This window comes from Gymnogyps californianus, chromosome 3 (assembly GCF_018139145.2).
Source record: "Gymnogyps californianus isolate 813 chromosome 3, ASM1813914v2, whole genome shotgun sequence".
Lineage (NCBI taxonomy): Eukaryota > Metazoa > Chordata > Aves > Accipitriformes > Cathartidae > Gymnogyps > Gymnogyps californianus.
Genome location: NC_059473.1, coordinates 101,107,424 through 101,231,363, shown reverse-complemented (window position 1 = coordinate 101,231,363; position 123,940 = coordinate 101,107,424). Strand labels below are relative to the sequence as shown.

General features: G+C 38.9%; 1 protein-coding gene across 1 annotated transcript; it reads left to right on the top strand.

The window, feature by feature from the left end:
• The first annotated feature begins 60,071 nt into the window (after positions 1 to 60,071).
• FAM83B (family with sequence similarity 83 member B) lies at positions 60,072 to 106,153 on the top strand. Its single transcript, XM_050894918.1, has 4 exons — positions 60,072 to 60,515; positions 92,725 to 92,889; positions 101,553 to 101,677; positions 103,795 to 106,153. Exons 1-4 carry the CDS (start codon positions 60,072 to 60,074, stop codon positions 106,151 to 106,153), a joined length of 3,093 nt encoding a protein of 1,030 aa, XP_050750875.1.
• Positions 106,154 to 123,940: the final 17,787 nt, after the last annotated feature.

Below are 123,940 nucleotides of genomic sequence, written 5' to 3'. Positions count from 1 at the left end.
AAAGCTGTAGGCAAATTACAGGACACGGACACCAGTTAGAACTTGCATATTTTGTTTTCATTTTACCCCATTCCATATTTTGCATATTTTCCCTATTTTGCCTTTACAGCTCTGTTTTTTTAAATGGCTATGGGAAGTAAATGTAATGTAACTCTCTAGTTTATATGAATTAAACACTGAATGAGGCCCATAAAATTATAACAGAAATATTTAAAATAATTAGGAAAATATTGACTGGGAGTGGAATAGAAGAACCCATAAAAACATTACATGCTTTATCCCACATCATGTTGGAGTCAAGGAGGGTTTGTAAATATAAAATAAATTAGGAAATTGCTGTCATATAATGAGGAGTGGAGGTGGATGCTTAGATTATCTAACACTTTGTAGAGTTAATCAGAAGGCATATTTTCCCCTGTACACAGTGAATATTTTTCATCTCTGTACAGTTTCAGTATGCAAATATTACTTTGAAACTATCCTGTTTCTTTTATTCCTCTTATTAGATATCTATCTATATTTATTTAAAACTTCTTGATTGGCCTTATCTCTTTTAAAATGAGCACAAGAGTTGTTGCTTTTGTTTCACAAATGCATACATATTAAACAAAGTTAGCTAATCTGAATTACACTCTGGTGGAATAGTTTTCACCTATGTATGGTTACCTTACCCTCTGAAAAATAGGAAGTACCAATCATTGTAGCAGTGATGAAAATCTTGAACCAAATGAGTAAGTGAATAGACATTAGCTAGTTGTCAGGATTCTCTGCCAGATGCAGGAGGGAACCTCAGATCAGCCTTCACACTGAATTCTCTTCAGCAGTTGCTCATTTGTATAATCTGAGAAAGAAAACATTTATTAAAGGCTTCCCTGTCTTTGTAATCATCAATAACAGAAGTTGGGGGGGGAGGGTTCCCTTAAGTACAACGCCAGTTTTTGGCATCTCTGATGTAACTCCAATGAAACTTGAGCAAAGCAAGCCTAGTATTATCCATAGGTACCTCAGGGATATTGAGACAGCAGCAAAACTTGCTTAACCTGTTTGCTTTCCCATACTCCTAGGATTTACCTAGCTGCCTTATGCCATCCTCCTGCTTAATTGTTTGATTTAATTGTTTCTCATAGAATAATAGTTTTTTCTAACCACATCAACAGCTGTTATACAGTTTTGTTGTTTTTCTTGCTTTCATTTATAGTCACTACATTTTGTTTGTTTGCTTTTGACATTGAGGAGTTTTTAACTCATCCAGTACTTAACTTAGGGCCCTAATGTTTCTCCATTCCCTGTGTCATAGAAAGAGATTAGCAAAGCCAGAAAGTTTCATGAGATTAAATCAGCTGAGATTCTTTCAGTTATGTCTTCCCATAGTGTTGAAAGAAGACAGGGTCAGCAACCCATAAATTCTCCTTGTCCTTGGGATCCTAAAACATGAAAAGTGACAGAGACAAGGAGACGGGCCAAATTGCTCCTTGGAAAGGATGGGCACTGCCACAGCAATACAGCTGCTGGAAAGCATTGCAGGCAAATACTCAGCCCTCCCTCTGTTCTGACAAGTGTGAAGTGAATAAGCATGAAAAACTAAACATTTGTGTAACTTCTGTGATTCACTCTTTCATGAGTATCTGCATCCATATCAGTGATGATATTTAAAAACCCAAACAATGAAAAACAATGCTGTGCTTGCAAAAGACTGCTTTTTAGATGCCACTATAAAGAATTCCTTCAGCTGAGTGATATTTTCTCTCATGCCTCGTCCCATTACACAGATCCAGTTCCATCGGCCTTTGTTCAAAAACAGGAACAACTAACACGTTCCTTATCATGCATCCCAACGAGTGCTGTGCGGCAGCGCTTTTTTGAAGGACATCTCTTAACTTGTTAGAACTTGATTGTGCAAAGGCACATGGTATTGCATGTACTTGCCTGTTAACTGCTAAATAAAGGTCTTAATTGCTGTATTTTCAGCTTTTCTCTCACTTCCCAGGAGTCATTGCCTGTGTTTTAGCTGCTCAGCAGCAAGTTGTTATTCTGATCACATTTTATCCTGTCAGGACCTTCTCCCTTTCTTCCTCTGTTTGCGAACAGTTTAATTACTGATGTCAACATTTGCCAGGTTTTACTGATACTTGGTGGAAATTCCGTTATTTTCGCTTTACCTGACCCACACAGCACGACTGCGAAAGCCTGCATCACTAATACCTGGTGTATGGGGAGGTACGTGCAGAGGAGGTGGGCAGTGTCCAAGCCTGTGGTGCATTCCCGTCTGCTGGAATCCACAGCTCAGCGTTCAACTCTCTGTGCAAAGCTTCTGCCAATGTCAGCACAAAAAAACTTTGATGTTTTAGCTCATATCCACCTCTACTGGCAGTTTAAGCTGGAAAGCCAGGCTGCAAATTTGATGGATGAGGTAGGCATACGTGCTTTCTACCACTCCAGTGCTAGCCTTACTAGATACCTGGGTCTGGGCTGGAAAATCTTGACTTCTGGGTGTTTTCCAGACATCTTGATTGCAGTACCAAGAAGCTTATTAAAAGCCTGTGTATGCTCAGTTTTGGGTGGTTTCAGTGTGGCTCATACGGGGCTGATACTGCTTTGCCGCTGGGCTGGCAGCATTGGGCTGGCTCTGTGGCTGCCTCCAGGCCACAGCCAGGAGACAACAGCGAGGGGACACATCCCAGCCACAGCTCTGACAGCGCCAGCTTTTGCACACCCACATGAGGTGAACAGAGGTTTGGGACTGATGTGCGTTGTCTAACTGCAATGGGGGAAATGGTCCCTGAAGGTGGGGAGAGAGAGAGGGTGGCTCTGGGACAGCAGAATTATCAAGGCTCATAACCAGAAAAAAGTGCCCAGTGCAAAGTTCTTTAACAAAGTTAAACAGACACCTGGGTAACTCTTACCTTCCTCAAGGATCTGGAGGTGCAACCGATCCTTGGTTGCAGAAAGGCACTTTGCTACATTCAGGACACGGCGCCTTTCCCGCTCTTGCAGTTGATTAACTGTGCTGGTCCTTCCTCACAGAGTTGCCCCTTGCTGGGTGCTGTGCAACTGAACTGCTCATCCAGTTCATCCAGACCCAACCATAGCCTGGGCTGCATCAAAAGAAGCATGGCCAGCAGGTCGAGGGAGGTGATTCTGCCCCTCTACTCCGCTCTTGTGAGACCCCACCTTCAGTACTGCATCCAGCTCTGGAGTCCTCAGCACAGGAAAGACATGGACCTGTTGGAGCGGGTCCAGAGGAGGGCCACAAAAGTGATCAGAGGGATGGAACACCTCTCCTGTGAAGAAAGGCTGAGAGAGTTGGGGTTGTTCAGCCTGGAGAAGAGAAGGCTCTGAGGGGACCTTATTGCAGCCTTTCAGTACTTCAAGGGGGTTTATAAGAAAGATGGGGACAAACTTTTTAGTAGGGCCTGTTGCAATAGGACAAGGGGTAATGGTTTCAAACTAAAAGAGGGCAGATTTAGACTAGATATAAGGAAGAAATTTTTTACAATGAGGATAGTGAAACACTGGAACGGGTTGCCCAGAGAGGTGGTAGATGCCCCATCCCTGGAAACATTCAAGGTCAGGTTGGATGGGGCTCTGAGCAACCTGATCTAGTTGAAGATGTCCCTGCTCGTTGCAGGAGGGGTTGGACTAGACCTTTTAAGGTCCCTTCCAACCCAAACTTTTCTACGACTCTATGATTCTAAGTCTGGACTCAGGTCTCTCCTCTGTGTGAAGGACTCCGAATGCACACATCCTGTCTCCTACTTCCATTCAGCAGGACCTGAGCAGAGCTTGGGCAGAAATAAAAATACACTAAAGCTGTGGCATGAAGGCAGAGGACCAAGACAGCTCCTGGAGGAGGGTCTGGAGTTGCTGAGGAAGGCATGCTAGCTAGCTAAGATGAGTCTTGTAGGACACGTGAGAACAAAGTGGGGTGCAAGCTTTCTGGGGAGATGACCTGTGCTGGAAGGAACTGAGTACAGGGTATGTTCACACCCTCATTCTTTTCTCTTCTGTTAAGATGAAACTAAGAAAGCTCTGTAAGTAAAATGGTGTTTTCTCACTATTTTTTCCCCACTTGAATCAATATGATCATACTATCATTTTGTACACAGGTGGGAATGAAATGGCAAGACTAGTTTGAATCCAGGACTGTTTACCACTTTCGAGATATTTTAAAAAAACAACTCAGAAAACAAAACAAGATATAAAACAAAACTAGATATAAATTGCCATTTTGCCTCTATGGCTTCAACAGTTATGCTGTATCATGTCATTCATTTGCAAACATAATTTCTCTTTGGAAAGGCCTTTTCCACTATGTTCCAGTAACTATGGCCTCACACTTTAAATATTCTTTCTTTATGGAAATAGAAATTTTTATTTTGTGTATTTGTTGAATATCCTACTCACTACTAGCTCAAAAAATATTTTTCTGGAGCTCTGCAGTATGACTGTAATGAGGCAAATAAATGAAATTTGGATGTTTTCATCCTGCTGTACTAGCTAGCTCTGTACTTCTACTCTGCTATACTTGTCAGCCATCTCAGATACAGGTAATTAGGTTCTATGGGTCTAATTTTAATTGGTTGTTGTGTCCTATGTTGTTGTGTTTTCTTATATAGTTGCAATGAGTTTTTGTGCTCTTAAATGAGGCAAGGAAGAAGAAATACATTTTATTAAACCAACTGAGATACTCATGAGTTATGGTAAAGGTAGCCACAAATTAGTGTGGTGCGGACTCCTCCCTGAATAGATCTCACCTACCTGAACAATGCATTGTGAAATTTCCTGTTTCACGCTATTTAGAGTTTTCAGATTTAAAGGCGGAGGGAAAAAGATTGTCATGATAATAGTGGTAATAGCTTTTACCACAAATATTTTGTGAATATAATGTTGATTATAACATTTATGGAGCAATCAGATTCAGGATTGCATCACCAGGTCTGAGGATGCAGTTAGGAAGGATGTTGTTCATGCTCTGAGAAAACTCCAATCAATGTATTAACAGTCATCTGAGTAATCTGCTTGAGAATTCAGGACCCAGAGATGACCCTCATGAAAAACATGATAGCTTCTTTCATTTTGGTGCTGCTGATTCTGATCTGGGCTTCACCAATCTGTCAAGTACCAACTGTTTAAATTAGGATCATTGGAGCCTGTCTTGTTCTGTCCTTCAGCCAAACATAGGCTTTACTTAACTTGCATTACCATGTCAATTTGATCTGCTTTTCTGCAAACAGTGACCTCAACCTTTGCTAGTACATTTTATGATGTACTCAAAGAAATACATAGAGGATGTAACTCTCAGCTTCAGGCTCTTGCTTAGGACATGATCCATTCTGCAATTGGATGTTTCAGGAGAGAAAAAGACGGAGAGATCTGGATTTGCCTACCCATAATCCTGTAGCTATGAAAATAAATATAAAATATGATTGTTAATTGGGAAGAGCATTGCAACTTCTGAGGCTACAAATTCAACAAATTAGAAAAGTGCTGACAAATATATTTTGTTAAAATTCTGTTTGGAATAAATTTCATCAAAGATGAAAAGTTATTTTTAAAGCACATCCAATAACATTAGCATAGGCTTTTCATCCAAAAAACTTCAAGTAATCTATTTTCCCCTCTCTACATGATGAAACACAGAAAGTGAATGAGATCTTTGTGTCAATGTAAACTAGAAAAAATTTTAACAGAAATGATGTAATTATTTGTTGGGGTTTTTTTAATACAAAGTTAGAAAATAAAATATTTCTATTTATTTTCAGAAGAAAGGTATTCTCCATTTCAACCAAAAGTTACAGAGTTGATGCATAAACTGGATGAATTTCTAAAATTTGTTGTCTTCCTATGGCAATGGGACTTCTGTTATCAAAATGTATCATCTTTAACCATAGAATTTGAGTTATGTCTCCAACAGCTCATTATTGGCAAAGGTAGGAACAGATTCTGCATCCAGTGGTTTCCAGACCAGTGCCCTCTCTGCTGTGCCATACAGAGGAGAACACCACTTTAAAATTTAGTACATATATATGTTAGAAATGTATTTGTTACCATGTCCTAAGTGGACAGCTGCTGCTCTCACTGCCACAAATAGTTTTCACAACATGAACTTTATATTTATAATGTTGCATATCAGAGAAGTATAGTTTTTATAACATACATTCAATAAATAGAAACCATTTTTCACTACTAGAGATAGTGATGGGTCATCTGTTGATGGAAAAATCAGTTTTAACTAAATGTAAGTGTACTAACTAACTAACTAACTAACTAAGTAAACTAACAGTTTTAACTAAAATGTAACTATACTGCCAGGTTGGTTTGCTTGCTTGTTTGCTCCACGGCCAAGTCAAATGATCATTTTACACAGCATACGTATTAGTTCACTCCCAAGGTCCAGTTTATAGCAATCCAGTTAGTTCCCTTGATGAAGAAACCTTTGGTCAAAAAGAGAAAAGTTTGCTGACAGCTGAGTCAGTTCTTTTATATTATCCCCAAATGCCACATCCCAATTTACCTATGACATAGCTTTATATGTATAACAAAAATACCCAAGTGTGGCATGTTGTGAAACAACCATCCCATTATTCACCCGTTTGTCTCTTTTTGCAGCATCTTCTCTTGAGCACAGAGCATGCAGCTGCTCACAGCCTCTTTTCCCAGCCCACTGCAGAGAATTTGCTAGGTTATTTGTGACAAAATTGGCAAGCCTGCTGTGCATACTCAGGCATCCTGGGAATTTCACTAATCAAAGTTGAAAATTGCAAAAGCTGCCAGTCAGTGGGTATTTACCAGTTTCCCTTCTTTGTCCAAGATTGATGTTGTTGGAGGAGACGAAAGACTTTGTGATGAGACAAAAACCCAGCATGTCTAATGCATGATTTATTGAAGAGGTGTCTTTTCCTCCAAATTTTATGGTAACTTGTACACTCTGTCTCAAAGTTGCCATAATACCTGATATGCAATAAAAAATAAATTTATGTATAACACACAACATAAAGGGCACATATGATCCATTATCTTTATATTTCCAGAAAATGGTTCTCACCCCATTTCCCCTTCTTTACACAAAATTTCCAAGATATGTTTGAGAGCATTTATGTTTAAATATCATATCCACCTGCCCAATGGAAATTTCCATTTAAAAGACTACCACTTCAGCCTGTTCTTACAGTACTTCTCATTGAGAGATTTGACTTACTCTTCAAGTCTGAACTTTAAGTCTTCTTGATAGAGGTAATAAGTCTTTCATTCGACTATGCAGTTAGTCCTGTCCCAGTTCTTACTCGAGTCACTTATTTCTCTCTTCTTACTCTGCTGTATTGCTATCTGCCCATTTATTATCCCATCTCCCTCACTGAATTGTGAGGGTTGCCAGTGTAACTATGAAGAGCTCGTATTTTTTCTTCCAGCCATAACACAGAATGACTGCTTGTCCTGACATTCCTGTCCTTCCTTTTTTTTCAGCTGTGCTTACTAGAAATAAATCTCAGCTCTACTCTCTTAGAAAAAAATAAAATATTCAGGAAGGACAGTAGTGTTTGTACCTGCTGACAATAGGTCTTATGGGAATGGATAATACTGTTTCTTCCTCATTTTTTTCAACAATCTTAAAGGGGAAAAAAATGCATTTTAACCATCTATTCCTATCCTTGACGTTTATTTATCACATTTATCACATTTTAACGTATGTTTCAGGTTTTAGCATTTCTTCCAGTAACAGAGACTTTCATTACATGTTAGACGTTCTTAACATTTAAAAACGTTGCATTTAATCAGCTTTCAGCTTTGAAGAGATAAGTTTTACTGCACAAAACCCTATCTTACTTCAGTTAAAAGACAAAAAATCTGGGGCATATACTTCTCAAATGTAAAACGACTTTGAAAGGGTAGCTTAGTCACAGAAGCCACTTTTCAGTTATAGTTGCATACCTTTTCATGTAGAAAATGCACTTAGGATTACCTTTATCATGGCAAAACACCTTTCCTACTTCATCTAATTCCCTGGAAATATTTTAGTTGAAACAGAAGAAAAAAATATGAAGATGATTTTAACGTGCACTTTTCGTCAGAATAACACCTTAACCTATAGTAATATGGTGTCTGCTATGGACTGTTGATATAACATGCTATAGTTTTACTCAGCTGAAAAGGGTCCAAAGGAAAGGAATTAACAAAATGAACAAAAGATTAAAGAAGTTTAGCCCCTTTGCTTCATAACTTTTCTGAGCCTCTTAAGTCTAAAATCTGTTGTCTCTGTAGGCCTGAACAGGACAGGACTGGATATTTTTTTCCATTACTTCTGTAGAATTTTAATTTGGAAATGACCACTACAACTGTTGTGTTAAATAGACTGACTGACAAACCATTGCTTCAGGAATTCTTATACTCTGAGTTTTCATAGTACTTAAAGCAACAGATATCCGATGCTAATAGAATCTTTTAGACACTATAGTATCAGTTATAATCAATTTTTTTAGATTACTGTATATTTATAGTAATTCAGTTAATGGTTTTCTCAGACATTTCAGGCTTGGTTGTTCATCAGCTACCATATGTGGTTTAAAATTAATGGTCTTTTTCCACATTCTTTGTTACTTTACAAACCCTTGCCTAACTGAAGAAGCTGAGGGAGCTGAGCTTGTTTACTGTAGCAGAATGAAGGCTAAGGAAGTTCTCATAGCAGGCGGCAACTACTCAAAGGGTAGCTACAAAGATGACAGAGCCAAAGACTTCTTGGTGCTGGCAATCAATATGAAAAGAAGGCCAAAGAAGACATTGAACCTTGAGAGGTTCAGGTTGGAAATCAGGACACACAACAAGATATCACCAGGGAAAGACCGCAAAACTGAAACAAATTATCCCACCCCTGGAGATTTTCAAAACTCAGACAAAACTATAGCTGAATGAATGTAGTGTTAGTGACAGTCCCACTCTGAGCAAGAGGTTGGACTAGATGTTGTCTAGAAGTCACTTTTAAGCAACATTTCCATGATCTAAGGGTTCTGTGCAATTTTTGCCCCACCAAGCAGCCAAAAGGATCTCTGCATTACCATCAACATTGGCAGATGCTGAGAAAAATCACAGCCATCTCCCTCTGCCATACTAGCTCCACTGAAGATGTTACCAATTGAATGTGAAACCCTCCAGAGGTGAAACATGGCAGTTGTTCCTTTTATACTGATTTTTGTAGATACAATGCTCTCCTTGTCCTTATGAACCACACAGTCTTTTGAAGTTGTGTCTGTTTAGAAAATGACTGTCTCCCAAAATTCCACCACATCTACCACAAAATCAAAACCTGGTGAATTTATTCACACTGACTAACAATGGAGGTCTTCAGTAGATCTAATTCTTCTGACAAACTTCATAAGCACTTTTAAAGTACATTTTGGCTGCCTAGTTGAGGGGATGGAGCTTCAGAAACAATCATTAATGAACCAGCTTAGGTTTGTGTGTTTAAACCTGTGTAAGTCAACAGAGTAGGAAGAAGTTCAAGGGCGTTGCAAAGTTTATTGTGCCTTTTTTTGCTTTCCGTTTTTTTTTAATAAATCCTTGTGCTAGACAGTAAAGAGTGCCCTAAGCTAAGTAAAAACACAGAATGATGGCACTAAAGAGCCATATTCTTCAAAGCACAATCAAATATCTGCAGATAGTCTCAGTTTAGCTGAAAACTCCTGCCTTAGAAATGTCTAAATTCAAGTGGATTTTCCACAGCTCATTTTAGAGCTGACAGCTGTGTGGACCTCTTCCTAGATAGTGCTGTTGTCCTTTTTATAGCTATATTTTCTCAAGGCTGAAATGTGTCAAGTGTCAAGGCCCGGTGGGTTTTTTTGTTCAGTTCTTACGTTATAAATCTATAAATCCAACTCAATCTAAAGCCTGAGAGAAGGGAACTGGACTTTAAAAGCTTTAAATTCAAATAATATAAGCTCCTCTGAGTACCACTTTGTGAGGACAAATTGTCTGATGTGTACTGAAATCTAGTATCTATTCTAACAAAGTAAATTAGGCATTGTACGGTGTAGGATTTATTTGAAAGCATATTTTGACAAAATGCATTATCCATGATAAAAATAAGAAGACTATTTACAGCAATATAGCTTGAGAGCCCAAAACATAACTGGAAGATATAAAACTCAGAAAAATAAACACTGACAATGTATTCAAAAATAACTTTTAAAAAATATGATCAGAGAGATTACAAATACTGTGGGGAAAAAAAAAAGAACAAAACCTGAATACTCAAAAGGAAACAATATCCAGCACCTTTTAAAAGAAGTGATGTAAAATGATGGCCAATTATTTCAAAAGAAGCATACAATGAAGACAGAATGTAAGAAGGAACCACTCTTGTACTAAGCAATGGAATATTCCATTTTATATTGAAAATAGTTTGATCGAGAGATAGAAACATGTAGTACAAGGAAAAAATTGTTTCTCAAGCATGATAATATTCTTTGGAATTAAATCTCAGAGGTGCAAAATTCCCTTTCCATTTTCCTTTCAGACTTCTCTAGCTAGGGCCTTGACTGACATTTAATTTCATTGCTTTTGTTAAATACAGTAAAAGTACAATTAAATATTTTTGCAGTAAACATATTTGACATAGCCCTGGAGAATACACCAGTGGACAGTCCTACCAAACTGCAGTATTTTACTCTGAAGCTGCAGGGTGAAAATATTTATTCTGCAATCGTCTCTTAATTCATTATTTTTCAGTGACTACCTCTTCTCTTCCCACCTCCTCTGTCTCTCCCTCCTCACACGTCCACATTACTGAAATGATATTGAATTTGTAGCTACCTCAGGAGAACAGGGAACAAGCGTCTTTAAGCGACATTCACAGTTTTCTGATTCTGAGTGAATCCAAGTGCTGGCGATGCTATGGGAGTAATTCACACCTCCAGTTTGGCTAAATCATCTCTCTCAGTTGACACTAACAAAATCCCTGCAAAGTTAAGAAAGATACAGCCTCGTTCTTAGGTGCAGATTTAAATCATCAGATTTAAAGAACAGATATATGCTTGTCTTTAGCAGATCACCTGTAACTGCTCTGCTAGGATCCTCTTACGCTGCTCTAGGTCTCTTACCTGATGAACAGAAATAATACCAAATGTGAAGATGTTGCTATTTGAGGATCATCAGGATCATAAAGAATTTGGGCCATCCTCTTGCATCCCAGTATGGGAGTAAAATTCCAGAGACAAAGACTTCACAGCAAATAAATATTATTTAATCGCCTGCTGATGAGTTCAATACCCCAACAGTCACATCAGCACAGATGTAACTAGGGGGGTCCTGCTAGTGGAAATGAAAACATGATGGTTTCATTGTACGTATTATTGTTGGCCACTGTTATGCAGCTTCTAAGTAGGCAGAATCTCCTCCAAGTGCACAACAGTTGTCATATTGACTTGGATTCACAGTGCCCGGTCCCAGCACCGAGCTGAGATGTAGAAGTAAGAACACATTTTCCACTTTAAAAACTGGCTGTTAAAGGAACATAAATCAGAAAGGATACACCAAACAAAGGGTAGCTACGCAAAGGTTATATCAGACAAAGCATGATTACGTGGATTGCCTAGAAAAGTTGCAGGAAATGAACTCTGAATGACACAATACATCTAAAATGAACAAAATGAAATCTGGAAGTTATGAAAAAGATATTGCAGTAACTGATAAAATTAAAAATTATTAGAATAGTATTTCAGAAAGCTAAGTCATAGTCAAAAAGGTGATGGTATCAGGGAGTTTTGAATCTAGCCACATACATCTTAATGGGTGTATTCAAATTCATTTATTCACAATTGAGCAAAAAAAAAACAAAAGAAAGATTTTACTGATATGCAGCAAATAAAGCACTATGCTAGTTTATACATCACTGGTACATTTGTTAACTAAGTGCCTGATCCAATTTCCATTAAAATCAAAAAGGAATTCAAATCACGTCCCTATATTTGACTTAACAATTTTTTCAACTAACATCGTCAATATGCAAACCGAAAGAACTAAGTTTTACTTTTATGTTCTCATGTGACTCCGAGAGCTGTAGTTACATTGTCTTCTCTTGTTAAAGAAGCAACTTCATTCTGGAGATATTTCCACACAGTTATTTCAGTAGGTCATTCGTCACAAAAAAACCCAAAAGAGTTTCAACATGTAATAAAGTCCTGTTAGGGTCCTTTCTCAACTGTCCAGCTCTCAGTTTAGTGTCTGATCCAAATATAAAACTTTATTATTAACATGAGTACTTCAGAGTTCTTTGTTGCAAAATATCTTTGTTTTTAACAGTAGGCGTGTCACAACTATGATTAGACTATTGTATTGCTCAGCAAGCATCTAAAGCCCTTTCGCCATGTCTTTGAAAGGCAAATATATTTTTATGGCAGGATACTGTGACCTGTGCAGTTGTGCAAAGCTGGCTTTGCACTCTCCTCTTTTGTTTTCTTAAAATTTTCTGACACGGGCACAGATATGCTGGAATACATTATGCAAAAAGCAGAGCAAAAACCTCCCAAAATATAAGATTATCAGGGGAACAGCCAAATACATATTAGAGTGGGTTTTATAAGTGCCAGGAAACTCCTCTGATCCTAAAATTTAGAGCAGAACTTCATATGTAGAATAGGTGATTTCATGTAATAAAGCAGCTTATGCTCTATCAGTGTAGACAGGGGATGCAATTTTCTTAAAATGCAGAGAGCATAAAAACTTATTTTTCCATAGAAAAAATTCAATTGCTGTACATGTATTTAATGAACATTTCATTTAAATGGAGGTTCAGAAAAGGTTAAACCCACTTCATTTGGATAATGAATAATGTCACGGTGAAGGTATTCAGCAAAAGGAAAAAAACAACATGATTTTCAAGGAATTTTAAAGGGTTAAAATGTCTTCTGGTAGGGAAGCCCCTTCCACAGGTTCTTTTGCACATCTTGTATGTAATAAACATGTAACTATCAGAATTGTCTCCTCATGACAACTTGAGGAACATACCCTTTTGTCCAGGTGGCTAGCAACTAAAAAAATCTTTTTACCTTTAGACCTTAATTTCTAAAAATAAATAAACAAATAGATAACCACAATTAAACTCAGTATCCAAAAGTAGTATCTTATGAGAAATCCCTATGCTAAATCCACTCCTTCAGAATATTGCATTATAGACAGTCTTCAAGGCATTTTGAAGGCATCTCTGGCATCGATGATGCCAGTCTGCAGCCTCCAAAGACAAATGTGCATGATGAGCACTGACTCAGAAAATATGAGCTCAAAATATCTTTCAGAACACAACAGACCAGATATATATTATTATAATGTCGAGTTAGGTACAATATATTTATGTGTATGTGCAAACTCTATGTATTTAGAGACAAAATTTTATTACATATAAAGTAAGTAAAAGTTGCAGTTACAGTCAACAGACACCGTTCCGGAACATGTAGTTCAAAGTACTCTGAAGGCTCCTGGTTTAGATCACCCAGACTGACACCCCAAACTGCTGGAAACCTTTGACCTTAAACAACTTCCGTACTGGTTTTCTTACTGAAAAAAATCAGTTAATTTGAGTTTTGTGAGACTGAATGAATTAATGTTTGTGAAGCACTCCAACACCCTAGAGGAAATTAATAATTCTACCTTACAGCAGTGTTTGAATAATGTGAGGCAAATAAGGCCATGGGGTATACAGCGAACAGTGAGAGGCAAATATAATATACAACCGCTCACTGTTGGAGTACTATCTATTCTTTGTGCTTAATGAAGCAGGGGTCCTACATAATTACAGTGTCATTACAGTATATTCAGCAAAAGAGGGCTGAATTAAGGTTTCCCGAGCAATCTTAATTCTGGCATTTCCTATCTTTGGAGTACTTGACTCTGCAACCTTAATAATGTTCTTTTGTGTGTAAGGTTATTTGTGGTTTAAAGACATCAGTCATTACAGTATCTAGGCAACACCGCATGAAGTACAAACAGCAAATCATTCATTACAGAGGAACTTGCTTGCTTTCATCTCTTCCTCAAGAGGAAATAATCCCCAGCACAGTGTATCCCACAGCATGCTCCCAGGAGCAACTCTGTCATTAGTAAGGCACCTGCAGAAAGTGGTCTGGTTTTGAATGCTCCTTTACATTTGAGGACAAGCTTATCTCTGGCAGCAGCGTGCTCCACAGGGAGAAACCCTTCACTGAAAATACTCTGACTTCACCCCATCAGAGCTGAAGCTTTTGTGAACTCCAGTGTCACCATCAAACGCAATAGCTGCAGGAGGAAACCAATGTAAGGGAGCAAGCTGGAGAAGCTGAACAGGAAGGCTATACAGGCAAACAGGCATTTTAGGGTACTGCATTGAATCCAGTGTTGCATAAGTAGCCACTTTACAGCAAATTATGACACAGCCTATTTTCTTCCATCCATGGTAGCAGCTGCGTCACTATACAGCAATAAGAAGCTGTAGCTTCTGCAGAGCTTTCAGATTTCATTGGAGTAAATTATAATCCATTTCTACGGTAGTCAACAGCATGACTTGCTTCAGTAGAGACCTCTAGCAAAAAATTTGACTGATACGAACCAGGCGAGGTGGCTATGTGACTATAGAGTGCCCCTCTGGCTGATGCTGGCTGAAAGGAGGGAAAGTTAAAGTCCTTTTGCTTTCAGTAGACCTGTGCCTGAGCCACATGCATTTACCAGACACACTGTGGTCAGACAGGAAAACAACACTCTTGCCCAGATGATCCTACAGGCTGATTACAACCTGTAACAGAGGAAGATCACTGAGAGAGCTCAGCTTGCTTTTTCCAGTGAGGATGACTTTAGGTAAAGAACAACACAGAAGTTCAGCTTACTGCATTCATTTTTATCTGACTTCTTCCAGAAAAGGCACTGTGCCATGGAGATCTTGTTACTTACTGTTCCAACTCCACTGGGATCTGAAGGGTACGAAGTCCCCCATCCTCTCTTTTTGAAATAGTGTTTTCTCCCTGAATGAAATGATTACCTACCTCCAACACTATCTTTCTCTTATCAGTCTCCAGTATAACTCTTTCAGGATATATAGAACTTGGGTTTTGAGGAAGGTATTTTAGACATGTAAACAGGTATCCTTTTATAATTTGGTTTTTACTCTTCAATTTCTATGAAAAATAGGGAAAACTTCTATTTCTATGGGGAGTGACAGTCAGTCACTCTCTATGTCTAATAACCAAGGCTATTTGGAAGGATTATCTGCAAAGCAAGAACAATTTTTTTATCCTACTGTTTACTACTTCATAGTGAATGATAAAAAATAACCAAAAACTTCAATAGAATTTATTGTCCTTTTTACCATTTCTTTTTTACATTTGGAATACCAGAATCGCAGCACAAGAATCAGTATTAGTTCACCTTCATCCTCCCTTACACCCATCTCTTTGAGGGATGACAGCTGCAACATGATATCTCAGGTGAATTGTATGGTGATCTGCCTGTAACTCTTTATCAAAGGGAGACTGATGTTTCTAGTGAAAAGCAAATAGAAAGATATTAGTTTTTTTCCTTTATTAAAGGTTGAAGGAGCAATGGAACAGTCTTTTTAATACAGGAAGTGTTACAATGTAAGACCAGTTTATTTTGCTGTGCTACAGTTTAGCTTTTTGCTCCAAGTGGTAAATGCTTAAACAGAAATGTAAGAAATATAAGCTATATTTTGTTGTTCGCTTAGATTTCTCCAGAAAAAAACAAACCAAAAGAAAGCAGTCCCACCATTGCTGAAATACGTAATTCTCCTATTGGCAATTTATTAAATCTTTCTCCTGGTAACACAAAAAATTCAAATTAGAGCCCAGTAAAACCATCTGGAGTCAAAAGAAATGCTCCTGTAGACTTCAGTGGGAAGCAATGATTCAGGATATTCATTGCCAATGCAGATTGCAGCTGAAGCTGAAATGAGGTTGATGATGAGAGGAGAGGGCTGCATGATAACATAACCTCCCATACCTATATAATGGGAAATTCCCCGTGTCAGGTAGTGCTAGTGGGAGGGCTGAGCAATGCTCTCTCTTTTCTCCCTCTGCCCTCTATGTCAAACTATGCTGGGTCTGCACCAGCCGGACAGCTGAGCTACTCCTGGAACAATTCCACAGATGCCTTGTCATGCATTTCCAGGAAGACATTAACTTTATACACCTCAGTTGAGATTCTTAGATGGTACCACAAAATGCAGAAAGAAGAAAAAAGATGCCATGTATTCTTGTAAAAAAAACCATTATACAAAAATATCTGTCCATCGGATCCAACAGGATTTCCCAATAATGATAATAAGGTTGGCTTCTGCATAGATGTCTTCTGAGAAAACTGGCATGAGTAGCCTATACAGGATGACTGGGAAATAATTGTTTACCATTTCTTGTAATACAATGCGATACAATACAATACATTCAAGAGTTACTCATCTAAACGAAAGACAGCTGTCCTTGGCTCTCCTTTTGGTCAGTGGGAGCTCCTACAGAACAGTCCATTTCACCTGTCCTAAGCACTTACATGAGGATAAGCTGTATAGCCTGTGGGGAATGTAACTTTTCTTCCATTAACTGTATAAAAGAGAATTTATGGTGATTGTCTTAGACAACTTTTAGAAGTCTAAAAGAGGTCCATTCTTGGTTTCCTTATGAATAGTGCATGAAATCTGAAGTTATCAGGGTCCTAATAAGAGTCAAATGTGATTTACTTTAGGTGGTGTGTCCACCACATTAGGACTAATCCATATGTAACTTGAAAATAATGACAGAGTGTTAACCTTTGTTGAACATTCAGGGTGCTACAAGTCTGTCTGAATAAAAATGTTCTGATCTAAGGTGAAATCTCATTCTTGTGCAAACTAAGATGTCAATATCATTTGCAACATTAAATGCAAAATATTGATTCCCATTTCGCTGGCACAAAAGTTTAAATTAATTAAAAAAACCCCAAACCTACAAAGGGAAACCTTGTTTTTCTTGGATTCTACAATTTACTCTTTCTGTCATAACAGTACTAAAAAATCTCCATTATGATTATATTACTGAGCTAGGTACTGCACAAATTTGAGAAAACAGATTCCCTCATCTGCAAAAGCATAACTCCAAGGGAGAATAATTACAACTGACTTTTTTCCTCATAGCCTCATCACAAGAACTTTTTTTTTTTTTTTCCAAATTCAGTCAGACAGATGTGAAGGATTGCATATAATATATATTGCAAAGCCAGTATCCTGGTCGTTTTAAGTAACATTTTGGAAAGTCCTGAGCAGTTTCAGATTTTATATTCCATAGTTGACTTTGAAGTAATTTTTCTTTCTCATCACATCAAGGAAAATCCTGGGAGGTGGCATGTCTCTCACTTTTTTCCCCTACCTCACTAGAAACAGAAAGTGGAGGGGAGAAAACATGACTTTGAGAGGTTAGTTTTTCAAGTTTTCTCTTTTTTTTTTTTTTGGTCACAGAACTGCAGGATTACACAAGCTTGGTTATAGGATTTACTAGCCTGCTGGTGAAGCTCTTGGGGCTTTCGTGGTGTATAAGCCAAAAAGAAAATGAGCAAGGAACAAACAAGAACCTCCAGCTAATGCAGGAGAGTTCTGCAGAAACCTGCACAACTTCCAAACCCTCAACCTAGTTCTGTAACAAACACAAGACTTTGTATAGCAAGCAGTTCTCACTCCTTTTTTGTTTGTTTCTTGAAACAAAAAGGATCAGAAGGAGAATAATAAAAAACAGCCATGTACTTGAGGTTGATGCAATACAGACTGACCTTAACCAAAAATTACAGAAATTATAAATATCCCATTCCATTACTGGTAATTGTACATTAAAATCATATCATAATCATAACAGAATCTCATATTTTTCTAATAATTTTGGAAATGAATTTTACAGTGTGTCTTTAAAAAATCCTAAATATTAAGAATTAATTCCTGAATTAGTTGGATTTTATTGACTTGATGACACCAAAATCTTTCAATCTTTACTCAACGGATGAAGGAACAGGTTTGGTTTGATTTAAACAGCATAAAGAAGAGGTTTATCATGGATCTTCTAACTGTCACATTGTTTATATAACAGTACTGCTCCATTTGGTTTGTGGTTTTGATTTTAAATGTAGAAAATGTTATTAGCAGATGGAAAAGGGTTAACCAGCTTTTAAAAAATGTTGATTAATAGTCAAAAGCACCAAAGGTAGAGCTATATCTTCAACACAAGTACTTAATGTAGTTTTATTCCTCACAGTTTCTGGATGAATAGCCATTGTGGCCTATTACATTTTTATTACTGGATGAATTCCTGAGTCTTTCTGTGTGTATCAGTGTGATACAGCCAACTTTCAAATCTCTGTTCCTAAAACTAAACTCAACACTGCATGATGCAGAATATGTTAGTCTAGTCAAAGAACAAAAGGCAATCAGAAGGGCACACTAATCTTTAACAAAGCAAGGCACATTAAAAAGAATGAAGCCAACTTCAGCTGCATTAGTCACACAATTACACTTCAATAATGACTAGATGTTTTGCTGGGCCAGACCTAACAGCTATAGCATCATACAGATACCACTGAGATTAGGTACCCAAATACTTCTTTCCGTCAACTGAAACACCAAAATGCATAACTGGTCAGCTTTTATTTTGGCAATTTGCTGTCTTATATCTTCTTCCAAGCTTGCAAACTGTGATAATGGATAAGGGGAGGTTGTCTTGTTGGCTTTGATTATTTTTTTTTCCCTTTAAACTTGCCTTCATTAACTGTAATACTGCAGGAAGCAGTTTTTTAATGCTTGGCACTCTGTCAAAAAGGTAAATGCCGTTTTCCTGAGAAATGCCAGAACCCTATAGGCTCTAGCTGTGTACACAGCCAAGACATTTCTTTTCAAGAGCCCTTAAGTATAAGGATAATCATCAGGTATGAGAAAATTCAATTGGAAAAGTACCAATGTTACAGAAATATTTTTTCCATGTTGTAACATGAATTTGAAGATTCTTTACCAAAGTATTGAGTTACGCATGAGTACGCTGTGAGACAGCTGCCCTCGAGGCACAGTACAGCTGAAGGTGCAGAGGAGTGAACTCCCCAGAAGAGTCATGATTTGCTGCTGACCACACCTACAGCATTTACAAAACGTCAGTACAGCACATCTTGGTGTGGGAGAGAAAAATACAGCCAAGTAATGTTTCCTTTAAGAGCTCTTCTTTTCCAGGGTTTATGTCTATTGCATGTTTTCACTGAGTTTGGATGCTCTTTTTTTTTTCAAATCAGAATTATCACGCTAATGACATTTACAAACCAGCTGCTATGTACAACTCCAGAGGAATTTTGTGGAAGGATTCCAAGTCCTTCTTTCTTTACATATTTATACACATGAACGAAGTTACGGTGTTTGTGGATAAGATAGAGTTGGAACTGCTTGCATCTAGATGCCTTTTATTGTCCACAGAGAAAACCTGGGTGGGTACCTGTGCCTCACTACTCCATTTGACTCCTCTTTGTTAGACACTAGCGCTGATACAGCTTTCAGGAGGGAATGTGGTCTTGGTATGAGATCCCACTAATTTCAAAAGGGGACATCACATAAAGAAGACACATTGTGTCTTCTAAGTCTACAGACAAAAAGTTCTAGTAGAGCTACGTGTGGCATGGTCTGTTTTGTGGGAGGAATAACACACTGCCAAGAGATCAGGTGGAAGAACAATGTCACTTCAGATGATAACCTTTTAAACAATTTCTAGAGGGTAGCAGCTTCTTACTAGTAACAGCCTGGCAGATGAAATGGTGAAAGGACTCGATGTTTTCTGGTGCATTTCTTATAAAATGAACACCTGGTATCAATGGACGCCTCCAAAGTATTGTGTGCGAGCACCTGTGAGTGCTGGACCTTTTAAAACAAAAAACTTAGCATGAAAACTGTGATAGCTGAGGAGCATTTTTACTTACTGAGCAAGTTTGTTCCTCTGTCAGAAATAAGCGTTGTGTTTTAAAGGTATTCACTGAGGATCTGTACGAACATGTTCACAACAAGTAGAGTCACACCCTGCTGCATGGGGTTTACAGCATGAATCAGAGACGGAAACACAGTTTGAAAGTTTGGCCTGTTTTTTGCAGAGTGCAGATATCCCACAGTAGTTGAAAAAATTATGTGCAAACTTTACTTGGGAACAACCCAAGGAAGACATTTCCTTGTTTCTGTAATGTTCAGCTTGTCAGGAAACATTGTCTTTGGGATGTTACTCTTCCAATTAGTAAATCCCAAGACAAACTTCGCAACATCATGAAGTTTGTTAAGCACTCTGTCAAGGGAAGAGTATCAACAGATGGCTGACCATCTACAGCAGACGATGGAGAAAAAAGCTAAAAGATAAAACATAAAACATAAAAAATGGCAAAGAAAATTAATTATAAATCACACAGAATCCTATTTTAGCCACTGTAGAGTTAGCCTGTAAGCACTACACTTAGAGATCTGCTGGGATGCTTCTGATGAAAATTAAGCTTGCGCTATTGTTCAAATTTAGATATTTTGACAAATAGGTTTAAAGCAAAACTATTTTTTTATTTGATTCACTGCCTGTCATTTATATATTTATATTTATATCCTGAGTTTATCTATTTGTTGAACAGCTGTTCATAAATGACTCTGCAGGTGAAAACCTGGGTTCAATCCCTGACTGTCCTCATCCTCTTGTTTCAAGAGAAAGAAATCAAATATTGCTGATAAACCTGGCGAGGAGTGCTCTGCAAAGGAAATAAATATACCCATAAATGCCTTTGCAGATGACAAAATCAAAACAGAGAGAGGTGACATGATTTGCCCAAGGGAGATAAAAGGCCAAAAGCAGAAAGGGGAATGGATCCCGGTCTCCTGGTTCGGATGAGTTTGTCTGATTCACAGTTGTGTGTACTGCTTGGAGCGGTACTGCAGAGGACAACTCCTTTAACATACACCTTGAGGACAAATTATGAAATTCAACAAGGACAGACAAAGGCAAATAACCCCTGCCAGCAATCCAGGCTGGGGCCTGGCTGCCTGAGGGGCAGCTCTGCTGAAGAGGCCTGGGAGGTCCTGGTGGGCAGCGAGCTGAGCCTGAGCCAGCAGTGAGCCCTGGCAGCAGGGATGGCCAACAGCACCTGGGACTGTGTTAACAGAAGCATGGCCAGTGCATCAGGGAAAGGTTTATTCCCCTTTGTTTAGCACTCATTAGACCACGTCTACAACATGGCATCCAGTATTGTGAGCCCCCCCCCCCCCAAAAGACAAACATTGATAAACTGGAGTGATTTCAGGGAGGCCACCAAGATGGTTAGGGCTGGAGCACTTGCCCTGTGAGGAGATGCTGAGGGAGCTGGGCTTGTTCAGCCTTGAGAAGACACAGCTCCAGGTGAGACCTATGGGGAGGTTATTGAGGAGACAGTCAGGATCTTCACAGTGGTGTATCACAGAAGGATGAGAGCAAATTGGAAGCTGAAATGGGAGGTCTGGAGTGGATATAAGGAGAAACTTTGTCACCACAAGGATAGCCCAGCAGTAGAGCAGGTTGTCCAGAGAGAGGTTGTGCTGTCGCCTTCCTTGGAGGTTTTCAGACCCATCTGGGTAAAGCCCTGAGCAACCTGTTCTGACCCCACAGCTGACCCTGGTTTGAGCAGGACATCTGACGAGAGACCTCCTGAGGTCCCTTCACACCTGAATTATCCTGTGATCCTATGACACTGACTGTGACTATTTATACCTTATGTGAACATTTTCTACTGGCAATAACACTAGAAGTCAACTCACACATAACATGCAACCTCCATGTTTTGTACAGTATTTTTGAATGGGTTTTCACACTTTCAGACTAATTGAAGTGAAAATACAAGCTTAAAAATACGAATTATTATCTGTAAATATTGTTCAAGAAAATGAGTGTTTTCCAATAGTTAGTATTAGAAAAATGCATAATTAACATTAACCTAATGTTCCTAATAAACAATAACTTAAATCATTCCATTAGTGACATTTTAGGGGTACCCTTCTCATGTCACCTGGTACAGCTGTTGGGTCTCTGCTTTTGAAAAACAACACTCTCTGTTGAAACCACAGTAAAAAACAAGCTTATTGACTGTGTCGGCAGAGTTCAGTAACATCCAGTTACAAAATACACTAGGGATTGCTCCACGTAATTGTAGGTGCAGTATTGGTAATATACATTTCTATAAATGCTCAACTATGTTGGCATTGTTTGTGAGGACACACCATTTCTAAAAATTTTGTTGTCATCATTTTTTTTTTAATTGAAGCAACACGTACAACACGTAAAAAGGGATGGAAAATTCCTCATGGATAGTCTGAACTGATGCTTCAAGGATAACATGGAATTTTTTTTACAGAAATGAGCTTCATTCTCATGCAGTCCAAAGCTGCTTTTAACTAACTGTCATGGTTTAACCCCAGCCGGCAACTAAGCACCGCACAGCCGCTCGCTCACTCCCCCCTGGTGGGATGGGGAAGAGAATCAGAAGAGTAAAAGTCAGAAAACTTGTGGGTTGAGATAAAGACAGTTTAACAGGTAAAGCAAAAGCCTTGTGCACAAGCACAGCGAAACAAGGAATTCATTCACCACTTCCCATCGGCAGGCAGGTGTTCAGCCATCTCCAGGAAAGCAGGGCTCCATCACGCGTAATGGTTACTTGGGAAGAAAAATGGCATCACTCTGCATGTCCCTCCCTTCCTTCTTCTTCCCCCCAGCTTTATATGCTGAGCATGACATCATATGGTATGGAATATCCCTTTGGTCAGTCGGGGTCAGCTGTCCCGGCTGTGTCCCCTCCCAACTTCTTGTGCACCCCCAGCCTCCTCGCTGGTGGGGTGGTGTGAGAAGCAGAAAAGGCCTTGACTCTGTGTAAGCACTGCTCAGCAATAACGAAAACATCCCTGTATTATCAACACTGTTTTCAGCACAAATCCAAATCATAGCCCCATACCAGCTACTATGAAGAAAATTAACTCTATCCCAGCCAAAACCAGGACACTAACACTGAGGTCCATTATCAGAGAGAATCCCTCCAGAAGTCTGTAGCTGGCAGAAAAGGGCTTGTATTTGTGCATTTCTGTTAGTACTAATTTCATATTGCTCAGGCTTCTAGTTCCAAAAACCCACCATTGCAGTGCTCTTCAAAGATACAGCCCATGATGCCATGCATAAGCAAAGGTGAACTCTACTGGTTCGTATCTGCTAGATGGTGATTCAGACACAGCCAATCCACAAACAGCATACTTCCAGGTTTTTTGTGACACAATGAAACCCTTTGCTACAAGCCATAATGAAAAGAGTAGCTCACTACTAAATCTAGAATTTAGCAGGTATCTTCTCACACGTCTGCTCAGCGTAACTGCGTGACTTTCAACCTCATCAGATCACGGTGTAATCCTATGCAATTCTGGTAAGGACTGACAAGAAGCTGTTGGTTCCAAATACATTTATATGTAAGCTAAGACACAACAGCTTAAATGAAAAACTAAACATCTTCATGCGATTACGTCATTGTCTTTCTTTTTTCTTTTGTGGGTGTTCCAGAAAGCTATTAATACTGGTACAAAAAGGGATTAGTTGACAATAGTAGTGACTGAAATACAAGGCTGCTTTTAAGCTAGTGCTTCTGTCTTTTCACTTGTTGCTCCTATGTATTTCTTGTATCAGGCCATTGCATACTCTACTGCTTAAACCTTTATCTCTTCTCCCGAGCTGACTCCGGTGCTAACATCTATCTGCTTTTGCTGCTGTTCAGTCAGCTAAATCAAGAAAATCAGTGCTGAATATATAATTTTGGCTAAGGATAGCTTTAAAACCAATCTGGTTCCAAACCCCTTTAATTAGTTATAGGGGATTGCAAACTTGGGGAACCTAAAAACGAAAAGGCCGAGTCTTAAAATTGTTATTATTTCAAGTGATTCACCTCAGAATCAACCTGATGTTTGCACAACAATTAATTCTTCTTTTTCCGTCTGCTTCCCAAAAATTCCAATGTCACTTCAAACCCTGGAAATAGATTCGTAAATTAGCACGTTTTCTCCTTTTCCACTTGCAAGAAGATAGCAGCTTGAAATATGTCTAAATTTAACTCCTTTCCTTATGTGTAAACTAGCATAATGACAAAATCATCTAAATGTGAACAAAGCTTTATGATCAAGGGGATTCTCTGAATCTTACAGTAAGGACATGGCACATTCTCTGTAGTACCTGAAAGCAAACATACTGCCCCTGTCACCCTATCCCGGGACTCCCTGAAGCTGTTGAGGAAGCACTGGAAGAAATGCAGTCCACAGTCTCTATATCCCAGAAGATGCAGATAAACAGCCAGGAGCCACAGTTCATAGAGGAACCCCATGATAACAAGCCTCCATACTGCCCCTGATAGTGATGACTGGCAGAGTGCCATAGCAGACATCTTCTCTGCAGACAGATCTAGCTCATGTTCCTTCCCACCCCGACCACTGACAAGCACAGGATGCTCTAATGTAGAGATTTCTCCTGAGCAGTAAAAGAGAAGAAAAATAACAAAGGATCTTTGAATAAAACTGTGTGACACATAAGCATATTTTTATGTTTTACTCCAAGAAAGACCTGCCTCACATCTGACACCTTTATCAGCTCTGGTTGTCAAAGTATACGTGCTTGGTTTAAGTTGCTGTCCTTAGTATCATTTCTGTTCCTTGTCATCCCTCTTATCTGTGACTCCTTCAAACTTAGAGCACACTGTTTATCCAGGGAGTGATGGGGTGCTGATATAAAGACATTTGTGATAATCAAAACCCTTCTGGGTTCCTCTGTGGTGTGACGACCTAGCGCTCTACCTCTGCCTGCCTTCCTGCCAGCACTGCCTGGACACAACAGTGTTGATGGGAACTTTGGAATGTGTCAGGAGTTCTGGTAGCCTAATTGCACACATCAAACTTTGCATTTGGCACTAAAACCAGCTGCAACTGTGTTGCTTAATGTTTTCCTCCTGGTAACCAAATATTCTACAATTAGAGATAAAACAGATCCCATATAAGTGTTGGTTAATTAATAAGGGATAGATTTTTTAGGTATCTACAATCCAAACCACTAAAACACAATAGTATTAAATGGCCAAATCTATGCCTAAGTTGTGTGGCCATGTCTCTTTACACATGCTTTTTTAAACACCTGATGCAGCTTGCCATGTATCAGAATACACATGGAGTAATTTTAACCTGTGGGAGACAAGCCCTATATAGTAGGGAACAGGGTCCACATTTGTAGATACCAAAACCCTGTAAGTAAGAACAGCAAGAAAGTTTCATTTTCACTGTTCTTGGGGAGATTTCCATGCCAGCTAAAGATCAGAAGGAGCATTGATAACTTACAGATTTTTATTTGTGTTCACTGAAATAATCTTGGAAGGATTGGCAAGGTATCCATGGATGTAAGACTCTGTGCAGAGGGATTCTCAGAAGCCATTGCAAACCACTGTAAGCCATTATTTTGATCAGCATACACAAAGTCTTAAGGTCTTACGTTTTTGAACGACTTGAACCAGGTTTTGGCCTTGGATGCATTGGGATATAAAGTATTTGTGTCTGTTCATACAAATTTTTGGAGAGTTGAGTGTCAAGGTGTTTTTTTGTTAAGTATTAATAATAGCTATATGCATATGTCATTAGAAGTCTTCATCAAAGCCATGAGGTGTGTATCAAAGGAAACTCTTTCCTGGTGTCATACATGTCACACAGCCTTCACCGCAGACATTGCTAGAATGGGAAATCCCCTTGGGAAATGAATCTGGAGAGATAAAACAAAGGTGAATGATGAAACAGGGACAAAAAGGAAGAAAAAAAGAATTTCCCCTTTGCTATTTAGATACCTGTTGTGACTTTGTTCAAAGCAGCAGTCTACCAGTGGTTCCTTAGATTTCTAAGAAGTAGTATTTTTTTCCAAGAGAAACATAAACACCCCACAGTGAAGCATACTTACATGGGAACTTTTTCTACAGGCCCTTGAACATCACCAACATTTCATTCTGTGTAAACAGTCAGCTATGCTGCAGATGACATGTAAAATTTGTACATGTAAATCAGTTGAAGCCTGCACAAATATACATGCGTTGGTCATGTGAACAGTCCTGTTAGCATCAGTTGAGCTTCCTGAGGACTGGAAGTGTCAGAAAATGATGCCTGGATTAGTGAAGCATAGTAATTGTGTTTGCAACAAAGGTGACAACGGTAATGTTATGCCCACCTGAAGTTCACATCCTCTTGAAAAAGAGATTCCTTAGTGAGAAATGGTTCAGAGAAATGGCAGGGGACTTAGTTTTACTGAGAAAGAACAAGTTATAGAGAAAGAGTAAAGGACATAGGAGCCTGAAAATACTCAGAAGTTATAAATAGAGAACATATTTATCAGTATTGTGTTAGATCTCTCAAGAGACCAGGTCTCCTAAGCTCTTGCTTCCTATTTCGCTGCTGACATGCTGGCAGCACTGAGGGCAAACAGAAGCTGCACCTTAGCGAAGCAACTGTGTCCTTACACGGTTACTGTGCGAAAATGTCTCTCTGCTCTCCTCCACACAGTGCTGTGCTCCAGTTTCAGTCTGCATGAGCCACTTGGGAGATGTAGGCCAGGTGCATGTAAGGAAGATGGCATCAGACTCACTGTCCACAGGATGAACGGCATTCACATCCAAAAGTAAACTGGAGAAACATATTCAACTTTTCCTAGAAAAATGGGGAAAAAATGTTGGAAAAGCAAATTTAGACATTCTGCCAGAAGAATCCAGCCAAAAGTAAATATGGAAAAATATTATGGAGGAGCAGAAAAATTACATTGCTTGGTATGTTTAAAATCAGCCATGCTGGTTTAACTGATAAAACCACTTGTAAGGAGCAGTCCTACGCTGCTGGAAGGTGACAAGATGACCTAGCAATTTCTTTCCACTTGCACATTCTTTGGCACTAATCTGTGCTACTTCACACCAATTTTAGACATCAACAAAATCTATTGCTCATTCTGAGACTGCAAGTGAGAGCAGAACTGAACAACCTGACACTCTGATAACCCATTTGCTAATATGGACTTATGTGTGTGATTTTCCAATTGCTTGTTTTCTGGACAGAAGGTGTTTCTTTTTAAAAGCTAGAATGGCTGCTAAGAGTGGGTAGCTCATATCACTGAAGCAAAACCAGACATTTGTCACCAAAAAAAAAAAAGTTACTGCTGTTGGTAAATGTCTAGGAAACTCAGCTGCACATACGTGTCCATACCCTGCATGAACCAAGTCCGTATGGGGCTTCAGGAGTCAGGTAAAAATGTTGCAAAGGGAAAGAAAGTAATAACTTTGACTGTCCTTATATTCCACTATCTTTAGGTGACTTCTTATCCCTAAGGATACTGTGCAAGGTGTAATCTGCCCTAATAAAGCTCAGTCTGCTACAAATGGCTGTTTGAAGGGGCAGTGTAGGAGTGCATGAATCAGACAACCTCAGATGAATGGCCAACGGGAGTCAGAGCTAGCGGACCATTTTTCAGTTCTCATTTTTAGCAGGAGCCTGTTCTTTCAGCAGGAGTCTGTTCTTTCAGCAGCAGCCGATGGCTGGTGGCAAATAAATCTGTTTGTGTCATGCAGATTCTTCCTGATTGTTTTTCTTTCTCTGAAATAGAGGTAATTTCATGTTCTTCCTACGTATGCTAAGAAAACACCAGTATTTACATCAAATTGTCTTAAATGAATATAATAATATTGTATATACAGCACAAATGAAAGATGAGTTCTCATTAAAGTATTAGAGCCCGCCCAAAGTTTTGTGGCATCCTACATTATAACACATGGCAAGTTGAAACACTTTTTCCTCATGCTTGGTTTCTTCTGCATTTGCATTCCTACCTCAAATACACCAATTGCCTAGGGCTTTCCTCAGATGATGAGGACTCTTCAGCCTTTTTACGGATTTCTGTGGTCTCTGGAGACTTCCTACTTGAGGCCAGAAGTGAGAAAGAAGATATGAATTCAACATTCAAACCTGGGGATTGAGAGGTGGATAACCTATGGTGCAATTTCCTCCTGTGTGAGTAAGACAGGTTGGGTAGAATATGCAAAACCAGTGTGTGGCTACTGCCTGAAAAGGACTCTTTTGTAGTCTAAAAGCATATATATGTTTAGTGCCACTGCAGTCTTTCCCAGAAAAGGACACATCACCTGTCAAAAAGCTAGTACGTTAGAAAGTAGGAGAATTTGGTTTTATTTTCACATTGGCACAGGAGATAAGGAAACTTCATTTACCAGCTGAGTCTGATCTCAGAGATAGCAGGGATGTCTGTTCAGGAAAGAAACTTCAAGATCAGATTGAGCTGACAGCAATTATATCCACAACTATGTCACCTCCCTGTATAGTAACATGATTTTCCTGACATTCTTTCTTTTCTTTGTTGCTGTTCACCACAGTTGAGAAGAAATTTTTTAAAAAAATTATGTAAAAAAAACTGGGCAAAAATTGGAAAAAGATTTTTGTTGGAAATTTGTTTCAAGAATTTGCCTCTGCTGAAAGATAAAAGCTCCAAGTTGGAAGGGAGGGAGAGGTGAGAGAAGTCAGATTTCAGCTGCTGAGATCTGAAAATATTTTTATGTTCTGAGTAAAACATTGAAATAGTGACATTTGGGTAGATAATATTGCTTTTTTGAAAAAAATATGTTCAAAATTTAACTGAAGTCTTTCAAGTAGGTCTACAGTAAATGTCAGGATTTTATTTTCTTGGAGGAGAGACAGTTATTATTGATCACAACTTGCAATATTTTCATGTATAAATCATTTTGTATGTTCTGCCATATAACTAAAGATTTAGACTACTGGAGTTCTGTAACTTCTCATTTCTCCTCTATTTTTAAGCTGAGATGGATATAAAGCATCTAAGTTAAGACAGTAAGGCATACATATTCAGAAAAATGATCCTAGCTTTCAGAACTAGTCAGAAAATTAGTTGAAGTGATTTCTGACTAATATTCAACTTGATAGGCATAACCGATCTGAAATGTTGTTAAAATATGCCAACTGGTTCACTTGTCAAGTACCTGAGCATATTTAAAAGGATTAAAAAAGTCAAAAGCAACTCTGAATGTTCACTTATTATTACATTTTGAAGATGATTATAGCCCAGAGGCTGCCAAATCAACATGCAGAAAAGATTATCGTTTTCCAACCATTTGTTTTGTGTCACTCTTGCCATACAAGGCACAATCTAACCACAAAAGTCTGGATGAACTGTCTCTGATTACCTCCCACAGGTGAGACTGATACGCTTTGCTCATGATGGGCACGCTCATTTTTTCTCTATGAGTGATGCCATTAGGAGATGACTTCAGGAAGAAGCAAGCGCATAATTATTTTTAACAGAAAGACAGTATTTTTGCCAGATATTAAAAAGAGCTGTCTTCCTCGCCAGCTAACATGAGTAGTTTCTTGAGTAACAGTTGGTTTTAAAAATAGTTACCTGAGTTCAGAGTATATGATGTTATGAAACAGAACAGACAAGTACCAGATAAAGACAAAAAAAACTGTGCAAGATCAATTTACACTTTATTGTAGTTTTTCCAAAGTATTTGTAGCAAATTGTGTACAGTACTGCACTAACAGGTAAGGTGTTTTCCTTGTCCCAAAGAACCTACAGCCTTAACGTAGCATGTCAAAAGATAGGATTAAAGGCCAAAATAAGTAAAACTGTGAGATTATTACTGTGGATTATAAAGAAGAGAGTTAGCTTGGAGATATGTGTTTTGGGGGAAGATTGCAGAGTGAGAGAGAAGAGGGTCTGATAGATGAAAGCAGAAAAGGTGTTCTAGCAGGACAGAAGGAAGGAAGCAAAGCAGATAAAAGCAGCAGGAAAATGAAAGGATTGGGAAGAACAAAAAGAAAAAGAGAAGGAAGATAAAAGCAGGGGTGAGGTGATGAGATATGCAAAATTCTACACAGACACTTATAAAATTAAAAACACACCCTGGTGTGTACAAAACTTACCCACACCTTCTTTTCACACACAGATCACTCTTACACTACTTGATAGTCCCATAGATATGCACTCCATTTCACAAATATAAAGGCATATAAAATCCACATCCAATTAACTTCTGGTCTAAATCAGATACATCCCTCAGCTGAGCAGCGATTTATATACACATTGAACTTATTACCATGAGATATCACATTGATTATTAGTAGGCCTATACGCTGTCCTGAAGCTTGATATGTAAATAGCTACAGGTTGAGACCTCTATGTGTATTCTTCCCACTTTATTTCCAGTCTAGTGCTATGCCTATTACTAAGAACCTAGCTACCATTAAAAAATGTAAAAGTGCACTGATGGTAACCAATGTGACACAGCACATGAAGGTGTCATCATGTGAGGCCTTTGGATGGTGAAAGAAGTGCAGTGGTAAAGTCAGGGAGCGGTGTTTGGGAGGCACTGCTTTCATGTATACTCAAGGCTGCAGATATTAATGTTTGGGTAAGGGGGGTTTTTTTGTTTCATTTGGTTTGGTGGTCAAACCCATCTTGCTCCGAGGGCCAACTGGTGGCAGGATACCAGTGGGAAAGAAATTACAACAGTGGGCTTTGAGATCATATTTGGGATGTAACATAACAAATGGTTTCAGAGCTTGAGTGTGGGGAAAGTCAACTACTAGAAGAAGCTGCCTTGAGCAAGAACCCATCATTCTGGCTGTGTGGATGTGCAGTAAAATCTGAGAAGGGATTTGAAAGCTTATATAAATGAGTGTGGTGAATGTTAAGACAGACACACGTTCATGTGGGTGTACACAATCTTCTAAGCAGAGAGACAAACATACATGTAGATGTAATAGTTAAAAGGGGGAGTGATAGCCGTAACCAAGCACCTACACATTTTAAGCCTAGGAACATTTCATCAGATGCTTATAGCTCTGAGACTTCCATTTTTACTGTTAGTGCATGTATTGTTTGCAGCAGGATGATCTTGCACTGGAAAAGTTTATTCTGATCTACTGTATCCATGCAGTTTAATCAGAATATGACTGTATCAAGAGGTAAAATCCCTCCCAAAAGATTCCTGCCTCATTTAGAACACCTATTTTCTGGCTCACAGAATAAGGAAAAGAAAGTATAAATAGAGGTGGTCAGCTTCTCAGGGTCACTCATATTTCATGGGTGTGATCAATACATACAGCATTTAATTAATCTAATAAATCCTGTCACACTTGACCTGGGTTTGCATTTCTCTCTTAGCCACACAAATACAGCAGTATCCTCAATGTCACTGGCCTGCTGACTCACTACCAAATAAAATTGTCCTGCTGGATGAGTCTGACCCTTGGACCACCAGTGGGTCAGCTCTGTAGCTGATGAGGAAGAGGAGAACGCCTACTGTGAAGTGCAGTGGGGAGAACACAGGGGTGGTCTCTCCCGCTTTCTGTACAGCAACTCCTGCCTGTTGGCTGAAGTCTGAATGTTTCCTGAACATCTGCTGGAGCCCTGAATATTTGCTGGAGCCCTGAATGCTTGCTGAACGTTTGCTGAAGCCTTTGCCACAGCCTGGTTAGGACGGCTGGCAGCACTGCTTGCCTGTGCTGTAGGGGAGGGGGAAAGGAGAAAAAGCAGTGCTGGGAAAAGAGTTACATCAGGAATGCCTTGCAGGAAAGTGCTCCTGAGGGTTGTGGTCCTCCTCTGCATGGAGCAGGTGAGGGTCGATGGCTAGATGGTTAGTCCTTTCCAGCCTTACTGACCCTTGGTTCCTTTCCAGACTTTTCGCTGCAGAGATGGCTTAAAATGTCGTCAGTCTGGTGTATGTCTTTTATGCACTGAAAACAAGCACGTTAAAGGTGCCAGTGTTACATACTGTTGCTATGTCTTCCCCAGCTTTAGGACTTTTCTAGCAATTATAGGGAGGTGCCTATCACATTGATTACAGGCACTGTCAAGTTTGCCACTTCCCTTCATTATGCGCGGCAACACTTACCCCAACACCAGTGGCAAAGGAGATAACATCACATACTTGTTCACTCTCCTATCACCACATCCCAGATTTTTACAAGCAGTTTGGCATGCTTAGAAGTGATGGTGGGTAAGTTCTGTTTAACAGGCCAGAGTAAGAACTGCAGCAGTAGACACTAGGAGGGACGACTGCAGGAGCAAAAGGGCTCTTATTTTAATCTGTGTCAGATATTGGCTCTTGTGGACAGCGTCACTGCTTGTTTGGAAGTTTTCAATATGTCCAGAATATCTATTTGGAGATCAAGAAGAAATATGTGGCAGATGATAACCTTATCTCCAAGTAAATAAGAGATGGAGAACCATGAGACATCTGTTCCAGAAATAGCAAAATTGGTCTAATGACTGACCACAGTGAAGACCTTGGTACTAGAAGATAGGAAGGGAATGCTTCTATTGTAACATCCCTAAAAATTTCCGTATTATAAGTTCAAAAGTGAGTCTAGACAATTTAAGATGCAGGCAGCTGCTCCTCTTCGAGGAAATAATTTCTTGAAGGCTTTGTGGTATCTTTTTAGTGGTAATGGTTACACCACTAAAAGTCACAAATACATCTGAAAACCATTGGCACTGCAGCCTGCACTGTCATCCTGCATGTCCAACAGGTTTCATGTAAATGCTTGAGGAGGGAAGTTTATAGGTTTCTTTAAGTAGTATTTTGTCTGTCTATTACCCATCGCTTCTCTGTGTTCTGTCAGAAGATTTGGCTAATATTACATCATCTTGCTCAAGTAGTATCATGTTGCTGGGTTAGTATCTGGAAGAGCCTGTGGATTAAAAGCTGCAGAAAAGTCTAATAAATAAAATTACATTGTCCATAGTGAAACAATGTTCACTTTTACATGCTGTTAAAATATTCTTGTTTATGTGGCAACATCATGAGATCCATGATTTCAGTGGAGGTCACTTACTGTTGGAATTCAGTAATTTTTACTTTCTGTGTACCTTTGTTTATGAATCAAAAGTTCAACAAGACTTATTGGTATGACAGAGTCTAGGTCTAGTTTATTTTTTTTGAAGTACCGTACAGTTCTGCAATTCTCAAGTTTATTTCCAGTTGAACTTGCTGAAGAAAGCATCTTTTTATGGCTTTTATTTTTAAGGACAGTTATAGGTATATTAAGCAGGCCTGTATAGTACAATTGGCAGGGGAGAAATTCTATATACAGAGGATTTAAAAGAAGAGATCTTGACAGATAACATACATTCATTTGGTATATGCAATTTCTATTTAACCTGGGTTCTATTTTAACAACATATGAGAATCTCATGTCTCCTTCTCTTTCAAACCCAGAGCAATTGTTATAAATGTAGATATTTGACAATTTACTGTTTGAAAAAGTATTAAAATAGATGACATTATATCTAAGTCAACAGACGATAATTTCAACATAGTAATTTTCAGCTTAAATCTATTATCAGTGTATTTAACTTTCCTCCAAAATTTTTGTGCATTTTAAGACAAAGCAGAATTCCCTGTTTCTGGAGGCAGTGAGGTCTTCAAAGCACCAATGAAGGCATTTTAAATCTTTATTACTGTCTATATTTGACTATACAGCTGCTTTAAAATACTCTAATATGTCTATTTGTTTTAAGTCAAATTTCTTTTCCTGAGCACAATAACTTATACAATGTCTCATAAAAACTGTAATATGTCCTGGAAGCTCTTGCTAACAACTATGAAATTGTTAGTGTTTAATTGGTTGATGGAAATTTTTAACTGAAATGATCCGCTCACTAAAAGGTAATGTGTAAAGCTTATCTGAATTTCTTCATTTTTCAGTGTTAAAGGCCCATGACCCAAAACATTTCCTTTCTTTCTAATAATTTTTTATTGCAATTAGTGACTGACTCTTCTCTCTACCACCACCAATCTCCATTTTGTACCAACTCCTGAGAGGGTCTTTTATCAGTGTTATCCACGTGCTAAATAGATGAAAACACAATTTTTCTCTCTAGGAATATTTCTTTATTTTTTGCAATGTTACCTGAGTTAAAGCTCCTGTTGTTTGTATTTGAACTGTTACCCCATTGTCTACCTGATGTTAGTGGCTGCAGGAGAGAATTTCAGGTTAGGGATATATTTACACTGCTGGTTTTACTGTGACTGCAGATGGTGCTGACATACCTGAGCGAGGCTGCAAAATCCACCAGGAAAGCCAAATAAATAGCTTAAAAGTCAACCAACACACATTGCTTCACGGTGCTGCACTACACTGTTGCCACCTGAGTGCCAACACCCATCTAAGCCATTTAAAACTAGCTTAGATATGTCTTTTGAGACTGCAGCCAGTCTTCAGAGTGCAGTTCGGGTCTACCTTTAGAGGAAGTAAAAATGATTCAGGAATTAACATGCCCATGAGCTTGGTGAAGTAATCAATGATGTTGATTAGTGCAACAGAGACAGGCACTCCTGAGACTGCAGCCTCATAAACAGCAGTTAAGCTTCACGGAAAAATAAGCAGCAGAGGAGGCATTAGGCCATTTCATAGGTGCTAGACTGAAATTGCCAATCCCTACTTACTGGGAAAAAAAACAAAACAAAACAAAGCAATAACTTATATTATATGATTCCCTAACTGCAATGGGATTGATCTGACAGTGATGCCCAGACTAGTAGCTCTCAATAGACCTCAGCTAGTATTCCAAGTCAGTTATTACCTTAGTTTGATCAGTGGATTAAATTACACAATTCTGAATGATCATATTCCATTTACATAGCCAGTCTTTTGCCATCACGGTTTATGGGAACCTTATTACATGCAGCCATGTATCTCTGTGATTTTGACAAGCACAGACCCTCCTCCTTGACCTTTAATATTAAAAATTATGGGGGTGTGGTGAATTACATTCTTTGTCTAAAAAATATTTAATGGAGATTTTTCTTCTAGCTTATTTCACACTACTGAAAGCACAAAACTTAGAAAGCATGAATGGTCATTTCAGAGCCCAAGAAAAATGGTAGCTAGCTGTTTTCTGATTTCAGAGAAAACCTATGCCAATAGTTGCCTGTGCCTCCTTTACATAATTCTATGAAACAGCAGTGTAAACTGGGAAACACTCTGTCTGCCTGAAGTATTCTTTCCCTGTTCTTTACTTCATACAAATTTCACTTGCAGAATAAACTTATTTCTTAATAGATTAGCAACACCCAAACACTATTTCAGCCTAATACAAGCAGTGAAAGCCAATCTACAGCTGAAACACAATGTCTTTTAGCGTCACACTGTCATCGGATAGGTCACCTATTGGCCTTTGTAGATATATGAAATCTTACTCATCTATTATATCTAAAACAGTATGACTTCTCAGATTGTATCAAAGTGTCAGCAAACTGCACTTTTTATCACTTTTATCACCACTTATAAAAATGGTTCTAAACTCCTAAAAACATCTAACAGCCTTTGTACAATTTGCCCTTCAAATACTTTAAGCTTTGATTAATATCCTTGAGCTTAGACATGCTGCTACTTTGGAGATGTTTCTTCCAGTTTAAATTAAGCTTTGTTTCTTAGTTTGCAATATTGGGCAAAAGGAGAATTTAAGCCTACTCAGTATTTACACACAAGAGAGCACAACCCGGGGAACAAGTGAGGCTGTGATTTCACCATTCTTAATACCAGACGTGCATTACCACATCCCTGAGCAAGACAGACTCGTCCTGGGTCACACAGGGGTACACAATCACACTGCAGAGGATAAATGGGCAGGCAGCCACAAGACATGATGCACTGATTTGGTCAGATTAATGTTTTTAACTTTGGCTTGATGCCAGCTACAGGAAGACAGGCAATAACATACAGTGAATATTTACATTAAATTCCATACAGCATTTGATCTATTTATCAAATACTAGTGTCTGTTCGTTACTATGCCATCATAGTCAACTAGAACAAAGTTTCACAAATCTCTACTCTTAAGAACAGCCCTTATTTGTGTTGACTTCATTTGAAGTTAATAAGAATGTTCATCTTGCTTGGGCAGGTAATATTGTCTTTATTTCCTTGTGACCTTGTAAGAACTGAGAAAACAAAAAGGTCATAGAAATCAATTGATCTCAAAATTTTATATTTTCAAAATAACAACTAATCAGCATTTCAACACTGCAAAATCATCACAAACAGATCTTTGAATAAATGTAAAACATTTCTATGATATTTGAAGTTCCTTTTAATAGCAGCCCTATTTTAGCTTTTACCAGTTCTGGTGTAAATCAAAGTATCTGCCTGAAGCGGGATAAAAGGTCACTCTCCTTTTTATGTGCACTGAGAATTTCAACCGTTTTCCAAAACTCCTGAATTCCTGAAGAGTTCATTTGACAACACGAAAAAGGCTACACAGATAATGGGCAAAGCCTTAGTGACTGAATATAGTAACATCTGTTATCTGTTGACACTTACATACAGGCTCAGAGTTGTTTACCTGTTGATGGAGATCATTGGTTGCTACTAATGAGTTATGTTATTTGAAGCAGCCAGGCAGAAAGCTGGAATACCAGCACTGAACAACACAACCTGTCGGCAACACAAAATGCTTTTACAAGCCCGTGTTTGGCAGTTGGAGGTAAAATAAGCTTTCTGCCACCACATTAAGAATGCAATGGAATTGTACATCTATAGATCTGTACAGGCTTATTTTAATTACATAAACCTGTGACACAGTCTATCTCAGAGACCAGACCCAAGTGCAGGAATTCAAAGTAGCTGACAGAGAGAGGGAATCATTCACATAGAAATTAAATCCTCATCATTTTACTAAAGCCCTGTAAAAAGGCTTGGATTGCAATAATCAGCCCAGATCTCCAGGGTTGAGAACAATCCACAGCACAGAGGTGGCTCTCATGGCTCTACATACTTTTCCAAGTTCTGCCTTGTTTACAAATTACCTTTCTTGGGCAAAATGATTAAGAACAGACCAATGCTAAGTTCCAACAACCTGGTATTCCAGAAATGAACTCCAAGGTCCAGCACGTCATATCTGTCAACATCCTGGAGACAGTGTTTCTGACCCGGCAAAGCATCAAGGTAGCTCTGATGGTTGTAGAACGTTCAATAGGGAGCAGACACTAAACACACAAAATTCTTCAAGTATATTAAACAAGATCCAAGAAATAACTCTGTAGTATGTAGTATGACATTTCCTTTTATTAATGCTTCCTGCACTGGACACTGAACAAGAGCTGGGACGAAGCTCGGCCAAATCCTTAGCAGTGGCAGAGAAAAAAATGCCACCTCCCTATTGTGCAACAACTCAGATATGAGCATGAGCATACTAATAATATCACTGTTTCTTATCGGTCCTAAGAGTGGGTTTACCTTCACGCTGAATAATAGCAATGATAAAAGTGATCCCATAAGACTCGACAGAGGAGTGCACTAAAGGCTGATTGCGTATCATTACACAGGCTTAGCAACGCTTTATTTAGAAACATACGAAAGGAAGGATACCACAGGATATTTGTGGGAAAAGTACCACTCCTAGCTTCCTTATGGATTGTCCTCCCTTCCCTCGTGCACATCTGCATGCAGGAGCACAGGGAGCTGGGGACAGGAACCAACCTTGCATGGCCTACATTAGGTCAAACAAACACAGCAGTTAACTTTAGGCACATTGGAGCTACTCTATTATTAATCTAATTTAGGAGCATGGATCTTAAATTGAGATGTGGCAAGAGGTAAAGAAGAGCTTGGGTTAATCTTTCCCAAACATCATGCAATAGTGACAGCTTTTCGCACAAGGAAAACCAAGCTGTACTCCAAAAAAAGGATGTAGGATGGGTTCAGAGAAGAGGAATCCTTGAAAGCAGGCAACAAAGTCCTTCCCACTGCTTTTCCTGAGGTGGTACGCTTCAGTATAGCCCTGTCCTGGAGACTTGCCAACATCACCATGTACTCAATGGTATTTTGGAGAAGGAACAAATAAAAGGAGGATTATTTTATGTAGCAACATAATGTTATGTTTCAAGGACAGAAACAATGAGAAATTGTAGGACAAGTTTATGTCAAAGATAGACATGCTAAATATCTATGAAATTTGATGGAAAATGCATGTAAGTGAAATAAAAATGAGAAAGAAAGATACAAAATGCATGTTCATCCATCTAAAAGACCGTTAAAGATGTACATAAAATATATGGAATGGCATGACATAAGAATGGCAGACACAGATTTAATGTGATTACTAGTGCAGGAAAGTACAGAATTCTAAGAAAAAGAAATGTAAGGAAAATAAAGGAAAGCAAAGCTGGCAACACCTGAAGGTGATAAAACAAATTTTTTTAAAGCACCATAGTAAGAAGACACAGGGCTTTATACAGAATTTCTTTCTCTTGAGAGGAAATAAAGAAGCTTATAACTGAGTGAAAATACTTTAACTCAAGCCTGCATTCATTCCTTCATTCAAGAGAGAAAAAGTTTTTCCTTGGTGGTGTTTTCGGTTACAAGAATATGTTTCTATCATTTTTCCTTGTAGTAACATCTTTTCTGTGAATACATCTGCCAAAGAGAAGATTGCTTCCAGGCAAATCATAAAAGCTGCAAAGGTATGAGTGACTTTCATAGCAGTACGGTTGTTTACATCTCAAAATAATTGAGACTGTTCAGGTGCTAACCTAATTAAGGATGTCTGTCTCAATTTAAGTTTAGACTAGATGCAAGTTGGGACAGTAGTTATCAACAGATCATCTTCTTTCAGATCAGTTACTTTGGTTTCCATTAAAGGCCACAAAAGCATTAAAATGTAGGCATTGTTATTAAGTTCCATACTAATTTATTCAGAAAGGATTCGCCATTTACCTGTGTATTTCCTTAGCAGGAATTTCCTGATACACTGCTTCAAGTTAAAAAAGGGATTGAGACATCTTCTTGGCTTTTTTCCCCTTTCATTAGCAAATTTCCCATTCCTTAGTGTGACTACACTTCACTACTGTCAACACAGGTGCCAGCAAGTATCTTCTACAAATCCTAGACTTTGGGCATTATTTCCTCAAAGGTTGATAACTTAGTCACAATAATGGAAACACTAATTTCATTAAAAGCTTTTGTTTATTACCTTTAGTGATCCAGTTTTAATCCAAAGTATCTGTTGAGCCTATTTTACTTAAGGACTGGTCTGTCTGTGATTTTTCTGTCAGTCAGTCCATCTGGTGTCTTCATCCCCTCTCCACCTCTGCAGTACTAGTCCATTGGCCAACGGCACACAAACCTGCAGGTAACACCTTACTAAATTATTGTGAATTTCATGAAAATTGGTTTGTGGGGAGGGAAAAGGAACCCATATTAATGATTTCCTGAGCAAAAGCCTCTCATGCGCTCTGTTTCCCTGCCTGAGCAGCCTGGCCAGTCAGTCAGAAGCATGTGCTGATCTTACCCTGACAGTCCGCACAGTACGGTAGAAAAACTTAAAGCATGAGACCTTGAGAAAGGAGCTGAGGTTATTGCATAAGATGGAGCCTTACATAGGACATATATAACGAGCCTTACATGGGACATCCACTAAACAATAAGAGCTGTAAGAAAATTACTCTAAAGAGTCATTCATAAGAAAATAAAAGACCTTGGTTTTGATTCATGGAAAATAGAGAATTTTCAAACATCTTCTCAGGGTTAGTTTGCAGACTGCCTGGGGAGCTCTGTTATCTATCCTATGCACAGATTCTATTCTCGCTGCTTGTCGTGGTTTAACCTCAGCCAGCACCTAAGCACCACGCAGCTGCTCGCTCACTCCCCCCACCCAGTGGGATGGGGGAGAGAATCGAAAAAAAAAAACCTCGTGGGTTGAGATAAAGACAGTTTAATCGGACAGAAAGGAAGGAAAAATAATGATAATGATAATAATAATAATACGACAATGATAATACTAAAAGAATTAGAATATACAAAACAAGTGATGCACAATGCAATTGCTCACCACTCGCCGATCGATGCCCAGTTAGTTCCTGAGCAGTGATCCGCCCCTCCCAGCCAACTCCACCCAGTTTATATACTGGGCATGATGTCATATGGTATGGAATATGCCTTTGGCCAGTTTGGGTCAGCTGTCCTGGCTGTGTCCCCTCCCAACTTCTTGCGCCTCTCCAGCCTTCTTGCTGGCTGGATATGAGAAGCTGAAAAATCCTTGACTTTGTATAAACACTACTTAGCAACAACTAAACAACTACTTAGCAACTTACTACTTAACACAGTGTGTTATCAACATTATTTTCCTACTAAATCCAAAACACTGCACTGTACCAGCTACTAGGAAGAAAATTAACTCTATCCTAGCCAAAAACAGGACACTGCTGATACTTTCAACACCAAAAATAAAAGACTTAAGTATGGGACACCATGGTCGAGTCAGTCATTCAAACACCTGTGTGATTCTGAAGTCTTCCTTAGAGGTCTCATAAACAGCTCTGGGTACAGACATTGCTGATTGGCATCTCCCCTGGAAAGATGCTAATTTCAGTTGCTTCCAACTTTGTCAAATGTTAACTGATTGGCTAGAATCTCTTACCTTTGATATTTCTCTTGTTGATCATTTTTTACCTTCCCATCTCTGTTCTTGCACTGGCCAGTGGAGAAAGATGCCTCCCTGTTCTTCACCACGATGCAGTAGCTCTGAGGAGGCTGCAGCTAAAGGATGAAACCAAACTCACTATCTGTGATAAGTAGAACCCTGAGTTTGTTAATCAAATCTTGCTTGTATAAGACATGTGGAAAGTTTTGTTGGTTTTTTTTCGCTGATGTATACCCACAAACATTGTGTGAAAATCGCTTGCAAGTGTTGAAACATTCCTTAGTTATCCAAAGACATGTGGGGGTCTGCTTGCAAGTATTGAAACATTCCTTAGTTATCTAAAGACATGTGGGGGTAGGGACAGCCAAATATTCGGTAGAAGAAACAACTGAGTAACGGATAAAAGAAAAGGCGATTTCACAAGAACATGAGCGGGACCTAAGTCACCTAGAAGGCAGCTGAGGAAGACTTCGGCCTTCATCCCAGCAACCCCCAGGAGGCAGATTACGACCACCTAGCAACTGCCGGCACAGGCGCACACACAACGCAAACGATACCAGCCAGCACGGAAGCAGGGACTAGAGACTGTATAAGTAAGGGAACCCTTCTCCATTTTGCGCGCGCCGTTGGTAGAGTGGAAACTCCCCGGCCGCCCAGCGCTGTTTTGCTTACTGCTGCTTGCTCAAATAAATTGATTTAAATAATCGGACTGGTTCCATTTCAATTATTGGACCGCAAACTTATAACACTATCTAGCTGGCCAGCTGGAAGGTCAAGTGAGCCAGAAGGAATGGGCAGGAAGGGATGAAAGAGGCAGAAGGTGGAGGGGGCACAGGGGCTGGACTTGGTTGCACCACATGACTGGAGCAAGAAGCCACTGAGCATTAGTGGCAAACTGAGACCAGAAACAGAATTAGGCACACTGAGAGAAGATAAACTTGACAGGAGTCTGATCACCTGTAATGGTAGAGAGGGGCATGAGTTCTGGGACTGATGGCAAACTGGGAGGTAGGACTACAGACACACTGCTGGGACAAAACAGGAGCAACAGAGTGGCATCAGTCATGATTAGGGAAAGCAGGCACAGATATTTCTATGGGCAGCCTACCCTGTTAGCGGAGTGAGACAAGTGAGCTGGCTCCAGAACAAGGCAACTATCGCCATTAAGTTACTGTGTGTGAGCTAATTCATCCATCTGAAAATTAGGGCTTGTTACTAGAGGTGTGTCACCGTGCTGATATAAAGATACCACTTATCTGATAGCACAGGATCTGTGCTTGTATTTCCTAATATGTATAGCATCGTGGACATTTCAGCTCAAGTGGCACTAGCTTAGCATCTCTATAATCTACTCCATACAAAGAAATGAGTGCCCAAAACTATCAGAGCACACTCCCTTCCAAAGCCTAGAACAGAACTGAAGCACCATTTTCCTCTTTGGCAAGGCACATTTGCAACACTCAGTGTACCTCATCTTTCAGATACAGACCTATAAATCCATTTGCTAAACATCCAGTCTCGGTCTCTCCAGGCTGAGACACAGCTACAATACTGTTCTTAAAGTTGATTAACTTCAAGTTGATTAAAGCTGTGCTTTGAAGACAAAAAGTGTGATAAAAGTATTACGTGCTTTGAAAATGAAGCATCAGACATCTCATGTTGGGCATCCAAAATTAGGGGATGCTTTTCACAATTCTGACCTTAATCTTTGTGTGTCTCAATTTCTTAGTTATAAAATGAGGATAATAGTGGCACTTAATTTTCTAGGGAACTATAGATTAGCTAATTTTATGAAGCACTTACATGCTATGGTGAGAGCACAGCACAACCATCCATGAAGATATTAGATGATTTTACATTTGATGCAGGATCTGCCTGTTGGATGTTGAGTAAGATCTGATATCAAATATTGAAGGCAGAAGAAATATCGAGTAACTACCCCTTTATTGAATAAGGCGAGATTTCCCAAAGAGGGAAAAAACAACACTTATACAATCAAGTAATTAAAAGCTGTCTGATAATGTGTATACATAAAAAAGGCAGAATGAAATTTGCACGGGAAGCCTTTATTTTTACATTCCTCACATTTTAAGCACCTGACTTTGCAATTCTCATCACTGTTTTGGTATGATTTCTCCCTGTAGGCAACTCTATTTTAATTACATATAGAGTTTATTGCATAAACTAGTTAAGCAGTTTAAAAGTTTGAAAGTTCTGGTTTTCATACACAAAGTCATTAAAATTATTTTTGATTGTCCTTTTTATCTTTACCATTATTTCTGATTCCTTTGTAAGTATTTTTATATTATGATAAAATAATTCATTGTTTTCATTATTGTTACTGAACTCTTATCAGGAAGTTTAGCAGTTCATTAAATTACATAATGCATGAAGTAGGTGGAATCAATTAAATTAATGGAAAAATAGACTTCTGACATTTTATTAAAATAACACCTTTCATTCAAAAAAGATCCAACTGTTATCAAAAAATTGTAAATGAGATTTATTGTTCAATACAATGTTTTTATGAATTTATGTGCACAACAGTCCAACTTTCTGCCTAGGGGTAAAGTAAGTCTCCAAGAGATGGAATTTTTTTGTAGGTCATTCCAAGAAGTGTAAAATTATTTTGGACAGAAAATAATAACCATTGCATGTTTAGCAATTTGCATTTCAGATGCAAAGCATGTCTCTTCAGTCTTAAATTTCCTAGTAAAAACATACCAGTTTTTTGTTTGTTTGCTTCATTTTTTTGTTTGTTTTTTAAATCCCCCAACTCTTCCCGGGAAAAATCCTACAAAAGCAAGCAGTATAAAATGTAAACAACTTTCCTTCTGAGGGAAAAGGAACAGAGTGAACTGTATCTGCTGTTTCATATACCATGGGCAAGGCTTAGCCAAAACTTGGTGGGGTCTGGATAAAATGGTGAAGGATAAGAAATAAGATCTGTGTTGACTGGAATATAGTTTTCACTGTATTTAAGAGTATTTAATGCAGACTGTAGTACATATGCATTCAGACTTAAACATGTTTACTAGCGCTAAATGTCACTTAATATCGCAGAATTTCCATTACAATCGGGGTACAATATCTGAAATATAAAGCTGCCCAGTGTAAACAAATACACAAAAATATTGACCTTAATTCACTACAATCTTTCCTGCATTACAGTCTTTGTTTCTCTTCTTAATAACTAATGTTAATTCGAAGAAGAACTATATTCCAAGTATGAGCACCAGCATATTCTGGACAAATGTGTTCATTTAGCTCTATGAATAAATTAATTAGTTTTTCTTATGAAATAAACCATTACTGTCATATGATTTCCTTTTTTTCCCCTTCCTTCTCAATACATGTGCTATGCACCTCATTTTTGTGTTAAATTTGCTGATCTGAATATTTTAAGCTCCACCCTGAATATTTTAAGCTTCGTATCGATTATTTGTATTTTCCGCTGTATTTCCATCTACTATGATGCCTGTAATTCATTGGAGTAATCTACTCAGTTCCACTGTGACAGCTCTCCTCAAAGTTGCCAGTTGCTCCTACGCATTTCTCAGCATTCTGGTTAACGCATGTACAGAATGTACTTGACAACAAAATACATTCCAGTGGCTGTTATGAATTATAACACTGAATTAGAACTTTAGTTTTACACTACACAGAATTAAAACTTGTATGAATCTCCTTTCTCCCTATGTTCGTATTTGCAGTCTCAAAGGCCAAGACCACCCTTACAGCCAGACATTTTCAGAAATCTCTCAAGGCTTCTTCTAGGGATAGTGTGACTCCTATGTGTCAGTTGACAACATGATGATCTCCACTGTACTACTTTCTATCTGGCAATGGAGTAAGAAGAATTCAGTCAAACGGACAGTCACTCAAGCACTTCTTACCATAAATATTATTGACGTTTGTTGTACCTGGCTTTCTGCAATGCCCAATCTGAAATTAAATCAAATCAAAACTGATAGACAAGGTACAGACCCTCAGTGCTATGTGCATTTTTGCACTTTATTAGGCTATAGAGGAATGTCTTGCAACAATAATGCACAAACCCACAGGGGAAAGGAGAATGAAAATTTTGTTTTTTCAGGAATAGCAGGCTTTATCGGGAAACTGAACGATGACAAGGAAAAGAACAAAATTCTGACAGTTAAAACTACATTGCTAAGAATATGTTACAACAATATGTATGTGCACATTCAGGTAAGGGGATAAGGGAGATTACACGGGAGGCTATTAGTCATTTGCCTATAAAATAGCCCTCAAGGAACACTTTTGTTCTTATCACATCTGCAATTACTTGTATTGATATTTCTCACTCATCCTTTTGTCTCTCACTTTGTGTTACTTTTGACATAGGCAGTAGTTTCCCAAATTCAGACCATGATTCATTATGACCCTCCTTCACAAAAAACCTATTTCTGCTATGAATGCCTAATGTTACTGCCAATTTGGAGGTTATTGATCAAAATCTAAGTGTTGTTGTTTACTTGTCTGCCAACTCCACTATTCTTTTATTGCTTCCTACTACTAGGATACACATAATAACAACTGGACATGATCTTGGATTTGTTGTTCTTCCTGTGGGTGTGGACGTGTTGCATGCTGCTTCATGATGTAGAAGGTCACCAGCACTGCACATTTCTGAGGTCACCGGAAGCCTGCTTACTCACTGCAGTCTATGCACCAGTCTTCTCTGATGTGCTCTGCTCATGTCTCCACTGAGATTTGTGCCGTTTTATTAAGGGCCTGAACTAAAGCTGATTGAAGGAAATTAAAATGTGAGCATTTTCTTTCATTTCACTGCAAATCACAGTAAGCGAAAACTGAAATATAGCTGAGAGGACTAGAGCCAACAGAGGACCTAAGTTCCTAAAAACCTTTTGATCTGAGCATCACGTGGGATGCAAAAGGAGGAAGTCAAACCTTCTGGATGTTGATCAGGCTTATGAGTCAGGTGTGAAGGTGCCCAGAGGGGCCAAGATCTGTGTATACACAGGCACAGAGCGACAGGCACACTGGAGCTTCAACATGGAAAAGTAAGACCCTGTGGAGTCAGTTTAAATAACAGTTGAGAAGGGCTTATTTGATGAGCAACTTTCAACACAGGTACCTGAGGTTCTGTGTTAGTCAACAAAGTTCCTTGTTAGGGTTGAAATAATTTTGGCTACTTCATTCAGAAGTTGCTTAGGCTTTGATAAAAAATGAAAGGATAGCATTTACTTCATTTGGAGAAGGTTTTTATGCTGCCTTACGTTTTTATGATAGTCTGACTCATTCTAGCTTGCCATACATTTATTGTTCAGCATGACTGAACTTTAGATATTTTCTAGCTTCAAAACACTTTTTTTTTTTCCCCCTGTATAAATGATTCCATTTTAAAACAAGTTTAATTCTTGGCAAGGGCAACTGCCAACTTCCATGTTCATAACCTAGCCATTTTTACTGAATTACTCCTTAGTCTATGTATTTTTTGTCCTGAGTTGAACTACCCTTATTCATTTACTAATTAAGTACATGTCAGATTGGGATTGCCACTTAAATGTTAATGTATTTGTTTGATCAAAATGAATTGCAAGCACATGATGTCTCATAATTGGTAAACATAAGATGATAGCTTACATCCACCTCTGGGCCTTTATCACATAGGTTAACAATTTTCCATTTCAGATAGCTGAAGGGAATGGAGAGAATCCACAAATGTTTGAATTTATGAGTATGTTTTGCCCAAGATACTCTTCAGGAACTTGACTATTTCAGATTAACCGTCAAATATCACAGAGGACTCAAAGTGTTGAATTATTTCAAGGTTTGATGCACAACACAATCTCTTGCAGCCATATCAATGTTATTGATAAAGTGCAGAAACTTTTCAGCTTTTTTGTTTGTAAACATTTGACACAAAATTTCTCTCTGACATGAGCTGGTCCAATAATAACCAGTAAAATCTGCCAGTATTTGTTTTGCTTGACTTGCAGTTTCATAAGTGATAATCGTGTATAGTCCATATACAAGGAATCCACATAGCACCACGGTATAATGGTTTCAGATCTAAGCTTGTATTTAAAAATAATACTTATTTCTGGGCTTCAGAATTTCAGGACAGACCTTAAGGACATTAATAGAGCTAACTGAAGACTCTAGTGTTGGGAGTGAATGGTCTCCATTACTCTTGCTGTTTTAACTCCAAAACCAATTTAAGTATCAGAGAAATTAGCCATTCCGTTGCTGATAATATTAGTAGACACAATCAGGTAATAACATTATTTCATAATCTCAAGATATTACTTCTCACTATTTCTCAGTTGCTTCTCTTATGAACTGGTAAACCCCTCAGTTTCCTAGAGGTAACTTCTACAGTGCTCTTACGTGCTGATAATATAAAACTCCTAAGCTTGTAAAAAAAAATTTTGATTAGTTATCAGGTAATTCCAGTTAAAGACTGGGGACAATGATCTAACACACAACAGGGAGAGAAGCATAAAGGAAAATTGCCTTTTAGCAAAACTCTGGTGAGGACTTTACCGTTCCAGGGATGCAGTAAACTCTGTCAGAATTACAGCCGTTACAGGAAGGAGAATAAGTATAGAATCACAGCACCATGAAAAAATTAGGTTGAAAAGGGTTTTTGGAAGTCATCTAGTCCAACCTCCTGCTTCAAGCTGGTCTAACTGAAAAATTAGAAGAGGATGGCCAGGGCCTTGTCCAGCCATGTTTTGAAAAGCACCATGGAGGCGGATCCCACAGGCTGTCCAGGAAGCACATCCCAGTGCTTAACCACCCTCACAGAGAGGAATTTTTCCGGTGCGCAATTAGAATTTCCCTTGCTGCAACTTGTGACTGTTGTGTCTTGTTGTCTCATTGTCATGGAGAGCACTGCCTAAGTGCCATCACAACGTATCTCCTTCCTCCCACAACCTCACAGCAAGATTTTTTAAAAACTTAACTTGAAACAAGTGACTCTGTGTTTTCTCTACTTGGGATTTCAGTTCTGTTTGGGTGTCCTGGTTTCGGCTGGGACAGAGTTAACTCTCTTCTTAGTAGCTGGTACAGTGCTGGGTTTTGGATTTAGTGTGAGAATGATGTTGATAACACACTGATGTTTTAGTTGTTGCTAAGTAGCGCTTATCTTGAGCCAAGGAATTTTCAGTTTCCCATGCTCTGCCAGCGAGCAGGTGTGCAAGAAGCTGGGAAGGAGCAGAGCCGGGGCAGCTGACCTGAACTAGCCAAAGGGGTATTCCATACCATGGAACGTCATGCCCAGTGGTTAGCTCAGTTAGTTAGAGCATGGTGTTAATAACGCAAAAAGGTCGCGGGTTCAATCCCCAAATTTCCAGTATATAAACAGGGGGGAGTTGGCGGGGAGGCGCGGATCGTGGCTCTGGCATCTGTCAGCGGATGGTGAGCAACTGCATTGTGCATCACTGGGGTTTTTTGCCCCCCCCCGCCCCTTTTTTTGTTATATTCCTTTTCATTACTATTATTATTATTATATTTCATTATTACTATTGTTAGTATTATATTTGACTTCATTTATTAAACTGTTCTTATCTCAACCCACAAGTTTTACTTTTTTTTCCTTTCCTCCTCCCCACCCCACTGGGAGGGGGAGGGGGAAGCGGCTGCATGGTGCTTAGTTGCTGACTGGGGTTAAACCACGACATTGGGTTTTCAGAATAGTTATGGGTTATCTGTCATTCCCAGCTTGCGTATGCCTCTGAAAGAGCTGGCAACTGAAAATGGGACACTACAAACTTGTCCAAATCTTTTACTCTAACCACTTACTGTCAGAGACATAATGTTGAATTAGATGGACCTAGTATTACTACTCCTGTATGTCTATGTTCTTTCTCTTCTGTACTTGAAACATCTTTAATGCAACTCAGAGCAACTGTTCACAATTTGTGCTTGGATTTGAAGTTTGCTGCGTCTGTTTCAGACCTGGAGAAGGTTGAGCGTCCATAAGCTTGTCTACTTTTCACAACAGTATTAGCTGATTTGATGAAAGACATTATCTCTACTTAAAGCTCTGCATAATCTATGTCCTTACTTTATCATGGTCGCAGTAACACTACTGCATTAATTCTGAAGACAGATTGATAAATGTTTCATTAATTGTACATATAAGTTAACAACTTCACACTGATTGTACAGCACCAAATTCGTGGGAAAGCATTTGCTAGGCTCATGTGTGAACTCCAGCGTCTGCTTTGTATCATTCAGCCAATAAATGATCCCTAATCATAGGCCATTTGTGTTTTCCAGACAGGTATGTGGACAGTTAAGAAAACCTTGTCTTTGAGGATGGAATATTTTTGGAATTATTTACAGCTTATAATTCCTTCGTTATAACTTCATTGACAGTTCATGAATTTACCCAGAAAAGAATAAGCCTGCCATTTCTTAGAAGCTGCATTCAGACTTATAATGTTGTTGATACTTTGGAACATTAATATAACTTTCTATGCTGCTGAGACTTTTATGTGATTTAATTATTTGATATAGGTTGCTCTATTCCCCGGTTTCTTTTTCCCTTCTACTTCTGCCATTATTACTACTGATGGCCAGAGACCTCCCAAAGGCATCGTGAAACTTTTAATCCTTCCCGAATTTTAGCATTAGAAAAAGGTTACAAGAAGGATGGGCTTGGGTTTACAAAGCTCATTAAGACCACAAGCACCCAAGTAAACGCTAAAGTAACACTGACGGCTCCAAGCATCCACCATAACCAGCAATGGGAGGAAAACTAGCTTCAGGCACTTCTGGGATTGGAAGGAGACAAAGACCTTTCATCCTTTTGCCAACCTCACCTCCAAGCAGAGAGGTGAATACTAGGCCAAAAGCGTGTCCTTGTAAGTGCCAACACAGGCCTGTTAAAGTGGTTATAGCTTTGAAAAGAAACCATGTGCAAATCGAGCAACAATTTGTTCCCTCTAGCCCTATTTCATTTTTCTCTTTCTATGCATTTATTTATAGGGCTCACCTTTCTTCTCAGTCAGAAGCAACATAGGAGCTGTGAATTCTCCCTTTGACTAGAAGATCCTTATGGCTATGTAGAGAGCATCTACATGAACCCAGCGTACTTTTTTCGGGTCCCTGGCCATGGCCTAATGCAGGATTTGGGTCTACAATTCATTAAAAAAATTAAGATCGAACAACAGTGGACAGCTTGCCATTCCGTAAGGTAATTATTCTCCCTTCCTATGGGGAGCTGAAGACTCATGGAATCTATACTGAGGAGACACAGCTTAAACAGGAAGAGGTATTTTCCATTACTAATGTATCAACAGTAAATTGGACTTTGATGTACTCAAAATCTTGCTCAAACTGGTGTATCCTGGGTCTAAAGCTAGCTTTTAATAATTTGATTCTTACTTATACACAATGCAAAGTTGTATATAATAGTTTCTATAATATTAAAAATGTTGATTATACAAAATTCTCTGTAAGTTTACCTTTTAATATATTAATGTAAAATTTTCATTATTGATCAACGCATTACCCCAAAGTATGTCTGGCTTCAAGAGACAAGCATATTCATCCCTTACCTCTAAAACCTTAAGCCCTGAGTCCGGATCACAAAATACGCGATTAAGATTTTGTCATTCAAACTCCAGCAGTGCACCAACCCTTGGGAAGATGGGATCAAAAGGACCAGTTAAGCCCAGTAAGGAAAATACTTCAGAAAGTTTAGTTTCCTGAGAAAGTGAGCAGGTGGAGAGTTGGTTTCCAACCAACTGGAAAAAGAGATGTATTTATTTTTTTCTTTCTTTTCTGGTCAATTTTGTATTACTGCCTGCTTGTAGTAGTAATAGTACAATGAGTATTATTTCCAAAGTAAGGCAAAGGTGGATATTAAAGTAAGGGCAAGCGAGAAAAGAAAAAATAATTACAAGAGTCAGCCTGAAGTATGTATTTTGGAAGTTACGACAACCACATGGATACTACCTGGGCAAAAAGACTTCTAAGATTGAGTCTGAATCACAAGGACACATAAAATCTCAGAATACCTCAGAAAATATGAAAGTTTAGGTAAGCTTGAAGAAGGTACCTAACCATGTAATGAAAAAATTTGATAAGCCATGAAGAAAACAGAGAAACTGGGCTACCTGCTGCTAGCTGTGCAGACATCCTTCCCCAGGGGCAGGGATGGAACCATGTCTAAGGGCACACACAGGGTCTAGGAGGTTGTAAGAAGATCAAGGGGAGCTACCTCTCTGACCCATAGACAAGGAAGATAATCTGAAGTAAGGAAACTGTACTCCTCTCCCCTTTTATACAATGGCCTTAGCGTTCTTTGAAGGAATACAAGAACAGCTGTATGAAGTCAGAGCAAAGGTCTATGTAGCCCTGTATCTGCCCTTCGATGACTAGCAACGCATGCGGACATGCAGTGAAGAGGAAAAGGAGAGGAATGAAGCATAGGGATGGAAAATACTTTGTCATCCTCCATCAGTTTGGAATTTCTTGTCCCAGAGCCTCCTGAGCCAGAGGTGGTGTCTTCATATTAAAGCAGACCTCAGAGGAGTTTCCTTCTCTGTATTCAGCCCTGTCTTACAGCAGAGCTACACCTTTATGTGATGAACCACATCAGGAAACCTCAGTCACCAACTTCATTCTCAAACTGAAGAGTCCCAGTCTGCGTGGTTCTTCCTCAGATGGCAGCTGTTCTTCACCTTCAATCATCCCTCTCACCCTGCTCTTTTACCCTCTCTCTCAGCTATATATATTGAGGGCAGAAAATAAAGACTGGTGGATTTTTATTTATTTACTTGTGTCTCAAAAATAAAATGTTTTGCATAATTTTATTCATCTCTTACCATATGTTCCTCAAAGGAAACCCTCAGATTCTCTTCACAATTGAACTTCCTGAAGTCATTGCAGTAGGTTTGCATAAGGCTTTGACCCAGGACCTGACCTAAGACAAAAATCTACCATATAGTATATAGCATATACACCCAGGCCACCATATATGGGTTAGGAACCCTCTCTCAGTGAAAGATCTTGACTTTAATTCTTTGTATTTCAGCTACTGGCCATTTCTTGATAGAAGCTGTGGGGTTAATTGCTAAACTAATCGGTGTTTGGACATTGCCAAGTATTTCCACTATGTCACTATGACCAAATTAATGTATCCCTGATTTAAGAATATGATGCCAAATAGAGTAGGTTATGATTATTTAATTTGAAAAAGCATGTACTGAGAGTAGGACACCTGTTTTTCCATATTAATTTGTACTTTTCTGTGTCATTTTTCTCTCTGCTACTTTATGAAAGGTGGCAGTCTCATATCAGTACTCATCAAGCTTTGTATAAATGCAGTGCAGCTCCTTTTATATCCATATCTGTAACAGCACATTTCCTCTAATTCTAAGATTACTGTGTGAAGTCTCTGTGCTTATGCTTTAGACGAGATGGCCTTTGATTTGTAAACAGTATGAATCTTCAGGACTGTACTCTTCCTTCCTCTGTTTGAAATCTAATAAAGCTCAACTCATAGATGTCATGAATGGTATAAACATCCACTGCTTCCAAATCAATGTCCCCTTTAGTAAATCTAAATTAAATCTTAGTAGGCATGCAGTAGGAATATAAGTATCATTCATATAAATATTTATCCTTAATAATTATTCCTATCATAAACTTATGGACTGGTGTCATTGTATATGTGATAATAATCTTTTATCTTCTGCTTGCATTCAGCTAGATCCATACATGGCAAGATGATCTGTCAATATAAAAAAAGGTCTTAAAACTGACAACTGGAAACTCAGGGAAGTCACAGAGATGATCATGCATCAGCACCATCGTCTGAGTACCCATGTCACTTAAGACAATCAGTGTTCTTTCTGATTACATTCTCAAGATGGTGGTATATCAAACTTACGGAGTTGATTCTTTTTTCCCATGAACAAGCTGTATCTACAATAAGAACTTTTTTTGTAGTTTTGAGGCTTCATGAATCAGTGGGATTCCAGTAAAATGATTCCAATCAATAGGATGCTTCAGCTGGTCTCGCCCAGTATTACTCTTCCAATGGCAAAAGGAAAGGCAGTTTAGGCAAATGAAAGCCTGGCCAGTTTCTGCAGTCCATTCCCCTCAAAATGCTGCAGCTCCACAACTCTACGAGTAAGGATGCTGAAGGGCATGTCCCTGCCTCATCCTTTTAGAATCCAGTTTTATACTGACTGTTTAAGAATTTGTCTTACCACTTATTGAGCTTGCTCATACCATCTGCCTCCACTGCTTCCTGTGGCTGCAAGACCCAGAAGTTTACTACCTGCAGAGTAAAAACGTTCTTTATTTTGACAGTTGACTGTGGATAGCTGGTTTCCAAAATACGTGATCCAAGCTAGGTTTTATGAAATGTCTGGTCTGGGATAGCTACTGGAGAGCTTCAGTTGATAAACTCAGACAGCCCCCAACTGAGTGGAAGAATCTCCAACAGCATTTGCCATCCCCTTTTTCTATTTCTATGCAAGGGCTTTCTCAGTATTTAAAAAGATCTGTTTTAGTTTTCTTCATCCCTTCTCATCGCTCTGTTTACCCATTAATTTTAAAGTTGGCACGGTGTACTGGCTATTTAGAGAGTGCATCGTTCTCCTTAGTAACAGCAGCAATAATAATGTCATATTATTACTGATATTATTGTTGCTCTTTTATACTGTATTATTCATTTGTATTGCATGTGTGTGTGCATGTTCCTTAAGATCTCAGTATTAGATTGGTTTCCCACTGAGCTGGGGACTGTAAAGGCACAGAAAAAAACCTTTCCTTGTACAGATACTAATGTAGCAAAAAAACCTAGGTCCTTTTTTCATGCAGATTTCCTTATTTAGAAAGCTATTACCGGTCTCATTACAGCTTTTTATTTATGCTAAGCTGGTACTCAACCACTGACTTCTCTAAAAGAAAGACCCAGTAATACTTGTAAATTTTATGTAATAAAAGTCCAACCAATTCAGTCAAGGTCAAAAGTGCTTTTATGATCATCCGTCTACCTTCCTACCCTTTCAAAAATAATTTTAGAAAATAGATCTGCTCTTTTAAAAATTTACATGGCCCCACCTCTTTATGGACAAGTTTCCACAGAAACACATTCTCCTTCCTGACCACACATTTTCATGGGATAAAAAGTGCTGTGTACTAACTAACTATAAAGTACTAAGTACATGTTAAAAGTTTGTTTGTTTTTACAGCAATTTTTCCACTTTATTTTTCATCAAAACCAGGGAAATTCTTTTTCAGGTGAGAGAAGAATCTAATCTTTTAATCTAAGTGATCCTACATCTGCCAAGGGTAGTCCATGAGTATATTGACACCAACTATTTCCTCTTGTGCATTCCATTACCTGAATTAACTGTACAGAAAAAGTCACTGCCTGGTGGCCACCAGACTTATACATTTATATACGTATATTGTTGTATAGATATTGCATATTTTTACTTTTTTTTTTCCTCAGAGAACTGTCATCAGAAAGTCACAGTAGAACCATGCTTAGCTTCAGAAATAGGATATACCCTGCACTAACTATTGGGCAGCAAAGGTTAGAAAAAAAGTTCATGCTTAAAGCCAGACTGGATGAATTGTTGCTGATAAAGCATAATTGTCAGGGTGACACTGCATTGTCTTAAACGGCTCATGAAAAAGCTGCCTGCAGTTACACACCACAGGGTATGATATGGACAAAGCCTATAAAAAGTTTTCTATTTATTGCCGTTAATTTAACCTGACAAAGAAAACTCAGTGTGCTTAAGCCTCGGTATGCTTAAGTCATGCACACATGTGGCGTGCTGATCTGTTGGCAGTTGCTTGGTCCTACTAAAAAGATGATCGTGTTCTGGAAGAGCCTTTCAAAGAGGGCTCTCAAACGTTTCCAAACGTGGGATTGTCACGTTGGTGTGCCCAGCCTGCGGGCAGGCGAGGAGGATGACGCTGGCTGCAGGAAGGCCTGGCCGGCACTGCAGCCAGGATGGGGGGCCCTGCCTTCAGGTCTGTTTCTCTAACCTGAGACAAAACGAGCAAAAGAAGAGTGTTTTAAAGCAATTGAGCTATGGAAAGAGGGCTCCTCCACGTAACCTAATTTAAAGGTCTCAAACGGGTATCGCTCCCTTGCCGTGACTTGCTCCCCGGGAGTTAACCTGGAAACCGTGACTCGAGGCTGACGGGTTCATTTTTTCTTCAAGCCAACGTTTGCTTTGAGTTTTGCCTCCCACGCACACGCACACCCCGCTTCCCGGGGCCCCCGCGGGGCCGCCGATGTGCGCGGCCCGGGCCGGCCCCTGCCCCGCGGGACCGCGGCCGCCCGCGGCTGCCGGCCCGCCCGGCGGGCAGGGCGGGCCGGGATGGGGCGGGGGGGGGCCCCGCCGCGCCCCTGGGAAGGCGCTGCCCGTCGCTCCGCGCGAGGGCCGGGCCTCCCCAGTTCAGACAAGTCCTTGCCCCGCTCCCGCGGCGGCGGCGGGCTTGGTGCGACACCGTCCTGACATGTTGTAACTGGTTTCCACACCCACCGCGCCTGAGAGCGACGGGAAGTACCTGCGATGAGCCCTGCGCCGCCTTGACTCGCCGCCGCCGCCGCGATCGCAGCAGCCGGGTCGAGCCGCCTCGCCGCTCCGGAGGCGAGACCCCACCGCGGGGCACCGGCGCGGTAAGTGGGTCTCCCTTCTGCCTCCCCCGGGACGGGCCGGGGCCGGGGCAGGGGCAGGGGCAGGCTCTGCCCCCGCCGGCTCCGCGCTGCCGACGGGCGGGTGGGGCGGCCGCCCCCCCGCCCCGCCAACGGCCCGCTCGGTGCGGAGCCGCGGGGCGTTTGAAACGGGGGCGCGGGGATTGCGAAATGGAGGCGGCGGCGGCGGCGGCGGCGCGGCTCCGGCTCCGGCCCCGGGCACCTGAGGGGAGACGGCGCCGAGCGGCGGCGGGGGGTGGGGGGGGGGGCGGTGGCGGGAGAAGGGCCGGGCGGGGTCGGCGGCCCGCGGGGACGGGCTCCCACGCCGCGCTCCCTGGCGGGGCCGCGTTGCGCAACCCGCCCCCCGCGCGGCCGGGGTCCCGCGGGGGCGCGGGGCGTTGCGGCCCCGCCGTGGCCGGGGGTGACACACGTGCGGTGTCCTCAAGGCTGAGGCGTGTCCGAGCACGTGGCGGTGCCAGCTGGTTGCCTCCGTTTTGCCTGAAAAGTTAACTTTCTGGTTTAAAAAAAAAAAAAAAAAAAAAAAGAAGAAAGAAAGAAGCAGGAACGCTTGCGGTGTTGTTTTTCACCTGAATTTGATGCCCTTTGCATCCACGGAAAATACTGTAATTTCATTAATAATGAAATAATTGCCTGTCACTGCTTAGCGTAGGTAATTATTATTTATTCTTGATACAAGTCCTTAATACAAAGGTTGGTGGAAGGTAGCTGTCGTAAAACGCCTGTTTATTCTGTTAAAGGCTGATCACACCAGGCCTGTAAGCGGTGGGGAGGCTCCTCAGCAGAGCCGTGGGTCAAAGGTGCTCAGGTGGATGCCCCAAAACCCATACCTGAGAGAGGGGCCTGTGACCAGATGTTCCCGTGGTTGAAATTTCCTTTAACTGAGGTGGCAAGGTTGAAACTTTATGCAGAAATTGTCCAAGCGATCACATTTCCTTTGGGAAAGAGATAAGGACATCCCGAGGAGAGCACCATGGCCAGGGCCTTGCCGAGGACCGGCTGTACGAGCCTGAGGTTAGAGCTGCTCCCCGTAGTTGCTGAATAGGAAATTTTTCAAATCCTGAGAATATTAGTAAGGCAGGGAAGTTGCTTGTCTTTAGCTCTAGCCTGGAGGACTGTGCTCCTGGAACCACCGCAGAATGTTGCATCATTTTCTTCAGTGGGCATTTGTCATCTGCTGCTTTTGTGGAAGCTGGGATACTCTCTGTATCTTTCTGCAAAAAGGCGCATTTACTTTTCTTTCAAAGAAAAAGCTCTCTTCTTGCTGGGTTCCTGATAATGGCACTGGAAAGGTCCGAGCATGTTGTTAATAGAAGGACAAGATGACCACATCAGTGCAGGATTCAGAATTTGTGTTCTTCAGCAAAATATTCAGTTTTAGCAGCTGCATTGGAGTTTAAATTCAATTTAAGCCCATTAATGGCATTTAATAAAAAAAGTTTCAAGTAATTGATCCCTGTGTCCAAGCAGAGAAGATGGCTGATACGCTGGGCTGGGATTAACAGCCAAGGTTATTTCTCAGAGGATGAACAACAGTTTTCCTGGTGCTGGTAAAATTTGTGATCATGTACATGAAGTCTGATAAAGCTCTGGAAGCCTCCAGAGATGGGCCTCATTCTGCACAACCTTACTAATGGAATTGTTGACCTGAGGAGGATCTTTGAAGAATCAAGTTGATTATGCAGAAATCATTATACACGGTTGAAGAAGACACCAAAAAGTTTATTTTAGAATTTTGTCTAAACCTCTGCGTCTCTATCCAAAATTATATTGGTCTCATAGGTACATTTCCTACAAAATAGCTTTTAACTTCTAAGGAGGAAAATACCTGTGTCAAGACATCTAGAGCCTTTGTCAAATACACCTGAAGCCATTGTTTTAATTTGGGAGTTTTCTTTTGTTTCTTCTCATGAATGTATCGCATACTGATGTCCTTAATTCCAAAAACCAGAATTAGAATTTTGTCATTTGTTTCATCTGTTCTGTGATTTATTTCCGTGTTGACAGATTTTACATTTACTTTCTTAAATAAATGTGCAGTGCTTTAAGCTTCTTTTATGAACAGCACTTGTAAATCAAAGACCAACATCAAAGATGTTCACTGTAAAGTAACTATTCTTCTTTGGAAGACACTGCACTAGAAGTCTTACCTTTCCAAGATTATGGTATATTTATACCCTGCTTTCAGCATAAGTCTGAACATACTGCATTTGACCTGTGCCACAATTAATTAATTCCTTGTTTTCAATGAAAAGTCAAACAATATACTGTACTATTACACAAGACAAGTCAAAAGAACCAAACCAAACAAAAAACGCACGTGAGCCAGCACACACATGCAATCATTTTTTGCCTTTTATTTGTTCATAACATTCAATATTTTATATTGCACAACTTTACATATTAAGTATAGCCCTGTTCCCTTATATTATTTTCAAAGGAAGGAGTGAGAAGAAGAAAAAAGGGATTTAGACAAGCTTTTGAAATAAACACTTATGTCTTTCTCAACCGTATATATGAAATCAGTGGCAAAATTCCTATTTTAGAAGTATATCCATTCCAAAGTAATAAGAATTTTAGAAATATCTTTCATTTGCCATTGTCAAATCAGATTTAGTCTTAAATGTCATAATAAGACTGATTGTTTTACTACACTGTTTAGAGAGTTATTTCTCCTGGAGAGCCCTACAAGCGGGGTGTATTAGATTCTCAGTGAAGTCACCTGTATTAGTGTTCAGACTCTTCAGAACGACTCGGCTGAGTAATTCTGCATTTTGTACTCTTGGTAGTTTTTCTTTCTTCATCTAAAATGTCTTGAAAACCTGTTCCAGATGATTGGCTTCCATGGAACACTGATGCGAATGTTTTAATTTTACAATATTGTAAGAGTTTGACCTTTGAATCGGTCTGTCTTGTCTGTACCGCGTGCTCGGTTCTCCATCGCCTTACACCAGAGGCTGTATCTGCATCTGGGCAAAGTGAAATGGTGTCACTTCTATTTTGTAACGTTTTATTTCTACCTGTGAGAGCAGTGTAGAACGAAGCCCTGAATATTTGTCACAGGAATACATGTAATGCTTGATCAGGGGAGAGCAGTCGGATCCCTTTCGCTTGCTGCTTTCCAGTTCACCACAAAGAGCTACTCTGGAAGCAGCCAGAAACACTCCTTTCCCCCAGGCTCGAAAGCAATCCTATCTGGGAAGACCTACCCTGCTCCTTGGCTGAGAGACAGGATTCAAATGGAATTATTTCATATGACATGCTGATGCCAGCCTCAGATCTGGATTTTTCTTTCTTGGTCTTTTTTTAACCTCAAACTTCCCAAGTTCCTCAGAAATCTTGGCTTAATTGAACATTTAATTGGACTTTGGAGTATTAGTAGTATATGGAGATTTTGATTTTCATTCCTTTAGATTAATGTAGCTAATTTATGTTTCCTTTCGGGAAGATTTAAACTGTTCCCAGCAGACAGTGGAAAGCAAATGCACTGTTTGCAAAAATATCTGAAAGGTCTCGATGTGAAGAGAGAACTGTGTTACGTTTATATGCCAGTAAATGAAATCAGAACTCCGTACGACTATTCCTTGCTATTATACTGCTACACTATTAATTAGGCTTGTAGGGAAACCCAATGTTAACTTTGAAGCTATACTTTGTATATGCTTTTTGTAACTATTCTGCCATCGTTGGATGTCCTTCCTACTTCTGTTGTCTTTCTCTTAAGCTTCATGCGCTAGCCCTGAAAGATGAAACAGTGCTACCATGTATCATCTTTCTGTTTTACATGGCCATATTCATGCTACTCTCATGAAAATCTGTCCCCTCTTTTTTTTTTTTTTTTTTTTTTTTTTTTGGCTTACCTGCCCAGTGCAGAAATTCATTGCAGTTTAGGTTTTAGGCGAACGGTGGAGTTGCTGGAGTCCCGTAGGGTTGCACAAATGTGAAGGAAGACACGTTGGCCGTTTGTCCTCTGTCTGCCTTAAATCCCAAATTGTCGCAGCAGGAACCAACCCTCTCAGCTCTTGTTAAATGAAATAAAAAGATGGTGAGAATGAATTTATAAATCATCAGCAGTAAACAACTTATTATTAATGTTTTGGAAAAAAAAAAAGGTAAGATTAAAGCAGCCGCTCCTTTTGGCAGAAGGAATGAGCAGGGTGGAAACTAGACATCAGATTGCTGATTCAGAGTTTGATCCCAGATGTGGGAGGAGAAATCTTTCTGGAGTTCCTCATAACTCACTGAAATGAGGTAGGCTGGTCCTGCTTGGGAGCAACAAAGGGATTAGATCAGCATGGGAGAACAGATAGATAAGAAGAAGGACCTGAATGACTGTGGTTTCAAAGAAGCCAGAGAAAAGGAATGCGTTGCAGAGAAAGATTAATGCATCAAAAAGTAGGAAATATTATTGGTTTCTGAAGTGTTTCTCTGAACACTACTCGGTCTGTTGTTATAAAGAGAGTTTTGAAACACAACCTACGGTAGCTTATTGGAACATGCATTGAGTATGTATTAGTGTTACTGGTACAGATCTTCAGTGTATTATGAGATCTGCTGTAGCTTTTAATACAAGAACTTCATCAAATCACTTAATTATGTGTTTAGTTTCGTCTTATGTAGAAGAAGGTCTTTATCTAGCTCTTTAGTATTCTTTTGGCAATATTAATCCCTGAGCCTTTTCAAAACATTTTTAAATACTTGGAAGGTGCTAGAAAAACTTAAAGCAACATTACCAGAAAAGTATTTTGAATAAAATCTGTGTGCGTGTCATAGATCTCTAGAAATATTCTGATCGTTTTCTTACTTTTCTCTCTTTACAGATACATTTCATCAATTCATGAATGGAAGTTTAAGAGACTTTATACAAAATATATGTGAAAATGGAAACTTCATCTTTGCTATCGTCCTTACATGATGAATGCAGATCAGACAACTATATTGAACCTCATTACAAGGAATGGTACCGAGTAGCTATTGATGCTCTAATTGAAGGAGGTTTAGAAGCCTACAAAGAATTTCTTTCCAAGGAGAGATGCTCAGAGTTCCTAGCAGATGAGGAAATTGATTATATTTTGAACAATGTTCACAAACTTCCCCAAAACACAATTTATTCCTCTAACCATGCCACTGATGACACCTCTTCCTCGGGAACCTACTGGCCCATTGAATCAGATGTGGAAGCTCCAAATCTTGACTTAGGTTGGCCCTACCTGATGCCTGGAATTTCTGGTGGCACAAATATTGATCTGCTTTTTCATCCACCACGAGCACAGCCTTACACCATAAAGGAAACTATTCGGAAGATGATACGAGATGCAAGAAAGGTAAACATGAAAAATATTATTGAAAAAAAAATGTGCCAATAATAATCTAGTTGGTGTTTTACTAGAGGCTTTTTTTTTTTCTTCTGGCAGGAAAAAACAGTCTGGCTGCTAACAATTCAAATGGAAAGGTTTTCCCAGACTGAGATTGGTCCCTTGGTATCACATGCACCGATGTTATTAACCTTATTTACAAGGGATCAGGGATTCATTGGAGTGATTAATGAAGCATAATTACCATTTTTCTGTAATGCTGACCAGTCCGGGAGAAATTTGTAGATAATCATCTCTCCTTTTCTTTGACCTCAGCTGAATATACCTCAAGTGATACAATTCTGTCTAACTTCGGGATATATCCTAAGGTTTCTCTCTTCTGTCAGTGGGAACATGCATCAGTTTGGCATGGTAGCCAGTTGTTATCAGAAAATAACACCTTGGTGTACATCCGACTCGTGTACTTTGACAGTCTCAGGTTTTGTGATTTTGCATGCCAACTGTCCTTGCAGAAATGAGTTAGAAAGTATTAAAGAGAGCTCAGAAGAAAAAAAATGAGGTTTAGGCAACAAGGAAATAGATTTTAGTTGGGTACCTTACCATCATTTCTGACTAATGGCTAATTTATAAGAAATGTGGACACTTCTCCAAATGTACTTGTCTCCACTTAGGGGCACTTGCATCTTGAATTTCCTAAGGCACACCTGGCTTACACCTCAGTGACAGGGTGCTGTATATACAAAACACCTTTTGCTTTCCAGTGTCAATTTTAAAAAAACACCAAAAAATGTATTAGCCTGCAGATCTGTTTGACTCTGGGCCATGTTACCTCTTTAAACAGATATGACAATGTTTCAGAAGTATTCCTCACAAGTACATCATGCTCCCCTTTCTTCCCCGTGAAATAAATTGGGTTCTGCGTGACTCCACGGGCTTTAAATCAGTAGGACGGGCTCTAGCTCGAGTGCATCCGTAAACACTTCAGTGGCTGAAATGTGCATGTAAACGTGTGCAATAGAAATGGACTTAAAAGGGCGGGGAAGGGAAGGACAATGTCTTTTTACAACATCTCTCCTCTATTTAGATAAAGCATATAATTTGTTGCCATAATAGAGTTATCACTAGGCCTTTTATCCTGCAGTTTACAGTCAAGAATGACTGTATGCTCAAGGAAGAGCAGAATTAATTACGTCTCTCCCTCTTTGTCCCTTTCAGAGTGAGATTTGGTGTTTTCTGCTTTTGTATGTAGTGAGGCTTGACCGTGACTTGCGCAAGGTACTCCATGACCTTTGTCAGCTGCAACTCCTGAGCTACCAGTGTATCCACTGTAAGGGAAACCACAAAAACACAGTTAACTCTATTGCCAAGACTAGTTCAGTTTTGCTACAAGGTCTTGAAATGCCATGAAGAAAGGCTGTTTCCCATTAGTTGCCATGCTTTTTGTGCCTAGCTGACTGGCTGCCTGCAATCCAGTCCCTTTCCGACAGCTCTCTTAGCTGGTGCTGCCGCCTTGTAAAATGCCATTTTAAGGAGTATGCCTCCTTTGAATGCAGCTATGAAGAAAAATTACATGTGATTCTTACCCCTCTTTGGAAAAAGATTGAGTGCATAGTACATTGGCTTTCCGATGTGCTTGTGGTGCTTCCACTTTATAAAGAGGATGTTATGTATGTGTCACTGTCAAATCTGACAGCTGAAAGGTTTGTTTAGTTGATCAGCACAACCTCAACAGCAACAACCATAACACTTTTGATACAGTGATATGGGTTAGTTGCTTCAGGAAGCAGCAATTAAATCTAAAAGGCAAAGTGTTGTTCAGCCTCTTCTGTCTGCAGATGCATAGAAAAGTTTAAAGGATTTCTAAGCAAGGTAAAGTAAGGTATTTAAAACATGCTTACAGCAGGCAAACACTTTGTAAACAGGCTAACCTACTTTTCCTAAGCCATTTATAAAAGTATAGTTATATTAAACAGGGTTCTTTGTTATGTAGTAGTGGAGATGTGTAGTTCTTATGAGAATATTCAAAGGAAATAGGAGAAGGTTGCACATGAAAAACAGAAACCTGTAAAGAATAAACAAGTTCTTCAGCAAATCACATTAAACCAATAGAGCTCTAAGCAACATCTATGGGAATTTCAGCAAGCTTCTGTGGGAAAATAAACAGACTGTTGGAGGCGGGTATATTCATACCACCTAACTTTAAGCACCAAATGCGAGTGCCTGAGTTCAGGCACTGATTTCCCTGGGCTACCTGAACACTCAGTGCAGTAGGAAACCACCTCCTACAAGGGCAAGGCAGAGAATGTTTCTGCACTGATTCACTCCATGAAGGAACCCATTTGATATATATTTATGTGTATATACTAGTGCAAAAATTCATGAAGGAGACTGAGCCAGTTGAAACCTAGATTCTTTTGAATATTTGGAGATATATAAGGATAAGATGACATTATTAGTGGACTTACTCTTGACCTCTTTCATGCTTGATGCATCACAGTGTCACTGCTTAAAATGATCATTACATATGTTAATTTTGACCTTGACATGTTGTAAACAACATTAAGCAACTTGCTTGCTGACAGTGATTTTTCCTGACTAAAGAGGAAAATCATGTGTAAGGCTATGCTACACTAGACTAAAAACAGTGACTATGAAAAAGTGTCGTAAGAAAATCTTGTCACTTATGTGTTTCTTAAATGCATAATATGCATAAAAATTATGCACATCACCTTCATGGTAAGTACAGGCAATATAAGAATGGAGTTTTTCTTACAGAAAAGGATCACTATTATTAAATCCTAGAAAAATGAGCTAACCATTTTAAGGACATGAGTCCATGCTTGTGATAAATGTTTCTGAACTTACATTAGAGCAGGGGAACTGTACTGGACATAGGATGGCATTACATTGCAGTCTATACTACAGCACTTCTGTGGGGTAGGTGTGATGTTAGCAGAGTGCCTTAGGTCAAACCTAACATGTCAACAAAATGCGTTTACTGTTGGTGTAACTAGACCTCATCTCCAAATGATACAGCTTGCCAACCACCCTCCTCTGTCAACATAACCTGTGTTCATATGAGGAGGCTGTCTGGCGTGACTGTGTCAACTGGGGAGACACAAGTCTTTTTCAGATGTTGATATAACCGTGTGGGGAAAAAGCACTGCAAGGTCTGTCTGACATTAATGATGGATGGACTTTTGCAAACAAGCCAGTAGCCTTATTTCTTGTGTGTTTTGGAGGCTTCTACCTTTAATCATTGGCAGGTTTCCGGCTTCTCTGAAGCTTGAGGTGCTCCTACAGCCTGACTCATCCCGGCTGAGCTGTCTGAACCGCAACTGATAATGTTTAGCAGTTTTTCCTGGGAAGATTATTCATCTGGGAAATAGTATCAAGATGATTACTCATCTGTGTCAGGTTAATGTGAAACTTCCTTCTCTTACTATATAGTAACACAGTGACTTCAATAATGAAGTGTCCTCTCCCTGTATGACTTTTCATGAGTTGCCTCAAAACCGTCAGCTATGAGGCTTGTGCGTGGTTGCAAGAAACAGCTCGTGCTGTCTTCTCAGGTGTGATTGACAGGGTGAGGCAACAGGGAACGGACAGGACAGAGCACCAAAGTGTCCTTCTGGCAGTGTGTTTTTCTCTTACTTCATTAACTGGATTCCTCTCTCCACAGTTCCTCTCCTCCTACAACAGTTTTAGAGAGAATGCATAGCTCTGAGTCTTTTAGATTGATATCCAAACAAGGATCAGCTCTTCCTGGAGAGAATTCAAACCTGTTTTTTAAAGAACCATGTTGTTTAGACAACCCGAGGATTGCTGGTTTGCAGCACAAGCCAGAAAACACTGAAAGACTTCCCTGACATACTTTTGGGATTTCTGATGCAATGTATGAAGTTGCATGCTATTCAATAAATATGCAATACTTTTCACTGATTTTATTTTATTCAAATAGACTAGCAGTCTTAAGCCTGGGTTCATAAAATCAGTGATAGTTTTTAAAAAAGTTAATTGTTTAGAAGCTTAAATAGAAATTTAGATGGTTAGTGTATTATCATTTCGGAAAATCAAAAAAGGCAGTTGTTTTTGCTGAGTTACTCACGATTGGGCTTTTTAATGTGTGCAAAACTTGGACCCTTGGGAAAGACTTAAGTTACATTGTAAACGAGTGTAACTTGTTATTAAGTTTTGCTGGACCCACTGTAGGTGGGCCCTTAGCAAGTCAAAAAGGACTTTCTTTGAATTCTTGTGAGAGAGAGTTATGTACAAAATCTGATGCATGTGTTGTCTTCTAGAGCAGTGGACCTAGTCAAATAAACAAAAACAGTTGACTCATTTTACAATGATATAGAAAGAAAAATATTTTCTTATAGTTTGGGGTTGGGTTTTTTTTTTCATTTTGTTTTGTTTCAGGCAAGAGTGAGAGGTTGTGTATTAGAGAAAAAATCATTATTCACTATTGATCTGGTTTGGTTGTGTGTATAATACAATAATAATAATCTAGTACTGGCTGCAGTCTGGTATGAAAGAAAATCAAATTCTTTACATGCTATATGAAGAGTGATGTTTCTATACAGAAAGAAACTTGTAGAATATGGGTGTGTTGAGCAATCTTTTTTTACTCTCTCACCAATACTCTTTGCCAACTATTTTAAATATAATTTGAACACAGACTGGAACAATGATAATGAATAGTGCTTGTGGCGATGCTTGTCTTAGCTCATTAGTTGCAGCAGTCCAAGCAGATGAGAGAGAGGGGCTGCATTTTTTTGTTCCTAAAAGCTAGAGCAATCTGCTGAATTCAGAGAGAGAGAATAGATAAATGCAATATTCATCCCACTCAAAAGTTTTCTATTTTATCTGTAGAGTGTCTGCTAAATGGTGGATATCTTTTTTAAGCTGAGAGTAACACACAGAAAGACTCAGTTCCCAGCTGAAGATGTATAGGCAACACTTTCCCTGCCAAAATATTCTACCCCAGGATTTCAGCAGGTGCTTTTTGGTTCAGCTGCTACGCTGAAGCATGCATTCATCATTGACTTCCACTCACCTTCTGTTAAATGACTTCCTGTTAGTTGAAAACCAGCATGGCAATCATGCATATGGTTTCCAGGTGAAACATGATTTTTAGCTTTTGATAGATTTATTAGAGAGAGTAAGGTCATGTCCCAGCTTTTCTAATTATACAGAGCACATGCCATGCATTGGAAGAGGACACGTGTCTTGCTCCTGGTGCTATTATTGTGTGACCCGGTAGCAATTTTTTGTCATCTGCTCACAACAAGTAATTATTTCAGGTATTTTATCTGCTTGGATTTGTCTTTGGAGTCTTCACACTATTTTACTTGCCTGTACCCTTCTCCCCCTGCCCTCCCGCTCCCTCCGTGTAAGGGTAGTCCTGGAGCAGTCACAGCAGTGCACTTATAATGCAGACAGAGAAGACTGCCATCAATGGGACACGTCTGCAAGCACTTTTATAATCTGGAAAGCCTGGGACTTCTGTGAAATGCATTTCTTATATGCAGTTGCTTTGAACATTAAACCCACCATTTTTCCTGGTAGCCCTGCTGTTAGGTGGGAAGGATCCAAAACTGAAAAGCAAGCAGAGGCTAGGGCTAGCCTGGGGAGGGGTAATCTGATAAAATAATTTTTAATCAGTTGCGGTGGTTTTTTACTCACAGGTTTCTATCAGGTCAAAGGTTTGCAAGACTATTTCAACGTCTTTGATGCTCGTATTTTGTATTAAAATGTATTAAAATTAAATTAAAATTAAATTATGTAATTAATTTATAGGTATTGCCATTTTTATGTCACAACTGTGCTAATGTGTTATCAAAATACCACACCTCTGTGAGGGATTTAAAAATGGAATAGGGAAAATTAAAGGCCAGATCTTACAGGCATCTGTATTTCTTTATTAATATCTGTCTCATTCACATATATATACGAAGTAAACATACACATATGCTTTGTAGCAATATTTTTTCATTAAAATCTTTTCTCTCATTGACATAAATCTTTGTCAGTCAAAACAAGAGTGCTATTAAAAAGTCATTTATGCTTTTTGCACATTCAGTAGATTAAAACGTTCTTCATCATATTCAACAGTAACTTTGTACTACAATATGCTGAAGCAATTATAGGTCGAAATGTGCCATAAATACAAAACAGTTGATTTAAAATAATTTTGCCCAGGCAGAATGCTTCTTTCAATGCTTAGTCCAGTGTATTTGGGTTTCATCCCTCTCCTTTTCTTGCTTGTCAAAAAAACCAGATAATGTTGAAGTGCTATTTTTGTTCTTCTGAATTCCTATCCTCAAGAGATCTGAGTTTTTCTAATTTTTTTCAGCCAGAGAACAATCTTGCCTGAAGAACTATAGGCTTAATCACTTCACATTCATATTGCCATAGGCCTTTTTTGATCTCTTGCAGTTTTAGCATAGCTTTTGATTTCTAATAGCTTTCTAACATAGCCAGTGATGCTCTGAGGGATGGGGGACACATTTTGGGTGACTTTAAAAAACTTTAAATTTGTTTGTTATGTATCAGAATTTGGAAACTAAAATATTATACTATCCGTGATAGAATTTTAAATGAGCATAGCTTAGTATACAGATACCTGCAATACTGCAGCAGTATTTGTGTAATACAGTATAATAGAAACTACACTCCTTTCCTACATGGAAAGTGGAGAACTGCTGATATGGAGCAAAACAAAAACCACAAAAATCCAAGGAGAGCTGCCAGTTCAGAATTTCCCGTTCTCCTATTTGGAAGAAGTGGGATTGAATGCCACCAAGTTACATGTATTAAGTTTCCCCATATATCAGATCTGAGTACAAGTATCTATTTCACTTGTTTCACAACAATTTGCTGAACGCTGTTATTTTCCCCGAGAAGTACTGCAAGTATTCCAGCGCAGGTGATAGAGGAGTCAAAGTACACTTTAGTATTTACCTTTCTAAAAGAAGTGCAGACCTTACCATTGATACCCGTGTGATCACGCCTTTCCTTTTAGCCTGTTGATAAAGTATATCTATAACCATTTTCTAATAAAGAGGTGCTATTCTGTACAATAAAAGTTAAAGTCCACATCTTCAAAAATGCTGTCAGCATGCCTGAGACTTCAGAGGGCTTTTACTCTAAAATCCTACCGTAATTTACGTTTGGGAGGAAAGAAGCAATGGCCATCACAGCAGTAAAGTAGGATATGCAGACATCCATAAAGTGACTCAACTCAATAGAACTGTTCAAAATAAATAATTGCAAGATCTGGCTATGGCTTGCTTAATCAACAAAGTTAATAATTTTTCAGTATACAGTCCACTGATCAGTAAGCCAGTTGAATTTACAGTAGTGTTATTTGCATTATAAATATAGAAGTGGAAGCAACTAAACTAGCCATCTCTGCTTTCCTTGCCTTTGTTTGGCATCTTTTCCCATATCCTGGGTGTTTGTTTTCTGAAGCTGTAAACATCATTATGTTTCACTGCATGTCTGTATATCATATAGTTTACTGCTGTCTTAGTCTTCCTGATTGGTGCCAGCTGGTACAGACATACCACTACTGCAGTATAAACAGCAGATTCAGAATTTATATGCTTTCTTTTATCCTTAGCCATCAAAGAACATGACCAAAGTCTGTGCAGTTTTATAGATGAGAATACTGAGCCACAAAAGCATTAAATTAATATATATCACAATTCAAAAAGAGATACAATTATAAACCAAAAGCCTGAGAGTATTTTACATTAGCAAACAGTACTCAGAGCAAGTAGGGGCCAGATAACAAGTTTTTATTTTCTTGTCTCTATGGTTTTAGTTGATAAAAAAATCATAATTGTGCATTTAGTGTTATAGTTATGAAAACTAATTTCTGAGGAACATCAGTACTTCTCCAAAAAAGTTTGCATTAGTATATAACTGTAGCTTTGTAGTGCTTACTTTTCAAAAATATTTGTAAAAGCATGAAGTCCTTTCTTATCTTCAGATAAAGAGGGTGTATCTTCAAGACGTACACAGGGTGTTCTCATACCTTAGCTAAGAGCGGATTATCTTAACCAGTTCTGTCTCTTGGTCTGGAGTGCTTGCACTGACTGCCCAGAAGATGTAAGACGTGAAGGAACCAGAACAGATTCCTCACAAACAGGGTCTACGGTGACCCCTGCTCTCCCCAGCAAGGCATGTGGGCACGAAGCTGCCTTCAGAAAACTTCTATGGTGTGTCTTTTATCCAGGGGTTTTTGCTAACTGCAGCACCAGATCTCCTTAGGCCTTTTCACTTCTGCCAGCGATCCAGCTGTAAGAGATGAAGCTGGGCGACAGGATAATATGAGAGGTTATGCACCGTGTCTCTTGGAGATGAAAAGAAAACTTTGATATCTGCTTCATCCACTAGCAGTTGGGCTCGAACAGTAGCACAGGATTGTGCGTTCAGGTAGCCAAATGGGTGTGCCTTCAGTTCAAACAGCAGATATAACATCTCAGCCTTATTTTCATGCTGTTTCCTGGAGCTGCAGGCACTCTTTGCTTAGCAGGCTGCACTTCAGCTCAGTAAACTCCCTTTATGACTTAAGCACTAGGTAAAGCACTAGACATCACCTTCTAATTCAGGTGAATCTGAGTGGCATCAGCCTACAGAAGGTATTGTAGTTAGTGTTTTCCTGCTAGGTTTTTGATGCTCAATAAGCCAGAAATAATGATGGGGATGAGATGAAATAATCAGCACAGGAGAAGAGCAAGTGCCTGCTGATTCTCTGTGGGACCTTTCTCAAGAAATGCCCACCAAGGGACAGCCCATTTTAAGCTGTGCAGAATTCACTGCTAGTGAGCTGTACCTCCTGATCAGAGACATCAGAGGCAGCAAACAGAAGTGACAGTGTCAGCCAGCAAATCTGATTTCCCTCAAATGCCAGGGGGATACCACATGTCAAAGCAACCAGGTCTCCATCCAGCATGACAGAGCACAATAATATCTGAAGCTATCTGCTGTTCTGATAATTTCTTGGCACTGCCTAATGGTGGATTAGCACAGGCATGCAATAATTGCCTGAAAAGTCACTGTCAAGGGTGTGGGTTTCTTTTAAATAATAGGCAGGTATAGGTGGCTGCACAGTATCTGTTTGATAGAGATCTATAACCTGTCTTTGCTGAGGATGGGCCTAAAAATATCAACCATCAATGGACCCAACTCTTACAGTAGTATGTACTGTTACAAGTCAGAAAGCTGCTTTAAAATGTAACAAAAACTATGTTATTTTGCTCAAAGGAGATACTTTTGAAATGAGAAAACTAAGCGTAGAGATGAAACTGGGAATTATGACTGATTGTTCTATTTATTTATTTGCTATCACCTTATTTCATGCTTTAGGACTATATGATCACCAGTAATATCATTATATTTTATGATGCACTATATGATTGCAGTAATATCATCATCTATTTTGTTGATGAATTCTAGGCTTACTGAATGACAGTAAATGTGCCAGAAATCTAATTAGTCCGATGATTTGATTTCTTATGCGTAAGTTAAATTTAATGATGGAAGTGCAGTCCAGATTTGAAGTGCTGTGATACAGGATTGCAATCTCCTGTAGGATTTCTGTTCTGAGTAAAGGCTCGGTACTTTGACTTGAAGTTCAGAGGAGTTAAACAGTGTCTTTGCAATGAGCTCTTGAGGGCCCAGGAAGCTCTTCTGTGTAGATGTCAGAGCCTTGCAAAGCCAGGGCTTCAAGTGCTTTTTGGAGGAATAAAAAGGAAGGAAAAGACGTGCTGTTCTTGGGAGTTGGGAAAGAGGCATGTCAGAGGAGCAGGGATTGCTGCTAGTCCTTTCAGTTGCTGGAAGGCTTCCTATTAGAAACCAGTGTAGCAACTAAATACTGTTTAGACCTCCCAAGGGACGATAACACTCTGGAGCCTGCACCCAGGGTGAAGATGCTGGCAGCTTTGGATTACTTAAGTCTTACAGCATCATGTGGAAGGGGACAGCTTAAGACAAATGCAGATGGACCAATGTTCAATTCAGCTGGGCCCTGCTCCGTGCTGTCGTGCGTCAATCAGAAGTAACTCCATGAGAATTGGTATCAAATGGATGAAAGTAAGGCACAAAAGTTGTGCTAGTGTCTGTAATATGCAGGCATTTCTGCTCTCACCCCCTGAAGTGACCATACTTACAGTACGATAGGAAACCTATACATTTTTGGCTGTAGCTCCTCTTTCCTTCCCCTCCCTCTTTGCCCCCCACTCCAGCGTGGACGGCCCTCTCTCCTCTGCCTTTTCTCCTTTCATCGTGCACCTCAGCCAGAGGTGAACGTTTACTGCCTGCTCTAGGTACTTTTGGCATCTTTCCTGAATGCAGTTCCAGGCGTGACATCTGGGAATGTGACCTCCCTCTTAGGTCAATAAAGAAATGTGGGTGCCTTGGAGGATGCCAGCCAGCACACCTGAAGCAAGTGCTTGCAGTAGGGGTTTGAGTCTTTTCCCCATCCTCTGTCTCTCCCAGTAAGAAGTCGTAAAACACCGTCATGATGTTAGAAATACAGCAATGCTTTTGAATTGCTAGTCAAATCACTCAATTTTATTGGCAGGTTTCTGATATTTATTATCAATTGTAGATCTAAAAGATTAAATATTAGGGGAGGTATATTTTCTGAATAGGACTATCTTATTTGCCTTCTGTTTTATTTTGCAATAAATCGAAGTTTTTGGCAACAAGGATGAAGTTTAGAGATAGAGCATTTGTGTATCAGAAATTACAATAGGCTATTTAATTACAAAAATGACTTGTATACACAATTGATTTTCATCTTATTTTGTCAAACAATACATCTAATAAAACTTGAAAAGAATTTTTTTTGGTATTTAGTAAAGGGCAGAGAGAGAAAAATACAATACCTGCTCAAAGAAGACACTTTTTTCCTTCTTCAAACAAAATTAGATCCCTAATCCTGAGAGGATTTAAATACTTTAATTTGTGTACACGAGAGGTTCCATTAACATGCATATGTGTTTGCAGGACTGATGCCTAGGGATATGACCATGTATCATTAAGAATCTGATTTTGAATATTCAATTAATCTCTTTCTCTTAGATTGTGCCACAGTACACTTGTAGTACAAAATGAGCATATATCTTCAGTTGATTGCATCCACTGTGAGCAGCTAAAATAAGAATAACCTGTGTCCAAGCAGACTGCTGTAATTTTTTTATTCTAAATAAAAACTGTGTTGAATAACTGAATATCTGAAACGCAAGCAAGGCATTGAAACTGGTGGAAGGTTTTCCCTTCCCCAGATGCTATTCCACCACTCAGTTCTCCTTTACTGATCCCAGCATGCACGCACAGGCCCAGGTCCCACAGAAGTCTAACCCAATGGAATGGACGCACGTATGAATGTTACAGAAGATAGGCTGGTCCCTTAAAAAGAAATTCAAGAGCAAGACTAATTTATCATGTTGATGCATAAAGAGCAAGAATAGTTTTTGCCAATATAGACTGTCTATCAAAGAACTTTTTTTCCTCTAACTTCGTATAAATGGCCTCAACAAAAATGATTGAGTTCTCTGCTAGCAAACCTTAAGAGTTTGTACTGGGGATAGAGGCTTCATTATCTTCTGCCACATTACACATGCTTACTGAGCTCATATACAGTGCAAGGAAAATTCCATAGAGAAGTTTCTCAATTTATACTCTAAGGCTTTTGAAACGGCTGCAAAATATATATTAAAAGCACACGTGCACTTTTTTACGCATGCTGGCATGCAAGCAAGCAAAACGAAAGAAAAAACGGTAAGAAGTGAACATCTGGAATTTAGTTATTATGGTAGAACTGTCCAAAATAGTTTATGGATTTTGTTTTTTAAATGCTGCATATTCTTAAATTTTAAAAAAACCCAACACCTTGAGAAATAGTTTCATGGACAATTATGACACTATGCTGATGCAAAATTGTGTGTACACATATAGACATACTTATTTTGAATTTTGTTAGTGATGTTTCAAAAAATCCTAGGGATCAGAATTTCATAGTCTGCTAAATTCTATGGAGAGACATTGCTTATACTATCTGAGGAGGTGACTCGCTACATTTAATTATACAAAGTAGTCCCTCTTGAGATATAAAGTAAAAGAAGAAAGCATTTCTGTCTAATGTTACTCTCTAGTTCATAACCCAGCTGTCTATTTTTAAGGTAGTAGACTACGCGTAACAAAAATACAGTTATTTAGAAAAGGGAAAGATCTAATTTCTGATATATGTAATAATAGTACTTAAGTGCAGGCATTGAAGTTATCAAGCTGAGTAGTGTATCTGAAATCAGCATTAGAAGATGATCTTTAACAGACTTTTTTTCCATAGAATGTAATTAGTTTAAAAAGAACACAAAAAGCTAGGTGTTTAAAGATTTTTGGGGATTTCCAGCAAAGTACATGGACTGAAATGTCCTAGGAGCACAGTTATATAGCATTATCTGTTGTGGAAATACTGCACTGAATGAGAAACAAAAAGTTGTGGCATTTTAATTCCAAATACAGAAATCTCTCTGTCTTGTTTTAAAGAAGTAACCATAACATTGTTGGCTGCATTTCAGTTCACCCTGACGTTCACATAGAGTTTCTAATTTTAAAAACCCAAATGGAACTTACTCAAAGCTACTTGTTTTCATACAGTTTGTATGGGGATCCATACTATAATGCATGCAAAAAGAAATGGGCATAGGTTTAAGCATAGTTTTCCCTTGCTCAGTAGATCCAAATTTGGGCAGACTCTTTGATCAGTCTTGGCTGAATGTGTGTCACAAAGTTTAGGAAAAAAATCCCTGCTACGGCACAGAAGTACAATAAACTTCTTGTCGATTCCTATTGGAAGCATTGCTGTCCTAACAGTGGAGATGTTACTGATAATTATGCTAAATATTTTCCTGTTTGGAGATTTGGAAATTATGCAAGAAATCGCTTTGACCGGGCTTTAAGTTATTTATCTAGTGAGGAGAATTTTGGAAATATGGGAAGCATTGTAACATATAAATAAAAAAAAATCCAGTACTTTTTTTTTTTTCAATTAGTGTCTTCCATTGACACTAAATCCTATACTGCCAAGTTACAGTAAAAATACACTGAATTATATTTTTGCATTATAGTATATCTGTTTTTCAACAGCTATGAATAAAGTCCATAGCAATTACAAAGTAAGTAACAAGCATTGGTCTGTTCTGGTTTTGTTTTTAAATTGCTTATCTGTGGCTCTGGATGGGATTTTAGCCTGAAACATTAAAACATAAAGCATCCTGCTTGGTCAATCTTCTGACTATAAACTATATAAACCAAATAGCGGAAATCTCTTTACCTATAAAAAAAAGGGAAAAAGGGACATTAAAAAATTTTCAAATGCTCTGTAAAAACAATACATAATATTTATGTAAATAAATATGCACACACACACACAGAATTTCATTGAAAAGCTTGCTGTCAGCAGCTGCCACAGTAAATATTGCACCACACAGGCTGAAATGCAGAACGCTTATGAATATGATGTATGTGAAAAATCTTTCATGGTAATTATTAACATATTTAACTAAATTAACGCATTATAAAAATTGAGAATGGCATTTCACTTAGAACATTTTAATTCATTTCAAAGTCATGGTTGGCTCTTGAAGGTCAGCAGGTTGGCTGGGGAGGATTTTAATGTTAATAAACTATACCCTCTTTTTCCTTCCTTTCTCAAATTTGCTCGAAACCACATGTTTCAGAGAATCATTCATCTGCAGTTTTTGCTTGCTTGGTTGTTTTCAGGCATGCTTTTGGGTGCTTTGTGCCTGGGATTTTGAAGGGAATGAGTCTTCTGCACTGCGTCCAGTGAGACTTCCTACGCTCCAGGTTCATTCCCCTCAAAATCCCAGCGGCAAGGCTTTAGTTTTGAGTTCGTTCATAGAGACGATCTGCCCCCACCAAGACTAGTAGTGATTCTGATATTTTAATGAATACAATTTTTTGTATAAATCAGTCTTGTTTACTTCTTGATTATATGCTCCTGCTTGTGCTGTGTTCACGTGTCCTCTCCATGGGCCCTGTCATTGCTCTCCTTTTCAGATATGATTTTCTAATTGATTTTATTGGAAGTTGTTTTGAAAAAGAGCTGGGTAAACATGAACCTGTAATCAATGTTTGTATCCTTTAAAAACTTGTAGTTTGTTACCAGTTTTTGAGGCCCTCCCTATTCATCTTTGTAGCCATTTCCAGACTGCAAAATCAGCAGGGGTTGATAAAACTAAGCGATTCACAGATTTTGATGCCAGAAGGGACCATTATGATAATGAAATCTGACTCCCTGCACAACACAAGCCTGACAGTGTTGCATCTTCAAAGAGCTGATACTAAGAATAAATCTGACCTTAAAACACTTGGGTGCTAGTCTTACAGTCAGCACTTCTGGGTAACTAATTCATAATTGCTAAGGAGATCATATTTTTTTTTGTACAATCACTTTTCTCTAAATGATGGAATTTGCTTGAAGAAACCCATTTTGCAAGCCCAGACCAAGCCTGCCTGAGCTTTCTGCTTGTGTATCTCATCACTCAACATGACAGTCAGCCAAAAGAGAAGGTGCAGAGAATTTTAAACGCAGGGCTGGAGGGCGAGGTGAGGCTCGGGTGCTGCGTAGCTGCAGGGATTGCTTTCAGAGGGACTTTGGGATGCTCAGCGTCTCTGTAAATACAGGCCATTAGCCTCTGAGGATCTGTTCGCATCGCAGGGTAAAGTGCAGCGAGGAGATTCACAAGGAGCAGGGCGTTTTCACCTTCCCAGAGCATCACGTTAACGTGACTAGACTGTTTCCAGTAACAAAACTAATTAGCAATGGGCTGACTCAGATGTCCCTGCACAGGACAGCGGTGTGACACGCACACACACACACCCTATATATTTTCAGTTTCCCAGATAAAAATAGATGCAATAATATTATTCCCACATTTATGAAATGGTTTGCGCTTTACATATGAAAAGCTTTCTGTATGCACTTAAGTGTTATTGTAAGTAAGTTAAAAGGAATTCAAAAAGCTGCTTATTTTTTCTGGTAATTTTTCTGAGTCTTTTATGACAGAGAAGTAGTAGACTTCAGTAAGTTTTAATTTTTTTAGTTATGCCATGGATGATTTGGAAGGCCATAAATAACACTAGTCTATTAAAAATATAGTTCTATGCTAATATCTTCTAGAACTAGCTAAAATGTTTTTTTTTTTTAGTGATTCACATGCTTTTCTGGTTCCATGCATTTGTATTGATTCAAAGACCTTTTACATCCTTTAAAAAAAATTAAAATGTTATTCTTTGTATCCTTTTATTTTTGCTGAATATAAAAGTCTTGTGATTAAAAGCATTGGTCTAGGACTTGGAAGGCTTATATACAAATTCCTCATAGAACACAAATCCTCATCTATAAATGTGAATATTAGCTCAGAGTGATTTGTGAAGACATATACGTAGTTTGGAGTACTCTTGTACTAGGGGTCGTGAACACAGTTTCAAGAGCTTAAGCTGGAATCAACCTTCTCAGGTGCTTCTGATGGTTTAAAACTTTATATTTTGCATCAACCTTTTGTGTATTTGTTCTTGTCCATGAGATTGTTTGCTTTAGAGCATTCAAGCAGAGATATTTCAGTCATATCCAAATACGAAGCAGAGTTGTTTGCTTCCCCATTATCTGCCCATGTTCTGCTGTTACTTTTTTCTTACAGTATTCCTCTATGCAGCTGTGAGAAACAAGAAAACATCTTTTTTGTTGTTAACTCAAAGTACTGTTTCTGCTTTAGGTTACATGTCAGTGAATGCTCAGTCACCCACATAAATGTCATGGAAGTCTTACCTGTTGCATACCTAACTCTTGTTTCATTGCAAAAATTGTTCCGATGTCAATTAAGACGATTTATATTATATTTTTTATGATTGATAAGAGACTGGAGTGTCTTTTAATTACCTACTACTGGTCACAGTTGACCAAAAATTATAAACTCCCTGAAAAATTCCTTCCTGACAGCTGCACTTCATCTCTCTAGTGAGTGCGGACTGTACCAACATCTGAGAGCAGGTTCGGAATTACAAGGAAAGACTCTGAAGAATAGCAAAAGATATATGCATTTTTAAGTAAGCAAGAAAAAAGGATAAAAGCTATCCTGTTATTACATCTGAAATGAGTGCTGGTTTTTCCACACTTTTGTCAATACAAGGCTGGTTTGAAATTTTTTATCTAAAGAGGCAAATATTAGAATATTTCTTTTTCAGTCAGTGTGCATGCATGGGTGTGCAATCCTCTACGTGCATGCATGCACATTGTGCTACAGAAAGCATGATTTCTAGGTATGCACACATGCACAGGATGCATAGCAGTCTGGTATGGAGAGCCTTATTGGCATGAATTTGGAGTGGGCAGGTTACTCAAGGGAAGACCTGATTCATAAGAACAAATGTTTATTTGAAAGGCACTAATTTGCATCAAAAAGCAGTTATTTTCCAAAGTGTTCTTGGAATAAAATGTTCACCTCTCCTCCACAGAGGTATTGCAGGTACTTATCTCCATACTTGTTTCAAGCAACTCAAGTCATCTAGTATATTAAGCTATTAGCATGCTTGGCACATTTTTCAAGAGCAAATCTTCCAACAGAACGTAGCTTAATGTAAGTCTATGGGTGGTTTGGTCAGTGGTGTTTCAGCCTTTTGTTCCTTACGATTAGACAGGTTCTGTTTTTGATGGCAAAACAAGTGAATTTTCTTCTCTACCCCTCACGTTTGCTAGCATATATAGCCCTGAGGTATACATCTATTCAGCACGGGAATATTTTGTGGCTGCAAGGGCCTCACTGGCACAAATAGGCAATGAATCTCTCAAAGCAAGCTACTGAAGAGCTGCAGTAGGTGCCCCTGAGACTGATTTTCTTCCTCCTCCATTCTTAAATCCAGGTGCCTGCTGTGATGTTTTGGAAGAAACCCCCTTGCCCTAGCGGGAGCTTTGCATTTCTTGCAGGTGTTCAGCATGCTTCATGATTAGATCTCTGATTATCATTACCCAAATGGGGAGGTGTGTGTGTGAACCGGCATGCAATGCACATCAGGAGGAATATTTTGTAGAAAGGGGAATGATCTCACATACATGAAGTTGTACAATGGAAGACTTGTGATGACATGTTTCTCTTCTACCCGTTAATAAAACCCTATTAACTTTCCATGTTGGTCACTAGCTCAATTGAGTATAAAGGGTTCAGTTACTTGCACACTGATAACTCATTTATTTGAATAACTGTTCATTTTATTGATTCATGAATGAGTGCTTCACATTATCCTTGTGAGGATGAGAAAAAGGAGAGGAGCAGACCATGAGCGTAGGATGACAGTGCACGTCTGTGGCTGAGGCGATGGAGTCTGGATCGTAGAACTCTGTCCTGCAGCCTGGCCGTGTGTCTGCTCCTCCCCAGACGCATCCTGGAAGTCGCCTAGGACTCTGATTTAAGAAAATATTATGAATACACGGAATAAAACTTTTAAACATGAAAAATAAACTTTTACATTTAAATGGAAAGACTAGTAGATATTGAAGATGGAGCATTATGATTATTTGATCTGACTTTATCGCAAAGGCCAAATACTCTTTCCTGTGATTTTGCATAATTGCAGTATCAAATTGCAAATGATGAATTAATACTTATCCTGTGGCCTTGTTGAGGAGCTGTATGCAGATCAGTGAAAGCTGATGCTAACTGCATGTACAAAAAATAAAGTGTCACCAGGATCATTCTTAAGCTGTATGGCTTGTTATTGTCTGACAAATATGGTTATTCAAAATTCAGCTCACATAGAGACTAAAAGATCAGTTTAGCAAAAACCTGGCAGAAAGAAATAAGGAAGAAATGTTTCTTTTAATTTTTTAAACTTGTTTCTATTAATTCCCTTTCTTATCCATTGGCTTGCTACTCCCTCAAATGCCTCATTATCTGTGGAAGATTCACCTTTGAACAAGAACTGTCAGGTTTCTCTTAAAAAGCTTTTAGAGGGACTTTTTTCCAAAATTGAAATAATTTTTTAAAAATACAATATTTTAAAGCATAGTATTGCTACTGAAATTATAATTCTTTCAACTAGTAGTAATTTTACTTGTAGTTCCTCTCTTGTTTTATTTTTTTTTAAGTGCTGCACTTGATCCAGGAATTAGATTTTGTTTAATACCTTATTTAGTTCCAGTTCACTATCCACTCCACTGGGGTCTATGAGAATTATAGAATTACTTATCTGCTTCATTTCAGTTTGCTTCACAAGAGGTTTTAGCAGGGTTTTTTTAATTGCTTCCCTACTATTTCAGGCATCTTGCTCCATATGGTAATGTGCATAAAAATTTGAATTTGTTTTCTTCCTGAAAAGCTGCACATAATTACTTATTAACTAGGTTAATCTTTTCTTATCTTTAGGACATTCTGCTGATGCTTTCAGACTAGTTTGTAATTATTTTTTCCTTTTTCATCTAATCTGTAGTAAATAATCTAGCATGCCAGGGTAATGGATTTCACCTGAGGATCTCAACATGATTTGCAGACAATAATTAATTAATTAGTTTCACAACCAGTCTTTAAAATAGGTGAAATTGAAATGCGGCCTGCCAGCACACAGTCATTAGCAACATATTGCACCACTAACTGTAGTTGCTCTATAAGCAGGTGGTGTAATCCGCTTCTCCCGAGTATCAGGGAAGGTTACTGCTCAAGTGGCACCATGTTTAAGAAAATAAATAAATTCATTTGGTTGGGTTGTTTACCTGGTGTTCAGGTGTAATTATGTGCCATACAGACATATGCAGGCATACATTATGTCTGTAATATATATTGCAGAATAGTGATCTGACATCATTGCTGTTGCTTTTTTTAGCAACATAAATGTTACTACAGGTATTTGTCCAGGCACGGTGTTTTCACTTATAAATGCATTTTACTATGTCATGTAGCTGAACTGGAAAAATTTTAAAGATATCTATAAGGTGAACAGAGAATTTGTCAGAGTTAAACCCTGAGGAAACTTCTCATTATTCGTCCTTTTCTATTGATACAGGAGGATTGTTGGCTTTCCTTCATACTGACCCATCACTGACCTAGAGCCAGTAATTTTACACAGCCTGGATTCTGTATTTTTCTGGTTTACCCTAACCATATTACTGCTTGAATTGAGCTCCTTAAACAGAATTAGGTACATCTATAGGGTTTGAAATTAGTGGCAGTGAAGTAAATAGCATCTGTAGCAGGAAGCAAAAGGTTTATTGTGAATATCATAACGATATGGTCATAAAATGTGCAATAAAATGTGCAATAAAAAGTGATGTATTTTAAAGTTTGCATAAAATGTGTAGGAACGCATTTAAGCCCACATTCGGTATCCAAAATCAGATTTTTTTTTTCCAATCTCAAATTTAACTGAGTTTGAAGTTCCTGAAAGAGGGAGGGAGGGACAGGAAGGGAGAGAGAATTAAGAGAGTGAAGGGGAAGAGGGAAAGGAGGGAGGAGAGAGGGAAGGAAGGGGGAAGGAAGGGGAAGGCAGTGAGAGAAGGGAGGGAGGAGGCTAACAGAAGCAGACCATAATAATCTGTAAATTATAGTGGTTTTGCTTGCACTTTTGTGACAGCAATATGAAAATCTTTAATATCATTGAGTGCTACAAGCTGCTAGAAATACTCACATGCAATCAAAATGTTTTCACAGGACAACTGCTTTAAACATCTGGCCTTTAACCCGTCCTTAAGTGTGTATGCCTCACGTGTCTATCACTGACTCTTAATCACATGTATGAAGATGAATACAAAAGCTGTAATCTTGAAAAAGGATGAAATAAACAATATTTGAAAATATGTTTTTTTCCCACTTACCCTTCCCTAAATATATGATTAGTCTTTATTTCTGTATTCATTGACTCTTGTGTTGGTTTTCCTTTCAGAAGTCAGGCTGAGCAACCAACTTGGTCATCAAGCTGGTTTTTGAATATTGGGCATAAGCGTTATTTCCCTGATCCTCAAAAGTTTCATTAAAAATGGCCAACAGCAGAGCAGGGAATTCCTTTGCTGTCTTAGGTGTAAACTATCCAGGTCTGCTGATGGCAGTTGTTGTAAAAAATATTACTCTATTGCAATGGACTGTAATGTTCCTTCTTAACCTTGTAAGACAAGGAGATTATCCCGCTTCTTTCCAAAGACTAACAGGAGCTTCTGTTGAGGACTGCTTTCTTCACTTTGGTATTACCTTCGCTATACCATGAACTAGGGGAGGTTTTTAACCAGAATTGGTTCTAGTCTCAGTTGGGATTCTATGGACATCTAACAATGTCTTCTGCAAGGACGTCCAATTTTTTTTCCTCTTTTTCGTCTATATTTATCTCTGAGACACTTTCACTAGCAGTGTTCCTTAGGATTATGAAGTCTACCTTTTGGAAGAAGTTGTTTTGAGTGTCTATAGAGGACTAACCTCCAACAACTAATGATATAATTAGGGCTTTTTTCTCAGTATTAAGTATAATGAGGTCATGCTGATTGGTCTGTAGGCTTCCACTAATTTGAAATCTGGCAATTGAATATTTTTTTAAATTGGGCACTGCCATCCAAAATACATTTGTTTCCTCGTGGATGCAATGTTTTTTATGTTAGAAAATAATGATCTTCTAATGAAGTTCTGTTACTTGCTGCAAGGTCACCCTGGTATAAGGATCATGGACTTACCAGTACCTGGCTTACAAGTCCTCTGCAAGTGTATGTTTTTATTTTTCTACATACTAAAAATGTTTGTAGGCCATCCTTGTGGACTGTGGTTAGGCATTTGAAAGTCTGTCTTTCTGAATCATAAGCAACTCTGAAACATGTCAGGTTTGCGTGCTGACTTGGATCCACCAAAATCTTCTTGTGCTTAGAAACATAGAAAATAAATGTTTCCTGCTTTTGAAACACTTATTTTCATCTACCTCCATTATTTTCCAGGGTCTACTATGGAAGCACTGTTTCCACCTCTGTCTTAAGTCCCTGCCTTTCTTTTTTGATTCTTTTCTTATGTGTTCAATGTACCTGTAGTACATATTTATTCCTGTAAGTAACAACAAGGGATTTCAGGCAGTATTATACAATTGAACAATATGTTTTATTGGAATTTTTTTGTCTGATATATATATATATATATACTAGCAGCAGCATTGAACCCTGTGCAAGATATTTTAAATATGTTGTTTATTTATAAAATATGAATATTAGATATTCAGCTCTTGCCATTTCATTTCATTTCAGAAACATGTGTTTACTATTAAGGTCTCAAAGATGACAAAGAGTGCACAGCTCTTGCATAAGCAAACTTAAAAGCAAAATTATTCTCCCCAGTCTAGAAAAGTGGGTCTGAATCATCTCTTCTTCCTATAAATCTGCCTTTGACTAAGAGAATCTTTCATTGTTTCCAAGTGTCTAATTAACAAATGCCAACAAAGTTGTCTACTTTAAAGAAATGTTGCTTGTTTTTATAGTTTAAAGTCTACAGCCTGTAAGTGTTCATTAATATTGTGGTTTTCTATACATTGTCTAGTGTTTTTAAATATGTAAACTCTCAGGAAGTGGGGTTCAGTGTTGAGAATGTGTTTATACAGGATTCTTGAGGAAACTGAGCGGAGCAGTGCGAAGGCAGGCTGACTCGGAACTTCATTCCGTTCCCAGTCTGAGAAACCCCACCAAAATGTACTCTTAAAGGTGGCAAAAAAACAAACTCTTTTCAAGAATTGTTATCCAGATTAGCTGAAATATCAGACATTTACTTTGAGTCTTTGATAAGCAGCAAATTATTTTAAGATTTCTTGAAGGAAGTCTCAGGAAAAGCCCTTAGAAGTGTTGGTGTCCAGTCTAGTTTACCTTGGCATGAAGAATATTTATAAGCAGGAGCAATCTGAATGGTCAATTTTAGTACATTTTTAAAAATGTTTTTGTCCCTTTGTATTCTCCTCCCCCCCCCCCCGAGTTTGAGGTGGCCTTTTCCCATGTGCTTAGCTGTGTATAGCAATTTATGGCAGCCATTCATAGTTTCAAGTATTGAAAGAGTTCTTTACCGTACAGTAGTCAACTCATACTTCCCTTGGTCAGGTAGAAGCTAGCCAGGAGCATCTACTGCTCTTACTAGTACTTCAATTATTTGGCGGAAGTCTCAAAACTGGGACTGGTCTCTGAGGTTGTTGTATGAGGTTTTCAATCCTGCACAGCAGATCAAAAAGTAAAAATTATTACGAGTTTAGTTCTAATTACTATTGGCACTTTTAAAAAAAAATAATTAAGGCTTATCACATGGTTGCACATTGTTTGGTTTTGGGCAGTCACTAAGTAATGCACACATGAATAAATGAGTACTTCTACTTACAAACAAATTTAAAATAAAAAGTATAATATTAATTCAAGTAGCCTGAACATTCCCTAAATATTAAGGGATCCAGTGAGAACCCACATATTAAAGCTGTTAATAGTCTTTTAAATAAAAAATTATTTCTGCAGCAGCAAGTCTTTGAAATTCATCATAGAGAAAGCTGGAGGCTAGAGAAGTACCTTTTATTTTTGTCATGAATTTCCATTCTGGTATAGCTGAGTCGTAGGCTGTCAGAAATCCTGGCATTTCCTTTCTGTTTGCTTTCCTCAGGAAAAGCGTGGCAGCTTCCCAAAATAACAACTGAATAAGAACATTCTGAAGAGCTAAATACAAATATTAAAATCTTGCTACCCAACCAGCTGCAGCCCACATGGCACTGAGAACAGAGCAACGACATCAATGGCAAGAGAAGAAAGGGCAGAGTAAGCTCCCAAACACGTTCCCTCCATGATGCCAAGGATTTTCTGTGCTGTGTTACGTGCTTCTCTGTAGGACCTCTGCCCGCTTCTGTTTGCAGTGACAGAACACAGCTTGCTTGTTAAATACCAGAAGCGGTTTAGTTATTGATGGTAGTATTGCAAGCAGAAAGGAAAGTGTTAAGATTGAACATTGTGAATGCTTGTTGCTTTAATCATGCATGACAGTTCTTTGCAGATTTGGGTAAATCTTTTCTTGTCTATGGTGCGCCAGTCGCTGGGCAGTAGCTGTTTCTTTGCAGATCCTTTCTTCCAAGGGTTAAGTTTATAAATGCTTCTTGGAAAGTCCCCACAAAGAATCCCCAGAATATCCCTTTCCCTCCTCTCCTGTCCTCTCCGTGACTTGCTGAAACTCGATTCTTCATGTGTGGAAGTAAAGCTTCAGAGGAATTATCGCCTCTGCTGCTGCCTGCAGCGAGATGGTGCCTCCTGTAATGCAGTCAGCTCAAGCTGAGTTCTTACTAATCCTTCAGCTAGAATAACAACTACCAAACCCATAGATACAGATCACATTTGTAGAATTAATGTAGCTCGCTCCCATACGTTTTGCAAGATACTCACCTGTAAAATTCCCAGTTGCGTGAATTTGAAGAAGTAACACGGGTGTCATTTTAAGATGGTACATGTATAACTTGCTAGCTCAGCCTGCAATAGCTTTCTGAAAGGTAATGCAGAAGGGTACTGTACAATTCACTTCTCAAAGAAAACAATCTTACCTGCACTTCAGAGAACTTTTCTTTTGTGTTGGTTTTAGTTTCATTTGTAGAAGAGCTAATCCTGATCTTCTGATCTGCTTTTTTAGAGACATGGTAAGCCGCACAAAAGTTGCCAAATTGAGCAAAAGGCAGAATTGTCAGGTAGTTGTTAGAAGATTGTACATTGTAAAAAAAGGATCTTCCCAGTGTATTTAAAAGTTAAATCACGTCCTTCTTCAGAGCTCCTGTTTTTACTGCCATATCATTCTTTGCTGCCAGAATCGGAACATTTTTCCCCATTACTGATAGCTAGAAAGTTCCCCTACCACACACCTTTCTTACGGGTTTCTTGGACAGAACAGATGAGGCTTTGCCATGTGGGCTACACAGTTAAACACAGTTAAACTATTTATATAGTGCTTTATGTGGTTGCCTGCATTCCCAATTTTCTGAGAATAGTTTGCATTGGGTTTCCATATTGTATTGCAGGAGATTTCTAGAATTTTAGTTTACCTTTTTTTTTCTGGACAGTGACTTTTCTTACGAATTTTCGTTGATGTTGAGCATGTCTAACGTCCTGTTACAGAGAGAAGCTGTTGAGGTTATTGAAGACTGCTAATGTACATGTTGAAGTTAATTTTTATTCCATTTAAACTTAGTTTTCACTTTAAAATGCTTATGTTGTGTAGGTGGTATGTGACATGATAAACTGAGGCTTGGTGATCAGAACAGAAGACGTATTCGGTTCTGAGGTGCGCACTTTTTGTATCCTCAGAATTGACAGTGGAAATGTTTTGGAGCAGGAGGAGGAAAAGAGAATAGTGAGGGTTAGGAGAGCTGGTTCTGAGGTAGTGTAGCTGCCTGTTACAGTGAAGTGCCAGACTTCACCCTGTAGTTAATTAAATGGCTTTTAAAGAATGCAATAATGGAAGAACATTTCAAAGTACACTGTATGGTTATGGTCTATTGCTCTCTGAATGCCCAGCCAAGTTAAATAAATTAAATATGATCTCAGGGAGCCAATTTTGGTGATAATATACTACAAGTAGTGACATTAACTTCCTGGAAGTTGCATAAGTGTAAATCATCTGGGTATTTGTTCCATTACATTGCCATGGAAATTGTAGAGAACGGATCATACTCAGATGTTTGATTACCATTTGTATTATTGTATCTAGGCTCTATTTACAGAGGAGGGTTCCCTCCATTATACTGCTCTTTGGCACTTTATTTCAAGACTTCCGATCTGCTACATTTGCTATGTGAGGCCTCAGCAATTCAGCCAGCCTGAAGGTGACCTGAGATATTCAGGTGCAACTCACAATTGTTTCAAAGTATGTTTTGCAATGGAAGGATGTGTTGTGCAAAGCATTTCAGGGCTGTGTTCAGTTTTGGAAATTAATATGAAGTTAATGAACTATGATTTTAGAAGTGCTCTGGTGTTAGCAACAGTGCCAGATAGTAAGGATATCAAATGATTTATTAGGATCCTGCTAATACGAATTGCAGCAAGCATAAACTGGATCTAGACCCTCAACCATAAACAGCATAAAATAATTAAAAAAACCCACAATAATTTGTGGGATGTATTATACAGTTTACTAGTGGGAAGGCTGTCTGCATTGATCACAAAATTTGTCTCTCTGTCTTTTATGACGCCTGAAACCCACTCAGTCAATTTGCTGCCCGCCTCCTGTTGCTAACAGCAAGGTATGCAGTACCATATCTTCTTTCTGCACTGTTGCAAGCATCGTGACCTGCCTGCTTTCCGAGAAAGACCAGATTCAGATAGCACTGAGCTTGTGCCACAAGGAGATTCTCTCCAAAACAGAGATCTGTGAAAAGGAATTTGACTGGAGTACCAGGGAAAAGGTCAATGAAAGCAGAGTTAACATTTCTATCTGAAATGTGCTTCTTCAGTCTTGGGGTGAGGAAGGGGGGTGGCGTTCAAAAGCACTGCACAGCAATATGGATTTTCGTCATAGCATGCCCAAAGTAAGCCTCATGTAGGTTACAAGAAATCAATACTCTTGCAGTGCAGGGTAGGTCTTTAGCATTATTCCCTACTAGATTATTGGTATAATGGTAGGTGTCTCTCTAGTAAAGCCTGACCTAAGGAAGCAGTTGCATTAGAAGATTCCTCTTTTTTACTGTTTATAGCAAAGGAGGTGTTAAATGACACACTCTGCAAGATATCCCTTAAAGAATTGTAATTGGTGCTTGTGAAAGGAGTGAAGATGCTGGGATAACGAAACTGTCAGTAGTTCACAAAATAGACTTACAGAGCACTAGCAGGAAAGGCCTTTCATTACATCTATGCCTTAATCTCAGTACACACCCATTAAAAGGGTTGATTTTGATGTCCTAAAACTGAGCTATGAAGATAAAAAACCATTGATTTTTCTTACCAAAATTCTTACCAAAAATGGGAGAAGTAAAGCAGAAAAACTCCTTTACTTCTCAGTATTCTTTATTTATAGTCTCTGTTTTCTTTAAGCCTCACAGCAAAGTTTAGAATTACTACCAAACATGGCAAAATTTCTTGGATTTTGACAATGATGGGAGTGGAGATCTCTGAATCATTAAACTGCAGACTTGGTCAGTTGGAAGGGACCTCAGGAGGTCTCCAGTCCAACCTCCTGCTTAAAGCAGGGCTAGCGATAGGATCTGACCAGGTTGCTCAGGGCTTTATCCAGTTGGGTCTTGAAAACCTCCAAGGATGGTGACCGGACAACCTCTCTGGGCAACCTGCTCTACTGCTGGGCTGTCCTTGTGGGAGTAAGGGTTTTTCCTTATATCCAGTCAGAACTGCTCGTGTTTCAATTTGACCATTGTCTCTTGTCCTGCCACCACTGTGAAGAACCTGGCTTTGTCTCCTTGAGACCTTCCCTGTAAGGCACTGGCAACAGCTGTAAGATTCCGTCAAGCCACCCTTGCTCTGGACTCAACAAACCCAGCTCCTTCATGTACTCTTCACAGAGCAAGTGCTCCAGCCCTGAACATTTTGGGGACCCTCCCCTGGACATGCTCAGGAGATGTTTAGTGATAGAGGTATTTGTACTGTTGGGATTGGCAACTTCTTTCTATATAAGCCTTTGAATAGAGTTAGTTTCTGAAGGTGAGAACCATTTAAGTAAATATAATGCATATGAATGGGCCCAAACTAGCAACTCCTGGGAGCAGCGACTGGCCTTGTAACATGATAGAACAACAGAACTGAGCATCAGCCTCCATTTACAGTCTCATAATATCCAGTGTGGTGTCATGTTACCATGTACTTAATCTCCTGTTTTGCAAGAATCTGCATAATTTTGCAGGAAATTTCAGCTATAGGTGTTTATTTTAACCTTCAAAATATGTGTGTCTGTCTTTCATGAATCTTGTCACTAGTATTTTAGGTAGGAGTGAGTAATTTCCTGAACTTAGAGACTATTAAAAAATTTTAAAGAATGAAAAGAACTTTGTATCAAAATGATCTGATAGTTTAGAGATAATAAGTTTTAAAATGCTACTTTACTCGATACTGTGTGAATTAAATAAAATACATCAGCTTACTGAAAAAACACATTTTTTACAATATTTACATAAAAATAGTGCTAGTCAACAAAATTATACTTTTCTGCTGTATTAGGTTTGCGTGGCAAGGTTTTGGTAGCAGAGGGGCTACAGGGGTGGCTTCTGTGAGAAGCTGCTAGAAGCTTCCCCCATGTCCAATAGAGCCCATGCCAGCCGGCTCCAAGACAGACCCGCTGCTGGCCAAGGCCGAGCCCATCAGCGACGGTGGTAGCGCCTCTGGGATAGCATATTTAAGAAGGGGGAAAAAGTTACTGCGCAGCAGCAATTGCAGCTGGAGAGAGGAGTGAGAAGATGTGAGAGGAACAACTCTGCAGACACCAAGGTCAGGGAAGAAGGAGGGGGAGGAGGTGCTCCAGGCACCAGAGCAGAGATTCCCCTGCAGCCCGTGGTGAAGTCCATGGTGAGGCAGGCTGTCCCCCTGCAGCCCATGGAGGTTAATGGTGGAGCAGATATCCACCTGCAGCCCGTGGAGGACCCCATGCCAGAGCAGGTGGATGCCAAAGGAGGCTGTGACCCCGTGGGAAGCCTGCGCTGGAGCAGGCTCCTGGCAGGACCTGTGGCCCCGTGGAGAGAGGAGCCCACGCTGGAGCAGGTTTGCTGGCAGGACTTGTGACCCTGCAGGGGACCCACGCTGGAGCAGTCTGTTCCTGAAGGACTGCACCCCGTGGAAGGGACCCATGCTGGAGCAGTTCATGAAGAACTGTAGCCCATGGGAAGGACTCACATTGGAGAAGTTCATGGAGGACTGTCTCCCATGGGAGGGACCCCACGCTGGAGCAGGGGAAGAGTGTGAAGAGTCCTCCCCCTCAAGAGGAAGGAGCAGCAGAGACAACGTGTGATGAACTGACCCAAACCCCCATTCCCCGTCCCCCTGCGCCGCTGGGCGGGAGGAGGTAGAGAAAATCGGGAGTAAAGTTAAGCCCGGGAAGACGGGAGGGGTGGGGAGAAGGTGGGTTTTTTAAGATTTGGTTTTATTTCTCATTATTCTACTCTGATTTGACTCGTAATAAATTAATTTTTTTTTCCCAAGTCGAGTCTGTTTTGCCCATGACAGTAATTGCTGAGTGATCTCCCTGTCCTTATCTCGACCCATGAGCCTTTCATTTTATTTTCTCTCCCCTGTTCAGCTGAGGAGGGGAGTGATAGAGTGGCTCTGGTGGGCAGCTGGCATCCAGCCAGGGTCAACCCACCACATGTGCCTATACTTAAATGTTTCTAAAATGTTAAAGTAATGTGTGATGCTTTACTTGGTGTCAGATAGTAGTAAGAATAATAGAATATGGCTCTACTGGTGCCTTCATTTAAATTGATAAAACTGTCGGCTTTATTAGGAGCAATTTTGTGCTTATTGACTTCAGCAGATTTTCCTCTTCTGTAAAGATGCCATTGAAACAAAATTTTAACCTTAAAAAGCCTTCACCACTTTAAAAAAAGAATTGGCAGATAAGATGAAAATATTAATAGCGACAATCTAAGATTATTTAAATTTAATTTGGGGGGGAAAGGAGACTAGTATAAAAATTGTTTTCTGCACTGTCGCTTTTAGTTGATCACTGAAATGTGATTTTCTAATACCAAATCAGGTGGTGGTAGTTCACTCTTGCTGTGCATATCAGTGTTATCTGATATTATGCAGAGCAAGTATCTGCTCCGCCAACTATTTTCTCCTCCCTGAAAGTGTGAAATGCTTAATTATTCCCAAATGAAGGTCATTTTTGATCAGGGTGATAATCAGTTTCTCAAGGTTTGGAAAGTTCTCCCAGAATTCTGGTGCTTTCAGGAGAAAACTGCTGCACCTATCCAGTGTCCCCTGCATGGCTGGATGGCTTTGGAAAGAAAATGGCAGTTTATAAGGAAGCCTACTGTATGACACTGGCGTGTTCTGCCTTGGGGGGGTTTCTTGACACAGGATAGCATTGTTATGCCCAAAAGAAACAGACTTTGTGGAATAAGCAATTTTCTGACCTATTTTCTGGAATTTTAATTCTGTCAGTTTCTTCCTTGCTGGATTTCACTGTTATGTGGCTTCTTATAAGTATCAGAGTAGAAATGAGTTCTGCAATTGCAAAAGCAAATGTAAAAACACAGTAGTGAAATCTTTTCTTCCAAAGTGGTGCAGCAAGTAACTAATCCTGCAGCTGTTATTACAGCTTTAATTAAAGATAGATACACATTATAGAATACCTTTTTTGAAGTAACTGCCTAGTCTTGGTGTCCCTAATTAATCAAAACTTGGGACCCTGAATACCGTATTGGCTTTTTCTTTCCCCAAGCTCAATACTCCCTTCTGCTGCAAAGCAGGCAGATGTATGGGAAAATGTACCCCCCCTCCCCCCCAAAAAATAAAGGGAGTTTAATACACTTAAAAGCCAGAATATTGTCTGAAATCTATGGGATCCACTCTTTCTTCATCAAAATCTATAGTTTATGATCAAACAACTAGTCTGATTTATAGAAATCAGTATACAGAAATGACCTTATCACTGTAAATGACTTTTTACTTATGAATGTATATCATATGCATTGTTCAAATTTGGCACTCTTCTTCCTCCAGCAATTGAGCCTAATTATGTTTGTGTTGTGCAGATTGAGTGTTGCTAAGGGTGAATGGGCAGGCTAATGAGGGCATACAACAAGGGTCATCTTCAGTTTCCAGGGAATGCAAAAATGGATGTCCAGCTGGTTGTCAGATCATGACTGTGGCTTTGCATACATGTCCTTAAACCTGGTGAGGATTTTTCAGCTAGCACAAGCTTTAGGTTTCAAAATGTAATCCCTATTCCAACTCTGGAGGTGAAGCCTACTTTTTCTTGCAAGACTACTTTGATGCTTTGCAGAATTAACTCCAAAATTAGTAAGTTAAATGGTTTAAGAACAATTCTACCAGTGAAGACAAAGAGGGTTTCCCTGTTCATTCCCAAGTTATGATATATCTGCATTGTAGCGCACATGCGTCCCTCTCATGCCACCAACTTACTGGCCTGCTTGCTTATGTATTTATTTCTCTCCTCTCCTCCCCTCTTCATAAAGATAGATATGGCCATTCTAGTCAGTGTTGGGTTTTTAGTTATTACTTATTCTTGTTTTTTCTTTTCTGTATATTTCCAGTATATTAGTCTTTGCAACCACAGATGCTGCAAACAAATTAGCATCTTAGATATCTGCCATAGGAAAATGTTAGAAAGATTTTTGAAGGCGGTTCTGTTGATTTTGAATATTTTATGTATTCATGTCAGTGTATGCTAATGAATCCATTCAGGGTTTCTCTCTTACATTTAAATAGATCCTTGAATGTAATAAGCACCTATTTGTAAAAGATCTGAAGAAAAGGAAAGGTTAAGAAGAAATTAGAGAGTTCAGAGGGAGGGGGACACAGGTCATGAAACGGAACTATTTGAGAACAGACTTTCTTCTTTGGTCTTTTTACCTAACACGCTTGATCTGTCTTGGCAGATTTCTGCTCAGACATAAGTGAAACAAGACAGATGAATAAATAGGGTTGTCATGTTCAGTTAAGGTTGTGTATCTCAGAAACAAGACCAAGCAGAAGGTGCAGTCTGAAAGTGATAAGGTCCTTAGAGTCAGGAAAAACTTTTGTGGTTTTCAGACTTTGCATTCAAATTTAGATAAATGTTATTTGTACTGTTAAAAATCACATTTAGGTTTTATTTTCAAAAAGTCAATAAAATGAATGAGGTAGTGCATGGGCATATTACCTAATATTTTTTAAAGAATTGAATTATTTCATGCTATTCAGTTCCTCTCTGACTGGTGGATTTGTAAAGAGTCTTTTTATTGCCAGGTGACATATTATGGTAAGGCCAAGTCCTTTCATTTTTACTACTTCAGGAGCTGCCTTTTTACCTTTCCTAATGACATTGTTATTTTACTTTTATTTTTTGTAGGTCAGCTCTCTCTCATTAATATTTCTGGTGTTTGAAGTACGTTTGGCATAAGTGAGTCTTTTAGTTCTAAGCAGGTAGGATTTGAAAAGGTAATTCAGATGACTGACTGGAGACATAAGTTTTACCTGGGTGCGTGCAACAACATTTAGCAAATATTGTGAGTGAAGTAAATGTTTCAGTTCTGGAATAAGATGAGTGATTGTAACTTAACAATTACACCATTAAAGTTGAGGTACAGATAGTTTAAAGATTAGTGAAAATGGTAAAGCATACTCACTATCAAGCCTGCTCTGATACCTGTGAAAGGCTTTACTTCATTTGAATTTGCACCTGAGACATCTCATTGGAACTTTTCATGAAGACTCTAGCGGATAAGAATATTATCTTTAAAAGTTACACAGATACCTGTTCTCCCTGTTATTTCCTGTAACGCTTCAATACTAGTTCTTCCCAAATAGCTAACGGTATGTCAATAGTATATCATCTCCAAAATACCATTAGTGGGACATTGCTTTTCCCTGTCAGAAATACTTACTTTATCCCCATAGGTTGAAGGGCATCAGTAGGTGGTGTTCAGCACTCTAATCTTCTTGAACCAAGCTGTCACCGGCTGAGTAAGTTTCATCCCAGTAAGAGTGCTGAATCAGTATGGATCCTGAAGTCCTCAACTCTTCCAGCTCTTCAGTGTCTGCTTATTGACTCCTTCAAGCTCTTGAGCCATTAGCTTTAGAGAAGATGATGAAAGATGAAGAAGCCCCTTGTACAAAAAAGTAATCTGAAGGTTTTTTTATCCACACTGCCGTTATATTTTGATGGTTTAATTTTTTCCACTGTATTCATATTGCTGTTTTCCCTTCCCTTCTCTTCCACTGGATTTCCTTTTCCTCGTACAACCAATCACTGCACACACCCACAACACAACTTTTTGCCAGACTTTGATAGTTATGACAAATATCACACAAGCAATCACCTGACTTCTCAAAAAGAAGATCCAGTGGTCTTGAAAAGCCTTCTAGGTTAAGTGGTACCACATGGAAAATATTTGAACTTTTTGATGTGTAAAAAATATTGGTGTTAGCTGCCCAGTGCAAGTTTCAGTGAAGAGTTTTATATATGTGTTTATACAATACAATAATTTGTGGTTTTTCTGTTTTATTTAGGTCATTGCCATCGTTATGGATATGTTTACAGATGTGGATATCTTTAGAGAAATTGTGGAGGCATCTGCTAGAGGGATTGCAGTGTATCTCCTGCTTGATGAGTCAAACTTCAGTCACTTTCTGAAAATGACGGAGAAACAAGGCTGTCAAGTTCAGAGGCTCAGGGTAAGGCTTCCTCTGTTTCTGTCCATGAACATTCACTACTTATTCCTCCACAACCTACTGAAAAGGGACTATTATTCAAAAAGTGATTATCGAATACTGCTTTTTCAAATTCACTAAGAGGTTTAAATAGGTAAGCTCTCAGCAGAACCTTCTCTACAAATGTTTTCCTCTTTAGAAAGATTGTTATCTTTTTCATGTGTCAAAACAAGAATATTTGATAGAATTACATACTTTTTCATATATTATTTATAAAATAATTTTCCATTATTATGTATTTAGGAGTACTACATGTTTGAAAAACTTAGCTTCTTTTTGGTTTCTCTTAAAGTAGCCTGCAAATAGAGTCATAAAGCTTATGTAAATTAATAAATTGCATACTTCATTTTATGATCTTTTTCTTTAAAGTTACTATCTATTAAAATACTTTAAAAGGCCCAAGATTCTATTTTATTACTGTTTTCCTGAAATCTGTATTAACATGTCTGTCTGCATCATGTCTTAGAGAGTATTACTTTTAGATATGAAATATATAATTTTATCCTTTAAGAAAGATAACAAGAAGACTAACGTTTACATTTTTCACAAGGTGTCCTGTGCTGTCCTAATACTTAACAGGGATTAGAATACAAACCATGAGCTGCACTAACCTGACATAAATGCTTTATAAATACTTCTAGATTTACTGTACTGTAGATAGCACTAAAGAAGTTCTAAGGATGTTGCCAGAGTTTCTTTGCAAAGCTCTGAGCACTGCATTGGCTGAACTTCCGTTTGCAATTCCTTGTTTCTGTAACTAGTTAGGTTATGTTTGCTCTTGGCAAAAATATTATGAAAGCTCTTCTTAGCGGCATGCATTTTAAGAACCCAGTCCAAAAATCAGATAGAAGTTGGTGTATTTGTGAGAATAAAGAAGACTTTTTGTGAGAATTTTGGAGCAAACCTGTATTTTATACCAGTTTTTGCTCTGGAGTGTTGACTTAGGTTCTTAAAAGTATTCCCACACCACTTTCCATACTTGTTTCTTGTGTATGAGTGTGTGGGATTGCCCTCTGGTGGCCTAATACACAGAGCTATGGGAACTTCTGGAAAGAAAACATTAAAAATATGTTGTGGGTCTGTAAACACTGGTCATGATTGCACTCATGAAGTCAGTATTTGGCAATATTTCCATACTCTGGAACTTGAGATACCACCATTTGCTCATTACTCGGTTTAACTATGCCATAGAGGTTGCAAAAAATGGTGTGTGTCTTTTTATGGCATGAGCTTTATTCTCCCAAAATAAAAGAAATTAGGAGCATGCATTTCAAGTGATATCTCAAAAAATGCCATAGTATTCATTTTCAAATTAGTTCTGTGCAATGTGTATCTACAGCTGTTTCAAAAGCTTAACTTCTTTTGGGTCGGTTCGAGATTGTCTTTTTATTATGGTTTTATAGACCGACAGGCATTTATACTGTGGTTGAAAGAATTAATGTACATACATTAGAGTGGATTTTGTATGGATTAGTGTGGATTGGAGAGGTTTGGACTTGGCCTCTTCAGTGACATTATGTATTACATGTTTCTGTTTCGTAACAATGGGAGAAATAAAATACATCTTTACTCTGTAAGATTTACTTAGAATACTTCAAGGTTTATCAGAAAATGAAAAATATATGCCAAAGAGAGTTGTGTGCTGGATTTCCAGTTTAGCTTATAATAAAGCTGTTCAAATTAATGGTCTTCTCATCCAAGTGCTACTCCCAGTGACTTGCTCTGGGAATAGAAGCTTACGACTCCCACAGTAATTCGCCTGTGTCTTTCTTGAGGATGAAGAAAAACTGCTGGTAATTATGAAAGAACAGTCAGTAGTTCGGAGAAGTTTTCTCCCTTTCTCTTTTTCCCATCTCTTCAAGGTTCAGAAAAAACAAGCCATCTTTAACTTTTTGTGCTCTTGGCTTTTGGTCCTCCCCTTCTGTTCAGTGAAAGCAGGAAGAGGACAGAGATGTGTGGATCTGTTTCTTTTCCTCAGGATCTAGCACCAGCAGCACTGGTCTTGATATTCTCTGGCATGATTTGGTTCAGTCTTGCAGGAGTATGGCAGATGCTCCTCATGCCATGCACTCATGATGAGGAGTTTCTGTAAAGCTTTTCTGACTCAACGCCTTCTCTGACTCTTTTTCTCTTCCTTTGGATCAGTAAAAAACGAGATGCAGTGATGAGCGAGACTGTATTTTTGAATTCAGATTTACAATTCAGTAGTCTGTGTGGAAAAAAAAGAGGATTTTATTCATAAATTTACATTAAATGTCTGTGCAGATGGTTTTTCTCATATGTAGTCTGACTGCATATCAGGACATGTTTCTCTTTATTGAAAGATGTAACTGAAAAAATGGAGTGACTATATATTCTGTGATTATTATGTGGATTCTGTATAGGAGAATATGAAATCAGGGGTTTACTAGGAGCTTTTTCAGTCTTTCCTACAGCATTTCTTCTTGTGGGTTGGTTTTTACTTAATGTTCACCTTAGCATCACCAGTGGAACTCAACTCAAAAAATTCCTATTTTATACTTTCCCATTTCTCTTTCCCCACTTTCATTTATCTGTTTCCTGACTGTCCTACATTTTGCCCCGTTAATTAATGTGTTTCTCTTTTTTTCTTGTCTCTATCTAAGCTTCTTTTGATTAACTTTTTCTCCAGTCTGACTTGTTGTTCAGTCAGCAATTCCTTTGCATAGAAAGATGAAGAGTCATTACAGATTCTGACTTTTTTCAGGTGATTTTTCAAAAACTAATAGCTAGATTTTTCGAGAGATGCTTTTTTTTCTGCTACTGAGAGGTGCTGCAGCAAACTATGAAATAGATTTGCACTGCAAAATCCAGCACCGAGACAACAATCCCCAGAACCACCAAAATGCTCAATGCAGTAACTTAATTTTGGATTAGAAGCAATGAACCAGTGTAGGCAATGTTGTTTAATGCCCAAGAAGTCAATCAAGCTCTTCAGCTGATGCCAGATCTTCGTGTTTTATTTGATATGAGGTGAGGCATGTGGCAGAGGCTCCATGCTCTGCAGAAACCTATTTTTACTTCGCTGGCAATAATGAAGAATCATCTTGCTACAGGAGGGTATTGAAAGCAATCTGGCAGCAACTGTTTATCACCTGACACTCCTCTCAGTATTTTTAATGAATTGCAGGAATGAGAAAATAGAATCACTAATGAATTGATTTTACTGTCCTTTTGTGAAGTTGTCCTGGTTTTGGCTGGGATAGAGTTAATTTTCTTCTTAGTACTTGGTACAGTGCTGTGTTTTGGATTTAGTGTGAGAATACAGTTGATGACACGCTGATGTTTTTAGTTGTTGCTAAGTAGCGCTTATCTTAAGTCAAAGATTTTTCAGTTTCCCATGCTCTGCCAGCAAGCAGGTGTGCAAGAAGCTGGGAGGGAGCAGAGCCAGGACAGCTGACCCAAAGGGATATTCCATACCATAGAACGTCATGCCCAGTATATAAACGGGGGGAAGTTGGCCGGGAGGGGCAGATTGCAGCTCTGGCATCGGTCAGCAGGTGGTGAGCAATTGCATTGTGCATCACTTGTCTTTTCTTGGGTTTTATTTCGCTTTTTTTTGTTATATTCCTTTTCATTACAATTATATTATTATTATTATTATTATTAGTTAGTAGTATATTTTATTTTACTTTTGTTATTAAACTGTTCTTATCTCAATCCACGTGTTTTACCTTTTTTTTTTCCCTCCTCCCCATCCCATTGGGAGAGGGGAGGGGTGAGCAGCTGCGTGGTGCTTAGTTGCTGGCTGGGGTTAAACCACGACAGAAGTCTACTCCCAGATATGCATGCTTAAATGCATACTAGGAGCTGCTCTTGAGACTTGATTGCTGCCTGTTATTTCTCACCAGTGTTATCAAAATCATCAAAAGTTTTCTAGTACTTCCAAGTCTAAGTCAAATTTGGTTATTAAATAGATGTGCACAGCACGACGTTGTATCTGTGAGCAAACTTCTGTGCTAAGGGACTCCAGACTCCAGTGGAGTCATTGAGATTTTGTCTTCAGTGGTCATTGAATCAGATTTGAAGTCAGAATAGAAGTGAATTTGAAAATTACGTAGCATTTGTACACCAACTGTTATCGCTTAGTAAAAAGAGAGGCCTAGGATAATAAATAATATTGGTAATGGCGAACAATATGAGAAATGTGACTTTTTTTCCTTTAAAACTGTTAGGCTAAGTATTAGGTAGAAATCCATTTTCTTCTTTGTGCATTTTTTTGCCAGCAAGTACAGGGTGGGTAATTGAACACTGATAAAAACAGACTCTACAAATAAAAGTGCTGAAATGAAATTTTTGAGACCAGTATATTCACTGTACTTATCTATCACATTGGAGGGTTTTTACTGATGCAAATAAATGTGTAATGTTGAATACTTCAAAATTTTAAATCATGCTTATGTGGCTCTCTCTGGGAAGATAGTGGTGCAGTCATACATAGAAAACGGTTAGAGCTTGTTTCCTGTTCATCATTTGGGTGTCATTTAACTGGATAGCCCTGATGGCCATCCTTAAACTGCAGCCACTGGATGTTTTAAATGTCCCTGAGTGTCCTACAACCTGCTTTTGGAGGAGGGAGAAGATCCTGTGTCTGGCTTCAAAAACCTCCTAAAACATCAAGTCCTTGATTAAAGTAGTCTTCCATATGCATCCACTAGCAGTCACTGACAAAAATAGGTTACAGGACCAGACAGACCTTCCGTTTGACTCACTATGGCTGATCTTACATATGTTTGTGTGTCCCGTCAGGCTAGCTCGGTTCCTTCATGATGTGTGGGTTTGTTGGTTTCTGGTTTGCCTAGGATTTCCTCTCAGGATTCATAAATGAATTATTGCTTTACCCGCAATGAGGCAGTGATCAGTGACACGCCACTGTTAGCAGGGGAGTCCTATAGCCTGAGGATGGGAGTAGGAAGTAGGAAGGTGAAGCCCAGCATTTCATACCAAATGGGGCTTGCAATTCAGTATGTATATATTTACTGCTTCTAATCCTAAGTGGAATGCATTGTTACTATATATCCTCAAATATTGTCCGTATTTTGGGCGATTATTCAAAGTATGCATCCCTGGCACCTAATTAGGGTTTGAAGTAGGTGAAGAATGCCAGATGAACTGTGGAGGAAAAGGAAGTGTTATGTGAGAAAGGTGAGCATGATCTCTGGCACATGCCTTTGTAATGCCGTGTTCCCATCTGTTAGTGGATGACCTACTGAGACAGGGAAAGAGTGCAGAATTAAGGAAGCAGGATAGAAAAGCTGCAGGAGGAATAATACTGAGGAAAAGGAAAAGAAAAAAGAACAGAGGAAGCAGTGACTATGATTTTTTTAAAAAACAGCAATTTAATGTAAATTTTAGTCCTTTTTTAGATATGCCTACTTGAAGTTATATTTCGCCTTATAAGTACCTAAGGCAAAGCTTTTTTTTATATAGTATGGTAATTTGCAAGCCATTAGCCTTGCTTGTGCCTCCAGCATTCCAGATTCCCAAGTGATATTATGTCCAATACCAATCAGGCCTTATCTCAATAAGATTTGATGTGTTCAACTGGCATATCTTTAGGCCAGCATTACTTGTTATGGTTATTTGAAAATGTATAAGCTGCTTCTCAAGTTATCTTTTTCAAATTATAATGACATAAATATAATTTAATATAGTTAAATATAAATCTGACATACAAATATAATTACACGGTATATAGAATTGGGTAAAACAACCATTGAAGTAAATGCAAATTTCATGACTAATTCATGAAATTTTATTTTATAGTAAATAAGGGTTTACTATTGTGATAATCTTTAGAATGGGTAGATTCCAGTATTTTCTTTTTTTCTTTTTCAGGAATTACTTTTTCCACACTATTTAACTTTCAAATAAAAGCTTTTTATTTCATTACTTTTACTTAAAGATTGAGTAGCTGCTGGAGAAAGAATAATTTTCTTCAGTGGGATTGGCTTGTTCAAAGTTCAACAAAAACTGCACTGGAAAAGCGGGAAAATTGACTTTCATTGATGAGAAAACTTCAAATCAAAGTGCAGAAAACTTGAAAGACACAATGCTAGATTGTCAAAGGTGATTACCAGGTAGAGATGCAAAATTATGTTAACCTCCCATTCAATAATGCAAATTGGGTTGTTATTGTTATTGATTCTTTTTTAGCTGTTTCTGAAAATAGACCTAAGCATCCACCTGTATTTTCACTTTTAAAATTTTTACCTTTTAAAATTTTACAGCATTTCTAGATAATACTTCTTTTATTTACCTAATTAAGAGATAAACTTTATGTTTTATGTTTCTAGCACATTTGCAAGACATTTTGGTCACAAACAAAAGTAATTTTTAAATGCTGTCTTTGTACATTTTAACTGAGTTGCATTTTTGTTCAAACACAGCTTGATAAAAATGCTAAGTAAAAACCTAATAAATAAATAAAATTTAAAGAACTTGGATAGCTTGAGTCAAACCTTAATTTGCCAACTCAGCAGCTTTTAAGTGTAACTCTTGCTTCTTTGATTTGATTTTTCTTTTGACAAAAGTTTTAAGATACCAACAGTGAGATATATACTGATTTAGAAAGCATGTGTTATTTGGAAATGTGCTTTCATTTAATGGAGATTTTCTCCTAATTTTTTGAATTTTCTGTTTGGAAAGATAAAGTTCATTGAATTGTAGTAGACACTATCATTAAAACTCCTACAGCCTCTATCTGTTAGAACTTTATATGTTTTAGGTAAATGTGTAAGTGCTCCCATAGACAATAAAGGTTTATATAACTGTATTGCAAAGTCAGTCATACTTTATAGGCTGGAGTCTTAAATACTTTTGTAAGTTTAAACATCTTTACAGCTTCCTGAGGAGGGGAAGTAGGGAGGCAGGTGCTGATCTCTTCTCCCTGGGATCCAGTGATAGGACGCGTGGGAATCGTTCAAAGCTGCACCAGGGGAGGTTTAGACTGGACGTTAGGAAGCATTTCTTTACCGAGAGGGTGGCCAGACACTGGAACAGGCTTCTTAGAGAGGTGGTCGATGCCTGTCAGTGTTTAAGAGGCATTTGGACAGTGCCCTTAATAACATGCTTTAACTTTTGGTCAGCCCTGAAGTGATCAGGCAGTTGGACTAGATGATCGTTGTAGTTCCCTTCCAACTGAAATATTCTATTCTATTCTATTCTATTCTATTCTATTCTATTCTATTCTATTCATTTTATCCCCCTGATTTGGCTGAATTTACCCTGTACACAGTCTTATCCATTTTGCTTCATGAACAGCCCTAATCCGTCTGTACCTGGCCTTTATAGAGCATGTCTTCTGTGATTTGCAACCTGTCCTTGTAGCATTCCCATGAAGCAAGACATTCCTCTGTATTCACAAGTCTTATATTCCACTATTTCTGTGTATACAGTTTATGTAATAATCATATAGATTTTGTTTTCCTACTGCCAATGCTAAACCATGGATTTCACTCCCACTGGAATACTTGTAAATGAGCACAAATTAGCATTGCTAGAACAAATATTGCAAGGCTAGAAACTACAGTAAATATTGTGATAATTCACAGCTATATTCCAAGCTATTTTTCTGTCTTGTGAAGCATTTTGTATATCACAGCCACATGAAGTAGATGCTGTAGGTTGGTTTGCGTGGAATATAAATTTTATTTTTTCTATAAATAAGCACCTTTCTCTAACAATTTCTGATAAATGCTTTTTTTCCCCCTGCATCCATGTAAGAACTTTTTGAAAATTATGATTAGTACAGTCCAGAAAGTGTTGTAACACTTCTTTTGAATTATTTTATTTCTAGGAGCTTAAAAAAGCAAGTGACAATAGAGAGAAAAAAAAAAAAAAGACACTGACTTAGCTGAATCAATTTCATCCACAGTCTGGGAGAAAAAATTGACCACATTTTTGAGATCCATCGTGAAAAATTTCCAAAGTGCAATTTACTGAGTTCGCCTGAGTAAAACATAAAGCTTCTTAATAGAATTCAAACTTAACTGCTGTGTAGAATTCATGCTACCTATGCATGTTGTGATAGCATCTCTGAATTTAGAAATGTGATTAATCCCATAGTGCCAAGCTGATTGAGAAATCTTACTGGTGGTAAAACTGCAAGGGATTCTGACACCAGGTGGTATCATTCAATGGAGCATCTCAGAGTGGGATATCTGTGTTTGTAGATATAGCAGCCTTGTTCAATTAAAAGAAAAGTGATCCTGGCTCTTTAGATGTTGTCTCTGATTAGCTGAGATGCTTGGAAATCTTCTAAATGTTGTACATCAGACGATGAAAAGAATTTTTTTTTTCCAGTACAAAACCTCTTTCTCTTCTCAAAGACTTCTTGTGCCAGAACCTCATTTCTGGGAGTGGTGGCTATGCAAAAGCAGAATTTCATTCTCTGTGGCCTAGAGAATCTCATCAGTCTTGGAGACAAAGCAATAACTTGCCATTTTGGGTCCCTAGGGGACAAATTTGATCAGAGTTTACTTCCCTGCAGAGTTTATTAATACGCAATAATATAACTCTTCTCCTGCTGTACCTCTGACTTTTAAACCCCTGGATGCTAAATATGGAATATAGTATACCAACTAAAGTATTTCAATTGTCTTTTTCAGAACATGAGGGTGCGGACAGTAAAAGGACAAGATTACTATTCTAAAACAGGAGCAAAATTCCATGGAAAAATGGAACAAAAATTTATTCTTGTTGATTGTAAGAAAGTCATATATGGTTCTTACAGGTAAGATCAGTCACTGACGTGTCCATAGAAAACCTGTCATCTCAGTACCTCTCCTATTGCAAATTTGTTTTTTTTCTCTCTGTAATTTAACAAGTTATCATAGATACTTACTGCTAATTAGCCTAACACGGAGCCAAATTTTGAGATCCTCTATTAGTTTTTCACAAATAAGAAATAAAGGATATAGCTTTTGCTACAGCTGGAGACTTGCTAAAAAGAGAGAAAAATCCTGATTTGTCTTATATTGTCTGAATTATTCTTGTCTAACATTCACTCCAGAAAAGGCTGCCAAAATTATTTCATAAGCTCTCTGGCATAGTTCCTCCTCGTAATAATGTTCTAAAGCTAACATTATAGACCTATTCTATGGCACTCTGTAATGGATCATGGTCAAATTCAGAATTGCCCAAGTTAAGTTGACGTAGTCTCTCTTTATATTTGGCTAAGTTTCTTTATTCTACTTTCCATTTTATTCCCAGTGTATGTGTGCAAAGCATAGGCTGGAAGAACTTATAGCTTTGCAGAGCTGGAAAAAACCTAAGTTAAAGCAGGGACAGTTTTATCTCACATGTTATTAAATGTTTTCCCTCTTTTCATGCTACACTTCTCTCCCTTGGCCTACTGAATTAGTTTCTGCCAGCGTAGTGCCTGGGTGCCAGATCCACAGCCACTGACTTTCATACATTTCCACCACTGTAAGCTTTCGAAAATCTGGCTTTTTATTTCCACTGAGTCTCGGCCAGCCCCAAATTCAGGCTGATGTATATAAATGGTAGTGAGGTAAGTGACAAGTTCATAAATGAATCAGTGTAAGAGAGTCCAGGGCGAGTCTGCCTGCTTTGACATCTACCCACAGTGTTAGAGTCTGTGAGAATGTGATAGTTTTTCTCATTTCATTTTGAAAAATAACACTGCTTTAAGACCTAGCACCACAGGGGCTGGAATCATCAATTTCTGTAGAAATTAAGCTTGCTTTGTAAAAGATTCCAGTGATTTATAACAGGAAAGACGAGTCTTTCTGAATTCTTGCTCTCTGAACTAAATTCAAAGTTTAGGTTTTTTTCCAAATATTACAAAATATATTATTCTTAATCGTGAAAATTAATAGAAAAAACTTATGCAGTATGATTTGATTTAATCTCAGCACACTATGATTTCCTGAAAAATACAAAACTAACAAAACAAGTAAAATTAAATCAGCAAGCTATTTATGTGAAAACAACAAACCTATTTTCTAACATCCAGAAGACAAATGCAAATAAAACAAGTTCATTGATTTGATTTAATTTAATTTTTTCACTTTTTTTTTTCATTAAAATAGGATTGCAAAACAGATTTTTTTTGTTGTTGTAATCTACAAATTGCATGCTTTTGACACCATGCTATTAGGCTTGTTCAAACATCCTTAATGTACATGTTAATGTATTTTATCTCATTTTGTAGCTGTAAAGTAGCTATAGGTACTTAGCTTTGAGCATGTGTTCAGCCTTTCTAAGTACAATAGAAAAGAGAAAAATTTCATTCGTCAGAATATCACCATTGCAATTAAAAGAAATGTTCATTTCCAATCTGGTGTGCATAGTAGAAAACATAAACTTTTTAACAATTCTGAGGTGCATTTTTTTGAAAATGTGTTTAGAGTGAAGGACATTCGGAACTGTTGAAGCAGTTCTGCGTATTATTTTAAGTGGGTTTTTTTTTTTCACAACATAGCCACACATTAACATTCTCTGACTCAGGAGTAAATACAGTGGGTCTAGTCAATCCTGGCTTAGTCTTTGTAGAGGTAGTCTTGCTCATTAGGTATTTGCACTCCACTGTTCTACATTTGTGAATACTTTTTTGCAATATCCATTTTTTTATAAGGGCAATCAAGTAGCTATAAACTCATTCCTGCTGCCACTGAAAGCAGTGGAAAGTCTCCAGCTGAGTTTGACTGGTATTAGATTAGACCTTCCAAATTCAAATTACATGAATCATGCCCACAATTTATTTATTTATTTAGAATGTATTTGTACAAAACCCAGGTTTGTGTGAAAGCTTTCTTATCAAGAAGGACAGGTGTAATACTTTAGTTCAAAAGAACTGTTTCTAACGGTCATTTGTTCTTCTTTCAGCTTTATGTGGTCATTTGAAAAAACCAACCTCAGTATGGTTCAAGTAATCACAGGACAGCTGGTTGAATCCTTTGATGAAGAGTTCAGGACACTGTATGCCCGTTCTTCTGTTCCTAGTTCATTTGCCCCAGAATTAGTGCGAGTAAACAGTCGCAGGACACTCTGGGATAATGATACATACCAACACTCAGTATCTTCCTTGGCTTCAGTTTCTAGCCAAAGAAACCTTTTTGGTAGGCAGGACAAGGTTCACAAGATAGATCCTGTTTGTTGGAAAACTCATGGAAGATATGCAGTAAATGAAATAGATAAATATGGCTTGAGAAATCAAGCCTATAATAAACAACCATTTCATCCAGGTTTTAATATGCAAAATCCAATCCAGCAGTATCAACCTAGTGAAAAAAATGAGCACTGGAAGAGACATAGTTATGCTGGGGAGAAGCCAGAAAGGACGCCTTACCTATTGCTCAACAGAGCTATTAATAGAGCGAACAATCCATCAAATACTTGGAAAATGCCTTCTGATAGTCTTAGTATTGTTTCTTCATTACGAGGAGGATATGCAAATAACTACAATACACCCCAGCAAAGTTTTGCGGATCAGTTTTCACGACCAAAGGTAAATCTTGCAGAAAGAAATTCAATTGTACGGAGATCTTTTAATGGGACAGATAATCATATCCGCCATCTGCAGCAAAGGATGCCGACCCTCGAACACACAACGAAATCATTCCTACGTAACTGGCGAATTAAGTCATATTTGAATGATCAATCAGATTATCCAGTAGAGTCTAATGGGTCAGCCTTGGGTGACAGGTATGATAGCTATGACACAGCTGAAAATATTAAAGCTCATGCGCTGTATTCTCATTCTCGCTTACGATCGTCATTGGTGTTTCAGCCAACTTTACCTGAACAGCAGGAAGTAAGCAGCTGTGCAAGTTCTTCAAATTCAACTATAATTGGGTCAGAGGGAAGTGCAACACCTAAAGGGACATCTAATCATGCTCCAAGTGTGGAAAATGGAACAGATAATATTTTAGAAGAGCTTAACACAAACGTCCCACTTAAATCAGATGCACCAAAAAACCACAGAATTCATATTTCAGACAACACAAAACCTAGTGTAAACTCAAATGCAATGGGTGACTCATCTCTCTACTTGTACACAACACTGTGTGCAGACAAACATGCAGAAAATTTGAAGAACCTTCAAAATGAAAATATGCTAAAAAGGAGAAGTTTTCCCATGTTTAATTCAAAGTCCATATTAGACCCTGGTGCCAACAAACATGCATCCAGTTACGTTTACAGCACGTTGACTAGGCATAGACTTAAGGAGCCAGTTAGTCCAAAACTTCCCGAAGACACGCTGAAGAGCTCTAAAAGTTTGCACAGTGTGACCAACCACTTACCACAGGAGGAAAAGAACCTCAAAGGAGAGCTAAAGAGTCCGACTGCTAGCAAGGCAATCTCTATGGCTGCTCTCACTGAAGCTAACAAAGAGGAGTCTTGTAAGGATTGCACGTCAAAGAAGGAAGGTAAGAATTCCCCAAGTTTTCTAAAGAAAGGATCCCAGAAATTGCGATCACTTCTTAATCTCACACCAGACAAGAAGGAAAACTTGTCAAAAAACAAAGGTCCTGCCTTTTACAGAATGTGTAGCAGTTCTGACACGTTGGTTTCTGAAGAAGAGAATCAAAAACCAAAGATTTCTGAGAATAAGACAGATTCTTCCCCAAGGAGAAAGAGAAACACATCATCAAATTCTCAAGGTAGCTTGAACAGAAGTAAAGAAGACGTCACCGGCAGCCCAACAAAGTCTCCAAAGTCTCCGAAGTCACCAAAATCTCAAAAACCTCCATCTGATGAAAGCAATAAAAAGTGTCCTCTCTTGTGCCCCCTTGAAAGTAAGTTCATAGAAACTGCAGGAGATGCATCTACCCCAAGATTTAATACAGAACAGATTCAGTATCAAGACGTAAAGGAAATCACCACAAATACTACTACCGAAAGTGCCCCTGTTTCTGCTCTTCAAAGAGCAAGTTCATTGACACCACAACTGGCAAGCTCAAAACGCCAAGAGGAGCTAAGATCTCGTTTGAGTGAAAGGCGTGTTTATAGCCGCTTTGAGCCATTCTGCAAGATGGAAAATGCTAGCCAACCTGCAGGAAATGCACCCAACAGCAGTTCACATCTCTCCGATATCAAAAGCAAGACCTTAGGGAATAATTATGGCAGGAGTAATCGCATGGTCAGCTACAATTCAACTGCTTACCATCCGTTGCAGCCTAATGAAAATAAGCTGAGAGGATTTATGCAAAAGTTTGGGAACTTCCTACACAAAAGCAAGTAAAACTTGTTGATTATGTTGAAATACAGCAAGAGTAGCAAAGGTGGACATAATCTTAACTGGACATAATCTTACCTGCACAAGACTGACGGGCAACTTTTGTAGAGCTTGCTTGGGTTTCTTCTTGGGTCTAGGACATTGGACTAAATGTACATATTTTTACATAATTATCCTAGAATTGTTATACTTAAGTCTTTACAGAAATTCTGTGTCCAGAAGATGTCTCAAGGGAGTTGTTTATAGTGTTTATATTGTAAGATTAATTTTATACATTTTCCTTGTGAAGAAGGTACGTACTAGCATATTGTAAGATTAAGTGTGGGGAAAAAAAGATGGAGGATGTTTTTAAACTTCAAATAATACTGTTTCCAAAGATTTGCCCTTTAAAAATAGGATAGTACTAGGAATAGTGGCTTGCATTTTTTCAGCATTTATGTACACTTTCAAATGATAAACACAAATGTTAATGCATTGCATGTTACTTATCTTGAAACTAATTTTTGAAAACCTCTTTTAGGCTTCATCTTGTTAATAATTTACCCCATAGCATCTATTGAACTGTTCAGGCAGCAGATGGATCTATCTTACTTTATTGATTTTTCCATGTAATATGGTATTTTTCTGAAGTATTTGGCATACATATCTTAAAGTGACCTTAATCTGAGCTTTCACAGACTTGTTTACATGGTTAAACTAGTGTGAATGTAGAATGAACATTAAAAAAAGCTATTTATAAAAAAGGTGCCTTGAACATAACTTACAACTAGTTTAAATTTCAATGGGTTAATTACATTTTTATAACATGCCAGTATTCTGTAATGTATTCTAAAAATAGCTTTTTGTTACATTTTTCTATTTGGTGTTTCAAAAAAAAAATTGTCTGTGGACTTCCATTTCTCAGGTAAGTTTTTGAGTTTCACCTGCAACAGTCTGTTTTAAATGTTGCCAGATATATTTGCAACTTTGGCTTTAATAACCTATTTTTTTAAATAAGGTTGCAAGTGCTTAGACTACGCATATAAGGGAGATTGCAAGCTCAACCCTGCAATGCTGCCTTACGTCAGGATGAATATTACAAGGCCGGGAGCAATTAGGCATCTAAAAATGAGATTCGTAGAAGTCATCACATCAAACAATAAGGCACCTCTCCTAAGCCAAAGAAAGTATCAGTGAAGTGTGATAGTAGCAAGTGTTTGACCTTAATGAAGGTATTTAGGCACCTAACTGCAGTCTAAGGAACACATTTTTGTTCATCCGAGCCTCTCGGTAATAAAAAATTTCTTGATATTAAGTGACTACGCTAGGTTAGTGCTTACAAAAAACACAGACAGGGTGATGTGTTTGGACAGCAGCGTGGCATCCACTTCTCATCTGCAGTGCGCAGCCAGAACGGCCAGCTGGCTCATGCCCTCTGGATGTGGAGTTTGTCTCTTAGAAGAATGCCGTAACCATTTATCTGCAAGATGCTCTGCGACAGTTTTGTTCCAAACTCAGAAATTTGGGAAAATTCATTGCTGAAAGCTTTTAATTCTTATACAGGGTCTTTGTGTTTCAGGAGCATGTTTTAGGAGACCACTTCACTCTCAGGTCTGAAAGGTCCTACAATGTTTTATGGAGGATTCCCACTATGAAGGTCTTGGCTTTATTCTTTAGAAAGAAACATCAAAAAGGCATTTCATGCACCAGCTAGATAGAGTTCATTTTTCTCTTCTGCCTGTGGCCCTGGGAAGAGATTTCATATGGAAATCCACTTCTCACCGAGAATCTGCTCCGGCTCCTGTGAACTCACCGTAGTTATTGTCAGTGATTTCAGTAAAGCAGTAGCAGCTTTTTATTCAAACTGTTTCTCAGGCAACTTTATTAGGCTGATGCATCATAGCAGTAACTGTTTCACTGTGGGATTGGTATTTATTTATGAGAGTGACAAAGTCTTGCATCTCAATCCTCTGCTGAAAGTTTAGGTCTCCCCTTTACCTGTGACCACGGAAGAGATTTTATTGATTTCCTGATGAACACTGGTGACTTTGTTCACTCCTTGCTGAAATGCCATAGTTGGTATTTTTCCCAAATGAACATTTATACTGAAATACTCTGTCCCGACAGAGGTAGCATTTTCAGACCCAAGGCAAGGAGTGTCTTCTTAGTACTCCAGGCATATTTTCAATATAGGCACAACATACTTCCACAGCTACACAGCCCACAGCAATGCAATACTGTACTTTTTATAACTCTTAATATTTTTTAGCAGGGCAGACGGTTATCCAGCATAGTGCCTGAATTAACAGTGCAGCAAAGATGTAGGTGGTGCTAAAAATGGTGGGGGTAGGTTTTAGGAGGATCTTTAGTTTTTCCTCGTACTGTTATGAGCTCTGACGTACACTTGTAGGCAGTACTATATTTGGGAAGGAAATGAGAGAGGGAGAACAAGGGTCTTGGGGCAAGTTTTGAAGTGACAGTTCTTTCCATTTTGTAGTAAACTTTGGGAAATCTATTTTGATACAGTTTGGAAATATTTTACTGCATTTTTCAAAGTAGATTGCTAATTAGAGAGTCCTGAGAAGGCACATATTTTAATTTACCAACTCATCTATGTTTATGGATATATACTGCTATTTTGTACCTACACAGAAGATTAAGAGCCTTCAGTGAAGAGCCTGCTCATAGACTTAATAGTGCAAAAAAATAGTCACAGTAGAACTAGCTTTTTTTTCATTTTCAGATCTCTCCTCAGAGATCCCGCATAGGAATGTTGCTACATTAAGGCCTGATCCAAGGTTAATTGACATGAATGCAAAAGACCACCACGGACCTCGGTGGAAGCAGGATCAGACACTTAATGTACTGACACCACTATTTTAGAAATGTTACAAGACCCAGTGCTGCTTGGGGAGCACAAGGCTCTGACACCATGGGAAGAGCAGCCCAATGCCCTGCCTGCAGCTGTGGTTTTGAAGATGGGGGAGCACACTGGGGAGCTCCACAGGTGGTGCAAGGACCAACTGTTATTTTGTTCCCTCCAGAATTGTGTGTTAAAGGTGGGAAAACAATGCTCACCCAATCCTGTCTGATTTGCCTCATGTCTCTGTGGGAGCCCAGCTGTTCACAAAATAGAAAGAAAAAGTATGGGGGAAAAAAAAGATACCTGCACCAGTGAAGAAAAAGGATGTGCACATTTCTGGAGGGAAAAACAGAGTTTGTATTTTTGAACTTCCTTTTCCCAAAGCTTGTCTTGATGTTTCTGCTTTTCCAAGGAGGTACATTTCATTCAATGTGTCCTAAATGTGCTCTGCACGTTGCAAGTTTGTTACACCCCGCACACACCCAATGCACTCCCAGTTTTGTAAGGCTGTGAAGCAATAGCTGTTGCCGTGCATGACGGTCATTTGGCCAAATGGCTTGGGAGTTGTGAAACCCATAAAAAATGGTGCGTCATTTCCACATTAAATAAAACTCCATTAGCACCATAATAGATCTAGGAGGGTGGCCGTGCAAAAGCTGATCAGAGTTATGCAATGCTGAGCGTGGCCCTAAGGAGCACCATCGGCAGCGGAGGGCAGTGCAGCCGGGAGATACAGGCTCGTCGTAAATAAACCACCCCTATATACGGTCATAATACGCAGTGAATCAATTGCTTCATTTCTTCAGCTTGTAATAAAGAATTTTTACCGCCTCAGATTGCAAAATGTTGGTTGTTCTCTTATTGATGTACTTGCACTGCACTCTTTATTCATGCTAACAAACATGAACTAGATGTAAAGAAAGGTTAAAAATTAAGAAAAATTAAATTTGCAGCTGTCTAATACATGAGGGTAGTAGTATTTGTTACAAACCTTGAGAGAAAAAAAAAGCTTATCAGGCAATAGATGTTTGTGCATTGATAGGTGAAAAGGTACTATTCAGAGAAAAAACTGTTTGATCATTTTTCAGCTTTGCGAAATGTATTAGGAAATGTTGTCATTTATAAAAGAAGTCGTAAAGAAAAATAATACCAAAATCTGTTGCAACACAATATAAAAATAAAATCTAAAATGGCTCCACTAAGCTGTACGATAAATATATTTTTTTTTCATTTGTAGCATTATGTGGGATAAGCTATACAACCAACAAGTAGCTTTGCAACTGTGTAATGCAGAGACATCAGTAAGATTACTGTGGTACTTACTGTAAGTTATTCCCCATATCAATATTGTACTGCACAGTACAGTATTTGGGGTTTTTTTAGTTTGTTGTTCTTTAAGTCAGGAGGGTTAAAGCAACATAAAGCTGCAGTAGTTCACAGGTAATTGAGACACATTACTCAAATTTTGTCTTCGCTTGCATGAGTACATATTCCATTAGCACCCTGGTGACAAGAGAGGAGCCTGCAATGCTCAGAAGGCCGTCTTGCCATTTCATTCTTTATTTCATACAGGTGCTTACAGATGTCTTGGTACCTTTCTATAGGGTCTGAAATTTTTTGTCATTTTGACGTGATGCCAAAGACTTGTTGCATGTTCTGAGAACTGTTTTCTGTACTGAGAAACAGGATGGAAGAAAACATTTGCTCTTGGACAGCTCAGAACAGAGCTGCTTTGCTGTTAAGCAAAGCTAGTAGTGCAGATTTCTACTTTAGTGACATTGACTACTTAAGTTTTAATCCCCTTAACCTCCTTCTTGCTCAGAATGATCCCCCCCAGCTCAGTATTTAAAAGCAATTTTCATGGATTTAACACTTTAAAAAGTGGTCAAGTCCTATTTCTGAGAAGCCAGGGGGATATAAGAGGCTAGATTCCCAAATCAGTCTTTGTATATCTTGAAAATATCTTTGCATATTTCTGAAAGATAATGTGGCTTACTAAAAATGACTGGACATCCCTTCAGAAGAAGCTGCTGTGAAGACTATGCATCTTTCTCCCACCACGTGTGTCATGCTAACTAAAAATTCCACAGATAAGTGCAAAAGATAGTTAGGGGGAAAAATAATCACTTCTGATAAGAGGCCCATGAAACATGTTTCTTTTGATAGTGTTGCTTCCGTATGTAAATACAGCTGGGATAAAAAATCGCTTCTTTTCTCTGTAAAGCAGACAAAATTTCTGACGGTTGAAGTAGAAATATTTTTAAAGACTACGCACCAGTGGCAATATTTTATTGTGTTTGAGAAATGAATGCAAGTCATTTATTAGCATTCAAACACAGGACTCTTACATGTCGTTTGTACATTGTCTATTCTTGCCTCATTTAGCAATCAATGTGCTCAAAATTCAGACTGATTCTCTACAGCTTCCCAAGCCCTTGAATAATGCTCTGAAGAACCGATCCAATGAGGCATTAAACACATGCTTAGCTTTTCAAACTAGGCAGTCCCTGGATAAAGCATAGCACCAGGCATACATGTTTGTTAGATTTTGGTGTAAAAAATCTCAGTGTAGTCCTGGCTAGTGTATTTTGGAGGACTGTTGAATATGTGGTTTCATTCTTTTCTTTGGGCCATGTCTAATTTTGACCCATGGCAACACCACATTTCAACATCATGTCTGGCATGTTTCTTCCAAATGTCACATATGCTGGTGTTAAAATATCATTATTCTGGTTTCAGGGTTTAGATCAATCTTCCTTCGTGCAGGGTCTGTGGATCCCTGGTGATCCATAAGATTTCAAAAGGTGACATGGAAGTGGATTCACTTCACTAAAAAAACGCAACAAGACAAAACAGAAAAGCATTTGCGCATATTTCCACATACAGCAAAGGAAGAGAGTAAAATCAGAAGATAAAGTCATAAGTGAACATTCATAATGTACTTTTTACCAGTTGAAAATGAAAGCTGGTACACCAACACTGCAGGAAAAAAAAAAATCAGGTGCTCTTTGATTAAAAAAGCTGAGAAACACTGATCTAGGTAATGTAAAACAAGCATGAAGGGTGCTACAAACACACAAGACCCAGAATAGATATTACTGGGTAATTTCGGGGGCGGGGGGGAAAGGGAATTCCATCAAGTTGGTTTCAATACTGACAGATGTAAAAGACTGTGCCGGTTTCATTTAAAATTGTTACTTGGTACGTAAATGGTTTTTTTAAGATGGAATTCCTGGATTACATAGGAGCTATGTTATGGATATACTGTGTATGTACAGATACAAACCAAAAATTGTCTTGAAATAATTTATTCCTTTATTTTTTACCAAATAAAATGTTTCTTTTAAAGCTCAGCTCATTGCTGTGTTCTTGTTTTCACTGGCTCATACTGTTATTAACATTTCTCATTTCAAAATGTAGAACATCTTTTTAAAAATGTTGACATCAGATGTGTTGAGTGAAATGTTGTAAACTGAGGTCTCAAAGCTGCTTTGTGGCAGCGTCACTGTTTGCACATCTGCTGCGCCTTCTATGGGACCAAGAGTCCACCCAAACAACAGAGAAAGGACCAAAGCTGACATCACTTCAGTGTAAAATTTCTGGAATAAAATATAGGTAGCAATAAGCTGGATCAAAAATTAAACAGGGTAAGGTCAACTATATTGGCATCCCATGTTTACTTTCAGAGCCTTGTATCGCTTCCTTGCTCTGACATTTCGGATTTGTTTGCCTTCCTGTTAATTCTGCCTTGCTAGCAATGTCAGGTTCAATAGTCTTTTCTGTGTCCTCCTTCCATCTCCGCCTTAATTTCCTCTTTTCCCACTTACATGAAATATCCTTCAGAAATCTGGTTGCCTACCTCTTGCTTTGTAAATGCTATTGGAAAAAATCACTTCCATCACATCGCTTGAGAGAATTGGCTTCAGACAACTCCATGCATGAGTGCATGCTACTACTGAATGGCTAATGAGAAATTGATTTTGAATCCTGAATATTTGCTTGGTGCCTTTGAAAAACCAGTAGGAAATATAGTAGCCTTTCTGAACAGCTTAGGGTCTATATTTAGACTTAATGGAGGAAGGAACTGAAGACGAAGAGAGGAACTGAAAAGTTAAAAAGACAAAGGTTATAAAACAGTAAGGTGGTTACTCAGCTACCACATATGAAACCTTTGATGGTTGGGGTTGTGGCGGTATGTATGCAGGCCATACATGTACCTGTATGCATAATACCAAGGCTCCTACTTGTACAGGAACTTCTACTTACATAGTAATATAAGTAAAATTCATCTCGGTTAATTGAGCTCAAGCCTTTTCTCAGTTCCCATACACAAGAAGTCATTATAATTCCCACCTTTTCTCCTTTCCTTCCTGTTTTCCTCACTTAGGTCCAACCTAAACTTACCCTGCCAGCAACTCTCTCTGCAGCATTTCAGCATCACTAGGTAAATATTAAAAAAAACGAAACATTTTCATTTTCTGGACATATCAATTGGATTGAGTAGGAAGCTATGCCTATAGCCAAATGAGGACAGGCTGATGACCGGATGAGTTGGGGATTTCTGACAGGAAAGTACTTGCATACCATTCATTACTGAAAATTAAAATGTGCCAAATTTTGACAAAACATTGTTGAAAACTAGAATAATTAGAGTGAGTTATGGCAGAATTACTTGAGTCTCAAAGAATTCCTCGTAGCTGAGTTAGAGCTGTCATCCCCTTTCAGCAGATGGGACTGCTCTTGCATGCTGGAGCAGCTGTGGGTGCAGGCACGGGTGTCTCCTCGTTTTACCTCCATCCAGTTCCACTGCCTTGAATTTACCAACAATATGAGTGACTTGGAGAGTCCATTTCCAGGTGTGTAAACTGGGTCTTGTTTAGTACAAGCACATATTGACCGAAAATCTTGCTTCTATTAAGTGCCTGTAAAATTGTCACTTTTGATATTGCAGATCTTTGAATGAATAATGAACAGCTTCTCCCTATGTATCTCAAAAATGACCAGCTTTCACACTGTATTTGAGACACCCAGCTATTTTTTATCTCAAAGTAGTGGCTAGTGGTACTTGGGGCGCTCTATTGTGATAAATGTCAGTACGTAGTCAACACTTAAATAACAAAAAAAGATTAACCATTACTCTTCATGTGCAAAGGCCAGTTTCAAACCCATCAGTCATGGTCTTCTCAATTGTTCTGTTTGACTTGCTCCTCAAAATAAAAATATCTCTGCTTTCCAAGGTGGGACAGACAGTCAACTCTTACAGTTTGGTACCGCTTTGTTGAAGTCCATGGACGCCTGCATCCAAGCAAAGCTGAGGACTCTGTCTTTAAGTGGAGAAGTCAATGAGACAGCCAGGGCTAGGGGTCAGGGTGCTCTCGGAAACTCCTCATGATGTTTTCTCTAATTAAAAGCATTACAGAGATCAATATAAGCCATAGGGAAGCAGGTGGTTGCCATATACTTATTCTCACACTGATAAGTCTGTCAGCCAGAGAAGTGCTGTAAAGGTGTTATGAACACCTCAAGATTCATATCCTCTGTTCCTCCTCTTCTGAGCAGGGCAAGGGCTTTGGGAAAACCACACAAGGAGCTAGAGGAAAGAAGATTTGGGAAGATCAGAAACCTGTTTGTCAGCAGATTTTGTTCTCGCACCCCACATAAAAAGCCTTTAGGAGGACAACATCTGTCACTGGTTACTTGACACTTCAATAAATACACTACTGGTTTTTAGTTATTTCACTGACACTCATCTCTGGCTCAGGTGGTCCCTGCACTGGAAATTCTTAGTGATGGGGGGAATATTCTGGAGAAATGTCACTGTACACAATCTCTTTTTAGCCAAGTAACTCACAGCGGAGCCTCTCTGCCATTGTCCAAGGGACCATGCCCTCGTCCTTTGATGCTTCAAATGATCGGGCAGAGACAGGATCATAAATCATGGATCTAAAAGAGTGTCCTTCTCACTTGCTGGGAAGACATAAGCTGCAAGAAAGAAGTGTGCCTCCCTCTGCAGATTTCAAGAATGGATGTTCCACAAACTAGCTTTTTTTAAACTTAATTTCCTTATGGTCTTGTCCTACACAGGGTGCAGACTTAAAGCAATAAAACTGCCCAAACAATAAAGTATTGAACCTTTAGGAGATTATAAACAGAATGAAAGTTTTGCCTGGAGCATTTTTGTCCTTTTTTTCCCACTCACCCCACAGACGTGGCCAGCGAGCAAAAAGCAATGAAAATGAGAGTAAACCAGAGGGCACCCTTGTGTCTCATATGTGTTCATACTTTTTCTTCTGCCAGGGCTTCTGCACTATATATTGGTTTTAGCTCTCTGCTGAAAACCTGTGGGCTCAAGTTGCACCTCTTACACTGGTCTTCAAACCCACTTTTCACAGACCTGTGTTTAACCCCCTGTTACCACATTATTTCATTTACCCCTCTGTGGGATTTTTAAAACAGAATCTATACTGAAATATATTTTTCCTCAGGAGTATCACTTGTTACAGAGCTAATATTTTGAAGGTTATATATATATACATATATACATATACACACACGCTTATTTTCCAGCTTGTTTGGCTCTAAAGACATCAAATATATTCAACAATGATCTACAATTCAAAAGAGATTACTTTCTCAGTAGATAAAAATTTACAGTCTATAATCTTTAGGTTAACAGGCAATATTTTATTCAGTTCACAAGCCAATAATTTGTTTGTATTATTTTCAGATCAATTATTTATAACAATGTTAATCTCATGACCTTGAGAGATTAATAGTAAATGAAGTTGATAGCTGACAGTCTGAATTCAATCAACATTTACTTAATTTGCATTTCCTTGAGCAAGCACTATTAAACCTCATCAAAAAGAGTGAGCATTACACTTGGATATACACTTGCATAAGGTCTGACACATACCTGCTTTTACTGACCTAGTAGCAACAGCAAGAAATAAACAACAGCAGATATTATAAATCTCTCATGCTCAGTTTTGAAGCAAAATGTTAAAAATCATGGCAAAGATTTGGAAATTGAAGTCCCATTTTCAAAATCACTGAGATGTTTTTTTTTGGGGGGGGGGTTAAACACAGTATCTGGGCTTACTCCTTATATTTTGAGGACAAGCTTATCTTGAAAAGACTCATCGTGCTCAATTCTTACTGATTTTTAGGGGAGAGAGATAAATACTTTTCAAGTCTGTAAAGCCTGCAAATTACTTGTGTGATTTTAGAAAGGATGCCTGCAGTCACATAATGAGAGTCCCAGGGTTCACAGCTGAGTCTGCACTTCAGAGGGGGCATCTTTCTAGGGAATAACATACTGAATTTTGGTCACATGGACAACTTGGAGAGCTTATTTTCAGAAGAACGTCAGGAATGTATTGGCATCTTTAGATGGCAAGTCTTAGAAAGTCTGAATAATAAATAAATTAAAAAATAAATATATAAGTTTGAGTAGGAATAATGTATTGGTTTCTCTTTTTCTAAATAAATCTTAATTTTTCCTTCCCCAGGATCAAACACCTTTTATTAATTAATAAATCCTCTTCCTTTTAATTTTAAATAACTCCCTTCATTACCACGACCGCCTTGGGTTCCAAAATTATAGGAAACACAAAAGACATGACCTTGCAAACTTCAGCTACCTCAGGTTTGAAGAAGTATACCATGGAGCATATTTTAGTATGTTCTTTCACGAGTAATTGAATACTTTTTTCCTCTTACTTGAGAAGCAAGAACCATTATGCCCTTGAACTCTTTAGAAATTGTTTTAATGTGAGAGGAAATGTGGGTCAAAGCATTTATATCATAATACTTGAATACATGTCTATAAATCTCTTAATTAAATGGGAAAAAGAACCAGAGAAGAGAAAAGAGATATCAGTCCCTCCATCTGCCTGAGGCAGCCAAAACGTACATTGGCATATTTTGATTCCCTGCCAGCAGCAAGCCAAATTTGCAGCGCTTTGAAGTGATGAACTAAATAAGGTGACAACTAAAAATATTGTAAAGCCCAGGCTAGCATTTCACACAGAGCACCATGCTTACCTGCGTCTTTAGCCTTTAAACATGAATCACAGAAAATTACAAAAGCTACAACCCTCTGTTATTCATGTGAGCAGAGAGCTGAGGTTGCCCACACCAGGCACCACTGAGGTGAGGCAGAGGCTGTGCCAGCACGGTGCTCAGTGTGCTCGGTGCGCAGCGGAGGGGGAACCTCACCTTGTGTTTCTAATGCTTCCCAGCAACTGGATCAACTCCTGTCCAAACATTCTGTAGGTATCCCCTATCCTCCCTATAAGTGTTTCTATTTATTTATTTCAAGTGTGGAGCTCAAATCTAGAGGTAGAAGACCTGCATCCTGTTCTGGCTCATGCACTTTCGGGGTAAATAGTTAGAAAATCTAGTCCTAAAATCTTTTCTCTTGATGTTGATAAATGACCATGCCAGGTCTCGGTGAGACTTCTGTTACTGGCAGGTGGGCAGTTTGCAAAACTGAAACATCTTCATGAATATCACAGGAAGGGAAAAAGCAAAAAAATCTCCCCCCGCTGATATTTCTGAAGTCCCTTTTCAGGTGGGAGCAGACTGTTGTGGCAGGGAGAAGCACTGTGGAGGCAGGAGAAGGGACCAGCGGTGTGATTTTTCACTTCTCCAGTGGAAAACACAAAATGGCATAAAACCATAAGAAACAGGGATCTGACCTTATCAGTACGGTTAGTTAATAGCTCTACTCCTGTAAGTACTTCTGAGAAGTCTCAAGCAAGTCTGGTCCACGGCGTTCTTCATCTGATGAAAATTTCACGCACGCAATGGTGATAAAAGACCTGGTCTTCAGTTTTTTCCTCATTTCCTGAAAGAAATTCCTTTCCTCCCCACAGTGCTACCCATACATTTATGGGTACAGCACAGCAACAGTGTCACTGCATAATGATACTCCAGAGAAATGTTCAAGCAACAGCCAATTTTGCATTTCTAATGAGATTGCTAAAGTATCTGAAGTGCCATAGTTCAAAGCCTGCTCAGATATCTCTGTTCTTTTGTGTTGGCAAAAGTATAGACACAACCATAGAAGAGATGACAAAACTGCCATTTAAGCCATCCACAGTTTCTGAGGTTTGGTACCAATGTATTGGTTTGAGAGCAGTCTTCATATGATAACTATATCCCGTGATATTTGTGTATATATATAATATTTATAGTATTAAATTAAAAAAATATTTAATATTTATGTGTTTGACCTGACAAGGTACTAAAATGCCTCAGAATAAAGGGCATATTAATAAACAGCCCTGGTTTTGCAGATGGTTCTTTACTGACCTCCAAAATTAAGAACGGAGCGTTCTTTGAGGTTTACTTTAGCTACTAATCAATTATGTGAAACGATACTTAGGAAACATATAATTAATTTGCTTTCAGTATGATGATGATGCAGGCATAAAAGGATGATCATCAGAAGAAAGGGTACAGAAAAGAGAAACCTGACGACAGACTTTTTCAAATATCTTTTTGGTTTGGTTTTTTTTTATGTGCATGATGCATAATCCCTGTATAGATGAAAAACTACAGATGAATCATAAAATAAAAGTAGTGTGAATGAATGGGTCCTGCTTGCTGTAAAACACAGTTAATAATGTATTCATTACTTCCAGCTAATACTAGAGCCTACAGCTGCTACATCTAAATAACACTGAGGCAATTTCCATGCTGATTTACACCCAAGAGAGGGCAGTTCCAAGTCCTGATTTTCAGGATGGGCAATATTTTTAAATGAAGGACAGGACTAGCACTTGGGAGATTAAGATTCAGCAGTTCTTCCACAGGTTTCTTATGTAGCCAGCTAAGACTTGATTTCTAAACAAGCCGTGCAACCGCATTTTTGTATCTTCCATTTGTCCTCTGAGCTAAAATAAAGAAGCAGAGCTGAATGCAACTACCAAAAGGCAGGATTGCTTCTTCCCCTGAATAAATGCCTCAATCAACAGGAACCTCTTTTTTGTCCTTATCTGTTTTGCTACCTGATGGCTCAGCTTCAACAGGGGTGCTCCTACACGGGTAATCCTGAGGAGCTACTGGTTTCCCCTCAGGTTTGTGTGAACCTTTGTGTGCATCAACCAGGGACACACACAGACCAGGCATAGATGGACCAGGTACCTCGAGTGCAATAAATGGAGGAAAGCTTAACTGAGAAACTTTAAAGGCATAGATGTGAGAGAGATGATGATTCTCTCTCTGCCAGCAAGATCCAGACCCCTTAGGGGTGACTAAAAGCAGAACGTAAGTGATTAGAAAACTGTAATACCGACAGCTGACTGGGCTCCAGTGACTTCCCAGTCAGACAGAAACCAGGCTGGCTTTTGAGGCTTAAAAATTTGGATCAATGTGAATAAAATGGGTGTTCTGCTGGTGGTACTTTTGCTGATCTGGTTTCTGGTCCATTTTTGCTCTTCCCAGGACATAGTAACTCCACTGCAAAAATTAAAAAAAATAACATCTTCTATTTACCTCTCTGCAACTGCCAGGAACAAGTCGCAATACTTCCCCTGTGCCCATTGTACAGCTGGCTGCTGCAGTCTCATTTCCTTTCTGTCTAGCCAGTAAGAGATCCTAAATTGCCCCTTAATGTATCCATTTTTTAATTTTCTGAGTTATATGCGTTATAACCTTCAGGACAGAGTGCTGAATAAGTTTCTCCTGCTTCATCATTTGGCTGAACTAATTCTATAACTTACAACTAGGTTTATTTGAATAGGTTGGGTCTAACTTTATAGGCTTGTGAAAAAGACAGGAACAACTGTGCTGTGTAAATCTCTTTTAACGTTAGTCATTGTAATTTACAGCACTTGCAGCAGTACAGCTCTGAATAAATATCTTTGGCTTTTTGAAATTTTAACTAAGAAGGTTTGTACGTGACTTGTTCTGCAATCGTTGTATTAGTTTCAATGGTGCTCTTAAATTAACGTGTTTGATTTTGCTTTAAGAAATCTGCCATGGCAATGAAAGGGTAATTCTTTGTTTGTTTCTTTTTTAAGCAACATTGCATAACATTTGTAGGATTAGTTCCAATCTGCTATTTGATTTTTTTTTCCTTACAATTTTCTACCAAGAAGGGAAAATGAGCTGACAAGTGCTAGGGATCCATGTGGCTGCTTCTCCTCATGGCACTGAGAGCAAAGCAAATGCCGTGCTATAGGGAGGAGGCAGGCTGCTGGTGCTTCCCATGGAAGTGAGCGGCATGACAGGGGCTCCTGGACAAACCACCCAGAAGATATACACACCTTCTGCAGAGTCAGGAAGGGTTTCACCGTACTCCTTCATCAGCCACGTGTTCTCTCACTGGCCACAGACAGAGGCAGATTCCTCTATGGAATGGCTCCCGGGTGGGCCAAATTCAAGGTACCCTTGTTAACAACTGGTGAGGAGACTGAGACCTGAGCAGTGAGGAGGGCTGAGCTGCGCCTGGATGCAGACGTCTCTCTGGGAGACATGGCATGGGGGCTAGAACTGGCAACGCTCCCTGGGAGCCCCAGCACCTCCAACCCCTGGAAGCCACAGCTCGTCTCCTCACTGACGTTTGCACAAAAGATGTAAAATTAATCACCAAGCCTCTGCCAGTAGCTCCCAATGTTTTAAGGAGGTTTTTGTTGAGCCATGCTGAGGGAGTGGCTGCACTAATTGAACAAGCAATTGAAATACCTGCTGTAAGCCAGAGGCTAAGCTTGACTACACAACAATGTGCTACATGCCCTTGAAAAGAGCTGGGCTAGCACCGATAAACGTGACCATCAGTCTGGAGCTTATTTCAAAATCAGAAACTTTGCTTTCTTTTTTCTTCTTTGTAACAAATTTCTTTTGGTTGTAGGTCTGAGTATTGTACCCAGGGTTCACTGAAGCAGCAAAAGTCTGGGGATGCATTTTAAGACAACTAGTAAGAAACCTTTCAGAAGAGAGAGATTTTTATAAAGTGCTAAGCACCTTCTGATTATAACACTCTTCAAAATACTTTGAACTGAGTAGCTATATGGGACCAGAAATACTCAAAATCAAACTGATTTTGGCTTTTATTTATCAGTTTTACTATTTTTCTGTTTTCGTTGTTTATCATGCCATTAAACTACTCCCATGCACCTATATCTTTATCAATACAACATTGCATAAGTGAATCTTCTTAACATGCATCTTGGTAATTTAAAAAAAAAATGACCTAGTCACTCCTTAAAGAAAAAAAAGATCATAACTGGACTGAATATGAACTGCACAGACTATAGCTAGTCAAGGATTTTTAGCTGAAAATTTTTTGGAAGGAGATACCAATGCCCTGAAATGAAAGCTTTTTCAGTTCATTTCTCATTTTCATTTTGCACCCTTTGGGTGAGCTATTTCTGTGAATTTTTCAACTTGAAAAGATTTAGGAAAATTTTCCGAAGCAGCTTGACCACTGCATTCAGTCATTCTGGAAGTGGAAATTCCAGCCCATCCAGTTCAAAATGAACACTGGTTTTCGAATAAGACTGCATGTACAAAAGGGTAAACATAAACAACAGCCAAACATGACTGACTGGAACGACTTTGTAAATATAATTTTGAAACTTATTTTACTAGAAAGATTTCAAGATTCATCTTTGGTTTTGAACTGGAATCTACTCTCTCAATCTCAAAAAAACAGTCAGAGATGATGGAAAACAGGTTGCCTTCCCAGCTCTGGTATTGTTGCTCTGTGGAACAGGTTAAAGACACGAAGTAGTTATTAACCATGCAGATTAATGAAGGAAGATTTAGCATGAGTGTTACTATCAAACCTTCCTAGTTTTGCTTTCCAAAGGAGCACGGTGTTGCTGCTGGTTAGTAGATACACAGCAACATGTGTGCACTAAGGTGGACAAGGGACAAAGGATGTAAGCTGAAACAAGAGAGGTTCAGACTAGACCTAAGGAGAAACTTTTTCTCCAAGAGGACAGCCCAGCTGCAGAGCAGGTTGCCCAGAGAGGTTGTGCCATCTACATCCTTGGGGGTTTTCAAGACCCAACTAGATAAAGCCCTCAGCAACCTGGCCTGACACCACAACTGGCCCTGCTTTGGGCAGGAGGTGGGACTGGGGATCTCGTGAGGTCCCTTCCAGCCTGAATTATCCTGTGAGCCTACTTTATCAAGAAGGCTAAAGGAGCTGCCTTTCCACCTGCCTGCCAGCACTTAGGCCTGTCTCCTGTGATCCCATCTCTGTTCTGTTGCACTGTGATTTTGGGCACTTTCAAACAGCTGGCTGCTGCATGGCCCTCCAGCATCCTTGTGGCTCTGCTGAAGCTCAAGGAGTTGCACTTTTGTGCAGCAGCCCAGTGCGGTGTGTCCCATTCCCGCTCCTGCCTGCAACCCCCAGCTTTTGTCCCTAGCATGTGACACAGGAGGCAGAAAGGTGTTATGCAGGGGGGAGAGAGGGAAACCTCAGTTCTCCCCTTCCTGCATGAAGCCTGAAGCTGTACCTGCTGCTGCAGGTGGAGCTGTCGCTGTTCTTCTCACATGGCAATCTGTCTTCCTTGAGAGAGTATCCTCAAGGGATGCACGGTATTTATTTATGGTAACCTTTGGGTTTAACGTGCAAGCTGCACTGTGCATTTTATAACTTTGTTTTATCTTCTGCAGACTATGTCTACGTAAGCCATCTCTGTGGGTACAAGGTTTGCTCTGGGGTCTTATTTTGATGGATTTAATGTTTCCTGAATTAGTTTAGCGTTATTCAGCCTGTGATCTGTGAAGTGCTGTTGCTCCACAGAACATCAAAGATGTTCCACAAAATTATTGTAGACACACACTGCCCTCCAAAAAAAAAACCCTCATGCAGTCAGGCACAAAATGAAGCAAAATGAGGGAAATCAAATAGTAGATGAGTACTTAAAGTTTACACTGTTGTTCTGGGTTGGAAATTAATAGCATTGTGCTGGAACTGCATGAGACAGTCCTTTCTTTTTCTCTCCAAATAGTAGATGGTCCTTTTATTAAATAAGTTAGTTGACACATCAGTTAAATGAAATTAATTTAGATTTAGTTTTAGATGCTCTGAAAGGCTTTTTGCACCTTATTGATATTCCAGCCACAACAGAGTACCAATTTGGACAGTTAAAATTTCTAAGCATTGCTTTTTTCAAAAGTGTAGCTTGCTAATGCCAACTATGCTAATAATGAGATTTTTCATGAGTTTGTGAGATAATGGATAAAACCTTCAGAAAATTCCTTTAATTGTATCTCTAGTGTTTCTGTAATTGCCAACTGCGATAGTGCAGCTGCATTAAACTTTGTTTTCTGAAATAGAAGGAAGTGATTGCTCACTTTCCACTTCATGTTAAGAATATTCTGTGGAAAGATGTCTTAGAATAAGTTTTAGGGGACGTGAAGGATATGTTGTGCACTTATCCCAAAGAATATTTTTGCTCTCAGCTAGAGTTTTATCAATATACCCTCATGGAAAACTCACAGTTAGCCACAGATGCAGTTCGTGTAGATAAGCAACCTCTCCTAAGCCCGGTTCACTCTGCTACTACTCCTGAGAGCCTCAGGATCCTTCCTTCACCCCATGGCCTCAGAGCAGGGCAAGTCAGGGGGTGCCGCTCTCACGAGGTGGAGACCGTCAGCAGTTAAGAACATTTTCTCTATGAAGGAAACCGGCATGTGCTGATTGCCTGAAAGCAGTCAATAGTACAGTCCTTGAGGGAGGCTGTTGTGTTAGCCCATGGTGTTAGTTGGAGAGCGGGTCGGCTGGCCAGGCTCCTGCTGCAACCCCCAGCCCATCCCTCCCTGCGTCCCAGCCTCTCCCATGGCACAGGGTCAGCCTCTTCCTGTGCTTCCTCTATCTGTTTTAATCACCTGATATCTCTGAAGTCACTTCAAAGGTCTGCTGTTAAAAATTAATATCCAGTAGATGATGCTTCCTGTAGTTTTAGGCAGGGAAACTGCCTCAAGTA

Coding starts and splice junctions, on each gene's coding strand:
- FAM83B (XM_050894918.1), top strand. CDS start 60,072: ATGGAAACTTCATCTTTGCTATCGTCCTTACATGATGAATGCAGATCA. Junction 60,516..92,724: donor TGATACGAGATGCAAGAAAG/GTAAACATGAAA, acceptor TGTTTTATTTAG/GTCATTGCCATCGTTATGGA. Junction 92,890..101,552: donor GTCAAGTTCAGAGGCTCAGG/GTAAGGCTTCCT, acceptor TGTCTTTTTCAG/AACATGAGGGTGCGGACAGT.